Source organism: Emys orbicularis, chromosome 23 (assembly GCF_028017835.1).
Source record: "Emys orbicularis isolate rEmyOrb1 chromosome 23, rEmyOrb1.hap1, whole genome shotgun sequence".
Taxonomy (NCBI): domain Eukaryota; kingdom Metazoa; phylum Chordata; order Testudines; family Emydidae; genus Emys; species Emys orbicularis.
The window spans coordinates 8,534,440-8,677,485 of NC_088705.1; the positions used below are offsets into that span (position 1 = coordinate 8,534,440).

General features: G+C 44.8%; 6 protein-coding genes across 6 annotated transcripts in view; 1 reads left to right on the forward strand and 5 right to left on the reverse strand.

Moving 5' to 3' along the window:
- The first annotated feature begins 13,702 nt into the window (after positions 1-13,702).
- On the forward strand, positions 13,703-17,826 carry PNRC2 (proline rich nuclear receptor coactivator 2). The gene is made up of 2 exons (XM_065421906.1): positions 13,703-13,790; positions 15,086-17,826. Exon 2 carries the CDS (start codon positions 15,104-15,106, stop codon positions 15,527-15,529), a length of 426 nt encoding a protein of 141 aa, XP_065277978.1. The 5' UTR covers positions 13,703-13,790; positions 15,086-15,103; the 3' UTR covers positions 15,530-17,826.
- A 5,085-nt stretch (positions 17,827-22,911) lies between these two features.
- On the reverse strand, positions 22,912-33,584 carry SRSF10 (serine and arginine rich splicing factor 10). The gene is made up of 6 exons (XM_065421587.1): positions 33,387-33,584; positions 30,964-31,070; positions 29,138-29,239; positions 25,578-25,740; positions 25,223-25,276; positions 22,912-25,055 (listed from the first exon to the last, which is right to left on the reverse strand). Exons 1-6 carry the CDS (start codon positions 33,449-33,451, stop codon positions 24,758-24,760), a joined length of 789 nt encoding a protein of 262 aa, XP_065277659.1. The 5' UTR covers positions 33,452-33,584; the 3' UTR covers positions 22,912-24,757.
- A 4,763-nt stretch (positions 33,585-38,347) lies between these two features.
- LOC135893901 (fatty acid-binding protein, liver-like) lies at positions 38,348-42,592 on the reverse strand. The gene is made up of 4 exons (XM_065421862.1): positions 42,526-42,592; positions 40,990-41,162; positions 39,473-39,562; positions 38,348-38,398 (listed from the first exon to the last, which is right to left on the reverse strand). Exons 1-4 carry the CDS (start codon positions 42,590-42,592, stop codon positions 38,348-38,350), a joined length of 381 nt encoding a protein of 126 aa, XP_065277934.1.
- Positions 42,593-48,430: 5,838 nt separating this feature from the next.
- On the reverse strand, positions 48,431-98,049 carry MYOM3 (myomesin 3). The gene is made up of 36 exons (XM_065421656.1): positions 97,943-98,049; positions 96,633-96,707; positions 94,560-94,719; positions 93,075-93,232; positions 89,768-89,863; positions 88,955-89,043; positions 82,043-82,087; positions 81,117-81,257; positions 79,654-79,815; positions 77,981-78,122; positions 77,474-77,673; positions 76,713-76,766; positions 75,422-75,549; positions 74,356-74,539; positions 73,216-73,390; positions 71,793-71,914; positions 70,913-71,100; positions 69,657-69,783; positions 68,320-68,498; positions 68,128-68,242; positions 67,161-67,317; positions 65,511-65,620; positions 64,725-64,769; positions 64,101-64,237; positions 61,608-61,752; positions 60,419-60,478; positions 58,907-58,974; positions 58,504-58,614; positions 57,365-57,452; positions 56,202-56,240; positions 55,073-55,178; positions 54,015-54,178; positions 53,147-53,183; positions 51,153-51,175; positions 50,997-51,052; positions 48,431-48,694 (listed from the first exon to the last, which is right to left on the reverse strand). Exons 1-36 carry the CDS (start codon positions 98,047-98,049, stop codon positions 48,431-48,433), a joined length of 4,257 nt encoding a protein of 1,418 aa, XP_065277728.1.
- A 14,575-nt stretch (positions 98,050-112,624) lies between these two features.
- Positions 112,625-127,000, reverse strand: IL22RA1 (interleukin 22 receptor subunit alpha 1). The gene is made up of 7 exons (XM_065421506.1): positions 126,958-127,000; positions 123,709-123,841; positions 120,901-121,082; positions 119,452-119,636; positions 118,468-118,603; positions 117,437-117,558; positions 112,625-113,653 (listed from the first exon to the last, which is right to left on the reverse strand). Exons 1-7 carry the CDS (start codon positions 126,998-127,000, stop codon positions 112,625-112,627), a joined length of 1,830 nt encoding a protein of 609 aa, XP_065277578.1.
- Positions 127,001-133,620: 6,620 nt separating this feature from the next.
- IFNLR1 (interferon lambda receptor 1) overlaps positions 133,621-143,046 on the reverse strand; it is a 10,615-nt gene continuing 1,189 nt past the window's right edge. The window contains exons 2-7 of the mRNA XM_065421872.1: positions 142,991-143,046; positions 139,946-140,124; positions 138,182-138,330; positions 137,195-137,354; positions 136,269-136,399; positions 133,621-134,550 (exon numbers count right to left, since the gene is read on the reverse strand). The exon at positions 142,991-143,046 is cut by the window's right edge and continues 89 nt beyond it. Coding sequence (XP_065277944.1) covers positions 133,621-134,550; positions 136,269-136,399; positions 137,195-137,354; positions 138,182-138,330; positions 139,946-140,124; positions 142,991-143,046 — 1,605 coding nt within the window. The remainder of the gene's footprint in view (positions 134,551-136,268; positions 136,400-137,194; positions 137,355-138,181; positions 138,331-139,945; positions 140,125-142,990) is intronic.

Here is a 143,046-nt window from a genome sequence, read left to right on the forward strand (position 1 = left end):
TCTCTTGTACAGTGAACAAATTTTATTTGGATGCTGCTGAGACACAATGAACCGGCAAGCCATTTTTAGTGTTACTTCTGAGCATATAACCATGCTTTCAGTAGTGTCAGGGAGGAATCTAACTGTACAGATAATGCTCCTCAAGTACCAGTGCTTATTGATTTAATTCAGATCACTTATGTAGGGAGTATAGGAACCCTGCCAGGCTTGTGTTAGTTATTTGAAGGGGAAAAAAATGCTTCAATAAACAGCTTCAAGTTCTTGGAACATACCTGTTTATGTCTCATCTTTTTGGAATGTTTACACTGAGAATATTCAAGAGCAGCTGTATCAGGCACAACATATGCATATGATTCTCTATCAGAAGTAATGTTTGGAACACAGTGCCAGAAATTAGTTACAGAGGCATCTTTGTGAAACAGATGTGTGGCTGTATTAACATTAGAAGGACCAAAGCGACTGGATTATAATCAACAACCTGATGAGAAGAATATTCAAGAGTTTGGGGATTTCCTGATACAGCCCAATGCCAATAATAATTTTTGCTTTCTCTTATGTAGAAAGCACAAAGTAGACTTGATAGCATACCAACAAAAAGGCAACATGGGAATACAGGCTGACTGCAACATGGGAAATATAAGCATTCATGTGGACTGGTTTATAGAGGGCAAATTCGTTTGGATTTGTTTAACCAATACACCAATAACGTTACCTAAATTTCTCAAGGTTATTCAGTAAAAAGTAAAGGAAAAACCTGTATGCTGTGACAAATCAAAATAAGCGAGACCCTTTCAGCACTTTTCAAATTCCCAATAGAGAGTCAGAATAACTCAGAATTAAAACATAAAGCAGAATAATGTATCCTCTCTCCTCGCACTTTCAATAGAACATTCAATTGACTTTTCTATGGGTCGAATGATGTGGACAACCAAGATAATCCCCAAGAAACTTTGGGTCTTCTGGGAGCTGCAGAGAGGAGAGGGGAGAGTGTCAAGCATTTAATTACAGCAAATTCACATCAAGCCCCTTTGCTAATTGCTCTACATACAAGAATGATACATTTCAAAGAAGGGAATGAGCTTTCAGCTTTAACTGGAGAACACAGGAATCAAGTGGGAAGAGGGACGTCATTCTTTCTTTGTTTGAAGCCATTGAGATATTAGCAGACTTGGTGACCTGTGGACACATGAACCGCGATGACTTTGTCAAGCTTCATGGATTCTGGATAAATGACCCATGACAGAACAATAGCTAGGTAGCATGCATCACTTTTTTCTGTGGATTTTCTGAACCTAAGAGTATTTTATGATGACTGTTGAAAACCCGAGGTCCTTAAGAAATGCTGCTATCTGGCTATTGGTAAAATTCTGAGTAAAGGATGGTCATATATTTCCTCCTTCTCAATAACCTACTTTCATGCAGAAATTTTTAAATGTAAGCGGAAATTGACACATTAGAGTTTAGGTAGGTTGATTCTATTTATCTAAGTTTATGTTTGGCTGGGAAACCGACACTAGCATCTGACTCCCATAAAAACCATGAGTGATTAAGTACCTATAGTGTATGATTCACACACAACTGGGTGCCTCCGGTAGCAAATCATCCATCAAACCATACCAAGGCACTTGCTCAATACTGACTCACCAACACCAGCTCCTGCAGGCAGCGCCACTGATAGGAGTTTGAAGTCTCCCACCCAGCCACTGACCTGGCACAAACATGCTTAGTTTATAAGATTGGACAAGATCACAGTTTGAGGCGATACACTTGGATTTGGAATCATGGAGGCCTGGATTCCAAGGCTTTGTCTACACTGGAATTTTTGTGCAAAGCTTCATACAGTGGCTAGCACTGGTGCAACTCCACTTTTGGCAGCAACATTGATGTAGATGAGCTTCTCATGGCTGTTGATGTTCTCAGGGCCTGATTTAGGGGCAGGCAACCTGGGGTGCCGGGGTTGAGAGGGTGCCAGGCTCGGGGTGCTGTTTCTGCTGTTAGTGACAAAAGAGAAAATAGAATGTTTGAAGTAAAATGTTTCAGGTATTCTGTACATGGATTAATTTTTTCATTAACCTCCTAGAATTGCTTGTTATTTTAAGGCTTGAAAATGCCATTGGCCAGTCTTTGAATCTCTCTGACGCTGTGCTTCAGTTCACGAGGGCAAAGTCAAGAATAGCGATTCTTTGAACGAAAGGACTAGGGTTAACATTCTAAGGTGTCACCTACTGTAACGCTATTTAATACTGGTCTGCCCAATGTTGGGGCCCAGTTCAATTTCTTGAGGTTAGTACATTTCAGTTATTCTTAAAATTAAAAAGCTTCTGTAAGCGTAGAGGAAATCAATTCATTTGCTTATATATGGCATGAATAAATACAGATTTACAGACCCTAATGTGGAAATTTATTGTCTTATATGACAGGGAAAAATCATGTTTCCAAATTGTGGATAAAAGTCGTAAACTGGGCTACAAATGCAATAAAAAATAAGGTATTCAAAAGTTTAACAAATAGGGTGGGGGGGGGGGTGCTGAAGACACTCCTTGCCTGGGGCACCATTTGGTCTAGGGCTGGCCCTGGATGTTCTTAATATTGTGTCATTTGGACATGCTTTCAGGAGGATTAGATGACACAATATGAAAAATTATAGTGACCACAGAAGCCTTGCTTAGTTGCTCCTGGTAGTGGAGCTACTGAAATGGGACATAATTGAAGGGAAATAATTAACCCCAGGGCAGACCCTGTCTAAAAAACCATGTTCTGTTTGACCTTCTGTAACAGTCACAGTGAGTCAATAAAAGAGGAACCACTGGGATGCACATTGCAATAGAATCCCTTAGCAGCAGAGCCATTGGAAAGGAGGAGAGAAGACTCACAGTAGCATCAGAGTTGTGTTTGAGATGTCTCCCCAGGATGTGTTTCCCCAAGATCAAATAGTCCAGATGTTAGTGATGGGCGAGATCTAGAATAAAGACTGAGTCAGACATTCTGTGCTGTACCTTCAGGAAGTGCAGTCTGGAAGGTGACTGGGGCTTTACGCCACCTAATATGCACTGGTTGATCTGGGGGACAAAATGGCTCATGGCACAATGTAGGCAGTCTCCCCAGGGCACCCTGTGGCTCGTGGTGCAAGTCAGAATGGCCAGAGCGGCGTGAGGCACAGTACTGTCCACTCGCATCCCCAGTACATCCTCTGCACTGGGACCTGGGGATGGGGAAGAACCTGAATAGGGCTGCCTACAGCAGCCCAAAACAAATGACTATGCTGTGAGAGTCCTCTCCTGGTCCCAGAGTACCACTGGAAGGGGGTATCCTGACTATGGTTTCAGAGCTTCTACTATATCCTGTGAAATGCTGGCTCTTTTTTTGGTTTTATATTGAGCGCTGTGTTGTTTGGAATCTCTAGACTGGCTTACCTCTGTCTTTTACTTTGAAATAAACGCTGAATGCCTCTTTGAACCCAATGAATGGCACAACCTTTTTTTGAGCGTGCACACATTTTCCTGGCATGTTGTGTAGCTGAAGAGTTTCTGTGCAGATATGTGGCTTGTTTACCACTGTCTTTTTCCATTCCCATGGGTGTCCAGCTGAATGGATGTCAGCCTGACCCCAAACTGATACAGAAAGAGACAAGATGTCTTTTTAAATATCTAGAAAGAGATAGCAAGGAAAAAACAACCAGTCCTTGTGTCATTCTTGGTCTGAGTTAAAAATACACTGTAACTCTCTACCATAGTTCAGAGGGCACGTTTGTAGCATGTAACATGTTATTTCTAAACTCAGACAGGAAACCTGTTCTCGACATAGTTCAGATTGAAAAACATCTATAAATCACAGGATGAAGTGACATTTCAGCCAATGCAAACAAAATAAGGATTTTATTGCATTGAGTAATGAGCTGATATGCACGGGAGAACAGTTATTTATTTGCGATAACTACTGCAGTTTCAAGGCCCAAGTAGTTGTATACAATACAGGGAGTCCTGTTTCTACAGCCTGATGTTTCAATTTAAGATACTAGAAGAATCTCAGACATGAAAGGAAGCGAGATGTCCTAATGCAAAGGGGAGAAAAAACACACACATACATTGTAATTCTTCACAGAAAACTGTGGTTGTGCAAATGGAAGCCTGAAAAAAGAAGCCTGAAACAGTCTGTCTGTTTTAGAGACTATGTCACTATAAATGTATATATTAAAACAGTGATTCTCAAACTTTTGTACTGGTGACCCCTTTCACATAGCAAGCCTCTGAGTGCGACCCCCCCCCTTATAAATTAAAAACACTTTTTTATATATTTAACACCATTATAAATGCTGGAGGCAAAGCGGGGTTTGGGGTGGAGGCTGACAGCTCGTGACCCCCCCATGTAATAACCTCGCGACCCCCTGAGGGGTCCCGACCCCCAGTTTGAGAACCCCTGTATTAAAACATCATTCCTTATCTCTGTTACTCATAACACATTAGATTATTAAAACAAAATATTTTTAAAGATCCAATTACTCTACTGTCTGATTGTTATTGTCTCCATTCCAGCAGTGCTTAAAGGCTCCAACTGAGACCTGAGAGCCTCAGGTGCTGTATATATAAATACAGGTACATGCGTCATCCATATAGACATGGTAGTGGAGGAACAATGCCAGTAGAGGATTTATGTAATTCGGGGAGGTGGTTTAACTTGATAGACAGAAATTCAGAGTTTTACTGTAGTTGATGCTCCCAAACATGGGCCAAGATAACGCTAGTTTATTGGTAAAACTTTGTGGTGTTGACCAGGCCTAAGACACAGTCTCTATCCCAAAGAGCTTCCAGGCTAAACAGACAAAGGCTGGGAGAAGGGAAGTATTACTATCCGCATTTTACAGATGGGGAACTCAGGCACAGATAGATTAGGTGATTTGTCCAAGATCACACAGGGAATCTGTGGCAGAACTAGGAACTGAACCCAAAACTCCTAAAAACTGTATTAAAATTGTAAGCTATCGCTTTAAATCCTCATGGTTTTTTCCTTGTCCTGCCTGTCGGCTAGGGGGCTCTGTAGGGAAGCTTTCGATCTGGGCCTAGCAGAGTCTGTTTTTAGCCAGCCTCTGTAGAAGAAGGTGGGGTGAGCGGAGCCTTTCTGTTTTAGGGAGCAGCTTGTTTTGCCTCTCTCTGTTTTGGGTTCTTGTGTGTTATCATTCTGAATTCTAAGGAAAAAGTAGCATTATGTTTCAACATTCCATCAAGAGTACTTTATGTTTTGTATTCAATTTCTCTGTTTGTATACAGTGAAACATAATACTGAATTCCAGAGCAGTGACTTAATCACAAGACCAGCCTTGATTTCTACTTTTTACATTTTATTCTTCTTGTTAAATGAAACTGGACTGGTCACTTTCCCTTTTGTTTCTAGTCAGTTTCATTTTCTAGTTCTTTTTAGGGGAGTGCACAGGTTCCTTGTATTTAGGACTTTATGATTTTTAAAGGCTCCTCATTGATTCTTTCTTGCAGCATTTTAGTTCCTGGATGCTGGAAATACAGTGAACACCAAATCTTGTTTTTATTTCAGCACTATAAATGGTCCTTTGAATCAAAGAAAAAAACATGAAAACATATATATAAATACCAAGATATTCTGACTTATTCAGATTCCTTAGAATCCAGTCCCACAGCACAGTCCTAGTATTTGTTCATAAAGTAAATCATGAAAACCTTTACATTCATGCTGTATTAGATATTGGCATTTAAAAATAAATCAAAATTTGAGACGTGAAAACTAGTTGATATATTTCTTTTCAAATAACATTTAGAAGTATATTGCACAGCTGCATGAGGAAATAGATAAAGGAAGTAAAACAATTGTATTAAGTTGCCAAATATCTTAAATGGGGACATTCCTTACCACTGGAACTGAAATCAACTGAACTACACAGCCATTTAGAGTTTCTTATTTTAACTTTTGGGCTATCATTCATTTTGTGGTCCTTCCTCTGTAAACAGTGTGTGTGTGTGTGTGTGTGTGTGTGTGTGTGTGTGTGTGTGTGTGTGTGAAGAACAGGTTTAATATGTAATGCATATTTTTCTATTAGACTAAAATGAGAAGCTCTAGTAGACTTAAGCTTTATGAATTCTGATTCATCCAGATAATAAAATATGCAGCGTGGTTGAACAACTCACTTAGTTCAGATCCAGCTGGGGAAACTTTGGACACAGAAATTGTTTCAAATATGCTGAACAAGCAAATTCTTTTAGCTGTTGACGCAGTTTTTGTCCTTCCATATGCAGTATTAACTACTACAAAAAATGTACAGTTGGAAATTGAAAGAGCTATGGGATTCATTCCTGTGCTTAATAATGAATAGCATGAATTTGAAAAGGGTCCAATTCATTGGAGACATGTGGATGTACAATTATCACTTTGAACTCAGCTTCATGATTATCAATTTAAAACACATAATTAAAGAGGGAGCTTGAAAATGACTGCAGACAAAACAACACATTCAAAAGGGTTTCAGAGAAAGTGGATTTTTAAAGATGGTCACAAGTTAAGGAGTCATTTGGTGATTTGACCCACATGACCTGATGCATGTTGGCCTGGAAATGGTTAGAAAGCAGTGGTTTGGCTAGCAGCAAAGGCAGTAATTTATACAGTATGAATTGATCATGGGACTCAGTTCTTGATAAATAAGTGTTAGGGTGAAGAAAGTGTTTGTATTTAGTAGAAAAAATACAAGTACAAATATCAGTCACACAAAAGTTCCTGTGATAAATCAGGATTTGTAATTTTATTTTTAAATAACATTTTAAAAAAAAGTTTCATGAAAATGTTTTGCTTTGTCCTTCACACACTGTTAAAAAAACTTTGTTTTTACAGCCACAGTTACATCAGATAGGATTAAAAATATTATAAGGTATATGAACCCCTATGCTTTAGTGCATTACCTAGGGTTACAAATAAACTCTCTGATTAGGTTATGCCATAATTAGCCATTATTGGGAACTTACACCTTTCTCCGAAGCAGCTGGTATTGACCACTACCAGAATATTGAATTGGAATGATCACTGAGGTGCGATCCTAGATGGCAATTACTATGTTACTAACTCTTATGTTATATATACGCAGGCATGAGACAGGGTGTGTGTAAAGGTTCTATGATTTGTTTGATTTTCATAGATTTTTTTAATCCCTATGGGATTTATATATGAGCTGCAATAATGTGCAATCAGGCTTTGTTTTTTTCCCATGCAAACTGAAATACCATGAGAAGACGAGATCTCATGTTATTCTAATCCCATAAATGGCTCCTTGGTGCAAACTATTTGCCCATAGATACTGTGGTGATGGGCACCCTGGATATAGACAGACATTGACTCATAGACTTTAAGGTCAGAAGGGATCATTATGATCATCTAGTCTGACCTCCTGCACAATGCAGGCCACAGAATCTCACCCACCCACTCCTGTAACAAACCTGTGTCTGAGCCATTGAAGTCCTCAAATCATGGTTTAAAGACTTCAAGGTGCAGAGAATCTTCCAGCAAGTGACCCGTGCCCCACGCTGCAGAGGAAGGCGAAAATTGTATTCTGTTAAAAATGAAACAGTTTAACACTAATACACAAAAAAGCAATTTACTGATAACATTACTAGTGATAATGTTTCATTTTAATTCAAAATACTTTAGCATCATAAACTATACAAGTGTTGCCACAATAAACAAGTGCCCAAAAGAGTACATAATTTCAGGCAGACTAAACATACAAGGGTCATGAAGTACTGAAGCCTTTTCTTATCTCACAGTTAACAAAAAATCAGGGAGAATTGAATCAAACAATTTTAAAGGCCCTAGTTAACCAACTACTAATATGACACACCAGATATAATTTGTGATCAATATGTAGTCTTAATATCCAAAGATTCCAGCAAATGTTTCTTATGATCATTTATTTGAAGACAGGAATTGAGATCCAGTGCCTTCCACCTCAATTGACACAGCTGTCTTTATCAGAGCTGTATGCAGTGTTGTTGTAGCCATGTAGGTCCCAGGATATTAGAAATACAAGGTGGGTGAGGTAATACCTTTTATTGGAACAACTTCTGTTGGTGAGAGAGAGAAACTTTTAAGCTATACAGACCTCTCCTTCAGGTCTGGAAAAGGTACTAAGGCCATGTGTCTACACTATAAATTAAGTTGACCTATGTTAGGTTGACTTAGAGCCACTGCAGTAATTACTGCTGTATATCACGCCCACACTACCCTCTTTCTCTCGGTGGTGTCCCCCCTCACCAGGAATGCTTGCACCCACTCGCACCCATGCCGACAAGAGAAGCCCTTCTGTCGGTGTCTTCACTGAAGTGCTACAATGGCGCAGTTGCCGCAGCAGTCTTTTAAGTATAGACAAGCCCTAAACTACTTTCTTGCCCCATTGGTAGTTCCTCTAATTTAGGGATTATGCATGTTGGAGCTTGGCTATTTCTGCCTGCTCTCTTTGTGCTGTTCTTAGTTTGTTGATAAATGGATGATGTCAGTATCCAGTGTGGTAAATTTGGAACCTTTCAAGGGCCCTAAAAATTAAAAGGAAAAACTCATAAATATATTGTTTATTAATTATTTATTCTGTTTCTGTTCAGCATTGCTATGGGAAGACAAGTACAAAATAATCTCAACAGAAATCACTAAACAGATTCCTAAGTGTTCTGGAATGTAAATGGCAAGTACAGACATATATTGCACTGGTATTAATGCTTGGAAATAGGCACCAGAAGCTATGTTAATAAGGGAGTGAGCTAGTAAATGTTAATTCTTAGGCTAGTATGTAGTAATATATGGGCTTGGTCATGTGAAAATCCGATTTCATACAGCTGATATACATTTTGTTTTATTTATCAATAATAAGCACTTTTTACAAAAACATTTAAAATATCTGTTCAAATTTTGATTAACAGAGAGTTGAGTGCACAACTCTGCTGGGTTACATCTTTAGAAACAAGAAAATAAAAAAAAAGATTTAAACTCATCTTTGGGGAAATTGTATTCAAATCTCTAAAGCATACTTCTAAAAGATGCAGTCAGAAATCCCTTTCCTCTCCTTGGAGAAGGGCAACATTATACATAATATAACTGATTATTTCAAACTACTGTGCTGTATATACTATCAGTACGCCTGCTTGTTTAATAAAATATCCTGAAATCTATGTATAAATGACACAAAGGATTCTTTCTTCTCTAAGGAAGAATTGTCCATCTTTGATGGTATTTGGTCACTTAACACTTCAGATGCAAGCCAAGATCTCAACAAGAATCTAAATATGAGATTCAAAGGGGGTAGAAGACAGTATATAAGCTCTGTGTCTTGGAGAGGCCAAGTGTCATGTGCCACGCAGGCAGTTTAAATCAGGTAGGTTGCTTGAACTGATAATTATCAAATATAAACATCAGGGATGTTGGCAAGGGTATTTTCAATGGAGGGACTTTGCCTCTTGAATTTGTTTCCCTTGTTGGCAAAATAGGGACAGTATGTTTATTGTTAGAAAATAGTGTAGAACTATTTTATTTTCTCAGAATACGTCTTGAGCTTGGGTGATGATGGATATGGGGGATATTTCATGTTGTTTATGGGAAGCTGTATTTTAACTTTGTTTAAAAATGGGATATTAAATGTTGTGCCCTAAGCCTTTCATAATCTTACACACACACTTTGTGCTTGGAAGAATTCATACATCTCGTATGCTGCAAGCACATATGGTAGGGTTACCATATTTCAACAATCAAAAAAGAGGATGGGAGGAGCCCCACCCTAGCCCCGCCCCCATCCTGCCCTAGCCCTGCCCCTGCCCCTTCCACTCCCTCCCACTTCCCGCCCTCCTCAGAACCCCCAACCCTCCCCCCCACTCCTTCTCCCCTGACTGCCCCCTCCTGGGACCCCTGCCCCTAACTGCCCCCCAGGACTCCACCCCCTACCTAAGCCTCCCTGCTCCTTGTCCCCTGACTGCCCCCTCCTGAGACCTTCCCCCCATCCTAACTGGCCCTCTAGGACCCTACCCCCTACCTGTCCCCTGACTGCCCCAACCCTTATCCACACCCACACCCCCAGACAGACACCAGGGACTCCCACGTCCCATCCAACCACTCCCCACCCCCTGACAGCCCCCCCCAGAACTCCCGACCCATCTAAACCCCTCTGCTCCCTGTCCCCTGACTGCTCCGATCCCTCTCCCCACCCCTGCCACCTGACAGCCCCCCCCCAGAACTTCCAAACACCCCCCCCCGCTCCTTGTCCCCTGACTGCCCCCTCCTGGGACCCCTGCTCCTAACTGCCCCCCAGAACCCCACCCCCTACCTAAGCCTCCCTGTTCCTTGTCCCCTAACTGCCCCCTCCTGAGACCCCCCCACCCTAACTGCCCCCCAGGACCCTACCCCCTACCTGTACCCTGACTGCCCAAAACCTTACACCCCCAACCCCCAGACAGCCCCCCCAAAACTCCCGACCCATCCAACCCTGCTCCCTGTCTCTTGACTGCCCCCTCCAGAACCTCCCTGCCCCTTCTCCGACCCCCTGGCCCCCTTACCGTGCCGCTCAGAACAGAGTGCTGCGGAGCGGCGCGCTGGGCAGCAGGGGAGGGGGGAGCAGGGGGAGGAGCTCCAGACTGCCGGAGGCCCGAGGCGAACGGCCGGCTGCCCTGTCAACCGCGCGCACTCTGCATGGGGGGGAAATCCCGACATTTACAGATTCCCCCCGGACGCTATTTTTAACTCAAAAAAGCCGGACATGTCCGGCAGAATCCGGACGAATGGTAATCCTAACATATGGAGTCTATCAGGGAGGGAAAGCACAATGGGGTATTTGTATGGACTAGCAGGGTGGCATTTTATGGTTGGGGGTGTGTGTATGTGCATCTGCACATGTATGTTGTTGCTAGCTTTTGTGATTTTTATTGAGAGTCTTGTGATTTGGGATCTTTTTTTAAAGTTCCAGCTGCTGAAATCAGGAAATTGCATGAAAATCTCAGCTTTTATTTTCAAAAGTTTCTAGTCCTCCTCGTTTTGGAGAAAAGCCTAAAAACAGGAAGCAAGTGGACCCTAAAGGCTCAAAAACCAGAGGGCAAAAACCAAACCAAATAAATAAAAACCTCACAATTTTAGTGGGCTGACTCATGATTTTTTTTCATCTGAAGGGTTGGCAGTACTGCATGTGGACTCTAGCTGGATGGGAAGACACAGCATATGTGGTGTGGACTCTAGAGCGACAAGGGAGGGGTGAGGTGATATCTTTTATTGGGACCAACTTCTGAAATGTTTTTGATGGCTGTTTTGGAGTATGTGAGGTGGAGGAGATGGTGCCCTAGTTTTTCTGAAGTCCTTCTACAGAGCTGTTCAGCGTATTTGGAGTTGTTTGTAGTGGTCAGCAGGTAACACATGCTGAGTACTCTGGGAATGATGTTTCATTTCTTGCATTTGCTCGGGAAGCAGATGTTGCAATGGGTTCCTTTTTCTTTATGCTGCGGAGTTTCCATTCCAAACAGCATCATTCAATATCTTCCATTGTAGCCAGGTTGGTCCCAGGATATTAGAGAGACAAGGTGAGTGAGGTAATATCTTTTAGCGGACCAACTTCAGTTGTGGACTCTGTCAGGGAGCAGGAAGGTGCTGGATATAAAGGGGAAATGACATTGGTATTTCCTGGGAGGTGTCTAATTTAGGAATTATTGATGAGGGGCCCGTGAAATTGCTGGGGACTGCCCCACCCCTTACAGTGCAACTCCCTCACTGAGCAGCCCCTTCTCAGTTACCCCCAACGTCTTACTCCATGAGCAGCCTCTTTCTCTTGTGTAGCCCCCCATTTCCTCCCTCTGAGCACCTCCTTTCCTCTCAGTGTGCCCCCACCCGCTCCCTCCTCCATGAGCAGCCCCTTTTCCCCTCAGTCTGGCCCCCAGCTCCCCACTCCAGGAACAGCCCCTTTCCCTGACCCTGTGGACCCCCCGAGCCCTCTCTCTTTCCCTTCCCGACATGCTCCTCTCTCAGGCAATTCAAACCTACAACAACAGCAGCTTCAAGCTCCCCACCCTGCCTCCTTTCCGCCCCAGCAACAGGCTGGTCTGGCTCCTATTGGCCGGGGAGGGGATACCTCGCGCTCTCATTGGTCAATGCCGGGAGAAGGGGCGGGTGATGGCTGGCGGTATCCAGCGCAGGAAGGCGGCCGCCATTTTGTGTGGGTGGCGAAGGTAGCGAGCGCAGCAGCAGCGGAGCCGCGGCCCGGGCTGCGCTTTGGGGGGCTCTGAGTGTGGCGTTGCCGGCGGAGAGGCAGTGGGATCCGATTCCCGGAGGCTTGGGGTGGGTGAGCGAGTGAGAGGGACAGAAGTCGGTAAGCGGGGGAGGGGACACGGGATGAGCCGAGCGCAGCCGCCGCCATGTTGTTGTCCCCGGGCTGCCCGGTGGTTTGGGGGAGCTGGGGAGACGGTTTGGCGGGTTGAGGAGGAGGAGGCGGCGGATGGGGGGGGGGGGGGCGAAATCCACGGAGGATTTGGGAGGATCCGGCGGGGGGCGAAGAGTTTGGGGGAACTTTGTGGCCGAGGAAAGGAAGATCCCAACGGGGCTGGGGAACGGTAACCCGGGCCGAGAGTAGCAAGCCCCTGTTATGTGCCTTGTGGGGGAGAGGACCCTGGCGCGCACGTGTGTAACCCTCCGAGCCACAGCCCCTGTGTTTCATAGCCACGAGCCGTTCTGTGGTCACAACAAAGTACTGTAAAGGTGGGCGGAGCGGGTGGTTGGTTCATTGCAGCGCTTCAGGGGAGGGCGTGGGATAGTAGGGGCGGGGCGGGGAAGGGAAGTTTAACAAGAAATAATTTGATGAGCTAATGACCCGATCCTCTTATTGATTTGATATCATGGGGGTGACGGTGGGGGACAATGAGTTCATAGGGCTACTCAGTACATGGACTAGAGACTGAGGATGTGCATCCTGTTACTGTTAAATGGAAAGCATCAGCTGGAGAGTTCAGTAATCCGACTGTGTGAGCTATACCGAAAGGGGAAGTATCTGAAGGTTTAACTGTAAATGGTTTAAATGGAAAGTGTTCAGGCAGTTAGGGCTGGTATCTGCAAACACTCTCCTGTTCTACCCTAGTGCCTGCCTGCTTTTGTGAGCAGTTCTGTTGACTTAAACGCGAGTGCCCGGGGAGGTGTTAGCACATTGGGACTCTATCCCAAATCACTATCCTCCCATTATATTTTACACTTTAAATAGAGCCAAGTCCTGCTTGCCTTTTCGTGCTTTATAAAGCTATAGGCAAAAATAAGAGCTTAGTATTAGTAATGTAGCAAATTTTTATCTCTGTAACATGGCTGGTATGTTCTTGGTAGTATACAAATAAAGTATACAATAATTCAGCCTTGCAGAAAACATCTGTGTGAAATCAATATTATCCTCATGTTTTTCAGATCCAAGATGGACAAATTATTTGTATTTGTGCCTTGTGTGAATTCTTTCCATCTCCTCCCTTTTTTAGAAATTGCTGCAAATGGTAGTTAGTTTCAATCCCAAATTGTTTTTTGGCTAGCACCTGTTTTTCCCTTACTTGAGTTCAAATGTTTTGCTTTTTGTCTTCGTAGCTTAGACTTCTCCTCTGGAGCCTGTGTGCTGAGAATCCGATGTTGGGCTCGGCTTCCTGGCTGAACACAGCAGATCAGCCCATGAAAACTTCCATTCCGAGCCAAAGGAAGGGGTCCAACAGAAGACAGCACCTACTCTTTCGGGCTTGGCAGCAGGAAAGGGGACGAGAGGTGGAGGCTGCAGAGTCGGAAAAGAAGACTGAAAGGTAAAGGGATAATAATGACTGTGGAAGATGTGGTGAGTGGGGAAGAAAGTCATTTGGCTACAAGCTTAGCTGCAAGTGCTTTGGAAAGCAGTGGTTTGAAATTGGATTTTAGATTCCAGATAGTATTCTCATTTTCTCTACAGGTTCTTATGCCATGCCCATCACCATGGTATCTGAGTGGGTTTCAGTAATCCGCTATCTGCCACCAAAAGTGTGGTTCTTTTCTTTTTCCTTTCTCTCCAGGGAGAAGGCTCCATGTTTTTATTTTAACTTTAAGACAGTATATGGTCTATGTTTCTATTGGTGAAGGCAAGGTTGAAAGAAATGCATTTGCAGCTAGAAAGGGAGGGATGTGATGGTTCTTAGATTCTGCAGAAGTTGGCTCCTCACTCTTGGACTGGACCAAGAAAGCTGCTCCTACACACATCTTGTGCAGTAATCAGTTGTCAACTGCCCAGCTTTGGGTGATATAGGTATCATTAAGCACCTTTAAGGGTAGGATTAATATTTTGAATTTGATACAATATTCTAGGGGAGCCTGTGTAAGAAGTGGAGGACAGGTTTGATGTGCTTCTGGTAACCTGTATTGCTGAGGAGGAACTTCTGCACTTCATACTATTTGGAGAGTCCTAGGTAGATTGCATTGCTAGAATTCAGTCAGGAGGGAGTTGAGGCTTATTTTACGGTGGCCAGGTTGGAATATCGTCTCCTATCTAGCCATTGATGTCAGAATGTGTCAACTCATGACTGCTATATGAGAGTTTAGCATAAATGAGGAAGCTGTGAGAACTTCTCAACTGTGGACTTACTGGACCAATTTTATATATGCATCTTCAACCATGAGTCTGTATTGTAACTCTATGAAGTGTTTCTTCTGCTATCTTTACCTGGATTTAGCTGTTCTTCATTTGAGTGCTGATCTCTGCCAAGTTCTGGGCTAACTTAATGACGTGTGGTATCAAATTTGTACAAAAATAGTTAGACCTTGCTATTACAGAATTCATAAACACATTTAGACCTCTGTTTTAACATTTACAAATGGGCTAGGTATTTAAAGATCCCTCTCCCCACACTTTTAATAAGGTCTGTCCAATCAGAGAATTATAGAATGGTATCATGTGTTCTACCTGAAGTCTCTTGCTATCGGAATACATTTGCCTTTAATTAATTTAGTGGGAGTGTAGTTTGACTTCAGTTCTTTTGTTTAGAACTTCAAACTTTTTAACTTTCTTTCCTTGAAAAATCAGTGTCTCATTCAGAGCTCCCACTGACTATTGTTCCTCCCTTTCATACAGGTGACATTTAAGTTGAAGATGGGTGGTGGAGAAAGGTTCAGCATTCCAGTTCCCCAGTCTAGAAATATTACCAAGAAGAACAAACAACTTAATAACAGGCAAAAGAGCAAAGATCAGAATTCTCAAATGAAGATGACCTATATGAAGAAAGAAAGAGGACATGGATGTAGCTCATCATCTATTGCATGGCAGGCCATGCAAAATGGGGGCAAGAACACTGTGCACTTCCCAAATAATCAGAATTGGAGTCCTACTTTATCAAGTCCCAACTCACTTTTCACATCTCAAACCAATCAGAACTATGCTGGAGCAAAATTTAGCGAGCCACCTTCACCAAGTGTTCTTCCTAAGCCACCAAGCCACTGGGTACCTGTTTCCTTTAATCCTTCTGATAAAGAAATAATGACCTTTCAACTTAAAACCTTACTTAAAGTCCAGGCTTGAGATGGAACTTTAAAAATTGAAAAGTTTAAATTTTTACAGGGTTTCAAATTTAAGAATGTTAGTTAAATTCATAGTTCCAAAATGCACAATTTTTTATGGAATCAGATGTTAACTGCATATAAAAATTGAGTCACATGATGTGGGGACCTCTCTTCAAGAGATGTCCAACTTAACTCTTCATATCATTCAGAGTTGTGTGCATTTACTGTGACAAACTATGTACTTGCAATATCAGGATGCAATCTAAACAAAGTTTGGTGGTCAGTAATGCTAATGTATTGTATTGCTCTTGGAATTTGAACTGTGACCACTTAAAATATGCTGATTTTTTCCCACTGGAAATGAGAGACAGTTGTGGCAGAAAACCAACTTCTACATTATGTAATGCAGCTTTGATTGGAAAAAGTAAGCAGTTTACAGAAGTACTCAAACCTTAAACTAGTATCTTTCATACTTGTTTCAGATCAGTTAATTGTGTGAAACCTGTTGAAAGCTACTTAAGAGAGCATTTTTTTACAAAATAAATCTACATCTAGCTCCTAGGAGAGAGATGTTTTTTAAATTATATTAGCGAGCTTTTATTTAGTGTTTGTTAATCAGTCAGTGATTGACAGGGCAGACAAACTTGTGACTAAAATTTAGATGTTTTTAGGAAATTTACTCCCCACAGATTGTCTTGTAAGGATGCGAAAAATAATTTGATAAAATTGCCTGACCTCTTGATCATTTCAAAAATCTAGAAATGCATTTTTATTTTGAATCTGTACAATTTGAAATGTGCCAACTAACAAAAGCATTTTGCACTGCCAGGTGACTGCCAAAAAAACTTCTAAAACCTTTCCTTTATTGGGATTGCACTGAGCAGTTTTTAAAATGCATTTTTGTATGTTTTATATCTTTGAAAAAGCTGAAATGATAGAATTGTTTGGGCTAGTCTTAAATTGGATACCCTGTAATGTGAATTTGTTTAAACTAGGGTTGCTTGTGGCAAGTATGAAACATTTAAATAGGTTGGGAAAAAAGAGCCATGTAAATAAATGTAAAACTTTGTAGCATATGTAAATTTATGCTGGGCTTTCCTGCAGAAAAAGTATTTTTAGTACAAAACTGCTGAATGTAAGATGACCATGCTGAGTACATGGCCTGATTTAAAAAATAAATATTTTGTTTAAAGAAAACTGTAAAAGCACACACGTGGCTGTGCCCTTGCACTTAAGTACCAGTGAACATTCACGTTGTTTGATTTTGTTGTAAGCTGTTTTTTTTAAGTAAATTCAGTGCAAATGAGGCTTTTAGAATTTTTAATAAAACAAAAAAAACTTAAAAAAAAAAAAGCTACACAAATAAATCTGTGTAAAATGCACCTGTTTTGAATGTATAAAAGTGACTTTAGCTGGGATGAACTATTATTATAGTACACTAAAAAGGTTCTAAAAATCTGTCAATGTAAAGGTCTCTGAATAGACATGTTTATATAAATAGCTAAGAGCTAGAGCCCTGCCTACAATTTAAAAAGTATTCTAGCTGGTTTTATCCAGCATTCTTGTATTTGAGAGCACAGTAACTCCATTGAAGCTGAAATGAAGATTGAGCCATTCACATCTGGCTTTTATTATTTGGAATATAGATGCAACAATACTGTATTTAATGTCCCTCCCCTTAAAGAACCACTGAAGTGCTGTTCTATTTAAAAATATATAAAACCCTATTAAGTCTTCCTTCTGAACTTTATTCCCAGTATGCTGGTTGTCAGCATATTAGTGTTTAAATAAAAGCTGTTTGTAATATGATACCCAATGCTTGATTTTATTCAGTGATGCCATAATCCACTGTCTACAAAAGCACAGATGCTTCCATGGTGGAAGCGAGAAACTGATTTGTGACATACTGAAAGAATATGAAGACAGTTGTTTAAACACAGTAATCAGCAATAATGAAGAATGGGGAGTAAATAGGGTAATGATTACAGAAAGTAGCTTGCTAAAACAAAAGTGGTTCTTTAAGTGCTCAAGATGCACTTCTGTGCATATAGTTCTGTTTATACATTCAAAGTGCTGGCAGCTATTAATGTTTACACATATTATCTCCAAATAAGATGACTAGATTGGCAGTTTTCTAAATTTATTATGTTCCTTGTCTCCCAAACTCTCACCAAATGTCATCCATTTTACCCAAAGTATAATTGTTATATTTGAAATTTAAAGTGTTTATGAAGTACTGCTTGTACATGTATCAATTGGAAATCTAAAAAACAACCACCCAAAACAAATAAACTACCTAACCTTTTCTCCCCCAAACATGTCTGGTTGTTTTGTTTCTTAAAATAATTGTATAAATGAATCACTTATTGCTCCAGCCTTACATTATACATTTTACACTAAGATTGAATTTCAGCATGGGAAGGATTGTATTTAAGACAAAAAGAGGTGATTCTGTAATGTCTTCTGAGGTAAGAGATACTGAAAGAGGGGACTTCAGCAATATTTTGAACATGAGTACTCTGCCTGAGCTGACCAGGTAGTAAACAAAGATTTTTGTGCAGATGGTGACCATAGGGGAGATTTTTTAATGCATGGCTGAATTGGTGGGGTAGTGGGGAGAGACACATTAGATTTTATGCCTGGGAATGATAGTGGAAATGTACATTGAAAGAGGCAGAGGAAAACATTCAGTAATGGAGACAACACCTAGAGATGTTTCCTCATACTCTTGTCTGTGACCAGCAGTTGTAGTTTGTCTTGTGTTTGGACTGTAAGCTCTTTTGGGCAGGGAACTGCCTTCGTGTTGTTTGTACAGCACCTAGCACATCGAGGCCCTAATCCATTACTGGGGTTGGTAGGTGCTATGAGACTACAAATAAAAAATGATAGCTGTAGAGCTAGGTAGACTTAAAAATCAGTGGTATAGAAGTGGCAATTGAAGCTATAGGACAGGGTTTCAGAAAAAATGGATGAGTATTTCCCTTAACAAAAACCCTCTTGTTCCATACAGCCTTCTTAACTATCTCCTACAGTACCCATGAGCATACTTTCTATGAGATGGATGAGTATTTGAAAGTAACTATCCTGAGTTTTTACACCAATGCAACCACTTGCTAATCTCGAGCTGCTTTATAAATAGGCTTTATAGTGCAGTTGGTCACTTGACTAGTTAATATGAAGGTCAGAAACCATAAGACAAGTTTTGTTCCTTATTTTTTTTACTGTTTCTCCAAAATTGACTTTTTTCTAATGGAGAAAGTGTGCGCTTTTTTTGCTGGCTGAAACATATTTTACACAAATGTCAAGTCTTCCCTAGTTTTGCTAGTGCCTGGCCTCAAACCAAAACCCAAGCTATACATGGTTGGAATAGGTTTAAAAAGTCTTCATACCCATTTAACACCAATGCTTGAAAGGAAAACTCTGCAAGAGATTGTCCTTTTTCCCTTCACAATTGAAGCCTGAGAACTTAAATCCAGGTGATATTCATGTTTTTAAGACACAATCCATACATTTTTCAACGTTCTGCTTCAGTCAAATCCAGTATGTGTAATGAACAATTATAAAAATCCAGATTTAAACTCAACATTAATGCACAGTGAGTAACTGGAATTAGAAAAAGCAAAGTTTTCCCCCCAGAAGAGATGGTTCTGTGTTCATATAGCACCTACCATGATGGGATCCTGGGTACTACAGAATAGTGCTTCAAGACATTCCAAGAGCAGTGGATTTAAACATTCTGCTCTTCAGTAGTGTAGCACATTTTTTTCAATCAGATTAATGGTATAACAGGTGGACATTTTAGAAAGATACCATTTAAATTCTCAGCTTCACCTTTCAATTGCCTCTGTTACTTTTAATTTGCACTTCAGTTAAATAATCCCTATTTATAAAAAGCAAATTTAGCCTGACATAAAAATAACCTCCATTTGAAGCACATGGGCCCTCAGATTTCATGGGACAGGAAGGATGGCCTACTTGCTCAGGCCCTAGTTTGCGATTCAGGAAACTGATGTTCAATTCCTTGCTCCCCCGACTTCCTGTGATTTTGGCAAGTCACATGGGACCAGAAATTTTTAAACAGAATCTAGGCCCTCCAACTCCTATTGGAATTCATTTGGTCTCTCTCTGACTTGATTCCTCATCTGTAAAATGTGGATAATAGATTTCCTACCTCACAGGGTTGTTGCAAGGTGCTCAAATACTACTGTAACAAGGGTCCATATAAAATTGCTTAGATGTAGAATACTTATAATTGTGAGGATCAGCTGCCTACCAAGTACAGGTAGGGATTTGATTTGCTATACTCAAGCCTTTACAAATTTAACAGAGTTATATGAAATGAATAGTTGAAAAGGGGTGAGAAAAAAACCCCAATACAACAGACTACAAACCAGGACAGCCTGAAAGTTATTCACTGAAAAGTTTCTTCTGTTGTAGTCTAAGATCTTGTTCATATATTTCAGACAGCTCAAGCAATTTACAACTAGTAGAACTAGAGCAAATTTCACTTCTGAAATTTGTATTTTAGTGTGAAGATTACAGTATTAGTTTGTAAGCTTCAAACCTTAATCTTTAATTTGACATTTTATTCAAACAATGTCATGAAACAGCCAATGCTGCTCAGATTAAAACTCATTGCTAGAGAGAAGCTATTTATTTGAAATAAGTGCTAGTGTTATTCCAGATTGTGACTTGCTGCCATCAGCATCTGAGTAAGTGAACAACATTTGAAAGGAAGATTTCTATTTCTGGTTGAAATACAAAATCTTTTTCTGTATGCATTTGACACTACAGCTGCCACTCAAATTATTATGCCTTTCAGTTTGTCAACTACAAGTTTTAATGCCAGCTATTCAAAAAAGCTATCCAAAATACTAGACTGACTGTGATAAGACTACAGATTAACTGTAAAACAAGGAAAGATGCCATTTTTCACATCAACTTGTGTAGAAAGGAAAAAGCCAAATAAGTAGATCTGATAAGTAGAAAGCCAATACGGTTTTCCAAATGTGAAAAACGCAATAAAAACCTATATTCCAAGTACAGGACACAAAAGGAAATTTAAAAGAACATTAACTCTTGTTCATAGCTGCAACTTCAAAACGAAGTTTCTTTCCATATCTATGCATTAACCTCCCTGTGGGCCTGCTATTGATGAATACACTTTGGCTCCAAAAACAGTTGGGCCCAAGGAAAGTCTGTTCACAGGTATTTCAAGGCAGGATGACCAGTGGAACAGACTACAGCTGTGGTCATTCTAAGTCAGAAGGTGCTTTCAGGATATAGCAAAAATCCTGTACATTTTATTCCCAATTCACAGAGTTATTTAAACAGATGGAACATAGAAAATTTAAGGCAGGATGGTGAGGTGTACAAATAAAACATCTTTTCCCCCGAATACAACAGGTTTCAGTCTTCCCTCACCGTACACAATTCTCAAATGATAATGTCTTCAAACAAATCTGATAGCAGCTGTCTAGAAGCTTTTTAAGAGCATTGCTATATTTTGTGCATGTATCTTGTTAGAGTATTAGTGGGATATTATACTCCTAAATGTTGAATTTTATATTCCTTCATACTTAAATATTTTGTGCAGTGTTCCTGACAAAAAATGAAATATGTAAGTTCTGTAATACACTGCAATCCTAGTTATAACATCCAACTGTCCTCTAACGTTTCAAGCTATAGCAATACAAAATTCATTTTAAGAGGCTCTTTTCAAGAGCAGAAGTGTCAAAACATGTAAAACTTTCAGACTCTAAATAAGCTTTCATAATGTACATTTAAAGATAGATGTGTAAGCATTTAAGGCACATAATGGATAAACATCTATGCTGTTTCAGTGACACCTGTATTTACCACCAGTCCTAATCTGAACACACAGCTACTTTATCCATTGTGGTTGAAGCTTTTCATTAAAATTAAGTTGGGTGCATGGACTTTTGGATTTAATCCTAGTCACGTGGAATAGAAGTTCCAGTAGAGCAGTCTGTTACTGCTGAAACAAACCTTTCTGCTGCAATTGTTATGGATTGCAGCTCCCCCATACCCCTTTAAAAAAAAAAAAAAAAAGCCAACAACATTCTATTTCACTTCTACAGAATCTGCATTAGGTGCAAATTCTAGTTTACCACAGAAAAGCCTAATTCCCACCCTCCTCACCGCTTCAAAGATGTATATACATATTGTTTTGCAGTATGCACATGTTCCTGCAGCTTAGCCTTCAGAAAGCTTGCACAAGAGGGGCTTATTTGCTCTTAAAGCAGGTGTGTGCATTGGGGATGGATAATGGTCTCTGCAGGGGCTGACTTACACAAACATACAAACATTCCCTCTCTCCTTGGCCATGTCCTGGTAATCCTCTTCCTGGCTGAAAGGCCCCACAGAACAGCCTTTTCAACATTTTTTCCCCATTGGAGCAAGAACTAGGGTACCATCTTCACTCTTGCAACGTTGTGGGTTTGTGCTTAGCTTTTCTGGCTTGCTCAGATGCACAAGTTAAAGTCATGCTACAGTTGACTTCAATCAAGCTGGCTTTTCAAAATAAAGACTTTCTATTTGGAGTTTGATAGATTTTATATTTTTAGAACAAACTGCACTGAATCAGTTTTGGTTTTTAACACTCTACAATTTTCAAAATAGTCAATTTCTCTTTTGCTGTTAATATCCGATAAAACAGTTCATTATAAGTATAGGCCCCAATCTTATCTACATGCTTAAAATTCCTTTAAGCCTCTACACTTTTGTTTTCCAAGATTGGGAGTCCATAGTAAATTTTATCAGGACATTATTTCCCCTTTTTGTACAAGTTCTGATCATTTAATAAAGCATTGTATGCTCTACTATTGCCAAAAGCCATCTCAGGCTTTGAGAGGTTGATGAAAAGAAAAAATAGAATTCTAACAGTAAAAATTAATTTTTATGTAATCTACCAGATAAATGCCTTTGTTACAGCGCGTGACATGGTAAGTGTAAGTAACTGCTAGCTGTTACCTAGAAATTTTGTTCCCTCATGCATCTTTAAAGTCTGGTTAACAACCCATGATTTGTCTACTGCATTATCTCAAATATGACAAATGGGGAAATCTGTATATCTGTTGAGCAATCTTGATCATGGAAATTAGGATAAATCTATTTTGCACTATTAGGCCAAAGATACACTTAACATTATTTCACCCATTAACCCTGTTAAAAAAAAAGAAGAAAAAAAAAGAAAAAAGAAAGTACATTGTATCTAGATAGACAAAATAAATGGATTCATGTTCTACTTTACCACTAAAACCTTAAAGCACCTTACTTCAGAGGATGCATGGCCTTGTCCCTAATGCTGCTCTAGAATCAAATTCTAAAGCTACAATAACTCCAGTGGATCAGTATTTCCTTCATTTTTTTTTTATTACAGCATGTTTGCTAAATTTACAGCAAGCACAAAATAAGCTGGGTCTTTAGTTATTTTGATCAAAACATTGATGTTTTAAAGGTAGTACACAATATTTGTTAAAAAGAACATATAAAAATACCTTTTTAGAAGCCCCTATATGAAAGAAAATACAAAGTTTAATCCCACAACTTTTCTCTGCTAGAGCTGCACGCTACTGCTAGTTTTAAATAGACTTTGTTGTTTTTAAACTATACATCCAGGAAAGTCTACAAAATTAAAGGAACGTGCATATAAATGATTGCATAGCAGAACATGAACATTAACTGCAAAGAGTAAAGAAAAAAGTTAGAAATACTATCAAGTATACAAAGGTTCTAGAATCAACCCCTTAAGCACATTCAACAGCCAGTATTGCTGTCTGTTTCCTCAAAGGCCCTGCTGAAATTACTAAATCCAAAACCTAAAAGTAATTCTCTAAAAAGGAAACTTTTTCACCAACATCTTCACACACTACTATACAGACAGCAAGGAACATAAGGTGTTTGACACTGGCTTGTTTTTTTCCTATTTAAATTCAAAGCCAGAAGCCATTTTCTTAACAAAACATCTTGCCTTCCAGAGAAATACTTGTGAGATTACATACTGGTATTGTACTATTTTTCACATCAGTTTACTCAAGATACTGTATTTGTGATAAACAAAATAGCTAGAGATGCAGCTCTAATTCACACCCAACTTGAAAGATTTGTCCTTACGTAATTTAAAATGAAACCTTGTAACCAAAGCCCTATCCAGTCTGGGGACGAAGGGATGTAATTTAGGCTTGTTTGACTAGATAAATCTTGAAGTGTAAAAGCAATCCTTTAGTTATTCACAAATAGAGAGATGGCTAGAGTTTGATATCTATGAATGCACCAACTAACCACAAGAGTAATTGGCATAAAAGTTTAGTTCTTATATACTGTACACACACAACTTGAAACAATCTACTTGCATCTAACAGCAGGAAACTAAGCAATTTATGATTAACTGCTCACTAAAATTTAGAATAGATACAAAAACTGAATAAAATGTACACACATTAACCTAATATTGTAGCTGCTCTGTCATTTGCTTAAATGTGACCTTAATATTTTCAAATGTATATGTTTTTGTTAAACAGCTAATATTAGCAGCCCGGTAAAAACAACAAAGCCCTCTCCTGACAACAATCATGACACTGTGTGATCCCCCATGAATCCTCAAGACGGTGACTCCCCCATATACTATATGCAATGTTAGTACCATCTCTCCAGATGGTGGGGTTAACAAGAAACTTCAACACCATGTGTCTACTTGCTGTAGGTGGGAATGAAAAAAATAGAGATTTCCTCCCTTTAAACAATGGAAACATAATGTTGCCAGTCTATTTCACAGCAGACAGCATTGCACTACAGCTGCCTCGTTTTCCATTCATATTGCAAACTTTTAATATTGAAGAACAAGTTAAACTGCTAGTTTAACAGCTCCACACCAATTTGTACCAATTTCTCTGTGGGTGTGAAATTTGTAATAGGACAATGTTGCAAATTATGGTCAATCAAGTTATCACCAATATTTTAAGCATCAAAAAATGCAAATCTTTACAAAAATATACATAGACACCACAATCAAATCAATAGCTGCCCATGACATTTCACGAAGTGGACTCTCTTAGTGGCTTCTCAACACTGTTATTTTAATTATAACCATTGCCTGCTACAGGGAAAACTGACAAAAAGAGAAGTTCTTTTTAGCACTGTTGCAACATCATATTCCTGATAATTTAAGAAAACTGAACTGTGTGTAAATGAATGATTCATGCCTAAAAACAAGATGGTTACACTGTTAGTGGCCACTGGACTTGGGACTAGTCCATGACCGTGATCTGGATTTTGACCTAGATCTAGAGTGTGATCTTGACTGAGATTTGGATCTAGCTGGTTCTTTTTTTCTCGGTTCCTTTTCATATCTTGAGCTGGACTTATACTGTGTTTTAGTATCTGTTTTAGAGGTGCCTCTAGTTTTGGTGTGAGATGCAGACCTAGAACGTGATTTAGCCTTCATTTCTTTCTTGGGCTGTGACTTGGATCGTGATCTTGAATTGGACTTAGATCTTGAAAAAGATCGATTGCGGTGTTTGAACCTATCAGAATAAAGGGGAGAGAGATTTGAATATAAAAATGCTATTCTTAGACATCTAGTACATTTTTTTAAACCATTTTTGCAGGAGTAAATTTTTTAATCTAAAGTTAAGGATTATAGTAATCTAGTTCTGAATTTAAACGGTGTAAAATTTTTTTTTTTTTTTACCTATCATTGTCCGAACGGCTCCTGCTACGCCGAGGTCTTCCAGTAGGTCTACTGCTAAAAAGGTACATCAGAAAAAGTAAACGGTGACAAATACCTTTGTATTTATATAGATGATTAATAAGTTTAGTTTTTTTGAGATGTGCATTTGCTTTTAATTCTTTAATATGAAGCACAGAATTGTATTTCATTCAATATTTCTGTTTTGATGAAGCATGCAAAATACAGTAACTCCCACGCATGTGATTACAAAGTGAGCATACAAAAAAAGTATTCAAAATGTTAACAACTAAATAGTCAGTATGTTTTTTCTTCTCCAACTGACTGCTGTGTAGTTGAAGTCAAACACTACACTTACTTTCTAGGACTATAAGATCTTCTATAGTTGTAATCAAAAGAACGACTTCTAGACCTCCTCCTTTCATAACTCCGGCTTCTAGATCGCCTATATCTGTCATAGTCATCATAGCGAGAAGAACTGTACACGTTTCTCCCTTCCTTGGCTTTCATTTGATTTGGAGCTGCAGAAAAATAGCAACATTTAACATTTTTGTTAAAAAAAAAAAAATCAAATGTAACTTTCTAATTTCTAGATCAGTTCTCCCTGCTCCTTCCTTTGAATTTCAATTATGCATTAGTGGGGGCACCCATGTTTTCAAAAATCAATTTAACTGGGCTCAATTCCTGAGTCAAGACAATGCATTTTGATGAAGACCGGAAAGGACACATGTAAGAGATGTAAAAGTGGTTGCACACCATCTTTATGCCCCATTACTACTGTTTAGAGCAGCCTTGGGGCTGCTGTAAGTTGTGTCCAGTTGCCAGCTGCGAATGATGATTTGGGTAACAGAGTATTGCCTGGATGTAGCAGTGCTTCAGCCATACCCCTGCCCACATATACCAACTGGTAGTGAAGAGCTGGCTATGCTGGTTCTATCCCATTGGAGAAAGTCTTATAATCTTCAGTTGGCCTGTTAGTAGAGCTTCATGGCCCTGTTATGTCTTGATATTTCTGAATTCAGTTAAGAGGACAGTCAACTAGAAATCTAGTCAATTTTTAAAGAAATCGGCAAAAAGCTTCAAGTATTACACCCACCCCACAGTCTGCTGATTTTCCCAGTCTTTTTTTTTTTTTTTTAAACAACGAAAAAAGTTTCTCCTTTTTGGCAGACCAACAACAGAATCTATACAGGGAAAGTGGTGAAACTGATTATACACAAGGTAAACAAGAGTGAAGTATAAACTGATTATGACCCTTTCAACCAAAATTGGCAGGAAATAGGCTTGGTCCTGTTCTATTTTCCCCCCCAAAAGGGGGCAAGGGGAGATGAGAAATAGCAGCACATTACTACTACTATATTGTATTTTCCCCTTGAATTAAATGCACCCCTCATCCAAATATGAAGCAATATTGGGTATATTAACCTCACACTGCTATGCTTCAAATGTATATTTTAAACAGTTTCCAAGTTGCAATGAAGCCAGTGTCTGGAATTACACACTTGTGATGTGTGCACTAGCAGTTAACAAATGCATAGTAAAGGGTTAATTCATTTTCCTAAAGAAACTTAAGGCAATGTTATATCCCACTCCTCGGCCAAAAAAACCACAAACATTCAGGACTGAATTTTGTCCTTGCATGCATACAATTCCCACTGACTTCAAGGATTGCATGCAATTTTTTTGGGAGAACATAACAGGTATATTGTTTCTCTGATACTTTGTTCTGCAAGATCCTTGGGCCAACACATCAGACAAATAAGACTAAAGTTGCATATACATGTTTTAGAATACTAACATGTTACAAGTTTCTTGTAATGCATTCTTAAAATCAGCCATTTTCTGAAGAATAATACTTAATACAACCATACTAGTTCTGTTTTAGAGTTACAAAAACTGGAATAAGACTACTTACTTTCAATTATATGCTAAACTCCAAAGATTTCTTATACCATATGCCATATTAAGTGTGAAATTGATTATACATATTAAGTATCATTTTGTATTAAGAACCATCAAAGCATTTCATTTTGATGTCGAAACAAAGTAAATTATATAATTTATTAGGGCTGTTGATTAATCGCAGTTAACTTTCACGATTAACTCAAAAAATTAATTGCAATTAATTGCACTGTTAAACAATAGAATACCAATTGAAATTTATTAAATATTTCGGACTTTTTTCTACATTTTCAAATATATTGATTTCTATTACAACACAGAATACAAAGTGTACAGTGTTCACTTTATATTGTTTTTTATTACTATTTTATCATTTTTACAGTGCAAATATTTGTATTTTTCAATTCACCTCATACAAGTACTGTAGTGCAATCTCTTTATCCTGAAAGTGTAACTTACAAATGCACATTTTTTTTGTTACATGAGTGCACTCAAAAACAAAACAATGTAAAACTTTAGAGCCTAGAACTTCTTGTTCAGCCAATCGCTAAGACAAACAAGTTTGCTGTCTGCTTCTTATTTACAATGTCACCTGAAAGTGAGAACAGGCATTCGCATGGCACTTTTGTAGACAGCGTTGCAAGGTATTTACATGACAGATATGTCAAACATTCGTATGCCCCTTCATGTTTCGGCCACCATTCCAGAGGACACGCTTCCATGCTGATGATGCTCGTTAAAAAAAATACACCTCTACCCAGATATAACGCGACCTGATAGAACACGAATTCGGACATAACGCAGTAAAGCAGTGCTCCGGGGGAGGGGAGGGGGATGGGGCTGCGCACTCCGGCGGATCAAAGCAAGTTCGATATAACGCGGTTTCACCTATAACGCAGTAAGATTTTTTGGCTCCCGGGGACAGCGTTATATAGGGGTAGAGCTGTAATGTGTTAATTACATTTGACTGAACTCCTTGCGGAAGAATTATATGTCTCCTGTTCTGTTTTACCTTCATTCTGCCATATATTTCGTTATAGCAGTCTCAGATGACTCAGTACACATTCGTTTTAAGAACACTTTCACAGCAGATTTGACAAAATGCAAAGAAGGTACCAATGGGAGATTTATAAAAATAGCTACAGCACTGGACCCAAGGTTTAAGAATCTGAAGTGCCGTCCAAAAACTGAGAGGGACGAGACGTGGACAATGCTTTCAGAAGTCTTAAAAGAGCAACACTCCAATGCGGAAACTACAGAACCCAAATCAACCTTCTGCTGGTGGCATCCAACTCAGATGATGAAAATGAACATACGTTGGTCCAGTCTGCTTTGGATCATTATTGAGCAGAACCTGTCAGAACCAGAACCTCTGGAATGGTGGTTGAAGCATGAAGGGACATATGAATCTTTAGCACATCTGGCACGGAAATACCTTGCGACGCCAGCTACAACAGTGCCATGCGAACGCCTGTTCTCACTTTCAGGTGACATTGGGTGAGTAGCATTATCTCCTGCAAATTGTAACCAAACTTGTTTGTCTGAGCGATTGGCAGAAGTATGAATGAGTGGACTTGTAAGCTCTAAAGTTTTACATTTTTTTGTTTTTGAACGCAGTTATTTTTTGTACATAATTCTACATTTGTAAGTTCAACTTTCATGATAAAGAGATTGCACCACAGTACTTGTATTAGGTGAATTGAAAAATACTATTTCTTTTGTTTTACAGTGCAAATATTTGTAATAAAAATATAAAGTGAGCACTGTATACTTCGTAGTCTATGTTGTAATTGAAATCAATAGATTTGAAAATGTAGACAACTTTAAATAAATATTTAAGGAAAGGGTATTCTATTATTAACAACTCAATTAGTTTTTTTTCAATCGCCTGACAGCCCTATAATTTATATTAAAATAGTGTACAGATGCTTCCCGACTTACGCAAGGCATTCCGTTCTGACTATCCTAACATTAAGGATATAACTACATACTGATACTACACACAAAGGCACTTACTTTTCCGATCACCCTGCGCAAACTGGATTTCTATCTGACGGCCACAAATCCACTTCCGGTCCAAATTATGGAGGGCATCTTCAGCATCACGGACATCTTCAAATGTGCTAAGTGTTAAGGTACTTGGGAATTTGAGTAGTTAACAACTTCAAATTGACAGCTTTTCCTGGATTTTTTAATCTTGCTATAGGGCACACTAAAAACTGTCTCCCATTAACTGTAAGGTTGTAGGAGAATTTTTGGAGAGAGGAATACAATACAAATCTTGTGATATAGGTACAAGCAAGAGTATTTATCCTTTAGTGAACAATCACCATGTCATAGCCTTCTTTTCTCCTATACATACTGATGTATCAAAAGTAGTTAAAGAAGGTTAGTTATTAGTGATCTGATTTTCTAGGTTTGCCTTACCCAAAAAAAAAGGGGGGGGGGGAAAGAGAGAATGCTATCTCTTAAAATGCTTAAGCAACATTAGTAAAAAGTGAAAATTCTGCATTCATTACATTACTGTATTCATGAAACTTATTCCCCTTTTCACCTATTCCTTTAAAACTGATTATGACTTTCAGCAATTGTTACTCAAATATAGACCACCGTATTCTATTAAAGAATAACGCATATACTGAAACATTAAGCTATGGATTAGATGTTCAATAATGTAATCATCAATATCTTTAATCCATAAAACTGTTCATTGTAATTCACTTATATTCCACTGTCTAGCGGATTCGAAAGAATAAATCATCTGTATTGGTCTGCATACCAACTTCGTCCACCATCTCCTGGGTACCATATAGGTATACTTATCTTGATAAATAAACCAAGAATGAATGCATTTCATTCAAGACAGTTACAATTTCAATACCACCCACAAGTGAAATATTACAGGTTCTGTCAACAGACTAAACCAGAATAATTTATCAAGTTACCACTTACACGAGAAACAGAAAAAAAAACTGTTATTCTGTAGGATACATCAGGTATGACTCCTTTAATCTTGGCCACCATTCAACTTCATCTTGACCTTTAACTCTTTAAGTGCTTGTCAGAAGGACTTGTCATGAGATGCTTGGTCAAAAATGACAGATGGCTTTATCTTTTACTTTGAAAAACAACCTTTTCCCCCTTTTGTAGATAAAGCGAAGCTTTGTCTCCCATTATGGCTTGTCCTTCTTCCAGCTTTTCTTTACTTTTTCTTTTCCCAAACTCTCCCTTCTCTTCAAGCCTGATCCTTAAGAGGTCTTTGGCTTGTCTACTTGCCTTAATTGTTGAACTCTACTCTAAAGGTTCTTTCATGCTTTCTCTTTGGGGTCGCCATTACTGTACAGCTTTACATTCTCTGAGGCAACAACAGAGGACAGTAAATTAGGGGACAATATTAAAGAAAGAAGTTTACCTCATTTTTTATACAAACTGCTTTTGATCAAGTGATTCCAGTTTCCATGTTTTTAAATTAACAATGAATACCAGCCACAATTTGCTAAGCACAAGAACAAATTTACTTTCAGTATCAGTTATATTAAAAATGTGGTAGACACTTCCGAGTCAGTGATAATTGTCATTTAAATCATATAGTATCGATTTGAGTGACAGATATTCAACAAAATAGCTCTTATCTTACTGGATCTGGTTTAAAGTTTTGCAAAAAAAGTAAAGAGCAATTTGTGAGGAGTTAATCTTCGAAAAAATGGAATACACCACAATAAGACATTTAATAGAAACAACACAAAAGTAAACTGCTTTTTCATTTAGATTTGTTACCTCATACACAAACTTGAATTTCAAACTTCAACACCCCTCACTAATCAGCCATCTGAAGAAAGGATATTGAACGTAAGCAAATCCTCTTGGACGACGAGTGTAGAAATCAAGTGGAACGTACACATCAACTATTGGCCCATAACGACCGAACTCACGACGCAAGTCTTCAGACCTGAAATACCATAAATACATTTTTATATATTCTCTGACTTTTTACATTTAAGTTGCAAACTGAAATATTTAAAGAAACTACTGAAAAATCTTGAATCAAATAATATGGCCAAAGCATGCTTTCAGAACTAACTAGATGATGAAGTACAAAAAAACTAAAAAAAATTCGGAGTAATCTTGTGATAAAATTAATCAGAATAAATTAAAAACCTGGTCTGAATCATACATCAACTATAGGGGCTTCGCTAAAACTCCCAAGGTGTTTAGAATCTTGGAATAATTAAAATTTTATGCTAGCACCTTGGAATCTGAAAACTCAGTGTAATTCAATATTGGGCAAGTGTAAATGGAGAAAATACATAACATGTAATGGTGTATTTAGTAAACAGTACCGAATTATTGAAGGTGGGTGGGAAAGAAGAAGAAACAGCAGATCTGGTACAAAAAAATTAAGAAAAAGCTTCTCTAAGACTTCTAATTCCACATTTTTGCACCATGAAAACAGAAAGTTACAACATTTGGAAACTCAAGAACCTCAAAAATAATCATTCTATCTCACAAGGTGAATTTCAGACACATCAAACAACAAAACTAGTCTAAAGCAGCCATTCAAACCGCTAAGAGTTAATTGCTTCATGGAGGTGATCTAACAAAAAAAGAGTATAATTCTGTTCAATAGGTCTATCGCTATTTGGAATCATCCGCTCTTCCCCTCCAACATCATCAACTCTCTCATACAGATTTCATTGAATGTTATTTTATATGCATAAAATAGTAATGGCTGGGAAAGTCAATGATGAAAAGTTACCACTATTTATCTCTCTTCCTCACAGTCTGGGGAAGAATGCATGACACACACCAGTCATAAGAACACAGGAGGTAAACAAAGATTCAATAGGAAAACTCAACATCATGGTATGGGTACAAAGGGCAGAGTTTTCACAGTATGTTACAGAAAGGGACCAAATAGGTTCCCCATTCTCTTCAAAATTTATATGTAATAGTTTTCTTCCTCAACTGTTCTGGTCATTAAATAAATTTCACTCTAAAACTAATCACAAGTATAATCACGGAGGAAAGACAGATGATCACACAAAAAAAGCTTTCACACATAACCTGTTTCCAATTCAGAACTATCAGTATCATAGGGAAAAAATGCAACTCCTACTCCATTCCATCATTTCTACTTCAATGTTATTTATTGCATGACTCCTTTAGGGTAGATTATTTTCCTGACAGCAAGTTAAACAACATATCCTTAGACCTTAATCCTGCATTCCACAAAAGCAACACTCTTACTGACTTAAATAGGATTTATAGAGAAATCTCTGACCTTTAATATATAAATGTACTTAATACAAACTACATCCTCAAAAACACTTTAACGTAACAAATAAAAACGACAACGTTTATAATAAGTGTCAGAAGGATATATCAAGAAGGTATCAGGGAGATGTGATAGAATAAGCAGTTTGCTAAAAATACCCAGACTACAAATGAGAAAAATATATGTTGTACTTCCACTGCTTGATGAAATAAAAGTTACAGCAGTCTTATGTATTTGGAACGTGGACACTTTTACTTTAGACAACTGTGAAATGTAACTTTAGACAACTCCTCCCCTTATTTATTTCTCTCGGATTACTGAAAACTCACAAATCAACACCTTACAGAACCATTAGTGCAGTAACATCCTATCCAAAGAGGAAAAACACTACGCGCGGGTGTTGGGGGCGCGCAGCTTCTGTACACTAAGAACCTCTGGTGCTTTTCCAACTCACGGCAATCGCTGTTTCTGCTGAGGCTCTACTCTACCCTCAAGGGGCAAGTATTTGAAACCAGCGGTTGTTGGGGAGCTACACGTGATGGTGCACAAATGTCCTGGAGCACAGAATGTGGCCTCCGGGTTACTCGCACAACCCCTGCCTCGTGCTGAGCTAGCGCAAGTTAATCCGCGGGGTCTCTACGGCTCTCCTGCTTGTCCTAAGTTTTCCCTCCCTGGTTTTGTTTCGCTGTTTTCTGGACTCAGTGCGCTGGGTAAAGCGGCTGTGAGCGGGGCGGGAGGGGGAAAACGGAAGGCATGCGAAGAATGGAGGCTATGAGAGGGATGGGGAAGAAGGAAACGGCCTGGGTCTCCTTTCCCCTTCCTCAGGGAACCCCCCCCTCCTCCTCCCATGTGGTAGTTGGCTGCGCGGCCTAGTGAGCCCGCCAAAGCCTGCGCAGCCCTCGCGCCATGCTCCCGCCCGCCGCCCCTCCCAGCGCCCCCGCCCGCCTGCCCGAGCCCCCTTCCCTGGATCCCCCCCGCACTTACACACACCTGGTGTCGTCGGCCACATTCCGCACGAACAGCGAGGTGTTGGGGGGGCGCAGGTAGCGGGACATGGCGGCGGCTCCCAGGCAGGGCCCAGACGCGAAGGAGAAAAGAGGAGCGAAGCGACTCTCCTGAGAGAGACAGCGCCACCACTATCAACGGCCTCGCCGCCTCTCGCGAGACTGCGGGGCGCTTCCGGCGAGAGCGCAGCCCGAACAAGGAAGAGGGGAGGTGGAAGAAAGAGAGCAGGCGCCAAACTGCCGCCCCCCGCCACACCTTTCTTTGCGCATGCGCCACGTCCTCTCTGGGCGGTGCGCACGCATCGAACCCCCTATGCTTCTTGCTTCGCCGCCAGCTCTTGAGATCTTCCCGCCTCTTTTTTCCGCGCATGCACCGCCCGCCACTTATCCAGCGCATGCGCTGAACGATGCCGCCCGCTCAACCCGCGCTTGCTGTCTCGCGCGGTAGTAGCGTTCTGTTGGCTGGGTGCGCGCCGCCCGATCCCTTTCCCGCCCGAACAGAGCTGAGGGGCTGAGCGCGCGCCTGACTCTCCCCTCTCAGGCGAGGAATGGGGAAGGTGGTGAGAGGGGAACCGGCGCCTGAGGGGCAGTATCAGCCATGGTGCTGGCCGCTGCTGTGAGGGGCAGAGAGCCCCCCACCCCCACACCATTACTGTAAAGCATCACACCCCTCAGTCTAGCCAGACAATAAACCAGGACAGCCCTGCCCTAAATCAAGGGCAGAGTGGTGCACAGGTAGGTGCAGTGATGCAGGGTAACGGTGCCTACTGCACCAATCCTCATCCAGCATGCTGCCTGCACAGCCTCAAATGCCATGCTTTGTGGCAGGATAAGTCCCTCTACCATGACACCAGCAATGTACAAGGTAACATTGGAATGCTAGTGCTAGTCCACCTTGGATGCCTGCATGGCGTCCAAATCTCAACATGCTGCACCATCCAAAATGCTGACATGTAACCTCTTAGCTGGCGCTGTCAAAACCTTACTTTTTGGTGCCGTTACGTCTTGGAACCATTAGAAACGCCTTGTTGCATCGCAATGGAAGGTCATGATGTTACACATAGAAGCATCAGTCAGGATGCTTAGTAGGACCAAAAAGTGGCTTCAGGACTCAAGGAGAGAATAGCTGGTAACCAAAGTCACATGATGTATGAGTGAGTGGCTGAGAGTCAGGGCTCCTGTGTTCCATACCTGTCTTTGCTACTGACTCACTAGGTGATCTTGGGTAAGTAAGTCACTTGACCTTTCTGTACTTTGTTTTACCCATATGTAAAATGGGGATAATTATACCCTTAAGACTATCATTACTTGTACAGTGCCTGGTGCTTTAGACAAATAAATGAGAGGTCACTGACTATTCAAACCAACCTCTGTAGTGGCTGAGTTAATGAAGTGCTCATTAAAGAAACCTGTTGAGGTTCAGATCACATTGGGTGTGGTAATGTATAGCAAATCTGAGGAACAGATGGAGACATCACCACAAACCACGAGCATTCAACTCTTTCTTTGACCTTTTAACATACAGACTTTGCTGTTGCCTCATTTTAGATGGTGGAACATGAGTAAATCTGTAGCGGCTACAAACACACTCCCACTCAGATCCTGTTCTCTCTGACATGCCCAGAATGGTTTGTCATTACTGCAGGTTCAACAAGGTTGAGGAAGTGAGATCCCTGGAAAAGGAAGCCTTGTATTGCATTCTGCCAAATAGAAAAGTGCCTTGATGGTTATTGTGTCCGAGTAACACTGAGTAAAATCTATGGCCTTTGACTTACATGATGTACTTTGCTCTTTGGGAGTAGAGATAAGGACCCCGACCTACAGTAATTTATACAATAGGTGTTTCCCTTTCTAACACTATCCTGCACTATACTTACTAGCAGTGGGCATTTGAGCTGAGTACAATGTGCAGTAAATATACAATAAAATTCTATGCACACACAAATGCTTCTTTAAAAGAACATGAAATTGGTAATAGCAAGCCAGAAAAGATGGTTGAGGATTAAACCTACCATATATGAGCACAGCATAATGCAGCTGTGTAATACTAAAGTGTCTAGCTATTGGTAGGCCAAATTCTGCCCTCAGAAACCCATGTGGAACCACTGAAGTCGCTTCATGGCAGTATTTGGTGCATAGCAATAAATACATGTAGCCAGGAGTAATTATATATCTTGTTCAGAAGCCTCTGGTATTGGCAGCTGGTAGAGACAAGGTTCTCAACTAGATGGACCATGTCTGTTCTGCAGTGTTCAGAATTGCAAGATGCAATTATATAAATATTCTCTTGAAGTGTATTGCACGATTTCACTTGATTTTGGGAGAGGGTGGATGTATCTCTCTTTCACTGCAAGACTTTTCCATCTGTAAATAATGGCTTATTTCCCAAACCAGTAACATAAGACCCTTGACCTAAACCATAAAATCATCACCTGCGTCATTAACCAGTCTACATTTCCACCCCGTTAATACATTGCTTTTCCCATTGCAGATTGCCTTTGCCAAGAGGTCATATCACCAACTCTTTTTGTGGGATGGTCCCAGTTTTTCCCAAAATTGCCTCTGCTATGTGATAGCATACTTCCACTGTAAATAAGAGCAAGCGCCCCCCCCCCCCCCCCCCCCCCGTTCTTGACAGGTTGGAGTTAGGGCCTGCACGAAGGACATACATTCAAATTCAGATCTCTCACATGGAAGTGGAATGTGCTGAGACTAGGTTGCTATGAACAGCCCTGTTGTAGGCAACATTAAGGTTAAATAATTTGGACATTGCACTGTGTTTGCTTTCAGAATGTATTATGGAGGTTTAAACAAATATTTAAAAAAACAGTTTTAATTTTATATATTGATAGGTACTGTTTTCAGAACATCCTACCATTCTGTTACCCAATCTCCCTTTGCATTACAGAGCGTGGCCGCTGAACTGTTTGCCTAGACTTTCACTGAGTTGGTGAGTTGAAGGGTCTGAGTGGGTTTGTGGGGGGAGCTCTTTTGTGGGCATTAACCCAATGTAACTTTTTGTATGTTTGTGTGTTTTCTTTAAACACAGAAGTGCTTAGCGTTTTAGACACTTGCTTTAAATTAAATCTAAATAAATACATGTGTATGTCATAATACGTGAAAAGCAATGTAGCATACGTTTTTACAAGTTTTAAAACCTGTGATTACAATTTTATTTTACAAAAGTGAATATACTTTGTTAGACTAGTTCAGAAAAGAACCTGAACGTGTCAAATCTCTTGTACAATGAAATTTACAGATGCAGCACCTGATTGTTGAAGCATTGTGGTTTCCTGGGAATTTACTGTTAAACAACTAATTCCTTTTTGTATTATTTCCTTATCTAGCTAGCAACAGTTACCAAGCAACTCACAAACATACCTTTCCAAGCTGTGTTGAATGGTTTCTTGCACCACAAAACTTTAAAAGAGCTTTCTTCCCAAGTTTGTTCTGGCCAACATCTCTCTGTGCAATCTTGTATACATGTGCAACTCTCACTGTACTCAACTTTTAGGGCTTGTATATATGGGGAAAATTACCAGCATACCTATGCAGGTGTAAGTATACTGGCATTGCTATGCTGGTAAAACTCCCAGTGCAGGCATTCTTATCTCATTGAAGTCAATGAGAGTTTTTTCAAGTGATTCAATTGAGAATTTAATTTGATCTTCAACAAGCATTGCCTCTGAGAGTAAGGGCTTGTCTTCTCAGGGAAAATTACTAGCATAGCTATACTGGTAAAACTTCCCCTGTGGACACTCTTATCCCAGAATAAGAGTGCTTTTATCTGATTTAATTTATGGCACTTTCAAAGTGGTGATGTTTGTTGAAGGTCAGATTCTTTTCCCAGTTGAGTCACTTGACAAAACTCTCGTTGACTTCAGTGGGTGAAGAATAGAACTGGCACTATATATAATAGAATCCACACAACTGGTGACCGGATAAGTGGCATGACTGCCATAGTAGGGAATATATTAGGGAGCAAATTCAGTGATTCCGAACCAGAGATCTGATGGGATGACAGCTCATGACCACAGGCTAATTAAATGACAATGTCATATGTGGGATAATAGCAAATTTTCTGTGGGATGGAGGATAATGTGTTAAAAGGAGAATGCACTTTGTAATGAGGGACAGTTAGGCAGTATAAGTGCAGGGACATTATTCTCATATGGTTCAGTCCTGTACATTTCATACCTCAACCCAGAAAGAGTACAGATACCTATTCAATCTGAAAGCAAATATTCCAGCTATACTTACCAAGACTGTTAGAAACGGAGATGCTTAAACATTTTAGACCTTGAAAATTTAATTAATAGGCATTGTGTTTAATTGCTTTTGGTGCCTTAGGTTTGTTTTCTTTGTGTATAATTACCTGCTGAATGTGTACAATACTTTTTATAGCTTTTTTAATATTTCTATTTATATTACTATTGTGATGACAGAAAGATCAGCAGAGACACTTGCTGGATAGGAATTAGATATCTGATTTTGGGTAGGTCTCCCAGATCTATTGGGCAGAGAGTAAGAGAGAAGGTGTTGGGGTTTATTAAACTTATCTTCTTCCTTAATAAGGATAAGAGGCAGAGACACATTCCTAATAGCTTTCAGCCTCTCTCTGTAATCGTTATTGCAAATCACTGTTTCACTAGCTGTCCAATCCTGTACTTACACAGGCAAAACTCTTGTTGAAATCAATTGGCGGTTTGCGTGGCTGGGAAGTAGGCCACCAGAAGTTAGAATAGGGAATGTGTCTCTATAGTCAGGGAAAATGAATTCTTATATTGGTGTAAGTCACGTATGAACATGGAAAGGAAGCAGAGATCTTATTTCTTTATTTTCCATGGCATTTTTTCAAAATAACAAATTTCACAACTGAGGGCAAATGCACTTTAATTCTGGAATGTAAAAATGTCCAAAATAGAATTGGGTCTCTCTTCTTATTGTTTATACCTTCTTGCTTTTTCTGATGAGTGTTGCTGAACCAACAGTCAGAGTCTGTAAAATACACAAATATATTACTTGTTTTCCATTTAGGGGGACCTGTATGTAGTTAACAGCTTTGAAGTTGCTGTAGTATATTTGTAATTCCATCTCATATCATCTGAAAATACAGTTACAGCAACTGCATATGGACATGCTGAGTACATTCATACTGAAACAATGGTGTTCCTGTTAGGGAACCAGTTCTGAACACCGAAAATCTAAATAGTCAAATGTTATCTTCAAGTGCATTGTTGGAGTAACCTCAGTCACAAGTATGTTCCTTATACTAGAAACCCACTGCCCCAGATAAGTACTATTGATCTGGTTTTTGCAGATTTATTAAAGAAAGTAGTCTGGGATTTTCAAAGCCATCTAAGGAAACTGGGCATTTAAAATCCCCAGGCAGTTCTGAAAATCTTAGCTGTAAATCTTATAACAGTAATCACACCAACTGGAATACATCTTAAAAGCCTGGCAAGTGGACGTTTAATTCCCTGGGAGAAGGGTTCTGTGACAGTAGGGAACAGTTCAGGACACATTAGCAGTTCATAGGATTTGTAAATGAAACAGGTGAAAATTTAAATTAGCATGGCTTGATTCAGTTTTCATTCTCTGCTCAAGAGCATCCCAGCTGTACAACCCTGTGAAAAATCTTGCAGAGAGCATGCCCACGATGGTCAAAAGCTAACAACGCTAACCCTGAGTGCCTAAAATGAAACGATAACGAAAATGAATTTGTCTCAATGTATCCTGGGAAGTGATAGCAACTTTCAGTGATAGAAATGCATAGAGTGAAACTGTCACGGACAGCCACAGGCATTGTCCATGTGTAGAGGAGATTCAATTAAGTCAATAAGTAACAATGCATCACCCTGGCTGTACTAAATGGTGACTAATGTCATTTCTTGCTGGTTGCAATCACCATTGGAATTTTAAAGTTACATATTCTTTCATTAATGTAGTGATATAATCCATGCTCACAGTAGTAATTCCTGTGCTCAACACCAGGACTTTTTAAAGTGATGGTGTCAGTTTGTAAACTGACAGGCATAGGAAATCCCCCCCCCCCCCCCGCCCATCACTTACCTCCACCATTTCATTTCCTTTAATTTCCTGTTCATGGGAGAATGTTTCTGATTTGCACACAAGCTTCCCACCTATCATGTTAACCGTGCACTGTGAACACAGATTTTTAAAACATAAGTATTCATAGTAGCCCAGCAAGTACATTTCTGGTAGGCAATTTAAGCCAAAAGGTAGAAACTGGGAAATTAGTTTGAATGGTAGTTAGATACACAGATAAGAAAGAATGGAAGTGCAGACACTGATATTTCATTACTCTCATGCTAACTTCAGATTGACAGGAGTAATGAGCATCTTGTTTAGCATTCAATGAAAACTTCTCTAACTGTTGAAACAATACCAATGCATGTATAAATGCTACTTCTTGGTGTGCCGCAAATACAGATATATTAGAAAGATTTTACAGTTATTGGTATTGTATTAAAGTTAACTGGCAGTTGAAATATGCCAAATAAGAGTAAAATTTGTCCTACGAAAGGTAAGACTATACAATGGGTTTTGCTACACTGGATCAAACTGTTGGTCCATCTAGGATGTTATCCTTCTTCTGGCAGTGGTGGCTGGGGATCTCAAACTTTTTTTTTTTTTTTTTTTAAAATAGTGTAGACAACATCTTAACAAAAAGATTGTCTCAAACTACCTTCATTTCTATCCATAAACATATGACCCAATTCCCCTGCCACAACTGGTAGCTATAGCAATACCCTACATGAAAAAATAGTAAGAACACATTTAATGTGTTCTATCTTTTTAATGTGCTTTATCAGCTAGAAACTACATGGAGAGCTAGCACCATGGGAACAGTCAGCTCTATTCAGACCAGCAGGTGTGCTCCACACACCACTATTTGGGAATCACTGTTTCAGGGGAAAGTGAAAAACTCCATAATCATATATAGCCAATTATTCATGTACATGGGGAATAAAATTCCTCCCTGACCCCTGGGTTGATCAATTTATGCACAAGCAGCAGATTTGATTACCTTAAGAAATGTTACCTTATACCTGAGCGTTTTAATGAGCTGTTGTGTGACAAGAGCTGAATTAGTACAAAGCATTCATTTTTCCCTAGAGATTAATGGGGGTTTCTTCAAACTGTGCTTTGCAGCAACCATTTCTCCAGCTGAAAGGGTCTGGAAGCAGCTCCTTCTGAAACTAGAGGCGTTTGCTCTAGAGTGGTGTAAGGTGATGGCTTTTCTACAGTTGTTTAATGTGTTGCCTCCACAACTTTCTCGGGACCTGCTAACATGACAGTTTGTGACACAAACTTAGATTCCCTGTGTCACTAACCACAAAGCCAGCTAGACAAACAGTCTTTCTGGCTCCTTCACTTACCACGTAACCTGCATGCTCGCGTTAAAAGCTTTTAAGTTTTACTTAATTTCTTACTCATCAATAGAAACAAAGATCCTATCAGAAGCAATTGAAGTTTCCTAATGGGAATAGTACAAAGAAATTCCACTTGCAAAATGACACTGAAGTACTAGCGAGGGAGCAGTTATTGTTCTTGAAATATATTACCTTTATTTTTTTGCCATCCATAGTAGTGATGTCAGCCTCTTTCCCCAGAGTAAATGAATTTGTTACAGACTGCTTAGGTGTTTTTGATGTCACAACAAAGTTGTTTCCATTTTGTTGTATTTCAATAACAGGCTTAATGTCTTTGGCAACTTTGATGAGGTCATCTGCCAATGCTGCAGAAAGGGGAAAAATGGAATTTTACCTTCTCTATTATGCAGAGGGAAGTACGGGGTTTGTATGTTATGCACTGAATCAAAGTATTTTATTTGAAGTGACAAGGTTGACACAAATCAACAACAGAAAAGGAAGTCAAAGTTAGATTACCCAGTTCTCTATGGACATACAATTTAATTAATGGGACACTTGGTTTTAGATTCCTTTTCTTATAATCTTGGAGATTCACTGGCAGTTCTTTATGAGGTATACTGTTTTTCTTAAGATGGAGGTTCTTCCATATATATATATAAATAAAATATGGAAGAACCTCCATCTTAAGAAATTAATTTATTGTACTAATGTAATATTAGGGCAAAAACACTTCAAAGTGCTTGTAAATATGACACACACACACACATATATATATGTGTGTGTGTGTCATATTTACAAGCACTTTGAAGTGTTTTTGCCCTAATATTACATTAGTACAATAAATTAATTTCTCTTTTTAAATTGTGTGCATATTTTAGCACTGGTGAAAGGCTGACCACCTTTTCTATGTTCTTTTCTATTCTATATAGTTTTTTTTCTTATATCACCGTAATGTCTGAGCACCTTTAGTACTGCACTAAGTGACATGAGTAGCATTACATAAGGTTCATTTTCTCTCTCATCCTCCCCCAGGACACACTGAAGTCCCCTGCATAACCACAGGGCAGCAACAGTGCAAGTGTCCCCTGGCTGCCTCATCAATAGGCTTCAATGCAGACCTGAAAGGATCACCTTTGGGGCTGAGGGCGTAGTTCAGGCAACATGCTCTTTGAGAAGGGATTTTCACTGAGCATTCTGCTCTATTTAATTTGATTGTTTTGCTGCAACTGACAATGCAAACTATGGTGGTGTTTTTTAATAACCTAGACACCACTAGCTAGAGACCATCAAACTCATTTCATGTAGGCTAACAAACAGCCATAAGGTAATCAGTGATTACTGCCAGAGGCTCTATGTGAGCTGATAACAGAGCTGAGAGGCTCTATATCCCATTACCAATGCCCTACTAGTTGACCTGTTTCAGTTTATAAGGTTAACTGATATGCTTCTACTGAAATACCTTTCCTTTCATGAGAAGGCCAGTCTTGTGGTTCAGGCTGAGTCGATCTGGGTTTTATCCCTGGCTTTTCCTGGGTGACTTTTGGGCAAGTGCCTTCACTTCACTTTATATCTAAAATGGGGCTATTAACACTTACCTACCTCATGGAAGGTGGTTTGTGAAAAACACTTTCGATATTCCCTGATGGAAGGTTCCTTAAATGCAAAGTGTTGTTATATTTCACAAACCCAGCAAGTTGTAGAAAAAAAAAAAGATAATAGGACACTTACCAAGAGCTTTCAGAAACTCTTCATAGTTGTCTTGAGCATACACCTGCCAGGTTCCATTGAATGCCATTATGGATGGTGCAGTACAGTATGGCAGTGATGCCAGAAAGAGAATGGAGCAGCCGTCTACTGAATTAAATGCTATTTATACAGAAAGAAATGTGGCCTGTCTCATGAGATGATCTGCTAATTATTAACAACGAAGTATCAATCATTAATCATCTGTTTATTCTTAATAGAAATAACCTCTAGTTCATTGTGGTCTGTGGCTGTCTCTTTACCTTGACTGTCTCTTTCCTAGCAAGTTTATTGCTTCCAAAATAAATTAAACTAAAGTACAAAATGCAGAAGAAGAATAGCCACATGGGGAGCTAATGTGGAATAGCTATTCCAGGCTATTTCCCTGTGTAGGTAAGCCCTTGTCTTATTGAAAGCCAATGGTACTTAGGCTCCTAAATGCATAAGGGTTTGTGTACTCATAAAATTTGTATCACTTTAAATATAATGGTATAGTTAAAGCAATACAACCTCTCTAGTGTGGATACAGTTATACCAATATAAATTTGCTTATACTGGTATAGCTTATTCCATAAAGGAAGGGGAATAAGCTATACTGGTGTAAGGCACCTTTGTACAGCTATAACCATGTCCACACTAGGAGTTATACTGATATAACTATATAAATAAAAAGAATCACACCCCAAATGGATACAGTTATACTGGTACATAAACTGTGTAGACCATGCCTAAGTCATTAGTTAAAATGATACTTAGGCTCGTAAGTCACTGAAGCACTTTTGAAAATTTTACCCATTTTCTAAATAAATAAAAGTGTTCAGTTATATAAAACTTTAGAGAAATAGTCACTGGATGTGAAATTATATTTCTTATATATTGTAATAAATCCATGGCCAGTGAAGAGCTTCATGACTCACTATGCTGCATGTGGGTACTTGGAACTTCACTGAGACAGTGAAGATAGAACACAGATCAGTCTCTTCCAAAAGAACTGGGCCCTACCATGTGAGGAAAAGAAGAATCTCCTTTAGTGATGATCAGTACAGGGCCTATGACCTACAGCTGATCAGTTCTGATTCCATCCAGTAGACATCAGTGGGGGCACATATGCACTAATCAGTTTGTTACAATATTTAAATGTATTTAGTGATGGTCCCATACATACAGATTTAAAGTGGAAAGAAAACATGGAACTGTTGCCTGGGGATTGAAGTGGAAAAATAAATGGGAGTACTTAATTCTTGCTTGTTACTCTCCACATTCATAATCTCAGAATTCCTCACTCACAGTGTAATACTCATCCCTCCTTGATCAAGCCTGACTGCTGGCTTTGGAAGGCATTAGGTAAAACTGTGGTTTGCAATAAAATTGCTTAATTCAAATAGTGTTTGTGCCCTAGAGGTGACTGACCTGTCTAAGTCAACATTTCTAGTACTGTACTACAGACTAGGTAGTAGTTTTTAGCTGAATGGGAAAACAATGATGAATTTTTCTTACAAATTTACTTTACATTGTTGTCTAGTTTTAATTTTTTAGAGACAAGCCCAAATTGGGATCAGAGATCCAAATACACCCCAAACTTTGGGACAGTTCAGGTCTATCTCTAATTCATCACAGTTTTAATCCGTGAGCATGTCACAGGATTAAGAGTTAGGAGATCTGAGTTCTAGTGCTGGCTACTAAACCTCCACTTGGTTTTAAGCGCACACTGCCCTAAACTATATTGTCTTTAATCATTTGAATGTTTTAAAATTCCTTTTAGAGATCCAATTTGTGATTTTAAAATATTATATGTTTGTTAATAAGGAATTTTAAAATATATTTGTAAAGGATTTGCTTTAGCTGAGCAAACCATTGATCCAACAGTGTGTTATCCTGTCCCCAGCTATAGCCAATACTTGATGCTTTACATGAAGGGGGAAATATACAAACTGCACCTTGCCAACAATGCAATGCTGCTCATCAGGCAGCTCATCTGTTTGCAACTGAAAGTTTCAATTTCTGTGAGGAGTTCATGCACAAACACCAGACCCTGACTTTGGAAAAGTTCACTGACTCAAAGATTTCATTAAATTTTTCATAGTGACCTGTCCTCATTGTCCTCCAGCAGCCAGACCTTGGGAAGCTAAACATTAAACTAAAGTGCACAACAGTGGTAAGCATCTGTTGCACTCACAATTAGGCTTTATAAAGGGATTTCTGTGTGTGTGTGTGTGTGTGTGTGTGTGTGGTGGTGGGGGGGGAAGAGGACAGAAGTCACATGTACATCAATCCATAGTGTGACAAAGCTCCAACCTTGTCTCAGTGGGTCCCGCACTTCCTGGCAGATTACGCTAGCCTCCGGGGCTCACTGTGACCCTCCACATATCCCTTCTCTCTCTAGAAGCAAAGGTCACAGCCTACTGAGCCATTTTCATCATAAGCCAGCAAGGGAGGTGAGGAGAAGTTATCCTCCCTCGCACAGTCTCTGTTGTCTCCAAGTCTCAGTGATTAGTCGGGAACGGGGGGGGTGAGCCCAGGCCCACCCTCTACTCCAGGCTCCAGCCCAGGGACCCTGATAGTAGCAGCTCTTGGTAGCTGACTTTTTGGAAACAGGACGAGTATGATTCCCTGGGCCACTTCCCCACAGCAGCCCCCATTTCCTCAATATCTGCATCACCCTTACCTTAGGGCCTCCTTTCTTGTGCCTGATAAGGTTTGTACTTCTCCGTTTCTCTAGCAGTGTGGCTCCCTTCTACAGCTCCTGGCACACCTGCCACCTGACCAAGTGGGAGGCTTTTAACTAGTTTCTGCCAGTCCCTGGTTGGCTTCAGGTGTCCCAATCAACCTAGCTGTTTCCACTGCTTTCTGGAAGGATCTTAATTGGCCCCCGGTGTCTTGATTAACCTGGAGCAACGGCCATTTGGTTACCATGGTAATAGGGATTTGTTTAGCCTGGTGCTAACATACCTGATTCTCACTATTTTCCTATAGCCATCTGGCCTTGCCCCATCACATATCCCCCCCACCCTGCTCAACACCATAGAGTTGGGCAACTTGGGATGCCAGGCAGTGTGCTCGTGACAGACCATCAGCATTGCCATGGTGGCATCCAGCCCTGTGCCATATGCGGAACTGGAACGGTTGGAGGGATAAGAACCACCTGGTGACCCTTGCGATCTTTTCCTTATTCCGCTGCATCCACTGGAGGGGTACATAGTCCGTCACAAGAGTAAATCGCCGGCCTAAGAGGTAATAACACAGTGTTTCCCTGGCTCATTTGACAACAAGGCATTCTCTCTCCACTACTGCATATTTCTGTTCTCTTGGGAGCAGTTTTCTGCTTAAGTAGAGGATTGGTGTTCCTTTTCTCCCACCATTTGCGACAGAACCGCCCCCAACCCCACCTTGGAAACGTCTGTTTGTAGAATAAATTCCTTGTTAAAGTCTGAGGCTATGAGTACGGGGTCCTTACAAAGGGCTGTCCGAAAGTCTGTGAACACCCCCTCTGCTGCGGCGGTCCACTTCACATTGTCTGGACCTCGGGCCTTTACAAGGTCCGTTAGGGGACTTGCCCTAGTGGCAAAGTGGGGAATAAAACGTCGGTAATAGCCTACCATGCCTAGGAACGCGCGGACCTGCTTCTTTCGGGTTGGCCGGGGTCAGTTTTGAATTGCCTCTAGCTTATTCGTTTGGGGCGTCACTATGCCCCTTCCTACAATATACCTTAAGCCCTATAGCGCATTTAGTGGGATTAGCGGCAGTGGCGTAGCCAGCTTCTCAGTGCAGGGGGAGCAACCATAAAAAGGTGCCCCCCCCTTGGCTCCTCTGGCCACGCCCCTCCTTGGCTCCTCCTCCGGCCGCTCCGCGCCCCCCCCTCCCTTGGCTCCTCTGGCCACGCTGCGGCTATGCTGCGCCCCCCCTCGGGCTCGGAGGGGGGGCGGGGGGGCGCGGGGGAAGGGGTGGCGGGCAGGCGCTGCTCGCTTCTCCCGGGGGCTGGGGGGAACGGAGCAGTGGGGCAGGCAGCAGCTGGCGGGCAGATCCCCTCTCCCTGGCAGCTTCCTGGTTCCCTCGGCCCAGGCAGCCCAGCATTTTTTTCAAAAGCGGAGCCTGCCGGGCCGTCGCTGGGCTCCTGCAGGCAAGGGGGGGGCAGCACGGCCGGACTCCGGAGGAGCCATTTGGGGGGGCGGCGGGCGCGGCCGGAGGAGTGAAGCGGCCGGGCTCCTCGGCCATCGCGCCCCACGCTCAGTGCGGCCGCCTCCTGCGGCGGCTCAGGGCTCGGCGGCCAAGCGCTCCGCAGCTGGCGGGCAGATCCCCTCTCCCCGGCAGCTTCCTGCTTCCCTCGGCCCGGAAGCAGGAAGCTGCCGGGGAGAGGGGATCTGCCCGCCAACTGCGGAGCGCTCAGCCGCCGAGCCCTGAGCCGCTGCAGGAGGCGGCCGCGGCGGCAATGTTGGGGCCGCGTGGGGTGCAATGGCCAAGGAGCCGGCCCCTTCGCTCCTCTGGCCACGCCCGCCGCCCCCCCCAATGGCTCCTCCGGAGTCCGGCCGTGCTGCCCCCCACTTGCCTGCAGGACCCCAGCGACGGCTCGCTTTTGAAAAATGTACTGAGGGGAAGCGTCTGCTTCCCCTGAACCCCCCTAGCTACGCTACTGATTAGTGGTGAGGCCAGCCCGTCTTAAGGTGCGCAGTACTGCCTCAGCTTTCTCCAAGTGGGTTACCCAGTCTGGTGTATGGATTATGACATCATCTAGTTATACGTAATCCTCTAAGGAGAGAGGATCTGGTCCCAAATACTATGTCATGTTATCATTGTTATTCATCATGTTTATTATAGCAGTGCCTAGGGACCAACCAAGATCCCCAGGTCCATTGTACTTGGCACTGTACAAACACCTTTGTAGAAGATGTGTTCGGTTTAAACTAATCTAGTTAGTCATATCGGGAAGTTACCTCCGATTCAGAAAAGTTTGTATTTCTTGCTCTTTCTCTCTCCCTCACAAACACAAATCTGTTTCCAAACTGTCCTTTCCATGGACACTTTTAGGTACGACTCACTCCTGTATTGTTGTCAAGTTTTACATTTTTTATTTAGCACACACCTTTTAAACACTGCATAGAATACAGGATCAACTACAGTATGACAGGCAAACACTGTTCTTGATCAATAGTAACAGATAAAACAGTGGCATGGAAACCCTCTTCTGAAACTGTGGGTAGTTTAGAAACAGTAGCTGTCAAACATTTTTAAAATGAACTTTTCCATTTTTGCCTTGATCTTTATTTAAAACAGCATTAAATGCTGCCTTACTTTCCTCCCACATGGCTTAGCCTTGTAAACATAAGTGCATCAAGGCCCTGTTTCAGCGAGGTATTTAGGAACATGCCTAACTTTCAGCACACCAGTGGTCCCACTGACATCTAGTTATGCATGTGCTTGAGTACTGTGCTGAATTGGGCCCAAGCAGGGTTACGTTTTAATAACAATGCACACATCAACATTCTCCTGCTACAGGATATTCAATAACACACAGGGGCTTAATACAAACTGATAAGTTCTTGTATACATGAACCCCTACTGTATCTTATACATAGTGTTGCTAGCTGAAAAGTGGCACACTATATGAAGCCGTTGTCTAATTCTGTAGGGTTAGAGTGGGATTTTGAAGGTTTTCTCCAGATTTCTATAGATGCTTTTAAGAGGGGTATATTGTGATATCTTATACTGTAAATCACTGTGAAAACCTTTATTGTATACGTAGATAATAAAAAGAGATACTAGTCTGAATTTTAAGGCTGAGATTGTCAAAGGAACCCAGGTGTCTAAATCCCTTTGACATTCAATGGGAGTTTGGTGCCTAATGCCTTTAAGCCTCTTTGGAAATCCCAACCTGGGTTTCTGAGTGTGTTGGAAATCATTTTTCCCATAGCTCGATCGGTTGTTCTCCATGCTTGTACACACTGATAGTAACCTGCCCCGTTTCAGAGCCATATTTGTTCTTGACATAGATGCTGTATTTTCCTGTGTCGTCACTGCAGACTTTCTCAATGGTAATTGTGACAACTATCCCCTTCACGTCCATTTTGTAACGATCTTTAAAAACTACTAACTTCTCGTTCTTGAACCAACTGATTTCTGGGTAAGGATCACCAGATATGCAGCATGTCAAACACAGGGTCTGTTTTAAAAATATAGTAAATACAGCGTTACAGTGGCAATTCACAGCCAGTGGCTTAAAGCATAATTTGACAAAGAAGGAAAGATAAAAATGGATCTCCAACCCCCCCCACAAGTTTCACTGATCCAGGAACTCGTAAGTTCTTATCAGCACAGACACTCTGGCCTCAGGCAAGCTACTTACCCACTTTTCTGTCTCAGTTTCCTCATCTGTATAATGGGGATCATACTGCTTATTCACCTACCCCAGAGAGGGACTTGAGAGGATTAACTGATTAACATTTGTTAAGTGCTTTGAAGATGGAAAGCACCATATAAATGCTATGGATTACTATTGTTGGCAGTATTTTTGTAGCCGTGTCGATCCCAAGAGAAAAGATTATCTCTCATGTATTATTATTCTTATTAATTATTTGTATCACCTAGGAGACCTAGTCATTGACCAGAACCCCATTGTGGTACAAATACAGAACAAAAAGATGGTCCCTGCCCCCAAAGAGCTTTAGGTATAAGACAAGAGACAACAGGTGGATACAGATGGGAAGTAAAGAGGAAACCGTGAGACGATACTGATCAGCATGAGAGGTAGTGGTCTGAGAATACAAGTCTATGGGCCTGATTCTGATCCCAGCAATTTTTTTAACCTAAAATAGATACTGTACTTCTCTTATTCAGTGCCTAGGACAGCATGATCTTACAATACCATTTTGCTTGCCAGGAAATGGAAGGCTACATTTTTTAAGCGCACAAATCTTTAGCCATATAGGAAATTGAATCCATGCAGCTGAAATCATTGCTACTCTGTTTGGGGCCATTAGCAATGGAAGTATGTTTAACTGCTTTGAAAATGTTAAGGATCATTAATGTGACCATAAAATTGAAGGCTGTTTTAGTTTCTAGGCTATGAAGGAGTTATTCATTATGATACAGGACAGGAGTCCCTCAATAGTAGGATCTAGTTGAGTTGAGAAGTATATCAGAGGTGGCAGAACTAGGTTCTTGAGGGGGCAGGCAAGATTTATATTATTAGTGAACAAATCTACCAAAGCTCATACTTCATATGAGGTTGTTAAAATTGCAAATTATCATGGCTATTCAGGCTGCTAAGCTGGGCAGGTTTATCTTCTTTTGGATAGGTGTAGGGGTCTTAAACACCAGAATAATGTGAATGGAGAGAATGACTGCTCCACATTTTTATTTATTTAGTGCATGCCAATAGTGTGTCTGACACTGTACAAACACACCAACTGCAACCTGTGTACAGCTCCTGCAAGGGTGTAGGTTTCCCTGCAGGGAGGCATCTTTGTTTAGAAGTCACAGCATCACAATGAGATAGAATTACTTTCTCCAGCCTGCAGCTTTAAACAAAGGGTGGCTATGGTTAAAATTTAATTACTCTTCCTTGCAGGTTCCATTGGCACAGCTGTGGTTATATGAAGTATAGGTGGCTTATATTAATCGCTTTCAAAACTTGGGTTATACATGTCTAAACAAAAGTGAGTCATTTTAAGTGACCTCAGAAGCCGCTAAGATTTTTGATGGGGCCGGCCAGTGGGTGAGATTTAGACATTATGGGCTTCTTTCTTCTGCCACTTTCCCCAGGGTAAATCAGGAATAACTCCATTGAAGTAAATGGGACTGATTCTCATTTGTGCTAAGGCCCCTTTACACCACTCTGGCAGTGTAAAGGGAACTTAAAGTGGGCATAAATTACATTTACAGTCATTTTAAAGCCTCTTTACTCAGCCACAGTGCCCTTATAGGAGAATCCAGCCCAATAGATTATAAAACTAGTGTGACAGAAGAATCAGGACCCATATATAAAGTTGTTAGCCTAAAGCAAGGGTTGGGAAGGGAGACTAGGGGCATGTGAAACAGCTACAATAGACCGTTGTCAGCACCTGAAAACTAGGATGTGGTGTCTAAGGAGAGCAGTTGAGTAAGGATAGAGCCGTTCATGTAACTTTTTCTATGGTTAGCATTAAAACTATCCCTGCACTTCACAAGTGCACAAAAAATGGAACCTTGAGGCCTACCTAGATTTGTGGATTTCAAAGGAACCCCCACCGCGCCCCCAACAATTTTCTCCTACAAAGAAGGTGTGTGTGTCTGGAAGGACCACCCACCATCATATTGCTCAGTGATGTTAGCAATGGGTATCACACCAGGCCTCTGACAACTGCAATGCCCATCCCCTACATGGAGACACAAGGTAGGGGAAATCTGCTTGTCCTCTTCCTGCCAGCCATCCTTGCACATCTGTGCAACCTGGCCATGATAGGTATACAGTTACTTAGTATTACCTTATCCTCCATGATGGTGGCAACATCTGGCAGACCTTGAACAACTCTGGCACGATCTGGGAAGGAACAAATGTGACTGTTTAGCTTTACATACCAGTATGGCCCTTTGATCTGTATGACAGAACCAAGGAGAATGTGCAACATTTGTTTACTTACTCTTTTCTGCTATCACTGCTTCCCTGAAAGTAAGAAAAAGACAATTAAAGAGAAATTTAGTATTTTTTATTTATTAAATATGTACCCTGAATGTTTTTAATAGGAACCTGTTCCCTAATTTCTATAGAGAACTTCACTTCCAAAGTGAAAGCAAAGGTGTGCAGTAAGGTGAGATATTGGAACAGGGAAAATGTTTGAAATTTTCAAGGATTCTCTAGGTTTCATCTGGGGGGCATAATGAAGGTTTTTTTGGCCAGTTTCTGGAACTAGAGAGACATGTAGAAAACAATTTTTTTAAAATTCTTGATAAACTTCATAGTAGCCAGTGGATAATGCAGCTCCTCTAATGTTTGCTTAAGGCTTGATCTCACAAGTGTTCCACCCATGAAGGATCAGAGGTCCTTTCTGATTTACTGGTCACTATAAGAAACAGCTGATGTTGGAGTTTCAGGTTCATGTCTAGGAAAACGTCTTCTTTAAAAGTGAATTTAGTTTTGAAAACTGTCCCAGAGTGACAGTCTCGAAAGCTGAAGCCCTCTGTGTATCTATAGAAGAGTTACCTCACAGGGACCAGGAAATGCAGGCTTCCTCCTGGGATCCCATCATCATGCCTCAAACCTGATCTGGAAGGGTCACTCCTACATGTGACAACTCCATTTCCACGCCTCTCAGACTTAGGAGTGGCCATGATCCTGCCATGTCTTTTCTGCTGACCCAACATTTTTTTCCATGGTTCACATTGCCAATCCCTGTGGAGCCATCCCTGCTGTAGCTGCTGGCCCTTATGCCTCTCCTGCACCAGTGCCATGCTCAGCTCCCACCTTCCAGCCTGGCCTGCCCAGGTGTAGTGTCACTTCCCATCCCTGAGAGGGGACATGGCCTGCTGGAAGTGGTTGAGGTTGGGCAGGCCCCTTGAGGGAGCCCTGGTGCAGGATCTGGCCCCACAGCAATGTTGTGGAGAAGCAGTGCTGAGCGACCCACTGCCTACTTAGTTTTGGCCCCGTGGCCCCTCCATCACAACAGAGGGCCACGGGGCCAAACCTGAGCAGCGCTGCAACTCCTCTGCACCAGGCTACAATCCCACCCCCTCCTCACGACAGAGGACTGGTGGGACCAAACCTGAGTGGGGAGTGGACAGCCAGTGCTGCTCCTCCTCACCACTGCCAATTATATGTACTGTGTGAAATGGGCGTACGGCTGTGGGCACCACTAGTGTACTGTGCCTTTTGCTACAGGGGCCCCAGTCCATCAGGGTCTAGACTGCGTCCACCAACTCATGTCACATCAGGTCCACTGCACAGCTGTTAGATGGTAGTGAGAGTTAGTGGATAGCAAGCAGAGCAGCCTCTAAATTAGGGTTCTAGCGGAAGAAGATACTGTACTATTACCAACACCATGAGCCATTCATCCCTCTGTGGGATCCATTTCCTAGATGTTGCAAACAGGCCCTGATTCTGAAATTGGATCCATGCTGGCAAATCCTTGCCTCTAAACAGGGCCTTAGTGATATCAATGGGGCTCTGCATGGGCATAAGGATCTGTGTGTATGGATCTGATTTACAGCAGTGAGGGCAAACAGGATCCTAAAATGCTATTTTCTCTTTATTGGACAACATCTCACACATTGACTTATGGTGGTTAAAGTAAAGAAGGATATTATCTAAACGCATATGGACCTTCTCTCCCTTGGCACTAATTAATTTTAATTTGCCTTATCTTCCAAAGCTACGGCTTACTTATACCTTGCCCAGACATTCTCCTCCCTGCAAATATGAGCTTTGAATAATTGCCTGCATTTAGCAATTTTCACATTACCAAGGCTCTTTGTAAAGAGAAATCTGCCAGGATTGGATCTCCATAGTGGGATGTGCAACGTGGAGGTAAAACCAAGCTGCAGAGTCTCATTTATTAACAAAAATAAACCAGGTGGTTCAGCTTTAAACGTAAACATTTAGTTCAGTTTCAAATGTGAAAGTATTTGAGAAGAAACTCACTTTAGCCTTAGGTGTTCGGCCATTGCATCTTCGAAAGCTGCAAGGAATAAAAGAGATTTTAAGAAGAAAGTGTAGTTTGCAGTTTGTTATTTAATAGATTTAACCTAACGTGTGTGATAATAGGGACATGTAGAGTCACACATAGAACAGTATTTATAGCTGCCTCAAGAAAACATGTGATCTATTTATGTGCTGCTAAAAGATCAAGGCCCTGATGCTCCCTTCCCACAGAGAAGCGCCAGGGAAGGGAAAAGTAATCTGAACAACTCTGAGAGGTCCCAGTGGCAGAGTGGGAGTCACATTCTCTCCTCCAAGAGAGGGGCAGGGATGCTTCCTGCAAACCCCATGGGTCTGTGGGGGAAGCAAATCAATTTTGGGTCATCTCTCAGGACAGCCCTATTCTCTGGGAGCTACCTCTCCCATGGCAGTAATGATCCCTAAGGGGAGTTGGAGTCTTCCTGCCATTAGCTACTTTGCCCATAATATATGCAGATATACCTATCTCATAGAACTGGAAGGGACCCTGAAAGGTGATTGAGTCCAGCCCCCTGCCTTCACTAGCAGGACTAAGTACTGATTTGGTCCCAGATCCCTAACTCACAACCCTGGGTTTAGCAGGCCAATGCTCAAACCACTAAGCTATCCCTCCCCCCATGCTGCACACCACCCTCCTCTGTGCACTTCCCTCCACTCCCCCTCCTAATTCACAGCATACCATCCCCATGGCTCTTCACAGAGCTCCCCCTCTACTGTGCTCCCCATCTCAGCGTGAGGGAGGGGAGCCTGAAGGCCCAAGTGAGGGGGAAATCTCAGAAAGTAGCAAGTGTTTAGCTCTTCCCTAAGACAGAAATGTTCTGCTCCAGTTCACCTTTCCCAGACAAGTCAGTTGACAGTCTGTGAGAATCTTTCCCATCAAATATTTCCAGGGTATATTTTCCCTTATCCGAATCCATGGGGTTCAGTATGTGTAGCCAGATCTGGTCCATTGTACTTCCGCTTTTCAACCTCTCGCCACTTTCTAGTCGCTTCTCCCTAAGGAAACAAATTATATCATTTTAACAACATTGAAGTAAAATTGCACAAGTTTTGAGATTAAACTGACTTTCTAGGATCTATTGGTTAGAACAAGAGACTGGGAGCTAGGACTGGGGTTCTATTCCTGATGGCCATAGACTCACTGTGGGCAAGTCTCTTAGGGCTGGATTCTGAAAGGTATTTAGGCAACTAAACATGCAGAAAAGCACCTAGTGGGATTTTCAAAAGCCCCTGGGTGCCTAAGCCTAAATACCGTTGAAAATTTGGCCCTTCACCTCTAAATTTTGCCTATCTGGAAAATGGGTCTATTCTGCAAGGGTGTTGTGAGGCCAAATTAACTAATGTTGGGAAAGAACTTTGATATGCTCAAATAAAAGGGTGTATAAATGTGAAGCAGGAGTGGCATTCAGTTCTTCAGAGTGGGGTGAGGCGGTCGTGCAGAGAAGTATAAAGCAGCACAGATGAAGTACTTAAAAAAAATACATCCTCCCATGTCTGTAGCTGAGCTGTCATTTGATAGTATCATTATCACGCCAGTGAAATCGTCACCCAGGAGTACTTGTGCAGCAGAAAATAAATAGAACATGATTGGTAACTGACGAGTTCCCACACGCGATTCAATGTAAAGAGACAGTTGAACGTAAAACCCCTTATCCCCCCAATCCTGCAATCTTCATTCAGACGAATGCCCCATTGTCTTCAAGGAGTGCAGGTTTGGGCACAAGGGCCCCAATCCTCAAAGGTATTTAGGCCCCTAACTCCCATTGATTTCAGTGGACGTTAGGCGCCTAAATACTTGGAGGATCTCAGCCAATGCGCTTTAATTTCCATGGCAGATAATACAGACTGTCCATATGTTATGAGCCTTGCTAGCATATCTGAAGTACATACTTGTGATACCAGGTTGTTTTCATGTAGTCTGAGTAGTACTTCACCTCACTGTAGATTCTGATGCCTTCTGCAGTTGGCTGGACTTTCAGAGGTTTAGCAGAAAGGGCTAAGAAGAGAATTCAAAGACTAGAATTTCACTGGGTGACCAGCCAGTCTATATACTGGCTATATATATATATATTTTTAAAGAACCTAACGTTTCACCCAGTTTGAAGAACATGGGCAGCTGAAAGCGACTGCGTTCCAGCACATGAAGGCTCTACGTCTTCCACCCAGCAGAAATGTGCATACTTCCCTGGAGGCCTGGATCCTAAGTATAGGAGGTCCCATAGACACATTAGGGCCTTCTCTCAAATTCACCTTCCATTGTTCTAATATTGGGGCAGCCACCAATGATGGGGGTAGAATAACATTTTTACCACCACGTCATCTAGGCCTGCTCTGTGCAGGGTTTAACTATGCTTTCTGAACGGGATTTTGTTCTGGTCTACACGTGCTGTTAACGTTTGTTCAGCACTAGGCCAGCTGCACCCATTGTCAGCAATGGGCACATTCCCTACTATAGACAGGGCCAGAGAGACTTAGGTCTCAACTCACTTTGATGTTAGAATGTGACAAATGCAGGTGTCTGGGCAGAAATAACAAATCATAGCAAGAGTCAAAGAGAGAACATTTCCTGCCCTTCAGGGAGGATCAGGTTTCTAAGGTGAAAGACAGGAGTAGAATATATTTAACTCCTCTCTCTCCCGCTGCAGCAGCCCTGCCTTCAGCTCACTTCTCTTCCCCTTCCTCTCATTTCCAGCTGTTTACTGACTGTTCTCCCCACACTTCAATTCCCCAAATCCCCCTAAACCCACAGCAGAGTCTAAATGCCTCCTGTTCCCCATTCACTTTACTTCCCCATTGGCTACCTTTACAACATAGAGGAGTTTTACTTCAGAGAGAAAGGAGTGGCCTCTTGATCTGAACAAAGGACAATCCCAGCCCTGAGACCAGCTTTCTCCCACCATAGGCAAATCACTTTGCCTCCCTCTGCCTCAGTTTCCCCATCTGTACAATAGGGATAATAGTTACATACCTCTGCTAAGTATTATTTTTACAGTATGAAGCAGATGAGAAACAGACTTACCACTAACCCTGCAGAGCTCTTTGAGAATGTCTTCAAACCCTACACACAGAGGAAGAAGCTTCAATCAGCCATAAAATACATTCGCTAGCAATTTGCATCTGATTCACCAACAGCCTCTTCAGATCATAAAACCTACAGTGTATGGTAGTTATTTTGTTGTGTTTTCCTGTTGGTAAACTTCACTGGCTATAAAGTTTTTGCCATTGACTCATTTATTTCTACATGTTGGACATATCTTACTTTATTCAGAAGCTGTCAGCTTCCTTAACATTCAGCGTATGCAGTGATGTATCTCACATGGGATACAAATTCACCTATCAGGGTTAAATGATAGATGCCAAATGACATTGCAGAGTTTAAAGCCTGCGGAAAAGAGTCTCCTGATTCCTGCTGAGTTTAAATGCTCAGAACACCTTTGAGTTTCACCCCTTCTGTCCCCGCTGCTCGAGAGGTTTTATAGCGCGGTCATGGTTTGAAAAATGACTGTATGGAAGACATTGGGAGGATTGTCATTATTTATGCCCTCTCTAACTTCCAGAAGAATTCACAGCAGTGCAAATTAAAACAGGGGGTTGAAAGTAAAAGTGTCCTTTTTGCATCTGACATCATTGGTACTAAAGATTCTGCAATCAGAACTCTGTTTTGTTGAGGCTGCACAATGGAAAACAGTACCCAGTTTGCTCTTCCCTCTCTTTTGAGAATCTGCAGCGCTAGCAGGAGTTAAAACTTGCATATGTCAATCATTAATTGAGATATGACAGAGACACATGCAGGGAATAGCCATGGGATCTGATCCATTGACTTCAGTGGGCTTTGGATCAGGACCATAGTGAGTAAAAAGGGGCTGTTTGTACCTGGTACATTTTCTGATCCTAATCCCATTTTTAAATACTTCTTATTCTTTAAATGTACAATATACATGTATAAGGTATAACATAGCCTTCTGTACCAGAGAAGAGAAAAGAGTAGAAAACTCTCAAAGTCCACTAGAGATCTCATAATGTAGACCTGATTACATTGGGAAGCATTTATATATTAAAATAATGAGTACTATAGAAAACACTTAAAATAGGTAGAAAGTGTAATTTTAAAGCCGTATTGAAAGCCTGATCACATATATATAAAAGTGTAACATATTGCATATTAGTATGAAATCATCCTACCTTCCTTACTGAGATCAAGTTCAGTAATGTCTTCTCCTCGGTCATCAGAAACAGCCGCTTTGTATATTCCTTTATCCTCTTTGGTAAGCTGGCAAAATATTTTAAAATGGAAATTTCACAGATCACTAAAGTATGGGACAGTTTGGGGCTGGTGAGATCAGAGCTCTGTTTGTACTGTACTGGTGAATTTCCCCCTGTCGTTTGGGTGAATTTGGTGAGTTAACAACAGTATTGACTAGAATGAAAGCAGCCCCTTGCAAGCTTCCCCTATACAGCTGTACTGATACACATCAATCTCAACCTGCAGGAGTGATGTGTATTGATGGTCCTGGGTCTCATCTGAGCAGAGATTGCCACTCACACTGATGAATATACTGGTTTTTTATATGGAAATTGTTGATTTGAAATTAAATTGAAAAACTGAGACCAAGAAGTATTTAAACTAACTCTGCACAGACAAAACTCAACACTGGTTCTCCACTTGCGAAGTAACTCCCTGCTCTCCATGTGTCAGTATGTGAGGTTTTTACCCACGAAAGCTTATGCCCAAATAAATCCGTTAGTCTTTAAGGTGCCACCAGACTCCTTGTTGTTTTTGTAGACAAAACTCTAGTTCATTAACTCTACCACAGAGCCCCCTTCATTCACCTGTTGATGCTCTGTGTGTCAAGGATTCATTGATTTTTAAGGGCAAAAGGACAATTACATCAGCTAGAGTGAGCTCCTGCAGATCACAGGCCATATAATTTCAACCAGTTACTCCTGTATTGAGCCCAATAACTTGTGTTTGACCAAAGCCTCTCACAGAAAAACATCCAGTCTTGATCTGAAGACTTCAAGAGAAGGAGAATCCACCACTTTTCTTGGGAGTTTGTTACAATGGCTTATCACTCTCACTGTTAAAAATATGGGCCTTATTTCTAATTTGAATTTCTCTGGCTTTATCTTCCAGCCTTTGTTTTTGTTTCATGCTTTCTTCTGTATTTGAAGAGTGCCTAGCACACTGTGGGTACTGCCAGAAACAAACAGTAAATGCTAATAATAATAATAATTAATTAATATCTTAGTAATATCTACCCACATTTATTGCATGTTGAAATAATATCACAAATGCCCCCAAGTTGCATTATGTTTTTCACCTTTTTAATCCGAAGAGTTCCAGCCCCAGTCTGCGGATCATACAGACCATCCAAACGTGCTTTTTTATCCAAGAACCATTTAAAGTTGGTATCTTTTTTCATGTTTGTTGCCTGTTTGAAGTAAAGATTTAGCAATCAGAATACTGATCTTTTTGAATGCAAGGATATCTTTCTAATTATGAGACTTCAGCTGTCCCAGGGGATTCCCTCAGTATTAGGTGACGCTTTCCCCCTTGTTTTCCACAGCTGTTAGGATTTACTTCCAGGATCTTGCCTTTTATCAGTAGGCAAATATCAATTGGTTAGAGCTGGCGTTATTTATGCAGTCTCCTTAAAATGCACATATATATTAACAATAGATGGATGCTACTATACACAGTAACAACTGTATGGTAATACTTACCTTGCACGTCAGCAGAACTTCACAATCCTCAGTAACCTTCCATTGCAAATTCTCTATAAAATGAGGACCTACAAGTAAAAAAACAAAACAAAAAAACAGTCTTTCTGGTCTTTCCTGCAGGTCCGCTTTTAATATTATACCATGCAATGGCTCCATCTAGTGGTAAATCGCAGCACTGTCCTCCTTGTATTAACTCTTCCATGTTCCAATTTTATGGAACTTGTATTTTATATGCAGTAGGCACCATAATGTTAGATGTATCATTTAAAAAAGTTCCTGAGGGCAACAGTTCTTATAGTGACTAACAGGTCTTTTCTTAATATGCTGGTAGATTATGCTCTCCAATTATTCCTTTGATTTAGTGACTGGGTAGAGTGTCAGGTCAATATTGAAAGATTATGGATATTCTGCAGGTGGAGGGCAATGGAATAGATAATGTGTATATATTCCAGTCTGCTCTCCTGATATGAACTATCTGTGAGCCCAATTAAAAGGCAAATTGATCTGTCCATTTTTAATCTGGTTCTGGTGCCCACAATTCAAGAAGGATGTTGACTAATTGGAGAGGGTTCAGAGAAGAGACATGATAATGACTAAAGGATTTGAAAACCTGCTTTACAGTGATGGACTGAAGGAGCTCAATCTGTTTATCTTAACAAAGAGAAGGTTAAGGGGTGACTTGATCACAGTCTATAAGTACCTACATGGGAAACAAATATTTAATAATGGGCTCTTCAGTCTAGCAGAGAAAGGTATAACTCGGTCCAATATCTGGAAGTTGAAGCTAGACAAATTCAGACCGGAAATAAAGTGTAAATTTTTAATGGTGAGAGCAATTAACTATTGGAACAATTTATCAAGGGTTGTGGTGGATTCCCCATCACTGACACTTTTAAAATCAAGATTGGATGTTTTTCTACAAGATCTGCTCTAGGGATCATTTTGGGGAAGTTCTATATAGCTTGTGTTATGCAGCAGGCCAGACTAGATGATCACAAAGGTCTCTCTGGACTTGGAATCTATGAATCAGCTACTCTTTTCCCTGAAAAAGGCTTTTTTATACTCATTATTCATACATCAGCCACAAGGGAGGGGAGGGAGACAGGGGAATGTACTGCTCCCATTGACAGTGAAGATTTCCACATTCTCTGCTTTCCACCAGGAGATAGAGATGGCCCTGAGTCCCATCTGGATTGGACCTTTTCTGAAACTCAGGCATGTTCAGAGTCAGGGTGTTGGTTCAGGGGCCCTCTACCAGAGACAGCTGTTCACATGCCTTGAACTATTAAAACAAATCAAACTTTGATTTGATTTGATTTTTAATAGCCAGAAAACAGTAACCTAAAATAAAATGCTCTATCTTAGTCCAGCAAGCAGTTTAAATAAGAGTATACTGAAGAGAGCAATTTATTTTTCACTTATTGTTTGGGTGCTCAGTAGAATATCCTTGTTTGAGCTTTCACCAACTTTTCACCAGTCCTGGCAAAGTCAGTGACCTTGAGGCTATTTTACCTTGCTTTCTCCTCCAGTCTCTCCGCTTAGCAGCAGCCTCCGCCTCAACTTTATCAAAACCTGAAAGAACAAACAGTGACAGATCAGAGTCAACAAAAGGTCATTGAAACAACTATTACAACCCCTCTCCCTGTAACATGGTATAGATTCCTAACCAGGAAGGATGTTACTCTAAAACACATACAGTGTATCTCTAAGAGTCATCTCTCCAGCCTCAGTTAAACTCAGTTCTTCAGTATAGAATCCTTGGTAAGGTCAGCTCTATTAGCCTTTCATGCTGCTAGCAGCTCAGAATGTAATATTTATTTTCAAGAAAATACAGTGAATTTGCTTTTAAGAGCTGATCTTTAGGCATTGGAAGCTCCCATCGGTTTAAATAGGAGTTTTCTGGGGTATGCAAAGAATACAGGATTGAGTCCTTGAATTTGCAACTTTTCAAGGGAGAAGTATTAGAAATACAGTTTCAGGCATCAAGAGACTCAGTCCAATAAGATTAAGAACAATTGCCAAACTGTTTAAAAATGAGAACTGTCAAATAAAGCTACAGTATTATTTAGGGAAGAATTTAGACTGGAAAAACGGCAACTTTCTGTTCGTAAAGAGCCAAAATGTTTCTGTACATTAGCATATATGGGCCTATCTGTTCACCTTACTGTTCACCTTACAGAGCCATATGGACTTTCTCTATTCACTGCAGTTTCTTTATTATTCAAATTTAGTTGTTAAAGTCCTTGAATTTTCAGGCCAATGTTATGATAAGATAAAATGACTAAACATCACAGTACACACCATCAAGCTCTGTGTGTCAATGCATAGTTTGTTGTGAGGGAATTATGTGTATACAGCAAATAAAGAAGAAAATATATGAACACAGATCCATGGCTGTGATGCTCTATCAGGGCCAAAGATTATTATCCAGGACTCCAGATGTAAAACCAAAGGCTTGTATCTGTGCTAAAGAGCCATTCAGATAGTTTCTACAGGAAGACTGATTCCTGGCCATTGAATAAATGCATTAAAATAAATACTTGATACCTTCAATCACTACCCACAATATAACTGTGGGAAACCATTTGTGGTCATTAGCTGGCACTCTCTCTAAGGGTCCGATCCAAAACCTACTGAAGTCAGTAGAAAAACTCCCACTGAGTTCAGCGGGCTTTGGATTAAGCCCTGAATCTCTACTTACTGTCATCAACGAGAGCCAGAGTGAACTGGTTTTTAGCTTTTCCGTCTTGCAGCTGGGCTGTGTATGTCCCCTTGTCGTCATCACAGAAGTCCTGGATTATTAGTTCTATGAGGCCGTTTGCTCTGTCAAAGTTTATCTTATGTGTCTATGTAAAACAAAGTATTGGTGGTAAATTGGTCATTTTTCATAGGGAAATTATTCCAGCACCAAATCCTGGCCCCATGGCTTCTTCAGCATAGAGCCTGGCTGGAGCTACAGATCTTAGCTTCGCTTTACACCTGTAGAGCCACCCTGGTATATTTCCCCTGGCTCCCTGTGATATATCTGCACTGCCTGTAAAAGGTGTATTCTTAACTCAAGTTTGCTAACTTGGGTAAAAATAGCAGTGAAGACATGGCAGCATGGTTCTTAACTTGAGTTAGCAGCTCAAGTGAAACCCTGCAAGGGAGCCTGGGGTAGAACTCGAGTTGCTAACCCAAGTTAGAAGTCGAGTTTCCATGGTTTCATTGCTATTTTAACCCACGTTAAGAATGTACCTTTTTTTGCAGTGTAGACACACCCAGGGCTACAATGGGGCAAACAAACCCTCTCCCTCCCCATGGCCATCCCTTACTCTGGTGTAATCATGGTCCAGGATTTGACTCCCAAATGAATTTTGTTTTCTGTTAAAAAGTCCATTTGCATTTGTGTATTGGGTTTGCACATCAATGCAGGGGAACCTGCTTGTGGCAGGGTGTTTCTGCGGAGAACACAGCCTAAGAGGTTTCCACTGTAACACATGGTACAATAGATTCTCCCTTGCTGCGTATTAAACCTTCCAACTCGCCAGGATTCTGTGCAATCACATGGATTTTTATGTAATGAAAAAGTGCTCTTGAAAGCAGCAGCCATGTGTTGCAAGTAGTCATGCCTCTGGGAGGTAGTTAGGGTAACACATCCACCCCATGGCACTGTGCACTCAATAATATACCATGAACTTTTATATACACACCCCCTTAAATCCATCAGACTTTCAAAAATGTTAGCTGTCATCATTAGTCGTGGCCAACCTGTTTGCTGCAAGCAAATATTAGCAATACAAAGAGCTTGACATGCACTGTTTAATCATGCATTACCACATAAATCATACAGCCAAGAAAAGATAGTGATTGCATAAGGAAAGCCTCAAAGAATGTTGCTAGACACTTTCTGTCTCTGGAGAACACATGGCAACAAAGGCTAGGAGAGGCTTCAGGTTTTGCCTATCACAAAACACCCATGACTTTGTTATTTTGACATTGTTAGACTGCATTTGAACCACAGGTGAATAGTTCCATTATCCTTTTCTTAATTCTGAACCGTCCAGTCCACCAGAGTAAATACTTTTTAAACCATATATAGCATTAGGTTCTGGGATGGGAGGGCCAAAACGGGGTTAATATGTTCTTTTAAATGTACAACAATGCAAGAGTACTTTGTGACACATGATGCAATGTTATTTTCAATGTCTGCAATTTGGAAATGGGTTGCATGCATCTGCTCTCAAAAGCCAGAAGATTTATACACAGCCAACTCAAAGACGGGTGTGCAAACCAGCCAGGCTTGCTGGGTAGGACAGAAGGGGCAGCATTAACCCTCCCCCTCATCTAACTGGCAAAGACAGTATTTCTTAGCACATGTTCAGACCAGGGCTAAATTACTCATGGTGGCTAAGTCCATAAATGGCTATTAGCCAGGATGGGTAAAAATGGTGTCCCTAGCCTCTGTTCGTCAGAGGATGGAGATGGATGGCAGGAGAGAGATCACTTGATCATTGCCTGTTAGGTTCACTCCCTCTGGGGCACCTGGCATTGGCCACTGTCGGTAGACAGATACTGGGCTAGATGGACCTTTGGTCTGACCCAGTACGGCCTTTCTTATGTTCTTATGTTCTTATGTTCTTATGGGGGATTGGATTCTTTGGTGCACCAAGCTCGCTTACCATGTAAAGTGAACTTAAAATGGTTGGAGATTGCCCCTGGAGAGCCCCCCTGTTCGGGGAGAAGGTCTGCTAGTGCAAAGCTGATAGAGGTGGCTCTGCTGCCTGACTGTGACATATTCTTCATCGCTGCTCCCAACCCCCTTCTCAGCATAAGGGGAGGTAGGGTGTGTGTCAGGAATGGGGATGGGAAGGGGTCAGGGTGGAGTGAGGTTCTGTCATGCTCAGTTCTCTGCTGGCACAAGATGCCCAAGGGATGTTACATCAGCAGCTTTAACTAATGCTGGGACTTGACAGCTGAGAATCTGGGAGCAGTGACTGGCTCTCTGTCAGACCACTGGAGCTCTGCTGGGGCACGGTGTGGAATCAAGCCCAGAGTCTTCGAAAAGAAGCATAAAAATACGTGATGGGAAACAATGGCTTCTGAATCAATGATCTCATCTGAGCTCTGGTTTCATAGAGCCAGTCTAGCCCATTGTGAAGACGGGTCAGAGGAAGTCACGCACACATTGGGAGTTTAGAAGCAACACACGTACCGGAGTGCTTGAAAGCTCCTTCCCGTTGAAGATTAAATGCAGCTCTGCCTCTGGCGACAGCTTTTCCACCTCCAGCCACAGACGAACTTCTCCTTTCTCAAGGACATCGATGTTCCACCCAGAGATCAGCTCAATCACTGGAAGGAGAGGGAATGTGGCTGGTCAAGGTTGAGGATTTAGGATAAAATCCTGATCCAATTGGTGTATCAGTCGGAGTTTAGATATTGATCTCAATGAGGTCAGGATTTCACCCTTACTATGCATTATATCTGAATCTGAATCCTTCCCGTGCTACCAGATGTCACTGTGGGCACGAACAAGGCTCCTCCAACCCTGTCTATCATGTTCTTTGCTGGAATGACTACCGTATTGTCTTTCCATAACTTAGCCTTTATATGAGGCTAGGTTGTTGGCCTATTATTTAACCCCCAGCCTGGAGGGCCAATGGATGGCTCTTCATCTGGTCCCCCCCGTTGACCTGTCCAGCTTGGTTGGCCCTATCAAGAGCTCAAACTCCTGCTGTCATAGCTCCGAGGGTCACTGGCACACAAAAGTCTTCCCACAGTTCCCAGGAAAGTCTGTGTATGCTGGTCCCAAATGCCAGTTGCCACTAGTTCAACTTACATGGGTTTCTGATTTCATGACTAATTTTCCGCAAATTGTCCAGTTCTGAAAATGCAAAGAACAGCACAGGACTTAGATCAGTAAAGCCAAACTGAAACCAAAACTCATTATCAATTTATCTTGTTAACAGACCCTTCATCATCCAGGTCAAGTAGTCCTTAACAGGTACAAAACAAGTCATAGCTGAAGGGATTAGAAGAAGCTGGGAAAATAATATCCAATGCTGACGGCATCAGTTAGAGAAACAGCTTTAAAAAAAAGCCTAAATTACAGTAATTTTGTGGTAATATGCAAAACTCTGAGGCCTAGTCTACACTAGAAAATTAGGTCGGTTTATCTATGTTGGCCAGATGTTTGAAATATCCACATCCCTGAGCAGTGTTGTTAAAACAATCTAAATCCCCACGTAGACAGCACTAGGTCGACAGAGGAATTCTTCTATCGACCTAGCTACTGCCTCTCAAGGAGGTGGATTAGCTACGCTGATGGGAGGGGTTCTCCTGTTGTCGTAGGTAGTGGCTGTGGCACTGCAGCATTTTAAGTGTAGCCAAGCCCTGAGGCTATGAGAACATTTCCTTTCTGATGCCGTATGTCATGACCTTCAAGTTCTCATACTGTAGAAGTAATCAGTCACATCTGGTCATTTAAAGGATAGGAAATCTCCTTTCTGTTGCTATTATATGGCACCACTTCAACTCCTAAAGGTCTGGGAAGAGCTTTTGCCCAGCCATTCGGAATTAACAAATTACAGCACACAGGAAGATTTTTGTAATTATGGATTTTTACCTTCCTGGGTTAAAGTATGGCTGGCAGAGATCTCATCATCTACATCAGTTACCTCCACTGAATATGTCCCCAGATCCTTTTCTGATGCATTTTTCAGTATGAGCTTAGATCTTAAAGAAGAAAAAGAAACACATTAGGGTTCTGTCTAAAATGGGGTTATTTGAGAGAAGAATGCAACAAAGTTTGTAAATCTAGAGGAGCAAACATGTAGTAATTTGAATGCAACAGTGGGTGTATGTAGCGAGGCGGTGGGATACCCCACAGCCCCGCTGAGGGCCGAACCTCCCCTAACACCAACGTAGGCGGAGCCACCGGGTCCGGCGCCCGCCCCTCAGAGGTCACGGCGCCGACCCGGAAGTATAAAAGCCCGCCTGCAGAGCTCAGTGGACAACAAGCCGCCGGAGAGAGCAGACGTCTGTGGCCGAGCTCCCGCTTGGGAGACAGCAGCAGGCCGCGACCAGCCTGAGGACTCACCAGGCCAGCCGAGCCTACCCCTCGCCCGTTACCCCAAGGAGGACTGGCCGAGCCTGCCCCTTTCCAGCTACCCCGAGGAGGAGCCGAGCCTGCCCCTTTCCAGCTACCCGGAGGAGGAGCCGAGCCTGCCCCTTTCCAGCTACCCCGAGGAGGAGCCGAGCCGGCCCCTTTCCAGCTATCCCGAGGAGGAGCCAAACCTACCCTTCGCTACCTACCCGGAGGAACCGATGCTGGTGGAGACCACCGAGGACACTAGTATGGCTCAGGTACCCTACGAGGGGGAGTGTGGAAGTAGCCCGGGGGCAGCCGACCCCAGTCTGGCTGCAACACTGCCAGAGCCTATGTCAGTGTGTTGCGGCCAGGATCCCCACTGACAGCAGCGAGTTTCCGCCGCTGCTAGGGCCCTGGGCTGGGACGCAGTGGAGTGGGAGGGCCTGAGTCCCCCCTGCCACCCACTTCTTGGGTGGCAGACTCCCCCTTTCCCTGGCCTAGAGAGGCTGGGACCTCTCGCTCATTGACTCAGCCCCTGCTTAAGGGCCTGAGTTCCTGACTATTTGATTGCTGCCCCGCCCTGACCTAGGGCCTGGGCCACACTACTGCCGGACCAGGACTGATGGCGGACCAGAGCGAGGCGGTGGGATACCCCACAGCTCCGCTGAGGGCCGAACCTCGGCCGAGACTTGTACAGGGTAGCACAGCCAAAATGTCTTAAAGCCTCAGCAAAAGAACAACTCTGATTCTTCCTTTCTGTGATGCTCAAGGCCTAACTGAGCTCCACACATCGTGGCCTCTGCATTTGGAAGTCAGGACAGTGGTCCAGATTTGCTTGGGAAATAGAAGCAATGGGCCAAATTCATCCCTGGTGTAACATCAGCAGTGTTGTCTGGAGTTCCTAATGAGATTGGGAGTTTGGGTTCATTTTCAGATGTGTCATAAAAGTGCAAATGTTTATCTGAGGTTTGAAGGGCGAGAGGAAGGATCTTACATTTTTCATACTGGTTCTTCAGCCATCTCTAATGGAGAGGTTGAATGTTTGGGTTGGGGGGTTGAAAGCTTTGCTTTCCATGGTTTCTCTGGAAAATATTTTGTCTTGATGTTTTTCCCAGGTTTAGTGTGTAAACAGCCATCTGCCCCACCTTCCAATGCTCATTTTCCCAATGTGCCCTGCCCACTTACTTGTTGCCTTTATCTTCAGTTCTGACTCGATTAGGATCTGGAGGTCCCTCATAATCCTTTGACCAGATAAATTCAGAAGAGTCACACATATCAGGAGTTTCAAAGGCCATGTAAAGAAAGCCCTCTTTGTCCACTCCCAGTTCAATCTCATTTATGCCTGCATAAGAGAAACAAAATTTTGGAAACATTAGGAAAAAACTTTCTAATTATAAAGATAGTTAAGCACTGGGATAGGCTTCCAAGGGAGGTTGTTAAATAAGAACATAATGGCCATACTGAGTCAGACCAACAGTCCATCTAGCCCAGTATCCTGTCTTCTGACAGTGGCCAGTGCCAGATGCTTCAGAGGGAATGAACAGAACAGGGCAGTTTTCAATGACCTATCCCCTGTCATCCAGTTCCAGCTTCTAGCATTTGGAGCTTTAGGGATACCCAGAGCATGGGGTCCCTGACCATCTTGGCTAATAGCCATTGGTGGACCTATCCTTCAGGAACTTATCTAATTCTTTTTTGAACCCAGCTAAACTTTTGGCTTTCACAACATCCCATGGCAATGAGTTCCACACATTGTGTGAAGAAGTACTTTCTTTTTTTGTTTTAAACCTGCTGCCTATTAATTTCTTTGGGTGACCCCCTAGTTCTTGTGTTATGTGAGGGAGTAAGTAACACTTTTTTATTCACTTTCTCCACTTTCATGATTTTATAGACCTCTATCATATATTCCCCTTACTTGTCTCTTTTCTAAGATGAACAGTCCCAGTATTTTTAATCTATTCCTATGGAAGCTGTATTCCACACCCCTAATCATTTTTGTTGACTTCTCTGCACCTTTTCCAATTCTAATATATCTTTTTTGAGATTATGGTGACCAGAACCACATGCAGTATTCAAGGTGTGGGCATACCATGGATTTATATAGTGGCATTATGATATTTTCTGTTTTATTTGTTCACTCTTAGGCTCATACCTGGTTTGATTTCAACCACCACAGGATCTGAGGGGATGGAAGGTGGACCAATCCCTGCTTTGTTCAATGCCCGTACTCGGAAAATGTAGCATTTCCCCATCTCCAGGTCAGAAACCTGCAGAAACCCAATGTAACAAATTAACACCATGCTAAATAATAAGGAATGCTTGCCTGCTAGGCTTATATACAAACCCTCATATGGGTGCTGGCTGTCGGCTGCTTATTTAGTTGCTTCCATTCCTCTGACCCTTCTTCGCAGACATCAATGTAATATCCAGTGACTGGACCTGCTCCTGTATACAACGGCGCTTCCCAGTGCAGCATCAGGTTTGCGTCCCGCACCTCGGTGAACCTCACATCATAGGGGGGGCCTGTTTGGAAGAAGGGTAGACTGTCAAATAGGGACATCAGAACAGATGATGCAGTAACGTGCCTCTGGTGTGAGCCTCAGATCGCAGGGTTGAGGGCAACGAATGAATGGTGGGCTCAGAAGAGGTCCTTCCTCCAGCAGGATTTGTATGAAAGTGGCCACGTTGTCCTATTTAACGTTGTTTATAATGATGTAACATACAGAGAGGTTTACATAGTGCATCAGGGTTTCCCATTCTCTGGCAACAGGATTCCAGAGCATAGGGCTCTCAACTGGCTACATGGCATAGTGTAGCAATGATCCTTCTTCTTCTTTATTATCTGTATTACTGTAGCACCGTCATGGACCAGCTGTACAAACAGAACAAAAAGATGATCCCTGTCCCATAGAGCTTCTTCTCGTGCTCTGAGGAAGAGATCTCAGCGCCTGAGGTGCCTGCTTTATTTTGTAGCAGATGACTTTTCTTTTTCCTGTGTTCCTTTAATACGGTCCCAGGAAACAGAGGGCCCAAAGGTAACGGGCCATATGGAGCTGCCCCTCTGTGCATGAGGTATGAGGTGCTTCTCCAGGACCAGCACGGTTTGTATCTCCTTGCCTGGTGACATGTACGCTAACATTTTAGTGAAAGGGATTCAGATTCCCAAGTCACCTGCATGACTGGGAGATGGGCCCAAGCTGAAAAATTCTGGCACAGATTCCAACCCCAGCCTTCCCAAAATGTGGAAGGAACTCTGTGATAAATAAAGGGGGGTAGGGAGGAGGTAGCTCCCTTTGATGGACACCCAGCCAGCCAGTTAGCTGTAAAATCTGTCTTGGGAGCTGTTCTTTATTTGCTTTACCTGTAAAGCAAGTAAAGAACAGCTGGCTGGGTGTCCATCAAGAGGAGCTACCTCCCTCCCCTTTATTTATCACAAGCTCTGATCAGGGCTTCTGGTTCTGTCTGCTATGCAGATCACAATATGGCTCCTGATCCAAACTTCCCCAAAGTTTGGTGTGTTTGGATCCAGGGTTCTTACCGGAGCTCATCAATACGACCAAATCCACAGTTTTCCAAAAATCTCATATCATCACAGAAGAGTAAGTCAGTTTATCTTATGAAAGGGGGATAGTTAATGTCCCTGGAATTGTTTTCTGGCTGTTGCTGATATGTTGTCCTTACCTGGCTGCGGCATCGTCCATTCCTCACACTTGAACAAGTCACTGAGTTCAGATACTTTCCCCACTCCCGCCATGTTAGTCGCACAAGCACGGAACTCATAGAAATGTCCTTCATTGAGGTTGGTAACCTTTGAGGTCAGAAACAAAGAGATTATTAGCATAGCCTTGTATTGTACAGTGTGTTTGTAACTGGGATTCATAGATTCTAGGACTGGAAGAGACCTCGAGAAGTCATCGAGTCCAGTCCCCTGCTCTCATGGGCATGGATCTTTAAGGGCATGTTTTTAGGATGGCATGGAAAGGACTTATAAAATCCCCTCCCAACCTATTAACAAAGAGTTTTTGTAGATAATTCAATGCATCTGTTAAAAACATCCTGCGTACACATTGTATTAGGAAAGAAAAGAGCAACCTGCCAATTAAGATACCCTTAAAACATACTGTTGCCCCTTTGGCCCGAGTGGTTAGCCAAAATTTGGGGTCTTGCAGGGTTGTTTCTGTTAGGAGGAGGAATGAGTGATACAAGTCAGGTGTAGTCTTGGTGTAATCTGGTATTTACATCTTGTTTCCCTGAACAAAGTAGGAACAAACCACAGCAGGCCGTTTCTTTGCTCAGAAATTCCTAGGTCTGCCACTCCTGCCAGCTCGGTGCCCAAGGAGCCATGTCCCTCTACTTCCGCTTCAAGTCACACTTACAGCTGCTTCTCCTGGCTTTCTGCTCTAACACACGCAGCCTGCAACAGATATCCTACACCTTGCATACAGGGAAGCTCTTCAGTCCACACAGCTGAGCTCTGACCTACTGTGTGGCCTAGGTCCTCGGGTGGTAGCCCCCACACCCCATGCCATAAAGGGCTTGATTGCTCTTTCTGTTGAGCCGGAATGAGACCTCACAGGCTCTTAGTAACCCCGTAGAATAATTAGTAAGGGACACGTTTGATGCTGAATTATGAAGAATTAGAAATAGCAGCAACTTTGTATTACTCAGAACTCTCCAAACAGCCCGAGAATGCACTGGGCATCAGAATGTGGGACAAACTTGAACTGAATTGCATCCCCAGGGTCCAGCAGAGAAGTTGTCAGACTTACTGGGGACACTCAAAGGTCTGGGATGAAGAACAGGGAAAGAGAAGATGGGGAGGGAGTCTGGGCTACAGAAGGGTCAAGGCTGGAGGAGGAAAATGGCTCACCTCTTCATATAGCCACCACTTCCACTGCCTCACACAGAAATGCAGTATTGCATTATGAAATCAATACCTTGTAAACTCGTTGAGCCATAGGTCTGGTGTTGACTTCATGCCAGTCTAGCTCAGCAGCATCATGCTGATCCAGGAAGTAGCCCAGAATCTTTCCTCCTCCTTTGCGCTTTGGGGCTTTCCACCCAATAGTCATGTCGTTCTTCCCACAGCTCAGCAGGGCAAAATCACGTGGGGCTGATGGACGAGCTAATGGTGAGGACAAAGAGAGAGAGAGGAAAATAGATATTGTATGACATAGATTTGGGATCCTGCTGGCGATCCAGAAAAGAGCTGTTGATGTTGAATCAGTTAGAGTGGCTTATCTGTGCCATGCATGTTCACACCAGGCTTGATTTTCATTTGCACTAAGGCCCCTTTACACTACTCTGGCAATGTAAAGGGGCCTTCAGATGGGCCTGATTTTCATTTAAATTGTGGGAAAACTCCTGGGTGTTTCAGAGCTTTATAGTTTTAACTGGTGCAGGGCAGATGCAAGAGAGGGTGGGGTGAAGGCAGCAGTGTGAGATAATGGAGAACGATGACGGCGCATGACGTGACTGCTGGGAGGCTACTAATGGGGTCTGCACCGGAGAAGTGGAAGATACTGAACCAGATTCTCTGCTCTCTTGCATTTTGTGTGGTCACTTACCTGTGCCAAATGCGTTCAATGCAATGTGAAACACTAACAAATCAGAGCGAGAACGTTCTACAGCCACTTTGCACAAGTGCAAATGATGAGACAAGCTGCAAGGCAGGAGAGAATGAAGCCCCCTCTACCTCTAGCTGCCTAGGGGTGGGATCATTTGCAAGTGGCTAGACCCAGCTGTGCATAAAAGATACTCTGATGAGGGAGCTAGTTTTCTGTATGTGTGCGTGTGCATGTGCAATGCAATACTTACAGATAGCCGGTCTCACAATGATGGGGTCAGATTCTGGTGAGCTGTCACCCACTCCTGCTTCATTGACAGATTTCACGCAAAATACATACTCCTTCCCAGGCTGGAGCCCTGGAACAGTAAACCTATGAGAGATCATTAATTTGCTTGCACATAGCTGTTCAAAGTAAGGCAAAGAGCCCTTTGGGAAAAAAACGGCATTTCAATAATTTTATCAGTGTGCTACAATTTATTTCTGTGTCACGTGGTTATTTACCCCTATAGCTTAAAGCGCATTGACTCACACAAGTGATACCTATTGAACAATCAGTAAATAGGGGTCAGATCTTGAGAGTTACTCAGCTGATTTTAGGCACCTCTATTCCCAATGAAATCAATGGGAGTTGTGGACATTCAGTACCTCTCAACATCTGGACCCGATAAAAGACACTTTAGTGAAGGCCTTCTGCACCAGGGCAAACTTGGAAAGAGAGCGTGTTTAATGACTTGTCTCCTAGCTCTTCTTATTGGATCAGAGTCTCATTCACACTAAGGTCCCTTTACACTGCTCTGCCTATGGAAAGGGGACTTAAAGTTTACACTTACTTTGAGATCTCTTTGTGCTGCCAGACTGCTGTGAAGCGACCTTTGTGTAAATGAGAATCCGGCCCCATTGAGTTTCAGCCTGACAGGTATCTATGCTCTGATGCCACCTGCCCTTTGTGAGCACCAGTGCATTTTACTCATGGGGTGACTGAGCATGTGCTGAGCATCCCCTAAAACGCATTCCCCGAGAAGCATCTATTTCAGACCATACCTGCCCACTGTCCAAAATTGCACTTTCTGAGGCAGTGTGGCCTAGTGGATAGACCACTGGACTGAGACTCAGAAGACCTGACTCTGCCCCTGGACTGCTGGTGACCTTGTGCAAGTCACTTTCCCCTCCCTGTGCCTCAGTTTCCCCATCTATAAAATGGGGATAATGATAAAGCACTTGGTAAAGTGCTATATAAGAGCTAGGTATTATTATAGGCATTTTCTAATTTCATTAACATCAGGCCCTATAACAAGAGGGATTCCCTTACTCCCCATTCTTGAAAGATGACACATTGTTCTACCATAGAGCAAATACAAATGGTCTGTCGTTCCACAGACACTGCGAGATCTACCTTCCCAGTAATGACTGTGCTCTGACAACACATGGAAACATGTGCTACTTTGCTGCCCCACATGTTAACTTGCCTCAGATGTTAAATTAAATCTGGACATTCCAGAACCTGAACAGTGGTTCGGTTCTAAAAACAGGCAAAGGTTTCAGATGTGTGCTATGTGTGCGCGTATGTGTAGGGAAATTCTTTTTTTTATCTGCACTCCATTCCTACCATAAACACAGAAATCCAAGTGAATGCACCGTATTTGCTGAATGGAGGTCAATTGCTGAACTCACTTGTTAGATATCACGGGTTTATTGTTGACAGTCTGCCATTCATCTGTCCCAACCTCCCGACAATATACGTAATAGCCGAGGGGCTCCTGACCCTCCTTCAGCTTATCCCAATGCACAACAACAGACGTCTTGGTGTCTCTGAAAGCTAGAACCTGAGAGGGAGGTGGGAGGGGAGCTGAAAAAGGGGAAAAAATGGAGCAAAATAAGGTTTATTCTATTTACAAATTGTAACTCAGTTCCAAGAGTGACTTGGGATGTTTGATATCCGCATGGCCGGGGCATCATTTCTCAAAGCAGAGCACCGTGTCTGGACCCAATCTCCTGATTGCAGCCTGTGGGTGTGTCTGTCTGTCTGTCTCTGGATTTATAAGGTCTCATTCTTCTCTCACACCCGTGTAACTCCATTGATATCACTGGAGTTACTCCTGGGGTTTACACCTACCTAAATCAGAGGAGAATCAGGCCCCAATTCCCAACTCCACATGCTGTTTTGGGGCCAAAATACAAAGTTCACACTAGATGGGAGCAGCCAGAGGCACAGAACACCCTGAATGAACTTCAGGCCACCTTTAAACAAGAGAATGAAAAAGGCCAGCACGAGGCCCAGTGGGCTAACTTTAGCGTAACACATGGGAAACACGGGTATGAGTCTTTGCCTCCTCATATTCTAGACATCACAGCCCAAATATTACACAATTATCCCCCCCAACCAAACATCCCATGTCATGCTGCTGCTCATCCTGGAGTCCCCAGAGACTGACTCCATCATCCACCATTGCAGAATGAGGCTGTGGCCTTCCTTATTGTTCTGCTATGTGCTACATCTGTCTTAGAGCATGCATGACACAGGAGACATTTGAGCAAGTTCCAGAAGTATGCTTGGAATGGAATATAGGGACTTGATCAGTTTCCTCTTTTTAATAACTTTAATTCCAGCCTCATTGGTTGGTTAGATTTACACTGTGTGCTGAACAACTGCAATGTAATTAAGTGTGGATTTAAGGCTTTGAGAGACTTCCTGAAGTCCAAGTGAGAGCTGTAATGATGTACCGCAATGCACAAAGAAAAGAGAAAATAATCCAATGCTAGTGTTATGATGCATCACCTTTTCCATGTTATTAGTGCGTTTTATATTGTTACCTAATCTTGTTCCAGCAGTAATGGGCTCACTGGGCAAGGACGGCTCGCTTACTCCGTATTTGTTAGCAGATCGCACTCGGAAACAGTACGATTTTCCTTTCACAAGATCAAAGAGTGCAAATCTTGGGGAATTCACCGCCGTCTCCAGATTGACATTTTGCCAGCTGTTGCTGCCTGCAATGGACTGGAAAGGAAAAGATGGCAATTTACAATCCAGAGAGATGAAAACTGTATGGAGCGGTTACTCGCTGATCCGACAGCGTAACTGTGTACTGTATTTGAGAAATAAAGATCTTCTTTACCTGAACTAAATATTTCTTGGGGGCCAATCTAGCCCCTTCCTCGTCAGCCACAAAGGGCCCCTTTGCAGCAGAGGTAGTGCAGTGCTACTGTGCAGGTGGGGAATGGACATGTGGGGGTAAGATATGAAAGGAGCAGGGAAGAGACGGAGGAGAACCCAGAATGTTTGGTACTGTGCAGTTCCTCCCATCCTCTCTACTGCTGATGGCTGGGTAAGGGCCAATGGAGGTTACTCCATCCATATAGGTGGAGTAGCCTTCCACATGTGGCCTATGGAAAGAAGATTCCTTCCTCCCCGCCTGCTCGTCGGCTCATCATCATGGGCCAGGCATCAGGATCTGGATTTACGCTCTTGTAAATTTAGTACTAGTGAAAGGCTGACAGGGCCATTTCGAACACAATATGGACCGCACTGGCAGTTTCCCCACACACTGCCCTCTCCATGTGTCTTGTTCCAGATCTGGACTGGCCATGCTTAGGAGAGAGAGCGTAGCTCGGCATCCATACCTCATTGCCTCTCTGCTGAGGCTACCCTCAAGGGCACCAGTTGTGCTAATGCCTTTGTGATGTGGAAAGCCTGTTTTCAAGGAATTGAGACTCACCCACTCATTGTACACAGCCCACCACTGACAAGCTATCAAAACAGCATTCTGTCACTACTGACCTGTGCTGGACTCTGAGCGGTAACCTAGAGGTGAAAGGGGATGTATTCCACTGCCAGTCTCCAGAGTGGTAATATTCACCCTTCCGTAGATTATTTCCTTACCTTTTCCACATAATAACTCAGTGGCTCCTTGCCTCTGGGATCTGGTTCATCCCAGGAGAGGGCCACGTAATCTTCTCTGATCTCACTCGCATGAACGTTGGTGGGTGGCAGAGGAATTTTAATCTTGCCTGTGGGAAGCCAGAATTTGATACCGGTTCAGTGATAACATACCAGGAAAGGACTGTCCTATTAAACAGGGATGTTTATGCTTTTTCAGTATCAGGTAAGCTCCTTTGGTGTAAAGGAGAGGCCTTTAACCCTTTGCACGCATTGGGGATAGAGAGGGCAAACTTCCTCCTATGCATTCATTTGGTTGTCAATGTTCTGATAATTTTTAATGATAAATTATTTAATTCTTTGCTCTCATCTTCTTATTTAAATAAAGGGACGTAGCTGTCATCATACTCTCACTTGCTCTGGAGGTACAAAGGGCCCAGGATCTGGCCTGCAGTGTCCACCTTTGAGTACATTACTTTGCCAGTGTCTCTTTCCATTACATCCAGTTTCAAAACACTAGAGGATTTTGCGGTGCACATTACCAGACCTTGTGGTCCTTCTTAATCCTATGGCCACGTTCCTCAAGCTCCAGATACAACTCCCTCTCAGGAGTTCAGCTGGTAACACAGAGTTCCAGATGGCTGTGTCTGGGCCGAATTCTAACCCTCAGCAGCCTCACAATGGGGTTGCACTAAATGAGGAAAATATTGTCTCCACGAGTAAAATTTTCAAAAGTCCCTACATACCATTTTCAGAAGTGAATTAGGTGCCTAAGTCCTATTGACTTTCAATGAGACTTTTAGGTTCCTAAGTGCCTAAGTCACTTTTGAAAATGAGACTTACGGCCAGATTTTTAAAGGTATTTTGGTGCCTAGTGGGATTTAAAAAAGCATCTGCGAGCCTAACACCATGGTTAACACTCAGTTAGGCATTGCAACGCAGAGCAGAACAATGCCTAAATACCTGTAAAAATCTGGGCCTTAGTCACTTTTAAAAATGGGACTTGGGCACTTCTGGAAATTATACCCCATAATCTTTTGCTTTTAATAAAAACTCTACGCTACTCCTTAGACTGAAGTCTCTAGGCTTGACACAATCACAAGTCTAACAATATCTAACGGCTCCATTATAAACTGGCCTTGTATTTTGGAATGCTTCTGTTTTCTTGGAGTGTAAGAAAACATTTTCCTGTGCATATTTCCTCCCAGAGTCCTATGAAATACTATTTTGGCATCCTTGTACTATAACAAGCATTAGTTTATAAAAGGAGGGTTAAGTTTAAGTTTGAAATTACCTTCCAGTTCATCTTTGGAAATTGTAATCTTCTTTCCGTCATCATAAGGGATGGCTAGTGATTTAAAAAAAATCAATATTATTCACCAGGAGAAAAAGCCACAAGTTTAGTGGAAAGACAGAGACAAGAATCCTGGGTTTCCCTATATGCACACAAAGCCCATACGCTGGGGTAGTTTGGCCTTCTCCCTTTCTGTACCAGTTTGTACCAAGAGAAGTGCGACAAACTGAAAACTAATTAAAAAAATTATAGGAACTTCCTTGACATTAAAAATACAAAAACAATCATTTTGAGTTAGACTCATTTTAGGCCCAGATTCAGTTTGCCCGTTGCCACTTTTGTCTTCCCATTGCAAGCACTCCAGACAGTCAGGGGTGTGTGAGCAGAGATTGAACACTGTTTGGGTAAGAGAGTAACACATGGAATGATAGGGGCAGACACTCAGGTGGTGTCAATCATCCTGGTTTCATTGGTTTCCCTGGAGCTCTGATGATTTATATCTGCTGAGGATCTGCTCACAGTCTTTGCCTATCCAGTGCTGTTCACAAATTGACAATGGTGTTTTAGGTCAGTCTGTCTCCAGCTTTTTCAGTCCGGACCAATGACTTCAGCTGGTGATTCCAGCAGGGCGGAGGCATGTTTGCAGCAGAGTGGCTGCAGTGATGTTTGTGAGAATAGGGCACTTTGGATAAGTCATCCCGAGTTACTTCCGCAGCCTCACAGAGCACATAGAGGAATAATATCCTGTTTCTGATACATACTCATCACTCTTTTTTCCTCATTGGGGTCTTTCATTGTGACTGGGTCGCTGGCCTTGGAAGGGTTACTGATGCCTGAGTGGTTGACGGCCTTTACCCGGAAGTGGTATGTCTTTCCCTCCGTGAGGCACAAAACAGGGCACCTGCAGGTCTTCACAGGCATTTCGTTATATGGCACCCACTCGTCTGTGCCCGCCTCGCACCTGCAACGAAGCAAGACCATGCAGTACCTCCATGGTGTTCCCCGAATGTGGCAGCGGGCCTTCTGCAGGTTATAACTTTGGTAAAGGGACCGCTCAGTGCAACAAACATATGTCTACTCACAGGACTGCAGGCTGGGATTTTGCTGCTTTATTTAATTGCATCACAACAAAATTGGGGTGGGGGGAGAAAACTCCCATTGATTAAACAGGAATTGAGGAGTGGAGCATAGTGCCATCCCATAATACTCTGGGTATCCCTGGTAACCCTATCATGACCACTTTACTACAATAACATAATCATACAGACCTTTCAATAAAATAACCGAAGATTGGACTTCCTCCACTATCGCTGGGTGCTACCCAGGAAAGGAGCAGGCAATCTTTATTTACATCGTGGCATTTCACGTTGAGGGGGGATCCAGGTGCACCGGCTGTTGCTGCTGCAGCATCTAAAGGAATATAGAGCAATGTCTGTTAAACTGTTTTTTTCCGCCTGTGTTCTGAATCTTTCAGTCTCCAAACACTCTGTTGTCTACAGAGAGAGGCTGCCATTTTGTGTTCAGCTTGCTGCAGACTGCAACAGAGGAGATACCCACACTCTGCGCTCTCTCTCATGGAGATATTCATCCTGTTCTTTCCTCTTCTTATTCATTTGTATTGCAGTAGTGCTTAGGGCCCCATGGTGCTAAGTGCTGTACAAATGCAGAACAAAAAGATGGTCCTTGCCCCAAAGAGTTTATAGTCTAATCTATATTCTTTCTTGTTTCATTGTTGTCTTTGGGCGTGTAGGGAAAACAGTCTGATCTGCATGGTCAGGAAAAAATCCACATTGTAAAACTGTAGATAAATGTATTGAGCTCTAAAAGGAAGACATAACTCCAGAATACAACAATGGAGGAGCTTCCTATATTATACTGTGACCCTAATAAATGTACGAGTGGAAAATATTAGCAAATTCAATTCTGAATCATTCATATTAAGAGTAATTTCTTTTCAGGTTAATAACAAGGTCAATTTTTTTTAAGATCTTGAGAAGAACAAGAACTGACCTACTCAGTATATAAAAAAAATAATCCAGCATCTGATCAGAGTGAAAAACATTTGTCATGCTGATAGAGCAAACAGATTCTGCAGTTAGAACTGGACACTGTCCAGCAACCCTGACCTAGTCTTGTAAATCTGAGTAAATGGCTGTTCAGTAACTCTTGTTACTGAAAGCCCACCGTCAAGTCTCTGTTTGGCCATTAAGGGCTAAACTGGATTCCCCACATCAAATCTGAGACGTGTGGCACAGAGCATTTCTCTGAGGGAAGGAATTCTCTGCCCAACGGGGTAATGTAGCCACATCATGCTGCTTCTGCATCCCTTGTGGGGATCACTGGCAAGAGCGTTTACATAGCATTGGTGTCATCTCTGCTTTCCCCTCACCCACCCCAAACCTGCCCCCAAATCCCACTGCATAGGGGAGCTGCAGAGCTGAGCTCCATGGTATGCAGACCCCTTGCAACAGCTCCCCAAGTCCTATGCTACTTTGGTTGCAGTGTTTCTTGTACCCCACATTGCTGTGGAGAAGGGGGCAAAAGCAAATGAAATCTATTCTCTACCTCCAGTACTGCCTAGGCCACATCTGATAATTACAGGGGGAAGGGTGTTGTTTGTGGTGAACAGGAAGGCTTTCTTTTCCATTTTCTGCACTAAGGACTCTGCTGTCCACAGAGGCAGGCAGCCATTTTATGCTCAGTTCAGTGCAGATTACTACAGAGGAAACACAATGGGAAGTCAACAGGATTTGGGCCTAAAATCCCAAGTGCCTAAGTCACTATTGCAAACGGGACGCAGGCACTTTTGAAAATGTCACCCCTGGGTTCAAGTTGGGGGCAGTGTGGGAAGGCCTTTCATTGTGAATGAGGCTGTGAATTTTTCCACCCCAGTGGATCAGAAAAGGGCTTTTGCTTTGAAAGGATAGAAACCTGTAGGTACCTCTAACAAACACATAAGCACTCTGCTCGTTGTACCCGTCCAGTGTAGGGACACGGACAGTATAGAATCCCTCATCTTCTTTGTAAGCACACAACACGGTCAAAGAAGCCTCGCGATCCAGACACTTTGTTTGATGGCGATCCGAATCCTTCAGAAACTCGCCTGCAGGGAAATGAAAACTCAGTGGAACTCCTCCTGAACTACGCCCTGCTCAGAGGGGCATGCAGCACTTGTACACGGTGTAAAATGCTGAGCAGGACGGGCACTGCAGGGGACCCTGGGCCTACACTAACACAATGTTGCTCACAGCTAGCAAGGCCCAGATCCTCAAAGAGATTTCATTTCAATGGGAGTTGGGTGCATGAATACCTTTGAGTTGCTGAGCCCAAGTTACTTCTGCCTACTAGCAGATCTGAGGCATTACAGGCTAAGCTCATTAGCCAGATGAGGAACAAGCTCAACCCCCTGCCTTCTGAGACGCAGTCACACTCTGGCCACATCCTTCTATCTGTTATCCTTTGCTCTTGCTGTACGCCAACGCAGGAGGTTTGGGACTCACTTCTACTCAGTGTGGAGGACCCTGAGCTAGAGGAGTAACTCTGTTCACTCTCAGTAAATAGCAGGCATTTGTCCTGAGGGCCACAAGGAGCCATGACACATAGTAACAGTACCTACTGCTTTTCATGAGCAGATCTCACACTGTCATACAAACCAGCTCGGTACCCTCATTTTACAGATAGGGAAACTGAGGCACAGAGCGGGGAAATGACTTGCCCAAGGTCACCCAGCAGGCTAGTGGCAGAGCCAGGATTAGAACCCGTGCACAAATCTACACCAAGCCAGTGTATTTTGCTTCTATCCCCAAGCCTTGGGAGAGTTCAGATATGGATCTGAACTCTGTGCATCAGGCCCATCTTTAGAACACAGCACAGTCTGCTGCTTGCACAGCTGATTCTTGCAGGGCTACTTGTAAAACAAAGGCAGTCTTACTGTGTTGCTCCTGGGACAGGTGCAGCCTCCCACAGCTTAAAGGCACAGAGGCAATTAGCATCCTGGCAAAGACCAGTGTCCTTGATTTTGCAGCTCTGTTTGTAACTTACCCTCCTATGGGCTGTCCGGAAGGGCTACATTTTACTTCATTCGCCAGTGTCTCCTCTGGCTTTACAGGAATATAATAGCAACACTTTGCACTTCCACTGTGTAGAACCAAGGTTCCTAACAACTCTTTATAAACATGAATTAATTAAGGCTCATGTCACCCCACGAAGCAGGTCTGTATTCTTATCCTTGTTTTACGGATGAAGAAATGGAGGCCCAAGTTAAGGGACGTGCCAGAACTGGGGCAGAACTGGGAACAGAACCCAGGAATCCTGGCATCCAGTTCTCTTCTGCAAGCACTAGACCAGAGCTTATAGGGGGAAAGCAGTTGTATCAAAGAAAGCTATGTGGATACGAATACACACCGTCTCTGAACCAGGTGATATCTCGTTGGTGTTGAAGTAGATCAGAAGAAAAGAAGCAGGAAAGGGTGAAAGGTTCCTTCTCTCTGGAGAATAGGGGCTTCAGTGAAAAGGCAAAATCTGCCTCCTGGCCAATGAGTGATCCTGTGAAACAAGAGCAAAACCATGCAGCCATGATTAAGGCTACAGTTTTGTCACGATGGTCACAGAAATCGTGAATTTGTGTCAAGGCCCCCAAACGGAGTGGTGTTGTAACCTAGCGCCCAGGTTGGCAGCGCCACTCAGATTTGGTCCTTCTGCCCCTCCATCTCCTGAGAGGCGGAGGAACCAAACCTGAGTGGCGCTGCGACCCCATGTGCCGGTCGCAAAGCCCAGCATGGGGCGCCGGCCCAAGCCCTGTGGAACAGGAGCTGCCATTGTGGGGTGAGTGCAGGGCTGGCTCGTTCTGCAATCCCCATCCTGCTCTCAGAACATAAGAATGGCCATCCTGCTCTCAGAACATAAGAATGGCCATACTGAGTCAGATCAAAGGTCCTTCTAGCCCAGTATCCTGTCTTCTGACTGCGACCAATGCAATGTGCTTCACAGGGAATGAACAGAACAGGTAATCATCAAGGGATCCATCCCTTGTTGCCCATTTCCAACTTCTGACAAACAGAGGCTAGGGACACCAGAGTCTTATCAGTTTTTCCCCACACCTCTGCTGTGAAATGTACTAAAAGTTTCCATGACAAAATCACAGCCCTAGTCACGATAGAAACAGGAGCCTCCTCAGTTAGTGTCATTATTGTAGTCATTCATCTAGTGCCAAAGGTGTGTGTGGTGCTTTTCATAAACATCAGGCTACTGGGAAGAGGTACACCTTGTCTGACCCTGTGCCAGGGGGCCTCAGTCCGTACATAAAAACTCAGCAACAATAATTTACTCACTTTTGTATATTTCTGAATCGAATCCTGACTCCTTCCCATAATATTCTGTAAAAGAAGGTGGAGAGGATGGGAGGAATAAACACATTTAACAAATGTATGTTTTAATATTTATCTTCCTCTTAATAATATGCAATGATACTTAACTCTTATGTATTGTATCACTTCTTCAAAGTACGGTCCACTACAAACATTAAATATTAGCCTTCAAAACACACCTGGGTGGTGACTTCTCCAAGTAGGAACACTTTCCAGTGCAGAGCCTTTTACTAGCTTAACAAACTGATAAGGATCACTTCACCCATAACTGAAATGCAGCCACCCCTGGGGCAGAGCCTGGCATCTACTCAACACCACATGGCAACACTACACAACAACACAGGAATGGAAGAGAAGAAGAATATTCTGTTGAAAGTGCTGGGGAAATTTAGGACAGCCGAACATACTAGTTATTGATGCTGGAATATGGCCTGGACACCGAGGTTAAGCTGCCATACCATTGCAGAAAACGATATGGGATCTTTAATGACCACATATGGCCTGGACCTCTGGTTTGTGACTCATCCCAAGGACAGCATGTCCAGAAGTACAGAACGTTCCAAGACATGGGCTCACTACTGGCTCAGAGGGAAAAGTGTCATACACTGAATCACCAGCAGCACTTATTGCGGCACCTACGTGTTTCATGGAGGTCTCTCCCATGAAAACAACGATCCTAGCCAAACCTTGCAAACTGCTGGGATCACAGAACAAAGTCTAGTGGCTTTGAGCTTAATGTAACGTAATCACGCAGCTGAAGGAATCGAAGAATTCCAAACCAAGATGCAAATGGTGGCATTTCTTAGACCTCTCATCCTAAATAAATGCACATAAGAATTGATCACATTCATTCTTTCTCAGTAGCCAGTACATGGCAATTAAAATGGATGGAAATTAGGAATTTCAGACTAGGAAATTCTGATATTTTTTCAGAAGTGATTTTCTGTTGCTGTGATGAAAGGGAAGGCAGACAAAACTTTGCACTGCTATGGGGAGATCACACATTCAGAAATAGCCTCTCACTTGTTGCTTCCATCTGTCCCGGGCCACAATGGATCATGAAGGCGGCATGCTTTGTGCATGGCATGAGGAATGGGGAAGGGAAAGCATTACTTTAACAGCATACCTGCTGGCCAGGTAGAAAGGATGGCCCTAAATGAATGAAGCCATGTGATAGCATTATACAATCATAGGCAGAAGATGGTAAATGGGTGGCAATGACTAGAGAGGGGAATCATGGAGAACATCAAAGGGACATGCTGGGTTCATCAAGGATAACAAAGGACCCCAAAATATCATTGATAGGCAGGGCAACCCACTAATCTAGAGAGCCGTTTAGGCTTGGGACCGCCTAAGACATCAAAAGCATGTCAGACAATGCAGGGGCCAAGAAAACGACTGCCAATGGCCTGTTTAGTGGGACATGGAGAGCTTCCAGGCCAAGCCCTATTGCTTTGCCCTGGATTCTGTTTTCAGACTGTTAAACACAAATAGCAAAAGGAAGGGGCACGTTACCAGGACGGCATCAGGCAGAGTCAGGGGAGAAGGAACAACGCAGGCCTGCCAAAAGCAAATGTAAGAAGCAATATTTGGAAGTGCCAATAGCACAGAGTTCTGCTCCGACCAGACTTCATAAAGGAGAATTTGATCTGATACTAAGTGGTGCTGGGACAGCTGTCTCATCCAAGGAGGTTTTCTATAATAGATTCATAGATTCCAAGGACAGAAGAGACCATTGTGATCAGCTAGTCTGACCTCCTGTATAACACAGGCCACAGAACTCCTCCAAAATAATTCCTAGCACAGATCTTTTAGAAAAACATCCAATCCTGATTTAAAAATGGCCAGTGACAGAGAATCCCCCACAACCCTTGGTAAATTGTTCCAATAGTTAATTACCCTCACTGTTAAAAGTTTACACCAGGGGTCGGCAACCTTTCAGAAGCGGTGTGCCGAGTCTTCATTTATTCACTCTAACTTAAGGTTTCGCGTGCCAGTAATACATTTTAACGTTTTTAGACGGTCTCTTTCTATAAGTCTATAATATATAACTAAACTATTGTTGTATGTAAAGTAAATAATGTTTTAAAAATGTTTAAGAAGCTTCATTTAAAATTAAATTAAAATGCAGAACCCCCCGGACCAGTGGCCAGGACCGAGGCAGTGTGAGTGCCACTGAAAGTCAGCTCGCGTGCCGCCTTCGGCACACGTGCCATAGGTTGCCTACCCCTGGTTTACACCTTATTTCCAATCTGAATTTGTCTAGCTTCAACTTCCAGCCATTGGATTGTGCTATATCTTTCTCTGCTAGACTGAAGAGCCCATTATTAAATATTTGTTCCCCATGTAGGTACTTATAGACTGTGATCAAGTCACCCCTGAACCTTCTCTTTGTTAAGTTAAATAGATTGAGCTCCTTCAATCTATCACTACAAGGCAGGTTTTCTAATCCTTTAATTATTCTCATGGCTCTTCTCTGAACCTTCTCCACATTTTCTGACTGTTGCTTGAGATACTAGTGGAATGGAAAGAGTGATAGAATTTTGATGTATTGAAAATTGTATTACAATTATAAGCTATCACTTTAATTCTCATGGATTTCCCTGGTCCTGCTTGCAGGTTCAGGGGCTCTGTAGGGAAGCGTGCAATCTGAGTTTTTCAGCAGTCAGTCTGTAAAGAACCAGCCTAGAGGAAGGTGGGGTGAGTTGTGCCTAAATCTCTGGAGCAGCCTTCTTTCTCTCTGCTTGTTTTTGGTTCTTGCGAGTTAGTATTATGGATTTTAAGAAATAAAGTTGTGTTAAATTGCAACCTTTTAGAAAGAGCATTTTATGTTTTTATCTAATTTTTCTGTTTGTATGCCATGAACATAACAAGAATCATTTGCCTTGTTCTGTTGTCACACCTGTTCTGTTTCCACAAGCCGGGTTTGAAAAGAGTGACTGGGATGGGGAATGAGAGTGGGGGGGTACTCTGTGACCTTTCTCATGCTTGTTATTCAGACCACCCTACTTCTGCTTCTCTCCTTTGGAAGCAGTGGTAAGTGTATTGTCCAGTGCTGCTTGTTTTCATGTCACTTCATCTATCAGCACCAAGTCAGTTTCATTCCCCTTGCAGAATTTATAGCCAATTCAGGGTGGTAAATCAAGCCAGTTGGAATGTATCCAATCACTTGCGGAAGGATCTTGTTTCTGCTGTCTTTTCCCAGGATCTACTCATAGTTTTAAGCTCCTGATTTTTAGAAATATATGACCTGATTTTCCAAGGCATAGAGATATTAAGTCAGTGGGATCTGTGGCTACTCTCACCACCTCTGAAAACCAGGCTAACACAGTAGGTCATATAAATACTGCAGTGTGGAATTCCTTCACCATGACAGCCTAACTTTCACTCACACGTTTCCTGCCTGGACTGCCCAATAAATTGTTCTTTATTGCTTTCTTAGCTGCAAATAAATGCCACCATCCAATAGACCTTGCACTCTGAAGCCCATGTGGTTCCATTGCTTAGCTTTTGGGAGTTCACCTTTGCTCTGTTTGGATGGTGCAACGTACAAGAGTTCTTGGCAGAAAATCGTGCTGTTACGTGTGCTTTTGATTTGCATCTGAGTTTGATTTGCACCCCCGGGGAGGGGATGAGAGAATAAACAACATGTGACATATGGTAGCCACATTGCTTAATGGAAGGGGCTTAGTTACTACAGGGATGAGCCTGCTATAAGAACCTAAAAGTATAGCATAGTTGTACACCCCAGAGCTTTTTATATACTTCCTGCATTAGGATAAGAATTATCCAGGCTGGTCAGCCATGCAAACTAGGGGCTGCCATTGTTATTATAAGTAGAGTTGGGTGAATAACATTTTTTTCAGTTTGCTGGTAATTAAAATAAAAATGGTTTTGGATCAACAACATTTGTCAAATTTTTCTGCAAATCAAAAAGTCGAAAAAAATTCATTTCACATTGAACAAAATGTTTCATTTCGGTTCCAAGCATTTAAAAAAAGTTTTTGATGGTTTGAATAAAAGTAAAGGAAATCGTGAAACAAAAAGTAATTTTGCACCAAAATATGGAAACGTTTGGATTATTTTAGGGGGTTTTATCACCAAATCAATTTGGTGAAATTGACACAAATTTGCAAAACATTTTGGTGTTGCCATATCTGCTTTTTTTGCCCCCCCCCCAAGCTTTCTGCATAAAATTTTGCCCAGTTCTAATTATAAGTGAATATCTGTCCCCAACTGGAGTGTGTACGTGCATGTATGTATGTGCGTGCGTGCTGAATTCTGACTCACGTAGGGCACTATTTAACAATGGATTTTAAAGATAGCATAAACAAAACATGACCCTTAAAATTCTCTGGGCACATTCTGCTCTTGTGAAAGCTGAGTCTACAAAGAAGATCCAGATTTTATCAATGCACAACATACAAAGAAAAGGAATGGTGATAACATGGCCCAGTGTGGAGCAGAGAATTTTTTGAAGCACTAACAATAAATGAATCATATATACTTTTAAAAAATCCAGCTGTCTGAGTAATCGACCAAACTGGCTTTTGCATCTCACATTGCCACAGAAGCTCATCTCTCTCGTACCAATAAGACCTTTGAAGCAGTCAGTTCACCTCCTATTCCAGAATGGTATCGCTTCCCATCTCAGTTATTCTATTGCCCATGTCAGTCTCACTGAGCATGTTTAGCTGTCTATAGTTCTGTAGGTCTATTCCAGTCCAGGTTTTTATGACAGGATTGTTTTATATATAGATTAGAAATGTCAAGGTCTAAACAATGACCCCATGAGATGCCATTGCATATTCCCTAGAGCTTGGCATAATTTCCCTTTGTAAGGACCAGCACTTTATTTCCAGTTGTTTCCCCATACATCTGACTTTAGCTTGGGCAGAAACTTGCTATATATTTGTCTTGCTATAAAGAAATTCATAAAAAGGGTCCATGCAGCTTATCTTGGGATCACAACAGATACAGAGAGGAGAGACCTGAACGCTCTCCTGTTGGGTTACACTCTGCAATGAGAACTGTGTGTTCTGTGGAGCTCTGCCCGGAGAGAGATCTTCTGGGAAACACAGCGCTCTCAAACTGACATTCAGAAAAAACAACTAGATCCTCTCCAGACCTGCTGCGCTTCGAACTACAGGTAGTATCACTGCAGAAGGGGTCAGCGTCCAGACACAGCATACCTTCACCGCATCAGTGTTAGTCCACTGCAGGGCGAAGAGGGAAAACAGTTCTGGGCTGTGTCCAGAAAGGGTCTGAAAGATTTTGGCTGAGTCCAGAGGGGCCACAAGGGACTGAGGCAGAATAGCTATTTTTGAGGTGTATCTGGGCAGACCCTGAGGGAAAGGGCCTGACAGGCTCTGACAGTAAGGGTGTGAGGGAGAGATTCGGCCTGAGTCCAGTGGCCTGACTGGAAAGCCAGTTGCATAGCGACCGCTGGTGTAGGAAGCACTGATTCTCTGTTGTGATCTCCAGGGTATTGCACTAAGCTGCTACAAAACAGCATTTCAGCAAATTAAACATGGGCACCCAGAGAAGCGTGGCAGTGGCCCTAGGCTGGATCTGGCCAACAAAAAGTCCCTATGGCCCAGACTGACAGCAGTAGTCTAAAGGGCTGGGGGATGAGAATGGGACCCTAACTGAGAACAGGCAGGAATGCCGGGCTTCCACCCGAAGGCTATTGCAGAGGCAAAGGGGGAAAGAATGGTGACAGTCAGACCTAGGCTAAGCTAGATCCCTGGGTTATAAATACTGGGTTTCATTGTAACTTGAGCCCAGCCGTTTTGATTTCTGTTTGTTTAAACAGAACACACTCTTTTTAACTCAACTCCTGACAACAGCAAACACTAGGAGAAGAGCTCTTTCAGGGAAGGGCTATTGCTGTTAGATCATACAAGCTGACCAGACCATTTGCATGAAACCGCGCTAGATAAAGTTCCATGCCTCTAACCAAAGTGATCTCACTCCCTGCTTTGAATAAGAGAGAAAATAAAACCATGAAGAAAAACAATCTGTAGGTAGAGTGTTATAATAAAGAAAAAGTGTGTATGGAAATAAGCTGCTAGCAACTCTGCTTTGTACATGTTACGACTTAGGGCTGGTCCACACTAACCCCCCAGTTCGAACTAAGATACGCAACTTCAGCTACGTGAATAACGTAGCTGAAGTTGAAGTACCTTAGTTTGAACTACAAAGTACTTACCGCGGGTCCACACGCAGCAGGCAGGCTCCCCCGTTGACTCCGCGTACTCCTCTCGTGGAGCAGGAGTACCGGCATCGACGGTGAGCACGTCCGGGATCGATTTATCACGTCTAGACAAGACGCGATAAATCGATCCCAGAAGATCGATTGCTTACCGCCGAACCCGGAGGTAAGTATAGACGTACCCTAAGACTAGGCAGGGATAGGTTAGAGGAAAATCAAATGATTATGAGCTAAGGCTCAGATCCTCAAAGGTATTTTGATTTCAGTGGAAGGTAGGAGACCTAAATATCTTTGAGGCTCTGGGCCTAAAATTTTGGGCATAGGAAAAGTTAATCCGATATGGATTTTCTTTCTTAGATTTGTGGTTAATTTACCAACAACCTTTCTGATGGGTTGGCTATTTGTCTTCGTAATGACAATTGAAATTGCTTTATGGACAGTTTACCATGGAAAAACATATTGATTGATGCTTTTTAAATATATATTTTAAATCCAATTGTTCTCCCCTCCTACCTCTCCCCCCATCACTAAGGCTTAGCTAGACAACCCACTGCATACCCCTTGTTCATGTGTATGTGGTTAATACAGTAATTTCTTTTAATGAAAACAAATAGAAAAATCCATAAAAAAATGTTTAAAGGGAAACGGAATTCTCAACTTACTCTGGACAAGCACCGTAGCAAATGAATAGGCCTCACCATAGGGATTTTTAACTTCGACACTGTATTCAGCAGAGTCTTCCAAGGAGCATCTGGAAGAAATGGTTGGTTTTTCCTTTTAAGTTTCAGTCTTTGATGCTCCCGCTCGAGGGTTAACTCTGAGTGGTGCATGTCAATATGGGTTGGTCGTTAAGCCCAGAATTAAAAGAGAAGGCTTGTTTTTTGCCAAGATTTTTTGGGGGTGCAGGAGTGGGGCATTATTGACACTTAGAAGTCAAGTATATTGTTCTTTTGCTATACAAGGAATTATGCACATAAGGTGAGATTCTCAGCATAAGGGCCTATGCATCACATTAATTCCACTGAAGATCTGGCCTAATATATATTACATATATACCTTGCAGGCTTTTTGTTTCTGTAGAAAGGTATCAGTCCATCCAGATTTGTACGGTGCCCTAAGTACACTTAATGCCAAAATGATGAGGTATCCCTAATCTAGTGTAGGGAACAAAGTAGAGTAATGAGGATCTGCAATAGATCATAGAGATTTTGCATCTACCTCCATTTATACAGGTTCAAACAAAATAAAATAATATTTAAAGCCCAGTGAGCTATTAGAAGTGTTGGGTCAACCTCACAATGGGCAGAGATTCAATCCAGGTAAGCTCCTAGAGCAAGGCAGTAGAGAATCAGACTCCCCGTGCATTTCCAGTCCTCCTCCAGCCCTCTTTGTTCTGCAGAACTGGCCTGGGAATCTCAGCAGCCCAGGCCTTGCTGCCAATGAAGAAGGAGCTAAGCAGAAGGTCTGTACATTACCTATTGATGTCTAGTGTGAGCATGCCAAACTTGTTCTGGATCCTGTATTTCCCTGCTGGAGCCAGTCGGGGATCAATACGGACTCCATTTTTATACCTAGTTGAATATAAAAGTGACACACTGTTCAAGAGGGATGTTCTAGTCTAGACGAGAATTAATGGGTATATTTAACAGCTTGTTTTCAAAGTAACACCACCAGCCACACATAGAGGCAGATTCTTCCATGGGGCACAGAAGAACAGGGGAGTGGACAGCTGGTCACTGCTCCCTTGTTCTCTGCCCCAGCACAAGTTAGAGCAGTCTTGGGGCTGCTCTACCTTGTTCCACCTGGCTATGGTTGCCCAGAGACCATATGCCAGCTGTGAATTGCCAGAGTGCATCACTCTCCAACCACTCCTCCTGCCTGCCACTTCCTACCTCATATATACCCCCGCTGCTCTGAGGGTTGCAGGGAGGGAGGTATAGGAGCTGGCTTTTTTGGCTCTGACTACTGTGGACATCTGGCTCCCTTTGCCCTGCTGGAAAGGTGCAAAAGAACCAGAGTGGGGGAAGTTAATCTGCCCCCAAAGCCCATCTGAAACTTTGACAGAGGAGGAGATTTTCCCCTAGTTAAAGTCATTTGAAATTAACGTTTGACTATTTCAAGCATTTTCATTTGAGGACAGTCAATTTGACCATCATACTGAGCGAGAACCTTGGTGCACAATGTGTGAAATGTTATTCGTGGCCTCCTTGTTGTTTCTGCCCGGCTGTTGTTAACAGTAAGTTCCGCAGACAATCCCAAGAGATCTCGACAACATTTTCCATCCTTTGAGTTTGTAACTAAGCAAAGCTCAGTAAACAGAAAAGAGTCACTTCATATTTCTCAAATTTTAGGGGTCAGGGCAGTTTAATCCCAAGGCACGTATGGTATCCTAACGGTTAGTCCAGCCCTGATGGTGCGTGTCCAATGTCTCTGCACCTGTCTAGTGCATTGGAAAAATAGTCTTGTCGGCTCTAAGATGCTGGCCAATGACCAAGATTCATGAGCACAAGCTGGAGATGGGGGGCTTTAGCACAATGGCCACTCTCCAAAGCTAAGTTCTTTATTGGTACATAGGCAACACTGCTCTGACAGCTGAGATAACTCTGGAGGGAGTGAATCAAAGAGGTCACATCCTGAAAATGTTTGTATGGAACAGTCTTGAAGAGCAAATTTAAAGCCTGTTCATAAACCTCCCTGAAACTTTTAATGGGCTAGAGGAATTGAGGCATGTCAGCTTCAGAGTCCGTTCCACCAATGTACAATTCTTCTCGTTTAGTTTGCCTATTTGTGTAACTAGTAGCTGTAGATGTGGATTGTAAGCTCTTTGGGGGAGGGACTTGTTCTATGCTTGTACACCAGCACACTGGGGCTCCTAGGTGCTACTACAATACAAATAAAGAATAAAATAACATTGCCTCATTTAGGCATCTCTGGAGCGCTCAGTCCTACACTCTGCTTTGGATACAAGGATTTGCTACTGTTTATGGGAAGACTATGATGTAAACTAAAAACGCCATCTCCTTTGAGTAGCAGCCTATTTGCAGAATTTTCCCATTCTCTCCCCTCTACCAACCCCCCCGCACTTCTCCGATTCTGTGACGATGTCAAAATAAAAGCAAGGATGATGTCCAGACAGGAAGGAAGATTAGAAACAACAGCTCCTAAACTTGAACATACCAGGAGCTTCTTGAAATGGCCTGTGTCATCCTTTGCTACAGATGGGTAAATAAATAATCGCTGATCAGAGGCAACAGAAGCACGTCTGTTTTCATGTCTATACATCAACAACATCCCTGCTTGGAAGAAACATACCTCTTATCATTGCTTACTCTGGAACAGCTGATTTTCTGCCACCATCACACAGCTCTTTTGCTACATGGACTGTATATATCTGGGCTAAGTCAACAACTAATTTGTCCTACCAGGATAAGTTATTTGCTAATGGGCATGAGCCACAGAGTTTTGGATCCAGATTCATACTTCCCAGAGTTTGAGGGTGTTGATCTCTGAGGTTTTGGGCTGGTTTAATCTCTGCCAAAGAGCCCAGACTTTTGGGACGTAGCCTGGCCACTATCAAACTTGTTAGAGAGAGAGAGAGCTGGCACCCCCAGCTGGAGCCCTCACCCCCTGCTGAGGACAGCTGGTCACTGCTCCCTTGTTCTCTGTCCCAGCCCGGAGCCCTCTCCTGCACCCCAAACCCCTCATCTACAGCCCCACTCCAGAGCCCGTACCCGCAGCTTGAGCCCTCACCATTACTCCGCCCCATACCCCAACCCCCTGCCCCAGCCCGGTAAAAATGAGCACGTTAGCGAGGGTGGGGGAGAGCGAGTGAAGGAGGGAGGTGGATGGAGTGGGTGGGGGCGTGGCCTCGGGAAAAGGGCGGGGCAGGGGGCAGGGCACTGGTATTCGGTTTTCTGCAAATAGAAAGTTGGCAACCCTAGGTGGGGCCTGTCAACATCCCCAGCCATAAAACAAAATAACCTGGAATAGTTCTGCTCACGGCTATAGCTTCTAACAATTTCACAAGCCTCCAGGCTATCCCATCCTACAGCCAATAACCTATTCTCCACTGAATTAAAGGAGGCTAATAACGTATGTGCAAAAAACCCAGGCAGCTGAACTAGCCCCACTATACATGTGGGGCGTACTTGCAATGAATGAACAAAATATAAGAATACGGGTCTGTCTGGAGTCTAGTTTACCCAGAATAAAACTTCCACTGAATTGTCAATATATTTTCCCCCTGTAATTTGTTGAGTGAATCTGGAGCTGGAGAGAGCAGCCAGTTTGATAGTCCCGGAGGGTTTGGTCTTCTGCTTATGCACAGAATTGATACAGAAACAGGGCAAGTTCTCTATGCACCATGTCACCGATGTGTGAGTCAGTCCTGCCTCAGACAGCTCGTTGGGACAAAAACCACAACCATTTTCTCTCTCCAGGGTCCATTGGATCCTGGGCTTCTCTGTCGAGACTGCCAATCAGAGGGCTGGTTTCTACTGACTGCGTCGATGTTTTCAGACCTGGACACCTTGTTCAGTGGGAGCCATTCATTTCACAGAGTCACCAGACGGTAACAACTCCCAGCTAATTGGGGAGGGGATTTGAAGCACCAACCCAGAAGGGAAAGTATTTTCTGTATTTTCCGAACACCGTGCTTCCCTCCCCCCCTTTTTTAGAGCTTTCTAACAAGACCCAGCTGCTGCACTCCTGTTTACCCCTCAAAGTGCATACATGCTTTGTAACCACAAGGTCAGCCCCGATCATCGCTCCCAACTCACGCACCAGGTGACCTGCGGCGGAGGGGAAGCCAGAATGGTACATGTAAGCTTCACCCCCATTCTTTCCCAGACTGCATGAACTCTGAGTGGGATCCAGATCAAGGGGGGCCGGCTTGAAAGCAGTTCGATGTACTCCTTCTCCCGGCGGGCCTTCTCTAGAGCCTAGGGCAAGGATTGAATGGACAAGGACAACAGGATTACGTTCTAACGATGCAGGTTCTTTTGCAGAAGAGGCGCGGGTAATGGCAAGAGCCCTCTCCCATTTCAAAACAGCAGGCTGCTCCCACCCAGCAGAGGTCTTGGCTCTGAAGTTGATTGGAGTGGTTGTCAAAACAGAGCTGCACACCACTTTCATAGCTTCACGCGGGTGAAGGTTTCCAACCCCAATGCTGTTGGCAGATGCCTTCTGTTAACAAGCTGAGAACAAACTGTCCCAGAAGAGACACTTTCTTGAAGGGGCATGCAACTTCTGAAAGCCTTTCTCCTGGCTGGATTTAGTGAGAGTAAAGAATTAAGGGCCGGATCCTCAGCTGGAATAACTCAGCATTACTCTGTTAATTTCAAAGGAGCAGCCGAGGATCTTGCCCTGACTCTCTACTGGGAATCACAGCAGGAGGAGAGAAACCTCAAAGCTGGCTTTTGGGCAGCTACGTAGCCCCTTAATGTTAGAGAACAGTGGGGCTCTGTTAACTCCAAAGACAGCATCACTTGTGGAAATGGCAAGGAAATACAAGGCTACATTTTTCACTCCATTACCCACACAGCGTTCGCTCTGCTGGAGTGCCAGGCATGGACGTGGTGGCTGTATGAATGGTGCTGGCCTCAGCTAGCTTTATAGTATTTTAACCTGGGTGGAACAAAAAGTAGATAGTTTCTGGGGTAGATTTTGAATCACTCATCGTTTGTAAGAAAATGGCCAGAAATTCCCCCGCTTAGGACCATGAGGTTGCCAGACTGGATCATAACCGGGGTCCATCTAGCCCAGTGTCCTGTCTCGAACAGTGGCCAGCCCTGGCTGCTTCATAGGAAGGTGTAGGAGCCCCTTCACGACAGATGTTGGTAATCTGTCTCTACATTCAGGTTATGTGTACACTACAAATTACTTCGGTATAACGTACATCACTCAGGGCTGTGACTAATCCACACCTCTGAGCAATGTAGTTATACCGACCTAAGCGCTGGTGTAGACAATGCTATGTCAGAGGGAGAACTTTTCCCGCTAACTTAGCTACTGCCTCTCATGGAGGGGGAGTTATTAAGCCAACGGGAGAGCTCTCTCCTGGCGGCTTAGCATCTTCACCAGAAACACGGCAGCTGCACTGCTGTAAATGCTGTGGTGTAGACATAAGCTAGGTCTCATCCTGATCTCCAGGAGTTATAGATCGGCTTAAACTCTGAAGCAAGAGGTTTAATATCCCTTCCACATAATGTTTGCTAGCATTAACTGTTATAACTCTGGATATTCTTGCAATCCCTTTGCAACTCTGACCTTCTTGCGAAAGGCCTTCCGATCAGCCTTCACGCGCAGGAGCCTGCAGTTCCTAATGACCGCCTTCTCCAGCTTTTCCATTTCATTCCCAAACCGAACTCTCTTCTGACCCCGCTTCTCCAGCTCTACGATGGTAGCTTCTCTCCTCAGCTTGGATTCCCTGCAACAGCCAATGTTAATAAAACAGCCACAACTGGTGAAGTCCTTTGGGGGTTTTCATTGCACACACACCAGGCTAAGTCTATGCAGGTCTATAAGAAAGGACACACCAGCACCCACTCAGCAGTGGGCACAGATGGGATATTGCTACCGTGAACACTAGAAACCAGACAATGCTGCCACGATGGGTTGTTGTGCACCATGGCACTAGGAGGGTGAGGGTTAGGAGTCATGTGTAGTGTCCCATAGAAATTCCCTGTTGTGGTCTCTGGAGCTGTGGTTCTCTCTGGCTCTCTCCTTCCCAGACTAACTATGCTGCCCAGTCGCCTCTAAGTCCTGGCCTGGAGCAGCCAGCTGTAGAAGCGGCTGCTAATTGCACTACAGAGTGGGCTCAGGAGTAAGGGCACAGTTAGCCTCAAATCCAATATGTATTTATTCTGCCACCGGAAGCAACACATTTCCATTAGCAATGAGCATTTTGTGCTTGAAGACAGCAAGTGACCAGCACCCCAGCCTGGAGCAAAGTGGGTCCAGAATGTTCCCCTTCAGAAAATGCTGATTCAATGAAATCAAAAGGTTTCATGGGAACATCCTGACGGTGTCGAATGTTCAGCGCGCAATTATTGAAACGTTTTGTTTCGAGAAGGCTGAAACATTTAATTTAGACATTATCATTTGGACTATTCGTATTGTGACATATTGACTGAGCAGAAATGGTAAAGTTCAAACCAAACATTTTTACCCTATAGCAACAAAACATGTCAGAATATTTCGTTTTGTGAAAAAATCCGAAATTTTGACTTTTTGTCCCGATTTGGGCTGCAACACGGGACAGAAATTGTGTTTTTCAGCTACCTGTGCCCTGGGGGTGCACTGAGCTTGCCTATTGCATGGTACTTTGCCTAGTAATGACACAGATTCCCTTCCACTGGCTGGATCTGGCAGCGTATATACTGATGCTTCACATCTTCAGAACCCTTTGCAAACATCCGCTGATTAACCCTCGCCACCTCTTGGGTGACTAGTAACTATTAACCCTATTATAGAATGTGGAAACTGAGGCACAAAGCAGCTGAGTAACTTCCCCAAGGCTACATAGAAAACAAGTTGAATTAGAAGCCAGGAGTTTCTGGCTTCTGGTCTTGAGTCAAGTAGACCAAGCAGCTGCTCTGGCTCCGTCCTGCAGCCCTTGCTCTTCTGACTTTCTGGTATGTTGCTAGGATTTGTCCCATAGTGTTTCCTTTTCAGTGAGAGCTTTGGAGATAAAGAGCCTTTCTCAAACTTATTTTTACTTGCCAGGATGGAAAAATGAATGGGGTGTATAGAGAAACATGAATGCACGAGAATTTAGGAACCTGAGGTTAGGTCCTGCACCCAGTGGAAGTCACTGAGAGTTTTGCCATTAATCTCACTGAGAGAAGGAATGGGCTGCAGGTCTCTTAAAAATTCACCCAGGCATTATGAAAGATGCACGATGCATCCCTTGACTCTATGGGTCCATCTCATAGCACTCTGCACTTCCCAACAAGGATCTCCAAATGCTTTTGCATGCATGCATTGATTAATTAGACCTCACATCTCCCCTGGGAGACAGAGGAGGATTGTTATCATCAGTTTCGGGATGGGAAACAGAGGCAGGGAGAAGTGAAGTGAAGTTGTCTGAGGTCATGCAGTCACTTACAGAGCTGGGGATAGAACCAAATAGCATTGCTCCCAGGCTCTTTCTCTAACTACAAGATACTATACCATATACACAAATTGCCTTGCCTGGGTAAATCTATGGTAGTAACATTACAAGGTCTATTATTGGTTCAAATTAAGAATTATTGTAAATCTGTGCATCTTCTAGGTACATGTGGTCTAAATCTAGCCCACTCTATACAACCACAGTAGCAATATTCATGTCAGACCTACCATGATATTTCTGAGGTCAAGGCGAGGGCAGCTGCTATGGATAATTCTGAAACGGTGAAAGTCTCTTCTTCCTCACTTCAGGTGGCAGACACAGAAAAAGAATTCAGATCATGTTGAATAAACTCATAAAGAAAATGATCCCTGGAACTATAAGTGTCCAGCAGCAAGGGTCACATTTCCAAAAGTGCCTGACTTAGGAAACTAAGTCCCATTTTTAAAAGTGACTTAGGCACCTAAATACCTTTGAGGATCTGGGTCTTAGAAGCCCCATTGTAAGTCAATGAGAATTAGGCTCCTAGGCTCCTAAGTCACTTAGACACTTTTGGAAATGTTACCCCAGTCTACTTTGCTTGCCCCATTAGACCATCCAACCATAGTCATTTTATGGAAATCACTTTCAGCCATGTCCAATCTGGGCTGGATTTACAGCAGTGAATGAGAAGAGAAAGGGCCCTGGGCCCAGCTACTCATAGGTGTTTAGGCCCCTAGCTCCCACTCATTTCAGGGGGAGTTGGGCACTGTAATACCTTTGAGAATCTGGGCCCCCATTCCACCAAACTCAAAGCACAAGAGAGTGGAGGACCATGCTCTAGAGTGAGTATATTGAGCTATAATTTGAACAGTGAAGATCTATTTCAATAGCCCCTAAAAGAAAGGCCAACAAAGGTATTTGTAATCATTCCCCTTATAGTTTCTCCTTGGACGTTTAAAACTGAAATCTGGACCTTTATGGCCTTTTCCCTTATTGTAGGCGCAAAGGCATATTATTGTCGGGTCTTTCACATGGGTGAGGCTGTGCAGACACTAATTTCATATTATAGAGCCACTACTGAGGGCTGGGCTGCACACATGAGTTTATTATTGTAGAGTTGCCTCTTTGGGCCGTTGTCCACACATGGCTTATAATTATAGGGATGGCTGATGAGATCTGGGACCAACAGATGGACTTGTTATTGTAGGGTTGCTCTTAACATCAGCTATTCTTCCCATAGAGATTCATCTACTTACTTACTTCATCTACCACTCTTCGATGGGTTGGGATGCAGTGTTCATAGATTGGCACACACAGCACTTTAGGGCATGCAGTAAAGAATCAGTTGCGTATGTGAAACCACAGGTCAGGTTAGGCAACACAGAATGTAGCTGTGTGTGTTGTATGAATAAGTGAACAAGACATCCTCCTTATTTCACTTATTTATAACTCCTTGATTCACCACTAGTCCCTTGACTTGCGTAGGCCTGGCTGATTCACTTGGACCTGACTCACTTCATCATAAACTCTTTGACTCATCACTAGCCCCTTGACTCACCTGGACCTGAACTTTGCCTTTCTTGTGGTAGAGGTCATTTGCAAGCTGCGTTGTCTCTCTTCCTTTTGCTCCTCCTCGCTGCGGTGAAACAGAGTCCGAGTTTCCATGCTGAGTGCTCACAGAGGGATCTTACCTGCCAAAACAGAGTCAAATACACCTTGAGCCCCCCTTCCAAATGGGCAATCTCTGACAGTCCAGGATAACCCTTCATTTGCACATACAAATAAGCACCTATTGACCTCAATGACACCAGTCTCAGATCTTTAAGACAGCTACTTATTTTTGGTTCCTAAGCATCCATTTGCTTGTAAATGAGGGATTCCCATTTTAAAAACTGGGGCCCAGCATCTGCCTTAAAAACAAAGCAGTGAAAAAAATATTTCTAAAAGATATTCTCTAGCTCAAACAGAAGTGCTAGGCTTGATGCAGAAGTTACTGGGTGAGTCTCTGGCTTGTGTTATGCAAGGGATCAAAACAGCCTTTTCCGATCTTAACGTCTATGAACAATTTTGGTTCCACATCAGTTAAAGCAATTCTTGGTGAAAAATGAAAATCAAAGAGCAGAGGGTCCCTCAAGAGCCTTTAAAAGTAATTGGAGTCAGGAGAAGAACAATAAATAGCTAAAATCCAGTCACTACGTTGATTGTTCACTAAGGCCTGATTAAATCAGGGGGAGTCTTTCCACTGGCTTCCATGGGCATGGGATCAAGCTCCAAAATAGCATTCAGACACTACAAGGAGGAGCCTGGTATAAAACCTAGATGAGCCAGATAGGTTAAATTAAACGAAAATAGGTTTGATAGACAATCTTAAAACATTGAGGTCAATGTTAGAAAGTCAGCAGAGTTTTGGACTGGAATCCATATGGACTAAACCAAAATCTTTTTAAATCCGAGGGCACCTTAAAATGTGCTTTTATCTTAATTTAAAAAACCCTTTTCATATTCATTAACTGTTCTCTGAGAATCACAGTCAGGTGGCGAGTGATGTAAGATGAACGGAATGTTGAGACACCAGTCAGGCCATCTGATTGGCCAAGTGGTGTCACCCTTTTACACTGAGGCTGAGAAGGGTTGGTGCTCCTGCTAGGGCCATCTCAGGAAAAGGCCATGGCATTGTAAACTCCTCACAGCTAGTTTCAGGAGGCTTTTTAAACAGCAGGGGGCTAGAAGGAGTGGGGAGGAAAGGCAGGTGGGTATGGAATGGTAGAAGAGAAGAAAGTAAAACCTGGCCACCTTCCCTTCTCCAAATCCATCCTGAACCAGCACTGTTGTTTTGTAGCCTTGATCTCTCTGGTAATCCCTCCTATGGGGCGAGATATACCATGAGATCTGTTACTGCAATGCTGGTGCACAAACCAGCTATATGGAAGAGACACATTTGTGTTGCTGGGAGTCCAAAGATAACTCTCCCTTTTTTCTGTTGGGCACAGCCTGGGAGCTCATTTAGTCCCCCTATTTCCCTGAAGATGATTACAGAAGATCTGAGAGAGTGCAGCAATCAAAGGGTTAAGTTTTGTTTAAAAAAAAAAATCTCATCACTCAATAAGCCACAGGATTTTCACTAAAGCAGCTGAAGAATCCTCTCTTATTTGTTCTCGTTGCTAGAGGTGGAAATATGGGGGGCGAAAAATGTGGCTACTGGCTCTGGTCCATTTCCTCCCATCGGCTGCCTAAAATGCTAAGCTATCCCTGCAGCCCCTCCTCCGGGAACGTGCAGTGAGCTGTTTTTAAGTACTGAATAAATGCCTGGGGATTAAATGGAACCAACTTTTAAAAGGGTATCCATCCCTAACCCACCCCACCTACAGCCTTTCCAGAAACTCACTGCATGAAAGCAAACAAAAGTCCTCCAGAGTGTCCCTGATGTGACTAATACATGAAAGCAAAATCAGTCTGGGTCACATACAAATTACAGGATTCGATGAATGGGTAGGAAAAGTCTTTGGTTATAAAAGATTTGGGGTAGATTTTTCAAACATGCTTAAGTGGATCTAGGAGCCGAAGTCCTATTTTCCAAAATGACTTTGACCTGTAGACACCTGAATCGGAATGATTTTCAATGAGGCTTAGGATCCTAAGTGACTTTTGAAAATAAGATTTTGGTACTTTGGAAAATATTACCCTTGTTAATAATATTCCTTGAAAACCCATGCAGTTAAACCTGTCACTGGCTCATTTCAATGGAAGGAATTTTCCCCTAGCTATTTTAGTTTGGCTTTTAGTTTATTGCATTCTAGTCCTAAACCATTATTCAGCCAGGAAGATACAGTTTTTACTACAATTATGTTGCATTAGTCTAATTCTTTTAATAAGCTGTTTAAATGTTAATATAAGTAACCTGCTTAAAAATACCCAAGATGAAAACTTAATTGTTATAGTGAACTCAAAATATCCCAACATGCAAAGGAAACTATAGAATTATCATATTCCGGTTCCATCAGTAGAATACAGCTTTAAAAGAGTCTTCCCTGGACAGCAAAGGAAATATAAGGAAAAGAAAATAAGACCAACCTAATTTTTCAGAAAAATGCTTCTATGCTCTTTAAAATATGCTCTGAACTATATTTCAGCTGAAAAATAACTACCAGGCATCAGATATGTGTTTCCATGGTCTACACATAAACATTGTTTCATGTTTGCTTTTATTTTAGTTTAGTTTTTTTCCTCGATCGTTTTGAACTAACGTTCAATGCTCTGCAACCTAAGGTCTGCTATAGAGACACAGAGCTTTGGTCTGTTAAAACATAATGTCAGCTGTATTGCAGCCGACTGCTTTCCAGTCCAAAATGTAATGATCTATTTAGAAAAAACTACAACGGAATGGATTCTTGCTGGAAAAACAGTCTCACAAGGAAAAGACTGGTGGGGGGGAAACGTAGCAACTCTTTCAGGCAAGAGACACTCAAGAAGCATGAATTATCGCCATGTGCAAGTGCAATGAACGCTTGCAATAGCTGATGCCGCTATAAAAGTCTTATAAGTCTTGTATAAACTGTAGCCTACTTACAGATAAGTCAGATTCACCCAGAGAAGCACCAGAGAGAGTGGCTGTCCTCAAGAAAGATAAAGGACAAAGGACCGTTTCCTTTTCCCTGCTGATGACATTAAGAATGACTGTTCCCAAAAGAATGTGCCCTATGGGTAAGTGCCCACCCTGGAGTCTTAAATATAGCATCGTGCCATAGCATTGCAATGACAATGGGGGAAACTATCCATGGTTTACAATGTTTGAACAGGTCGCAGCACTGGCAGCTACTTGCAAAACCTTTTCTAGTCAGGCAAATTAATGCTATTGTTAAAACGGTACAAGGGGGGCAGATGCTGCCGGTCTAAGGGCATGGGAGCATAGCATTACCCGTTGCGGATTTACATTGGGCAGAATTTCACAAAGCCTCTGAAATGAATTGAGAACACTTTAATCTCCCCTCTGGGATCCCCCATGTGTTAGTGGACAGCTGCTGAATAACAGAGTGAAACTCAGTTACTTTGACATCTCTTTAGTGAATGCCAGTTCCAGCCAATTTGCATTAAAATCTAATTGGATCAGGAGCGGATGGCAAATCGGTGTTTTGATTGGCTTACAGCTGTCTCCATTTGTGGAATATATTACATAGTTATTTTGTCTGATACTTTTACAGTTACTGGAAAATCGAGGCCTGCCTCATTCAAGTGGATCAGTCTTTCCATCCATTGAATGCCAGTCATCGTGGTATCTGAGAGTCTTGTGCAGAGTAGCAGAGCCATAGCAGAAATGTTTGATTTTACTTAAAAGTCTGCCTGTGTTGCAATAAGGACCAACTGCTGCCACCCATGCGAGGGATTGGCAATGTGTTCTGTGGTCTCAGATCCTGCTACCAAAAAAAAAAAAAAAGATGCAGCTCTGAGAGTGGCTGGCTTAGGGGGCTGCAGGAGCAGATTGTCAATCAGGCGCTTCCCAGCTGAATCCAATTGCATCCGTGTAGCACTGCTCAAAGCAGCCAGAGTTGTGAATTGGCGAAGCGCTGCCATGTACTGCCGCAGCATTCGCCAGCTGAGCTTGTGCACTGTACATCCAGAGAATGGCGCTACGGGCACATATTTTGAGTAGAGCCTCTCAAAGCGAGATTTGTTATAGGAGTTTCTTCGGATTCTTAACGTGAGCCTAGAGCTTTCTGTATTTCACAACAATTTTAGGTAAGCTCAGTGAATGCTGGTGCTCTTCAGAGGCCAGGCCAGTGCCAGCCATTCAGATCTTGGCTCAGCTGGAAGTCATGCTTTGACGCTTTTAATTTGCAAAGACACTAACGTGCATGAGCAGCGGAAATGTTCTGATCCCACGGAGGTGAATAGCCCTGCCCCGCACCAAATTGCAGATGCCTTTCAAGTTCTCTCATGTAGTTCTCCCACTGCACCCATCTGAGCTGCCCTGAAGCAACCCACTCTTGGCCCCTTCTGAGTAAACACCTCCATACAGGGAGGCCAGGATTAAGATCATTAAGCCTATTTTACTGGATCTCCTATGCCTGCAGAGATGGCAAATCACAGTGTTTTCCTCTGGGCCATATCACTCGGCCTGCATTCCCGAAGTTTGGAGCTTTCCAGCTGTTGTTTTAGTTAATCTTTCCCAAGGTGCAGCTGCTTAAATAAACCTGAGTTGAAAATGTCTCCATTTTACTTCTCTTCAAACATGACCCCTTGAAAAGATTAAGCAAACAAAGAGCACGCAAGAGAGAAGCACCCAATGCTTCCTCTCCTGCTATAGGGACACATTTCAGGCTGCATTGGTGACAATCCATTGTAAGCTATGCCCAGGGTGGCTGGCACAGGGAGTGGCTATGTGACAGCTCCCTAGATATAGCTGAGAAGATAAAGAGTGTAATGCCTTTCTGTAGGGTTACAGCACCTGCCATGCTGATATCACTAAGACAACTGGCACGACAAGGCTCATCTGTCAGTAACATGACATCTGGCGGAGAATAAGCGAGGCCTTTGTTGCAAGGCAACTCCAGCTTTTATTGTCTTCTGACGCCTAAACCCTCTTATCCCCCAAAGCCAAGGTAAATGCGAAATGATCTCCAGTTAGTGAGGTACAGCTGGCTAGCATGAAATGGCCTTTGAAGCGACGTTGAAACCAGGCTGTTTATCTAGAGCTGTCCTTCCATGGAATGGAAAAGAGCAGACTCAGATCGTTAGGCTATTACCACAGCTGTTTTTCCATGATGGATTTTATAACAACGGAGGCTATAGATCGTTTTCAGAGAGAAGCAAAAAGAAGCGTAGTGAAGGTCAGTGCGTAGAGGGGATGGTGGAAACAACACAGCTTTAGTAAAATTAGACAGGTGTAACTGCCCCGCCCCTCCCACCCCAGGAGAATAGTTTCAGAGAGAAGACACTTCCCCTTCATTCAGTTCATAAGGTGACTCACCAGACAAGCATGGTATCTCCTGCTGGTTTAGTATTTCAGGGCCCAAAGGACATACATGATCATGTCCTGGGCAAGCTGTGATCAGAGCAGGGGACTGGGAATATCTCTATCAAGAATCCCTTTTATAGGGCCGGATCCAGAGACTCTTTCCATTGACCTCAATGGGCATTGATCAGGCCCATGTGCATTACAGTTCACTCTGGTCTCTTCGCTGCCACGAGGGATACAACACGGAAAGAAGGATAGGACAGTGGTCAGGGCGCAAGCCTGGGACTTGATAGACCTGGAGTCCATGCCCAGCTCTGCCACAAGCTTCCTATGTGACCTTTGCCAAGTCACTTAGGGCTTGATCCAAACTCATGGGAGTTTTCAGTGGGTGACCTCCCCCTAGGCACCTAGCTGACTCTTTAGGCACCTAAATAGCTTTAAAAATCTGGCCCTAAGTCTTTCTGTGCCTTAATTCCCCCTCAGTACAATGGGGCTAATAGCACAGCTCTGCCTCAGAGGGTGTGGCAAGGATAAATACCTGCAGCAGAGAGCAGAGGGACTGGAAAAGGCTGTTAAATAAAGTGCACAGGCTGTATTTCTCAACAGCATCTTTTAAAAGCTGTCGCCGAGACGCCTTGCCCTCCCTCATTGTGCTGTCCCTGCTGATCCCGCGTCTTGGGTTTTGTTTCACAACACCAGCCAGTATGACATGAGAGCACGGTGGCATTTAATTATTCCCGGAGTAGCATCGCCCGGAATGCTGCTGACATGAGATACCCAGCCTGCAGGCGACAACACTGAAAAAAGAAGCCCATATCACTGGCTTGAGCTGGAGCCTTGCCAGTGGGGGAGCGGCTTCGCAGAATGTTACGACCCAGCCTTTATTTTGGAAACAACATGTTAACAGGCAGCTGGCCTGTTGCAACATCTGTAGCTGTAATTTCCTAGGGGAGAATGTTCTGCTGGTGTCATAGAGGCACATGATTCATGAACCAGTGCAAACGGCGTCATTATGGAAACAACCGTCCAGATCAACTCAATGGCACCAAATGGCATCAGCAAAGGCAGCACAATAGAAATGTCTTCTACAGTATCTGCACCTTTGCTGCACTTCTAGACAAGCTCCTGACGAAAGCACTTAGCCCAGGGGCAGTTCTAGAGCCAGGTGACCCAGGGGCTGACTCATGGTGGGTGATGCGCCTCTCAAGTGGGTAGTAGAGAGGGTCAGAAGTTTTTCATCTGAATGGTTTTATGACAAAAAATGCTGTTTGCATTCAAATGTTTCCCAGAAATGCATTGATTTCAATGAAATTTCATTTTAAACACCCTCCCTCCCCCCAAAATGAAGCATTTCAATAATGCCAGAAGTTCCATTTCAACACCTATGGGATTTTTCACATCAAAAGGACTTCTTCAAATGAAATTCATTGTTTTCTAGATAAAAATTTAACAAAAAATTTAAAAAGAAAAATCAGAAAATTGGAATGAAATATTTAGTTTTTATCAAAATGAAATGTTTTGATTGACCTGAAATCAAGTTGTTGTTGGTGGGTTTTTTTTAATCTCATTTCATGGAAAATTTGAACTTTTTTGTTTTCAAACAACAACAACAAAAATTCTTGAACTCTCGGAACTTCCCACTAAATGGAAAATCCGGTTCCTGCCCACGTCTAGTGACAAACTCCTAAAAAACCGTAGCCTTAACGATAGCCTGGCCCATCAGGCACCCCAACACTGTTGCGTCTGCTATTGCATCTGCCCCCAGCTCCCTGGGCCGTGACTGCTACCTTTCTTCCCATCCAAATAGAAATTTTTGGGGTGCAGGTGGGGTAGGGGGAGAACCTTTGCTGGTGCTGCTAGTAAAAGAAACACTCAATCCATCTCTTGTTTCCACCGCTATCCAATCTCGCTAATCACCGCTATCCAATCTCTTCACTCCCCTTCCCGCCCATGATCCTCCATCTGGATGCAGCACAGGCCAGTTGGGCAATTCTTAGCTTTTCTCATTTAAATCGTTCACATGCACTATGGACCGTGTAGCACAAACCACTGATGGGGACGTTAGCTTTTTCCCCACACAGGAACTTCGCTCTGGGGCAAATCCTGGAGCCTTTACTCAGGCAGAACTCCCATAGAATTCAGTGATGTGTGTGCCAGAGAGAGAACTAAGGACAGACCTCTGCCTCAGGATTGTAGGATCTGGCCCTTTAAGAAGCGCATCACCATCACCAGAACTGCAATTTGCCTATTACAATGCTTTGTGCCAACATGGGGCTTCCACGCTACATGTGAATTTCACTGCATTTGAGCTCATGCTAGGCAGGACCCCTCCTTTTCCCAATTCCCTTGTTACCAGCATAACCACAGCTAAACTCTAGGGTTAGAGTCAAATTGCAAAACCACACTAAGGCAAATGGAATGTAACCTTTGACCTCATAGCCCTCTGGGGTGAGAAAACATGTCAAACTGTCCCCCCCCCCCCCCCGTCTTGAATAGTTCATCTCCCCACAGCGCTCATCAACTGAACTCTCCCCACACCACCCAGAGAAGGGCTTTGCTTATTCCTACAGAAACGTCCCATTTCCCCCTTAAAACTGACAGCATCACGTCAAATGACTTTCCCTCCACACCTGTACCAAATCACAGGCCGAGCTTGCTCTTCTCCCCGTTCCAAAATAATTACCCACTTGGTTGGTGCTTTGGACAATAAAGCCCACCTGTGTCCTATGGTGCGTGCATTAGCAGCTGCTCTGTTTACTGCTGGAAAAGGAACAGATCCAGGGCATCAGCTGCAGAATGCCTCATATTTTTACTCTACAGGAATTTTCCCCTCAGTTTAGGTTAGTGCTGGAGAAAAGATGCTGAAGAGAAGTCCCTGGAGACAGATTTTATTTAGCAATAGAAGAGGTACAACAGTATACGCTTCCCCCTCCCTGCCCTGCCTATGTCTCTTACACTCGACCCAGGCCTGGTCTACACTACAGGGTTAGGCTGCCGTAAGCTGCCTTGTGTCGACCTCGCTGTGGAAGTCTCTTCACTGATGTAAGTGCCTCTGTATGCCAATTTAGTAACATCGCCTCCCTGAGAGGCGCAAAGTCACCGTCACTGTAAGTAGCTCGATGCAGTGTCAGTGTAGACGCTGATGCGTTACTCACATCGCCTGTTACTGGCTTTCAGGAGCCGTCCCACACTGCCCCACACGGTCAATGCGATCGACACAAGTGTTGCCGGTAAGGACGCGCACCGCCACCATAAGGAGCTAAGTGTGCGCACACACATGCGATGTAATAACTGCACTGATTGCACGCCAATGTAAGTTAAGTCGACGTAATTTTGTAGTGTAGACATGGCCCCAGGGTGGCTCCTCCCCATGGCGTTGAAGGCAAGGGATCTACACCACAGACCCAGCCTTCCTCCTACCCTCTCTTCTCCATTCTGCAGCTGGGCTCCGCTGAATTTCCCTATCCCCACTCAAAGAATAGCATGGGGACTCCACTGGCACTCAGTCCTTGTTCAGGGGGGAAAAAAATCTGTTGGCTCCAGGGAATAAAAGAACCAAGTGGAAACTGAGCAAGCACTCAGGGACCACGCTGAACAATTAAAAAAGACAAAGGAGGACGGTTTCGTTGCCCTGCCGGCGCTGAAGAGCACAGTGGGCCAAGGGGAATACGGTTTCACTTTATTGCCCATGTCTGAAGCTTATGACCATAAATTCACTTGCGGCTGTAAGGAACCACAGCTGCAAAGCAAAGCAAACATTCCATTCCGGGGAGCAGCCTCTGGCTTTGTCGGGATCGTGCACTCAGAGGCAGAGTGAGTAGCTAGCTGATTCTTTTACAGAGATGGCACTATGCCATCGCGTGCATGGCCCAATGCAACTCAAGAGAGAATCAGAGTAATCAGAGATAAGAAACTTTTATTATAGGAAATATACACATAGCCTCCCCTCACACAGCCAATGAGGGTTCTCACTGCCTCATCCGCTTCCCAGCTCAGCCAATCTGAAAATATCCCTTTTCTCCCTTGCCTCTAAATCCTCTTTCCCTCTACTCTTATTTATTGAAGTCTGTAAAGCTTTGGGCAATGCGCTTTGTATGGCAAATACTAGCTAAAATAAGCTTCTCTTGTATATTACTGATCCCTGAAGTATATCTCCTAGGACTTTGTCCATGCCAGCTTCAAATGATGGGGCTTTCACTCCCCTTTCTCTAGGGAAATGACTCTGTCTCGACCTCACAGTCAGGAAGCATTTGATGGGCCGGCAGAAGAACTGTAAGAAAGAGGAGTTTGGCTTAAGTAGCAGGTTCCAAAGAAAGTTGCCAAATTCTGAAGATTGGCCTGGAAGCAGGTGTAATGGATCTCTCACCAGGCACACACACATCATTAGGTGCCTGTATATTTCCTGCGAGCATCTACCTATTACTAGTAAGAACAGGTTAATTTTTGCACAAATAGCTGCATAGAGAGAATGTGGCTGGGTCAGAACATCTGGACCACACCCCCTGAATACCAAGTCACACCCCAGCAAAGCCCTCACTAGCTCCTGTCATGGAAGCCCTAAGAAGCAGCCTGTCTGTGAGAGGGTCAGTTTTCACCCTGTCTGCCCAGCATTGGCTGCAGGTGTATTGAAATGCCCCTGAGAAATTGGATCCTGAGAGTTGTGGCTATGACCCCACTGCCTGACATGTGTTCATCTTGAACCAGCAGCAAATCAGAGTCACTAGATCGTAATGGCTGCTTGGAGGGTGAGGGGGGTGTCAGTACAAATCACTTCCTGCCATTTGGGCTGGAAGAAAAATCTGTCAGAGAAGCTAATAAAAGGGTCAGAGAATGGGACATGGCACTTGTAACATTCACAGAGTGTTGAATGACACCAAACATTTTAAATGACAGATTCTCAGCTCACCTCACCCCACATAGTAGCATGGGAGTCTCTCTTGCCCCACAGTGCCTTAAAAGCTTTAGGTTACTTTGTGCTCCCCATTCTATCACTCCCGAGCCTCAACAGCCTTCCTTACAGGGCTCAGGAATAGGAATGTTTATAGATTTTGAGGACACATGGGTGCACTTGGAGAATTTTACCTTTAGCTGCCTCGGGAAGTGAATGGGTTAGGACATGGGCCTAAGTAATCAATTTGAATAAATAGCCTTGTATGTCGGTACCTTCTAATTCAAAAGTTCCCAACTCACTGTATAGACAATGGGCCAGAGTCTGATGACTTGACTCAGACTTTATCTCAGGCCAAACTCTTATTGACTCCGATGGGAGTTTAGACTGAACAAGGGATGTGTAAAAATGGAGTAGGGCCATCAGGAGTTGACCATAAAATATACAGTACCAGCTGCCTCTGGAGTGTAAGGAAGCAGCCAGCCAGCCCACCCAGGGCACACTGCCCATCAGTGGGGAGAGAAGAAATGTTTAGTTATGGAAACCAGGGCATATCCCTAATGACTCTCACAAAAAGTGCCAAGGGTCCTTGGAGCCTCCCCCCGAAGCAGGCAAAACTACGGCTCGTGCTAAAGACACAGATGCAGGTTCACTGCCTGGAACTCCATTTAGTTCCCCGAAGTGCACATAGGTTAAGTTTGCTCTGCCATGATTTGAACCTGTGGTTGCAGAGAGTTTCCAACAGAGGCTTAGAGCACTCAGGCTGCCTCCTTAGCAGTTCAGCGCTGTAACTATTGGGTGTAGAAGATAAGCAGCTAGCTTATGTAACGGAGGAAGGAAGGCCTTGCCTTGGTATGAAAATTAATGGTCATAATTCACTTACTACAGAGAATGAGGGATGAAACCTGAACTCACGTGAAAAATGTTTGCAACATACAGGGGAAATAACCAACTCCAGTTCGTAAAATTATTAACAGGTTCCCTGGCTTCATTGCCCCACACTGCAAGATGTGACAAAGTTCCTCCTCTACCTTGGTGGGTCTTGTGCTTATTGGCGGATTTGCTCGCCTCAGAGATCTTCCCCTCTGGTGGAGGGGACCCAGAGTTGACCACCATCCGGGTCAACTCCTCCTGTGTCTAATCTACGATGACCAGACGTCCCGATTTTATCGGGACTGTCCCGATATTTCCTTGTTTGTCCCGCGTCCCGACCAATGTTAGGTCGGGACACTGGACAAACAAGCAAATACTCCGGAGCCCGGAAGTGCTCGCGCCCCCGCCCTGCCCCGACTTCGCCCCCTCCTTCCCCCATTGGCTCCCTCCCCGAATCCCCGCCTCTTCCCCAGGCTCGCCATTCCTCCTCCCTCCAGCGCTTGTGGAGGGATGCCCGGGAGACGCAGGGGAAGCGCGGGGCCAGGGTGAGTGAGAGTCTGGCCTGGCCCCGAGCGCAGGCAGGACTCAGTCGGGTGGTAGGGAGAGTAGGGGGGCGGCCCGCGGGACCAGGCGGCGGCTGTTCTCCCCCCCAGGCAGCGGGACTCGGGAGCAGCCGCTGCTGCAGCTCCCACTGCCGCGGGGGGAGGAAGCGGCCGATGGCCAAGCTCGGTGGCTGCGGCTCTGGCGCCCGGGCCCGAACCCCCCGAGCCTGGGCCTGCTGCGGGGACCCAGCAGCGCGCACGCTGCACCCAGCCCCTGGCCAGTTAGCTGGTGCTATCCCGCGGCAGCCCCGGAGTGGGGGCAGCAGGACCCAGCCCCCCCCCCGTCCTGCTCGGGTCCCGCAGGGGATCTGGTCACCCTAGTCTAATCAGGAGTTGGGAGGTTTGTGGGGAACCCGGGCCCACCCTCTACTCCGGGTTCCAGCCCAGGGCCCTGTGGATTGCAGCTGTCTACAGTGCCTCCTGTAACAGCTGCATGACAGCTACAACTCCCTGGGCTACTTCCCCATGGCCTCCTCCAAACACTGTCTTTATCCTCACCACAGGACCTTCCTCCTGGTGTCTGATAACACTTGTACTCCTCAGTCCTCCAGCAGCACACCCTCTAGGGTTACCATACGTCCGGATTTCCCCGGACATGTCTGGCTTTTTGGTGCTCAAATCCCCGTCCGGGGGGAATTTCCCAAAAGCCAGACATGTCCGGGGAAATAGGGAGGCATAAGCCAGGGTCCGCCCGGCCCCAGCACGATCCGCCGGGTCCGCAGCACAGCCCAGCCGCCCCGGCTACATTGTAGCGAGCTCGGGCGGGGAGGGGGGGCCTCGGGCTTCCCTCGTGGGCGGGGACCCCCCGGCCACTGGGGGACCCTTCCTGTGGCCCTGTTGCCCCGCGCGGCTCGGAACCCGGCGCCGCGGGAGCTGTTTCCGGCGGGGACAACAGGCCGGGGAACGTGCTCGGCGGCGGCAGGAAGGAGGCTGTGGCCGGGGCTGCAGGGACCCGTGCCGCCCCGGTCGCCGCTGAGCGTCTGAAGCCCCCACCAGGCAGAGGCTGCTGGGTGAGCGGGGGAGCAGGGCAGGCGGGGGGGTGCAGGGGCTGCAGGGCGAGGAGGAGCAGGGCAGGCAGGGGCATAGAGGCTGCAGGGGCGGGGGGGTGCAAGGGCTGCAGGGCGAGTGGGGAGCAGGGGTCACAGAGGCTGCAGGGGCGGGGGGGGGGGTGCAGGGGCTGCAGGGGCTGCAGGGCGAGGAGGAGCAGGGCAGGCAGGGACATAGAGGCTGCAGGGGCAGGGCAGGCAGGGGGCGCAGAGGCTGCAGGGGCGGGGGGGTGCAGGGGCTGCAGGGCGAGGAGGAGCAGGGCAGGCAGGAGCATAGAGGCTGCAGGGGCAGGGGGGTGCAGGGGCTGCAGGGCGAGTGGGGATCAGGAGCATAGAGGCTGCAGGGGCAGGGGGGTGCAGGGGCTGCAGGGCGAGTGGGGAGCAGGGGTCTCAGAAGCTGCAGGGGCGGGGGGGGGGGTGCAGAGGCTGCAGGGCGAGTGGGGAGCAGGGAAGCACTTCCTGGATCCCAATAGGATCACTCCCCCGTAATTTTTTGGTCTCCAGGTCCTGTGGACCCCCCCTTAGGCTGGGGGGAGATCCTTTAGCAGCCCGCCCACTTCCTGGATCCCAATAGGATCACTCTCCTGTAGCCATCTGGCCTGACCCTGTCATAAAGAAGTGGAAGAGAACACAATATTAAAAAGCCACTGAATGATGGAACTGTGATAAAGACCTTGGATTGGATTGTACGTGAACAAATCCAATTAGGTTTTTTTTTCCAAATAAATATTTACCTAGAAGCATCAATAGAAACACTTACAACAAGCCAGTGAATTGGCAGCTATTGCCTTCGTTATGATGCTTCATCTCTTTATTAGTTGCCCTTATTCATTCCTCATTTAAGACAGAGATATTAAACATGGAAAAGACACACCTGTTATTCCTGCTATAAGCACAGGGGAGGAGGGGAGGTGTCAGGTATTCAGTGGATATAAAAAATTTATTAAAGTTAATGTTTAAAATCAAATTTACACAAGTTAAGAGGGAATGTACTGTACATCTGGGGTCGGGCTTGGGTTATGGGAGATTGCAAGTATCCGTTACAAAGTTCACGAGGTACATACATATCACATAACCAGCATAGATCCAGATTGGGGTGTGGGAGTTTTTAAAGCGTCAGTGGATAAGTGGGCTCGGGTACACCACCCATGGAATGTATTAAGAGTCCAAGTCAGTATTGGTATTACAGTTGATCTTAGCCAAAAGCCAAAGAAAAAGAGTGTAACTTGAACTAACCCTTGTTTTCCAGTGACATTGCAAACTGACTCTCCTGTCAATCAGCTTTGATTCAGAACCTCTGATAGATTCCGGCTGACGAGTGATAAGTGACCGACGAACACACGATGAGACTCCAGGCCCAGCCTGCAGTCTCCATGCTCTAAACAAAATCTGCTTAAAAATACTAATACCATCTGGGAAATGACCATTCATAAGAGCCTCTCTGAACGAGATTTGTTTCTCGCTGTGACTTCATCCGGATCTGAAAGTTTAGATCTGAGATTTTGGTGCAAAGAAACAGGTGTCAGCTACGAAATCTGGGTCCCACCCCAAACTGACACAAATTTTATGGGGGTTGAATCTGGTTTTAAAATAGGCCAACTTTTAGGTGTCATCCATTTCACAACATCCAAGAAACAAAGAACTAGGTATTATTAAAGTGCAAAGATAACATAGCTTTCCTAGAAGCAATGCAGTTAGTAAAGGCACCCATGCCCATGAAAATGTAGGGCCAGATTCTAACACTCTTACGCATGTTGATTAGTACCTTACTCAGCGAGTAGTCCCATTTATTTCAATGAGGATGGTTGCCCAGTAGGGCACTCTTTAATGTGAGTAAAGGTTGGCAGAATCCGGCCCTTAGAGATCATTCAACGTTGTGCTAACACATCAGTGTGTTTTCATTCTGGCCATGCTCCCACTGTACCTTTAAATCCAAGTCTCTGAACAACATAGTGAAAAGCATGTCAGTGTTCTGGATGGAGCTAGAGGCATGGGGTGCAATGGCGTTTAGTTCTAGGCAGCCCGGCTCCCTTGCTGCCGGTAGCACATCTGTTGTTTGAAAGTCCGGAGGCTTCCGTTTGTTTTCAGGATATGACAATGCATCTAATGACATCAACTGGCCTGTGCTGCATTCCCCGGGGAGGTCATCGCAGGTACAGACTGACTTTAGTAAGGGGGAGGATGATGATGGAGGAAGCCCATCCTCTGAGACAGAGTTTGTGTCAACTGTCAGCGAGGACAGCAATGGCAGCAACCCTGCCATCTGCCATCTGTAGTTTCCTCCTTCCTTCAGCAGAGACAGTGACTGCTGGGGCATGTGCAGCTTAGCTTCCTCACAGTCTGTCTGGAGCATCAGCTGCTGCGCTGGCCCCATGGAGAACACCGATCCTGTCATGTCAGTGTCACGGCTTTCCCATAATCCTCTCTCTACCAGCTTCGGCCTCTGCTCCTTGTAGTTCTCATCACAGTACCTTTCGCCTGGTGTCTTGGTTTTAAGTTTGCCACTGACAAACCTTTCAGGAGAAATATCCTGCAGCATCTGGTCTGGCTGAGAATTCCTCCTGTTGATGCATCTTGGGCTTTCGATGCACACTCCATATGTCAAGGCCAGAGGTTTCTTGTTCAGCGTGCATGGTAGATTTTCCTGGGCTATCTGAGGAGCGTACGCTGAAGGAAAACCATCCGCTTGGCTGACTGGCTGAATGATGGGCTGAAACGCCAACACATTGGCTTGTTGTTGATAGGAAGTTTTTTGCAAATGGAATAAAGACGTCTGCTGCAGCAGATTAATTGGCATTAACTGCACATCTGGGGTGTACAGAGTAGTTTTGGATAAATCATTAATGGGGCTTATAATATGCTCCACTGTTAGCATGAGGGGCTGGAAGGCTGAAATCCCTCTGAAGTCCTGTCGTGGTAGAAAGACAAACGTTAGTGAGTAGCAATGAAGATGTGAGTTTTCAAAGTTTGTTTTATATTATTGCAAAATCCCTTTGGGAAACTGTGCATAGGAGCTTGCAATCCGCCATACTGGATCTGATCCACTGGCCCAGACGATCTGGGATCCTGTGTCTTCCAGTGTTCCTTCAAAGGAAGGCAAACACCCCTCCTCATGCACCAGACCAATTGTGCAATCCTGCATATGAGGGAACAAACTCCTTCTTGCCCTCTGCTATATTTGGCTCACACCCTGCTGCATGGAAATGGATTGCCCTTAGCTTAGCACGCAGAGCTCCCAATACTGTTAATGGGCATTCAAGTGGAGGGATAAACATGTAGGCCAAGGTTTTCAGAAGTGACTAGTGACTTTGGATGCCTCTATTTTTGGGTGCCCAACTTGACGCACCTTAATGGGGGGCTGATTTTCAGAAAGTGCTGAGCATCCATCGTCTAAAAATCAAGTCCCTCTAAGTTATTGCCAGCTGGGCACCCAAGATTGGAGGCACCCAGAATCACTAGTCACTTTTGAAAACTTAGGCTGTAAAGAATAATAAAAGTGTTGCTTTTGGGGTTCACAATTTTGAAACCTTCCAGCAGATCACCTCAAAGTCAGCCCTTCTCCAAGGAGAATAAACCCAGCTTCCTTAATCTTTCATAACAAAGAGTCTTCAGACCTGCCATCACCTGTGTTGTCCTACTCTGAAACTCGCCATAACAATCTTTCCTGAGTTAGAATGACCAGGCTGCATTGCCAAAGGAGCGTTACACGTGCCTCACACAATTACCTTTTCTGTACAGTTATCTGCCACAACTAGTCATGCTAGAATTCTATTTTTGATGGGATAAGTCTCGTGACTGGAATATTGGTATAGAGGGATGTATATTGTTCGGGATGGGCAGGCTGGATAAAAAGGGAGGAGATACATCAAGAATATATGCACTCGTTCTGAGGTCCAGAAGGAGGTGAGAGACAGACCAATTTAAAAGTCTCTGGGTAAAGACAAAAGGGGTAAAACAATAGGGATGAAGTCCTGGTAGGTGTCTACTCTAGACCATCAAATCAGAAAGAGGAGGTGGATAAGGCATTTCTAGGACAAATAACAGAACTATCCAAAACACAAGACCTGGTAGTAATGGGGGACTTTAACTACCCAGACATCTGCTGGAAAAGTAATATGGCAAAACACAACATTTCTAAAATGGTCTTGGACTGTACATGGCAGAACTTTTTGTTTTGGAATATGGAGGAAATAACCAGAAGGACAGCCACGTTAGATTTGATTCTGACCAAGAGGGAGGAATTGGTAGAGCATCTGAAGGTGGAAGGCAACGTGGGAGAAAGCAATCGTGAAATGATAGATTTCATAACTCTAAGGAGCAGAGAGAGTGAGAGCAGCAGAACAAGGACAATGGACTTCAAAGCAAACTTTAAACAATATCTAAGGGGGAAAGGATTTCAGGACAGCTGGCAGTTTCTCAAGGAGACAATATTAAAGGCATAACTACAAGCTATCCTGATGAAAAGGAAAGACAGGAAGAATAGTAAGAGGCCAATATGGCTCCATCAGGAGCTCTTTAATGACCTGAAAACCAAAAAAGGAATCTTACAAAAAGTGGAAACATGGATGAGTAGCTAAGGAGGAGTTACCATAGAACAGCACAAGCGTGTAGGGACAAAATCAGAACGGCTAAGGCACAAAATGAGTTACAACCTAGCAAGGGACATAAATGGCAATAAGAAGAGGTTCTTTAAATACATTAGGCACAAGAAAAAGACGAAGGGAAATGTAGGTCCTCTATTTAGTGGGGAAGGAGAGCTAATAACTGATGACATCAAGAAGGCTGAGGTGTTTAATGCCTATTTTGCTTCATGCTTTACTATAAAATTAATGGTGCCCAGATAACTCAACACAATTAATACTAACAAGCCAGAAAGAAGACAAGCCAAATTAGGTAAAGAACAGGTTAAAGAATATTTAGAAAAGTTGGATGTGTTCAAGTCAACAGGATCTAATGAAATTCATCCTCGAATATTTAAGGAATAAGTTGAAACAATCTTAGAACTGCTAGCAATTATCTTTGAGAACTTCTGGAGGACGGGCGAGGTCCCAGAGGAATGGAGAAGGACAAACATAGTACCTCTTTTTAAAAAAGGGAACAAAGAGGATCGGGGGAATTATAGATCAGTCAGCCTAACTTCAATACCCAGAAAGATACTGGAACAAATTATCAATCAATCAATTTGTAAGCACTGGAGGATAATAGTGTTATAAGGAATAGCCAGCATGGATTTGTTAAGAACAAATCATGCCAAACCAGTCTAATTTCCTTTGTTGACAGGGTTACTGGCCTAGTGGATGGGGGAAAGCAGTAGATGTGATATATCTTGATTTTAGTGAGGCTTTTGACACAGTCCCACATGACAGTCTCATAAGCAAATTAGGGAAATGCAGTCTAGATGAAATTACTATACAGTAGGTGCACAACTAGTTGGAAGATGATACTCAAAGGAGTCATCAATGGTGTACTGTCAAACTGGGACAGCAGAGAGGGTCAATCCGTGTCCATTACTGTTAAAATATTTTCATTAATAACTTGGATAATGGAGTGCAAAGTACCACATTGAGGAAGGAAAAATCAAATGCACAATTACAAAATGAGGAATGCCTAGGTAGTGGTTCTGCTGAGAAGGATCTGGGGGTTCAAGGGGATCATAAATTCAATGAGACTCAACAATGTGATGCAGTTGCAAAAAGGACTAATATTCTGGGGCGTATTAACAGGAATGTTATATGTAAGACACTGAAGGTAACTGTCCCATTCTACTCAGCACTGGTGAGGCCTCAGCTGGAGTACTGTACCCCGTTCTGAGTGCCACACTTTAGGAAAGATGTGGACAAACTGGAGAGAGTCCAGAGAAGAGCAGCAAAAATAATAAAAGGTTTAGAAAACCTGACCTATCAGGAAAGGTTAAAAAAACCTGGGCATATTTAGTCTTGAGAAAAGAAGATAGAAGGGGGACCTGATAACAGTCTTAAAATATGTTAAGGGCTGTTATAGAGAGCACAGTGATCAACTGTTCTCCAGGTACACTGAAGGCAAGACAGGAAGTAATGGGCTTAAATCTGCAGCAAAGGAGATTTAGGTCAGATATTAGGAAAAAATTTCTAACTCCAAGGGTAGTTAAGCTCTGGACTAGGCTTCCAAGTGAGTTTGTGGAATCCTCATCATTGAAGGATTTTAAGAACAGGTTAGACCAGGGGTAGGCAACCTATGGCACGCGTGCCGCCATCGGCACGCGAGCTGATTTTCAGTGGCACTCACACTGCCCGGGTCCTGGCCACTGGTCCAGGGGGCTCTGCATTTTAATTTAATTTTAAATTAAGCTTCTTAAACATTTTAAAAACCTTATTTATTTTACATACAACAATAGTTTTGTTATATATTATAGACTTATAGAAAGAGACCTTCTAAAATCATTAAAATGTATTACTGGCACGTGAAACCTTAAATTAGAGTGAATAAAAGAAGACTCGGCACAGCACTTCTGAAAGGTTGCCGACCCCTGGATTAGACAAACACCTGCCAGGGATGGTCTAGGTTTACTTGGTCCTGCCTCAAGCACTGGGGGTTGGACTTGACTTCTCAAGGTCTCTTCCAGCCCTACATTGCTATAATTCTATGATCCTATTCAGATGGATTCACATTCTCCCCTATTAAACATTTCCTGTAAAGACTTAAGGACACTTACCAAAGACTTCGGCCGTGCTGTGCGTTGCTTGATGTATTTATAGATCACATAACATACCACAACAAACAGCGATCCTGTAGCAAATGTAATTCCCCCAACACAGTATAGGAGCCAGGTGGTGTCTGTTCAGTGGCGGGAAAAAATGCAATTTAGCCTCACAGAATAGGGTTGGAAATAATGTACTGGATCATCTAATCCATCCTCCAGCATTCAGTTCTTAGGGCTTAACTGTGCCATTAAGCACATCTGTTTTCCACCATGCTCCTTATTGCTGTTTGAGATCATCACTTTTTTTCCCATTCCTAATGGACTGGTGAGAATAAATTGATCCCACTCCTTCTTATAACTCTGAGTGTAATTGCAAACTGTCTCTCCTAGGCAGCTCTCCCCATGGTTAGCTGTGTCTGATTACACAAAGGCCTTGGGGTAGTGGAAACTTAAAATAGAGGAATAACATGCTGCTGGACTGTGCTCCCTGATGTAGTGGTTCTCAAGCCTTTTCATGGAATGGACCCACCTCTTATTAGAGTGTCACATGGACACCTCCCCTCCCATGGGCAGCAGGTATCGAAGGCCAGGGGAGGCTAAGCCTCCCCTAACCCAGGCCGTGGTCCCACCCATGCTCTGCCCCAAGACTCTGCCCTCGCTCGTCGCTCCCCCGTCCCCCAAAGCCAGTGGGGCCTCAGCTCCAGTTAATGGCCTGGAGCTTGGGGCTCGGTCTGGCGGCCAGGGGCTGGGGCAGCCAGGGGTGGCTTGGGCCAGCCAGCAGCCCTGGGCAGCTTGTGGGTCAGGCCAGACAGCACGGCTGGGGCGGGCTGGCCGGGGCTCCTCTGGCCGTGGGGATGGGAGTAGGGAGAAGGGGGAGGAGTGCTCGGAGCTTCAGTGAGTGGAGGGGTGGGGCCTTGGGTGGAAGGGGCAGTGTCAGTGCTAGCTTCCCTGAAGGGAGGCAGGGTTCACCCACCGCCCATGTCCCCTCCACATTTCCAACTACACGGGCCTCTAATTCAGACGTGCAGATTTAGCAGGCTCACCTGGTAACGTACTAACGCAAAATAGATGAGGCTGGCTTCTTTTTTCTAAGTGCTTGAGATATATTGTGACATTATATTCAGTGTCTGGGTTCAAGTTGGAAACTTCAAATTCTTTGTTGTTCTCATTCTTTTCCCACTGTTAAAACAAAACAAAGAACCCAAAAGCAGAGATTTGTATTTTAAAGAGGTTAAATTATTTAATTACTTCAACTCCAATTGAAAAAAATCAACAAAAAACTTGTATTAACTAATAAAATCCTCACCTGACTCTTACTAATAACCCCCAAGATTAGCAAAATATCTGATTAGTTTTCCACCATTAGGTTGTTTGCTTTTTGTCTTTCACTTCCCTGAGACAATGAAGATGGTACAGCTGGTTGGATAATTTTTTACTGCAACATATTTCCATCACAAAATGATATTTTGACAAAACTGAATTTTTCCACAAAATCACATCGATGTTGCTGAAATTTTGTTTAGGAAAACATTGAGGAAAAACTTTCAAAAGTGTCAAAAGAGCCAGTTTTGACATTTGTAGAACAAAGAGTTTTGATTTTTCATTTTTAAACAACTTCTCATTTTGAAATGTACATATAAAAAGAGAGCTAAAATTGAAACAAAACGTTTCAGCTGACCCGAAATGAATGTTTCATAAACATTTTTGAAATTGTGAGGTTTTTGTCCCCATTTAGAATGAAAAAAAGTTTCAAAATCTTGAAATTTTTCATGGGACAGATTGAAAATCCATTTTCCAACCAACCCTTCCAGATAGGTCATGTTCCCGTTTGAGTCTGGTCAGTTTCTAGTCAGTTGTAGGATTGGGCTTTTCTGAATATCAAAGATACTGAAAATTGTCTTGTTCTTCAGAAATCCCATCTAGCATGAATTCACTTTTATGCCTGCCCTGCCCCCGCATTTTATTCAGACAAACAAGGCTGGGTTTTACGAAAGACAACGGTTAGTGCATCTGTGGAGGTGTGTTACCTCTTGGTGTGTCTTTTGGCTGAATAGCATCACGTGGTAATCGATGGTATCAAATCTGCTGTAGATGTCTTCCACAGTTAGCTGGGAGCCATCCTCATCTCTCAGAGGGGTGTAGGGGGGTTGGATGAAAAACTTTATGGATCTAACGCTAGGAACGTATTTCACCTCCGGCTTTCCAATAGTAGCTAAGAAGATGGAGAGTGGGCAATGTCATTTAACTAGATGAAAGATGATACATTACTAGAGCATCTGTTTAGCGAGTATAATTATTGCTTCTGACATTGTACAGTGCCCTTCAGCCCAATATGCCCAACAGCCTAGAGTTATTAAACTTTTATGGAGCTTTATAAAATGTGGCATCAATCATTCCTTATCGCAGGCTGTGAAAGAGTCACTATGAACGATGAATTCTCAAATAAACTGAAGGGCAAGTGTCAAAAGAAATCGAACAAGATTACAGGTGGAGGCAAAGCGTTTGATCAGCTGTGAGTTAAAAGCGACTGCCTGTAGTGTGTCAGGGTCACATAGCCTTAAAAATCAAACTGTAGAGAATGGCTGTGGGATACAATGGTCCCACCTTGAGATGCACCCCAAAGAAAGGTGAATTTCTAATAGTTAGGGATACTACATGGCACTTTTATAGCACGTTTCATGCAAGGATGTCAAAGTGTTTTGGAAACACTGAGGCCTACACCTAAAACCTAGGTTGACCTAGCTACGTCACTCAGGGATGTGAAAAATTCACACCCATAAGAGATATAGTTAAGCCAACCTAAGCCCCGGTATAGACACACCTAGGTTGACGGAAGCACCACTGTGGAATTTAGATATAGATATACCCTAAGTCTCACAATGTCCCTGTGAAGTAGGCATGGTAAATATTACCCCCATTTTACAGAGAGGGTAAAATGAGGCAGAAAGAGGCTAAGGGACTTGCCCAAGGCCACACTGCCAATCAGTGGCAGAGATGATTTGGAGGTGGGATTATGTTAATTATCCATAAAGCTGGCAGATTATCCTAACCTTCTACAGCTCCAATCTCACAGCTTCCATGACTAGGTCTGTGGCTGCTCACAGGCTCCCATCATACCCCTCTTAGTGTCCCGCTGGGTCTCGCTATCCCTTAATAGAGCCCACAAGTGCGCTAAGCTGGGCAGTTGCTCCGTCAGAGATATCTGGCTTTCCAGGGGAGGTCAGGAGCTCTTCTCCACCTCCAACCCACTCTGGACACAAATGTCAGCAGGATCCCAAAGCTCCCTAGTCAAACTCCTTCCTGTCCGGCATCACAGTCTCTTTCAGAGGGGGAAACACCCACAAGCCCCTTTCCATAGTGGGCTTTGTCCTGCAACACTGAAGCCAATGGACATGTCATCATAAACTTCAATGAGAACAGGACTGAGCCTAAAGTAATCTGGTGTGGTGTTAACAGACTCCAGCCATATCCCTTACTGTCTTCTCTGGGGTAGAATCTCTGTGAGGAGACCCAGTCGGAGGAGCAGCAGTTCTGGACTATGGCCCTCACTCGAGCATAGTAGCGCTCTCTGAAGTTTTCCGTCTCGTTCGTGAGGTTACAGAAGGGCTGCGTGATATTCTGGCACTCGCTCTTCTGAAGCCAGTCTTCATCTCCGTACCTAAGAGAAGACAAAGTGACTGCTCTCAGTCCGCCCTATCGAATTGCTAGAATATATTTTACACAATCATAGACACACATGCATGCACGCTCCCTAAATATTTGAGATCTGCAGTATCAAAGTAATGACTAACACCAATGCCACTATTTTCTGCTTCTTGCCTGCTTTTCGGAGCAGGATCTCAGAGCATTTTACAAATATGACTGAATTAAGCCTCAGAATGCTCTTGTGAAGTGTCATTTCACACACCCCCATTTTGCAGATAGGGAAACTGAGGCACAGAGCAGGGAAGTGACTTACCCAAAATGAACAGTCAATCCTGTAATAGAACCCAGGTCTTATAGCTCCCAGACCCAAAGTGGTTTCTAGCCCTCTATAAATGACTCAGTATACAGATTTGGGACATACAATTACTGGGTCGTTTAAAGATTCTTTTCTTTCAGCCATTGATGAGAATTTCTTCAGTGAGCGGGTAACTTTTTGTCCTATCTCTTTATGAAAAAGGGGCTTGTTTACATGAACAACAGAATCAGCGTCAAAAAGGGACCAGGAAGTACACACAACTCATATTCACTGCAGCTGGCAAAGACCTTGAACAGATTAAAGGTGACATTTGCAGAATTGGGTGCCTAACGTTAGATACTTCTATCCTTTATCTAGACAGCTAAAGAGGCCTGATTTCTAGAGGGGCTGAGCACCTACCTACTCAGCTGCCAGGCAATGAGTACCTCTGGGAACCCAACTACTTTCTGTATTTAGGTTCCTAGATATGGATTTAGGCGCATGTCGACACCCAACATGGAACATTTTGACCCTGGTTACTAGAGGAAACTCCGCTTCAATTCTGAGGTGTGGATCATAAGGTAGGTATGTAAGGAGCACACGCCCTCTCTGCCTTTTCTGGAAGGGGTTCAGGAATCCACTGCTGTGTTTACCGGCTGGGGTAACCAGGACCCTAGAGGAGAATTTTCTTACACATGGCGCCTTCCATGCAGCAGCCAGTCTCACTGTGTGTGTGCATCCTGCTCAGGACCCCAGCTGATCTGGGATCCACATGGCCCATAGGCAGCAGCTGTGCCAGCTCCAGGTGATGGTAATCCAGGCAGCAGAGCCAGCTAGTGGGAACGGGCTGTTCTTATCTCTGCTGGAAGAGGCTCCTTGCATAGATTGTGTCTCCTCCTCTCAGGGGAACTGTAAGGAGAAGCTGATCCCAGATGCCAGTGCTTAATTTGTAATGAAAGAGGTGCTGGGGCTCAAGCAATTTTTTTACTTTCATAACTGATGCGGCAAGATCAGAGGTGCCAGGGCTATGAACTGCCCAGGCTAGATGTGCCGGGGCTCAGCCCTGCCAAGCCCTGGCACAAATTAAGCACTGCCAGAAGCTCCCTGTAGCTTGGCAGCTAGAGCAGCTACCCAACGGAGCACAGGGGTTGGGGTCAGTCTTCGCCAAAGGCTCCTCTGAATTCAGTGATCAAGCCCTGGGTGACCAGGACCCTACAGTAAACTTGTTCAATGGACGGGGGCTCCCAGCTAGTGGCTGGATTCACCCTGGGCCTGATACTGCAGCCTTTATGCTGAGCAGCATTTACCCAGCTATAGTCGCACTGCAGCTCACATGAGTAAGTGCAGCTCAGGAAAAGAACAGGATTGCATAATTGGGTCCTGCATGTGTCTCGTGCACCAACACAGATGCAGCCCGGGACCTCATGGCCTGTAGGACCAGATGATCCACAAAGGAGCCTCTTTGTCTAGACCGCACTTTCCCTTGGGGCTCTTAGCTAACTATGCTAATCCAACGTGATCACTGTCGCTGACCCACAGCAGGCTTGGACAGGGATGGCCGGGCTGGGGTTAGAGAGCGGCAGAACCGTGAGCTTTCCGAGAAGAAGACCCTCCAGCTGGGCCAGAGTGCGGTGGGATTGCAAGAAAATTCTAATGGCCAATTATCTGAAGTCCCCCTGGGTGCAGCCTGGGAAATGTTATGTGGCCTGTTTCTAAACCAGCTCTCAAACGCCCATGACTGTATCAAGAAATAACCCTGACCTCTCCCTCCCCACAGAGAGGAGGCTGGGCTCTGCAGGGCAGAAAATATGTGCTGCTTGAACTGGCTGGAAAATGAACCAACAATATGGAACTGAGTTTGTTTTTTATTTTATTTTGTTTTTGCCAAAAGTTTTCCACCCATTCCTAGTTCTGGAACAATCATTTGAAGCTCTTCTATAGTCTTGCACATCTGTTTAGCTCAAATCACTTTACCAAAGTACAAGCAGTATTAGTAGCTGTATTTCACAGATGGGGAAATTGAGGCACAGAACAGCCTAAGGTCCCACAGTAGGTCAGTAGCAGAGCAGGGATTAGAACCCCAACTGCCAGCCCAGGGTCCTTATCCACTTGGCCAGAGAGCTTTCAGTTTCCATTTATTCCTTCTTAACTGACAATCACTCTCCAGCTGAGATTAACTCCGAGACCCTGGAGCTCAGTTCCAAGCAGAGTCATTTCCATGGCAGTCAAAGAAGCAGCCACTGGCAGCTAAGCCTGCTTTCTTGCTCCAGCCCTTTCTCCCTGAAATCCAGGAACTCAACACCCATTCAAGCAGGGCCCCAAGGAGAAGGCAAAACCCACATACCGTTTGTACTGGACTTCATACACTGTGCCCGGGGGAGTATCTGCTTCGCTTTCCCACTTGAAGATGTTCTCAAAGTTTGTAGAAGAAAAGGCTGCATGTTTCAGAAGCGGTGACCTCTCTGCGATCGAACAGCCTAGAGGAACGAGGGAGCTAGCATTGAAAGGCATCTTCCAAGTCATAACACCAGGGTTTCCAGCTTTGCCACAACACTCAGCCAGCTGCGGGGGTGCTAGTTATCCCTATGGTAGTGATCAAGGACTACAGACTATGCCCATTACAGTCAGTTGGAGATGGGCTGAGGACCTGGTGTTTGGATGTGGACTGAGCTTAGGCTGGGGCTGGGGTTGAGGCCAGTTGCTGGAGACAGCCTGCAATTCTGCAGCAGTGCACTTAGCAAAACAAGCCACATGCGACGGGTCAGATCCTGAGCTGGACCCCCCCAAGCATTCAGCACAGCTCATGGGGAGTAGCAAGGGGCAACAGTGCCTTTATGCCATCTCTGCATTCCTGTAGACCTCGAGCTGTCCAGGCCTCTGGCTGGTTCCCTGAAGGCTGCTCTGATTTACACCATTAGCTCTAAGGGTCATTCAGGCAGTCCCGAATCAGCCAGATATAAAGGGGTGCTGGCCATGCTCCCTTTCCCTGGGCCACGCCCACCCTGGCCATGGGGAGGGTGGGTGGAGACTAAGCTCTTGGGGTGAGGATCATCTTTCTGCTGCATGTCTGTGCAGTGCCTAGCACAATGAGGCCCTGTTCCTTGGTTGGGGGGCCCCTAGATGCTACTGCAATATATATAATAAGTGCCACTCTAGTGGCTTGACACCACCTGAGGATTCCCCTGATCTGGGTACCAAAGGCAGCTTGCCAAGAACAATCCATGCCTCCCTGCCTCTTCCCTGGGCAGTGAGGAGCATTACGCTAACATTTAGGGTGTCACTTCCTGGCTGACCTTGCTGAACCCTGCATGAGTGAGGGCAAAGAACCTCTCCTGCCGAGAGAAGTCGGCCGGCTAGTTGGGTTGGATTCAGGATGATTGTACAGAGAGCAATACTCAGAGGAATTGCTGAAGGGCCTGGTAGTAGACTCTGGCCTGGGAGCGTCAGGGTAAAGACAACTCCCCAGCTACGTGCCGTCTGGCTTCACCAGGCTCGGCCCAGGGGAGCAGGGAAATCACTTGGTCTTTCTCTACATGCTCCAGAGAGCTAGCTCTGCCCCAGCAATCAGCCCAGCAAGAAGCTGATGTGAGCCACGGTCCAGGGCTCGGGCTTTGGGCTCCCTTCAGAGCACTTACTCACGTAAATACACAAGGCAAGGTTTTCCCACGACTTATTTGTGCTACCTGCTGGTCTGGAATGCAGCCGAGGGAACTGATCCAGGCTCTTATATTTAGCATCTAACCCTCAAAGAGGCCGTGTTTACACAGCATGCCCCGGCTGTCCCTCTGGAGCCAGTGACCTACATTTTCAGAAGTCACTAGGTGCAGCCGAAGCGACAAGGAAACGTATTGGCACCAGGCGATAAGTAAACAGGGGCTGGCCAGATTCTGCCCTGACGGACGCCCCCATTCTGAGTGCGAGCTGCCATGCCTACCTCTGTCTGTGCAGGGCCCAGCACAGCTTCCCTCTGGGCTCAAGGGCAGTGCACACGGATAGTAACGTGGGCGCTGGTGGGGGCAGAAAGAGGGCAGGACGTGGCCCTAAGTATGCCCCAGGGTGAAAGGCCCTCTGTGGGCTCCTGGAGCCAGGTCTGAGGACTGACCCTGCGGCCCCTGTGCTCACATAGCCAGCCTCAGAAAGATGCTGCCCCTGGCGCTGCTCAGCATAAAAGGGTTGCTGCTGCTTTTTCTCTTGCCCTACTGTCCCAGAGCGCCCCCTGGGGGTCAGCACGTGGCTCTGAGTCTTCCTCTGCCCACGAGGGAGTTGGGGCAAATGCTGTTTGCGTGCTACCTCCACACACCCCAAGCCCAATGGCTCCCCACAGAAGTCCCTTTTGCTCAGATGTGTCCTGGAAGGGGCTCTGCAGGGCATGGGGGAGCAGGAGAGAGAGGGGGCAGGGGCCTGGCCGTGGTCCGTGGCACCGGAGAGCCTGCTGGATTCCTGCACAGACACCGGAGCGAGTTAACCCAGCTGGGAGCAGCCATAGGTCCCACTGTGCTCTCCATGGCTGCTACTTAGCATTCCCAGGGGGACCCAGCCACTGGCAGGAGGGGGCCCAACAGAACACGGGGGAGAAAGGGGCTTTCCATGTGGATGGCTCCATCTGCCACGGATTCGGGGGCACACTTCAAACAGATCTTGGGGATCCATGGTGCGGAGAGACCTGAACCCCTCTTCACCCTGCCCCTGTCCTGCACCCCTGTCCTGAGGATCCCACTGCTGAAGGGGGTGACACGGCCCCTTAGTCATTAAGCTCAGCTCTTCGCCTGGTGTATTTGCTGACGGTAACTGGCCTCAGCTCTGGGGCTGCCTCCTGCAGAAACCCAGCCAATGATCTGACCCCTATGATCCCTCTACCTTCCTTCCCCTGCCAGTTTCCTATTGCACCTTCCTCCAGCCCCAAGGTCTGCTAATTCCAAGAGGGCCTGATCCAAAGCCCAGTGAAGTCAATGGGAGCCTTTCAGTGATTTTGACAGGCTTTGGATCGGGCCTAGGGCAAGCCCCTAGTCCTTCCCTTGCTAGTCTGTTCAGCACCGTGCACTCCAGCAGCGCTACAAAAACAACTAAGATTAGAGCAATGCCGGCAGAGAGCTTAAAAACTAACCTGAGCAGAAGCGAATTCTCTAGGTCAGTGGTTTTCAGCCAGGGGTCTGGGGCCCCGTGGGGAGCTGCGAGCATGTTTCAGAGGGGCCGCCAAGCAGGGCCAGTGGGACCCAGGGCAGAAAGCTGAAGCCCCACTGCCTGGGACTGAAGCCCGGGACCCTGAATCCCATCACCCGGGGTTGAAGCTGATGCCTGAGCAATGTGACTTGGCGTGGGGCCCCAGGCAATTGCCCTGCTTGCTACCCCCTAACACCAGCCCTGGCTTTTATACGCAGAAAACCAGTTCTTGTGGCACATGTGGGCCATGGAGTTTTTATAGCACATTGGTGGGGGCCTCAGAAAGAAAAAGGTTGAGAACCCCTGCTCTAGGTCTCATTTCAGAGCAGCCACATAACAGCAACCCCCTGCTGGGGGAACCAGCCCCTGCACCAGTAAAACCATTGAAGGCCGTAGTTCTCCCCATAGAAAGGAAATGAAAGCCGGTACTTACCCACCAGGGAACAGACAGCCCAAAATATCAGAGGCTCCTTCATGAATGACTCTGTGAGCTGGGATGTGAAGATGGGGATGTTTCCCAAGCCCAGGTGAGTCACCTCTGAAGGGAAGTAATTTCCTGTCTTCGGGAATGTAAGCGACACCGGCAAGGAACAGACTGCGGCGCTAACACCCTGCCTTCATTCCTGTCGGAGCACATGAAGCCGTGCGTGCGCAAGAGGGAATGGGAGTCCACGCACGCACTGTGTCGTACAAAGGTGCACAAGGAGTGAAAAGTTCCCCGCTTTCTGAACTGGAGCCAAATGCCTGTTTTCTGATAAGGAACTGCCTGCCTGAAAGCCCTAGCTGGGACTTACCATCCTGGGGCTGGCTTTTCTGGTCTGGTGGCTTTACCTCTGTTACTTTAAAAGGCAAAACTGGTGTCGGTGCATGTTTGTGGTTACGTAACCTCTGCAAACAAGGCAGCTAGTTTCATTGGAAACACCTTGTGGCTGCTTCCTTCACTCCAAAAACACCCACCTCACTTGTTAGTGAGCTCTATGCCTGTTGCAGTTAATATGCATTAGAATCGACTGGCTTATGTGCAGCACTGCCCTCTATGGAATGGAATCTGAATTGATCAACTGTGTGTCATAGTCCCTACATCATTAGCTAGCTATGGAGATTTTCCTATAGCTCAAGCAGTAAGGGCCTGGGCTTTTGGAGCCGGAGGAGCCAAGCTGTATCCCCTATTACAGCTGTTAAGTTCCAAGTGACCACTACAGCCAGCCCATGAACAACCATTCTACTGTAGATGTGGCTGCTTGTTACATAACGTTCCCCCCAAAAATCATGGGTTTAGCCCCTCAAAAAAATCATGAGATTTAATCTATATTCAGGGCTCTTGTTCTTTGAGCCTTTTAATATATGGAGATATACCTATCTCATAGAACTGGAAGGGACCTTGAAAGGTCATTGAGTCCAGCCCCCTGCCTTCACTAGCAGGACCAAGTACTGATTTTGCCCCAGATCCCTAAATGGCCCCCTTAAGGTTTGAACTCACAACCCTGGGTTTAGCAGGCCAATGCTCAAACCACTGAGCTATCCCTCCCCCTTTTGGGCACCTTCAGGTCACAATTTCAGGCTTTTCTCCGCAACCACAAGGGACAGAGAGTTCCCAGGCACATTGATTGTGTGTGAGTAGCCATGGAAAAGCCCCCACTCCCTGCAAGCTATCTGATCCCGGACTCTAAGGTACAGTAACTTCCTAGCTAGTGAATGGATTGTTGCTTGGATATTTCTGGGGTTTGTCTTATCAATTGCTCAGTATCTTACTGTTCACAACAGAGTGAAATCCTGGGGCTCAAGTGTTGCCTAGGCCTATCCTGGCCTACTACATACATCAGGATTTCACCTGAGGCAAAGCAAAACAGCCACCCTCCCTGACATCTAGCTGCTAACACCACCAGAGCTTTGGCCCAAGCAAATGGCTGATCAACGAGATCACCCTCAAAGCATTCCCTGAGTGTGTAACAGAGCTGCGCTATGAACAGGCGGGGGCCGACCTCTCGGCCCCATTCTGGGGTGGGAACTTGGTACTCTTTAAAGCCAATTTAAAAATCCAAAATACTTGGTTTCCCCTTTCATTTTTCCTTGGAGTTCGGTTTAGGTGCAAAGCTTTTCTCCCAACGACAAACCATCCCAAATGAGCCTGGGGCCCAACTTACAACCTCTTTAAATTAATTACAAACACTCATCAAATACAGTAGTAAAGCCCTGTGCACCATAACCTGGTTGTGATGTCCTGAAGGCCAAACATGTATTGGGAAAATACCATACCTGATGCCTACCCACTCCCTGGCCTTGATCCTCTATTATTCTCTAGTTCTCTACCTCAGATTTATTCTAGCACCCATCCCAGTAGGATATAAGCCCTGATGAATGCTCTGAGTGTGCCACAAATTCACAGAAACGCTTGTGTATGTATCCCTCCCACCTCACCTGGGCAAGCTGTAGAAGTCCAACCAGTTAATTAAGCAAAACCCACCTATCAATTAGCACTGCTTGTGTCTAATCACACAGCCCTGTCCATCAAGGAGCTCTGTGGATGAAGAATGTTAACTGTCCTCATGTTTTCTTCTCCTCAGAACTCATGTTATTTACAACCCCATGTTGACAGGGACTTGCTATAGCTCATGATGACCTATGTAAGGACCATGGTGTGGGTGCTTCCCTTGGTCCTCAAGAGCGTTGCATCACCCAAGGTGCTTTGAGATTATTATTCGAAGGCCTTGCTCGTTTGTCTTCATTTGTAGAGGGATGGAACCAGCCTCTTGGAATTTGTTTTTCTTCAGAGAGAGAGGGGACCAAGCTGTAAAGCTCAGAAATGGGGTTGGAGTCCAACCTCCCCAAGTTTGTGGGGGTCTGTGAGCTCCAGTGAGGCAGAACTGGAACGAGTGTCATTTATAACACAGCTTTAACACGAAACTCTGCTTGGAACTTTGCACCAGGGGGAAAAGGGTGAGAAATCTTGTTATCCGATTTTGCAGTTAATAGATTTTAAGGCCAGAGCGATGATTGGATCATCTAGTGTGACCTCCTGCGTTACACAGGCCAGAGCGTTCAACCCAGGGATTCCTGCCTTCAGGGCCGGCTCCAGGCACCAGCAAAGGAAGCAGGTGCCTGGGGCGGCCAATAGAAAGGGGCAGCAGTGCGTCCGTTGTTGGGGCGGCACGTCCGGGACTGCGGAGGCAATTCGGCGGCGGGTCCATCAGTCCTTCATTTCCTCTTTGGCGGCACTTCGGCAGCCGCTCAATTGTTTTGTTTTGTTTTTTTCCTTTGCCGCCGCTTGGGGCGGCAAAAAAGCTAGAGCCGGCTCTGCCTGCCTTAGACCCAATAATTTCTGAACAAAGAGCACCCAGCTGCATTGTTCTACGCACTAGATTAAACTCCTGCATTCACTGACAGCAAGATCAGCAGTGCTGACATTATGTGAGACTAAATCCCAAATCACTGAAGTTTTGCTAAAGCTTGCCAGAGTACTGCTGCTGGCTGGGTGTGTACAAACAGCCTGAAGAAGAGCTCTGTGTAGCTGAAAAGCTTGTCTCTTTCACCCACAGAAGTTGGTCCAATAAGAGATATTACCCCACCCACCTTGTCTCTCTAACACAGGGGCGGACAAACTTTTTGGCCCAAGGGCCTCATCAGGGTACGAAACTGTATGGAGGGCCGGGTAGGGAAGGCTGTGCCTCCCCAAACAGCCTGGCCCCCGCCCCCTATCCGCCCCCTCCCACTTCCTGCCCCCCTCAGAACCCCTGACCCATCCAACCCCGCCTGCTCCTTGTTCCCTGACCGCCCCTCCCGGGACCCCAACCCCTATCCAACCCCCCCTTCTCCCTGTCCCCTGACTACCGCCCCGACCCTATCCACACCCCACCCCCTGACAGGCCCCCCGGGACCCCACCTCCTATCCAACCCCCCTGTTACCCGTCCCCTGACTGCTCTGACCCTATCCACACACACGCTCCCCAACAGGCCCCCCCGGGACTCCCACACCTATCCAACCGCCCCCTGCTCCCTGTCCCCTCACTGCCCCCCTGGGAACTCCTGCCCCTTATCCAACCCCCGCCCCCTTACCATGCAGCTCAGAGCAGCAGGAGCTCGCAGCCCCGCCAGAGGCAGCCGCGCTGCACGCGTGGTGGCATGGCTGCGGGGGAAAGGGAGACAGCAGAGGAGGGGCCAGGGGCTAGCCTCCTCGGCCAGGAGCTCAAGGGCCGGGCAGGACGGTCCTGCGGGCCATAGTTTGCCCACCTCTGCTCTAACATCACAGCAGCAGCCCCAGAGTCCAAACTTTCTAAACCACTGCCCTCCGGTGGCAGGTTAGACACATAGCATTTGTCCCCATTTCCCTGGGTGTTTTCACCTTAAAGGTTGGTTTTCAGAGATGGACAGCCCCTCCGTTACTCACAGCGGGCCTGGGCTTAACACCTCTGCAAATCAAGCCGCAAACTCCCCTCAAATAAAGAAATCGGATCCCTGTCACATGCAGCAAATTCTTAGCCTACGTTCTCCTCCCAGATCTGCAGAGGGAAGCAAATCTGGTTCTGTATCTGCGTCTACGATTCCCCATACAAAGGGGGCAAAGGCAATTGTGATGTGGACACATGTCCACCGAGAACTGGACTGAGACCATCAACTCATTTCACACAGACTGTCGAACAACAGTCAGATGGTAACAACTTTCAGTCACTACTCGAGTCTGGTCTGAACCAATGGTGTTGGTCCTGCTTTGAGCAGGGGGTTGGACTAGATGACCTCCTGAGGTCTCTTCCAACACTAATCTTCTATGATTCTATGATAATACGCCGAAGTCCAGATCTGGTTCTGAACCCTGCGGCTTGCTGCTGTCTCTAGTCATTATCTGATCTGAAACACAGGGAGTGACCCATAATGGTGAAAGGCATTGTTGCCATTATCCATCACCTGATCCCTTCCCCTGCTTCTGGTGCTTGATCTCAGTTTCCCCATCCCCTGAAGGCTGTGAACATTAAAGACCCACATTAATACTCCCCTGCCTTTTTCTCCCTGTATAAACTGTCTAAGGTATGTCTCCATGAGCATGGAGAGCTCTGAGCAAAGGCAGCTCACCATTTCCCCTTTAACCAATTTGCTTTTCTTGATTTCCTTTTCTGGAATAAAACCTGCACATCAAGTTCATTTCAGCCGGAAACTCCACAAGTAAAACACCATCAGCCCCTAGAGACGGGCACAGATCCCACCTCTGTCTAGCACCCCCTTGTGGGGTAGTTTGGGGTGGTAGTGGAGCTTTGACTCTTCACTTAGGGTATGTCTACACCCAGCCGCTAGTTCGGCGGCTGGGAATCGAAGTTCTGGGTTCGACTTATCGTGTCTTGTCTGGACGCGATAAGTCGAACCAGGAAGTGATCGCCGTCGACTGCGGTACTCCAGCTAGACGAGAGGAGTACTGCGGCGTCGACGGGGGAGCCTGCCTGCCGCGTGTGGACCGAGGTAAGTTCGAACTAAGGTACTTCGAACTTCAGCTACGTTATTCACGTAGCTGAAGTTGTGTACCTTAGTTCGAATTGGGGGGTAAGTGTAGACCAAGCCTCAGAGATGGGTAAGCAGCAAGGGAACTGCAGCCTACAACAGCAAATAGTATTCTTGGAGGAGAGATGTACGATCAGTGCTTAATTTGTAATGAAAGAGGCTCAAGCAATTATGTGCCAGGCCTCAAGCAATTATTTTACATTCATAATGAATGCAACCAGCCCAGTGGTGCCAGGGCTCTGAACTGCCAAGCCTAGCAGTGCCAGACTCAGCCCTGGCACAAATGAAGCAGTGTGCACGATGAATTGCTTAGAATTTCACTCCGACCAAGTGATGATGGGAGGGGCTGGAAGGGATTCCACTCTGGCAAATAGCGTGGGCTTTCTCAGGTGAGCAGAGATGGCCGTGTGCTGTGGTGGGGAAATGCAAACACACACACACGTGCACCCCCCACCCCCCAGAACATTATTGCTTCAGTACACAGCAGCTTTGAGCCACTCTGCTCAGCAGGGTGAATTTCAGCACCGACAGGCGTGTTTTTATATAAATCAAAATAAATAACCAAAAGAAACATCTCCCATTGCCGGCTTCGATTTTTGTTCTCTCTGTTCAAACACGAAGGGTGAGCTCTGCAGGCTGACGGGAAAGCTCCCTTTACCCACAAAAAGCAGATGTGTCCAAATGTCTATGTGGGAGGCAAACGTCCACCCTAGATTGTCCCACCCAGCAAGGGAAGCAACTGCACAATGACAGCTGGGAAATGGAAGTGTGCTGGCCTGGGTTGAAATCCACACACAATTGGAACATGCCATGTTGCCAGCGTTTTGCTGGCAGTTTTACACAGCCCTTGGCTGTGTCTTCACTGACAGAAAGGTGTGCGTCTTTTACAGTACAATAACTAAGGCTAAGATTGAGTCAGGGGTCTTTATAGTATAAGTCATGGACAGGTCACAGGTCATGAATATTTGTTTATTGCTCATGGCATGTCCATGACTTATACTATAAAGACCCCTGACTCAATCTTAGCAGCTCCCGTGGCCCCTGGGCACCATTGCTCTGGGGGAACCTTGGGGGCCGACGGCTGCCTCTGCTTGGCAGCGGGGGCTGACTGCACCTGGCCAGCCATTGCTGAGGGTCCTGGGGCCAGCTGCTTGGATGGCCCTCGGGTCAGCCACACCGGCTACTGCAGAAGTCCCGGAAAGTCACTGAATCCATGACTTCCCCGACCTCCATGACAGAGGTCATGCAGCCTGAACAATAACTAACCCGAGATCCTTATCTCACTGTAAAATTCTAAGTGGAGACAAGGCACTTGTAGTGTTACCATGAGGTAGCTAGGCAAGACTAGCACCATAACCCTTCCTGGGGTCGACCTCACTTTGCTTACCTCATGGTAAAACTACAGTGCCTTGTTTTTCCAGCGGGATAGCTAATGTGCATTAGATACCCCATGATAAGAACCCACCTCTTTCTGTGAGTGAAGACCTAGCCCTAGGCAGGACAAACAGTAGCAGAAAGCAGCATAAATCTTGGGTCTGACAAACACTTGTCCTTGTTTTCCTCCTGGATGGAGCTCCCTAGATCCAGGCCAGCCACAGGGCTGCTATCCCAGTCAGTTCCTTGGCATATAACGCACATGCTGATATCCCTGGAATTTAAAGATTGGATCGCTCTCTTGCTGCAAGCTGCCACCTTTCCCCCGTGTCTCAGCTTCAAAAGTCTCGCTTACTAGCGAGGCCAGGGATGGTGGGTCTTCTTCCGAGCACACAGTGAGGCTGTCGCTGTCGCTTGCGATGCCCTCGTCCTCTGCGAGCTTTAAAGTCTGAAAGCAAACAAGCTGCCCCTCAAGAGGGAAGCCGTCGGAGTCCTGGCTGACTTCTAGTGCGACACACACTATTGGGTCAGGATAAGGATGCCGCTGATGGTTGGTGTTATGGGGATGTCTCATTTGCAGGCGTTGCTCATAAGCAGGAGGCTTCCCATTCAGCCCCTCCATCAACACAGTCATCTGAAGGAAGGTGTCTCCTTGGCAGACGAGCTGCCCATGTCCATTAGTAGCTGGATATCGGGCTTCAATGAGAGAGAAGTCTCCCAAGGAGGAACTCTCAGAAAGGAAGGATTTCTCGCTGTCTTGGAACCCAGAGGTGTCCTCCTTGGCCGAGCCCCTTCTCCAAACAAGCTGAGAGAACCCTAACCCTGCTAGGTCAGACACAGATCCTCCCTCAAGGTGGGAGCCGCCCAGTTCAGAACCCGATTGGGTCCCTTGGTGACTCGTGCTGGCTACTTGGCAGTTGGGAGCTCTCTTCAGGAACCGAGGCATTTCAGTGTAGGGTCTGAAACTGCTGCTGTCATCCTCCTCCTCTTCTTCCCAGAGTGAGAGGAGAGAAGCATTTAGTGATACGTTGTTCCTCACTGAAGGACCACTCCTTCTCCCTCCCAATTCTGGCTTCTCCATGCAGACTAGGAGGTCTTCCTCAAAGAACTCCTTTTCGCTGGGCTCCTTCTCAAGGATCTTCCGAGGAGCCCTGAAATGGGAGAAGTCCTAGCAGGAAGGGAAATGAGATTGGAAGATTAAAGGGGGTTTTCATTTTGACAGATACTTTTTAAAGCAATTGCAGTGGGCATGGGAAGTGCCAGAGAGCCTGGAGAATGGCTCTTATTGTGGGACTGTACAGCACAATGGGGCCCAGTCCCAACTGACTTCAGTTGGGGTGACCAGACATCCCGTTTTTAAAGGGACAGTCCTGTATTTAAGCTCTCCTGCAGGTGTCCCGACTTCTTCTTAAAAACAGACAAATTGTCCCGTATTTTCTGTCTCCCCCGCATCAATACGGTGGTCTTGCTGCTGGCCAGATCCCTGCTCGCCAGCCACCCGCCCACCAGTGGTGAAGGGGTGGGTGTCCAGTGGCGGACGATGGGGGTGGGTGTGCAAGGCTGCAGGGGGGGGCAAAGATACAGCGTGTGGGGCTGGCCGCTCCCCCGATGGTTCATCAGCGCAGCCCCTACTGTGTGCCAGCTCTCGGCCAGCAGGGCCCCGCCACCCTGTCCTGTTTCTGGCTGGCGCTGGCTGCGCGCTGCGGTGGCTGGTGCGTGCTGGCAGGCGCCAGGCGATGGCCAGTTACGTGTTGCCTCTGCTGCCCACCCATCGGCCCTTTACGTGCTCCCCCCTCACTGTCCTCTCCCTGCTTTGCCCCTTCCCCCCCTTCATATACCCCCCAACAGGTCGCGTCCTGCTCCCAGCGCTGTGTGGAGAATCCCTGGTCGGAGTGCTCAGCTCACCAACAGCGCTGGCACGGGAAGCCTCTCCGCCCCTCAGCTAAGCTCTGAAGTGGCGGGACTGGGGGAGGGGGGAGAAGCAATTTCCAGCCTGTTCACGCCCGAACCTGCAGGCTCCACAGCAGCCCTCAGGGCAGAGGCTTAGCACCTTCTTCAGCACCCCACCCCCGGGTCTTGCCCCCAGGGAGCGCAGGGCTGCTCCATCCCCTAGGCACTCTCCCCTGCTGAGCCACCTCTCTGGCCGGGTTCACTGAAGCCCCTGCAGGCAGGTTCCCTGGGCCCTGGTGCACAATGCAGCCTTATATAGAGTTTTCACGCTATATGCATCCGAAGAAGTGGGTTGTAGCCCACGAAAGCTTATGCTCTAATAAATTTGTTAGTCTCTAAGGTGCCACAAGTACTCCTGTTCTTAATGCAGCCTTAGGGCTTAACCCCTTCCTGCCTGCGCTATAGCCCGAGGTGGCTGGCTTATGTGGGTGGCCAGCAGCAGCCTGGAGGTGTTAACTGCCTTTTGACACTGTGCAGGCAGAAAGGGACAAGCTGCTTCCAGCCGCACTGGGGGTGGGGGGAGGAGAGGAAATGAGCTCTGCAAAGACATAGGCCAGGTCATCCCTTCCCCCCCCCCCTCCTCCCCTGCGGCTGGAAGCCGCTCCTGTCCCTTCCATACCTCTAATCATTTTTGTTGCCCTTTTCTGAACCATTTCCAATTCCAATATATCTTTTTTGAGATGAAGCGACCACATCTGCACGCAGTATTCAAGATCTGGCCATACCAGGGATTTATATAGAGGCAAGATGATATTTTCAGTCCTATTATCTATCCCTTTCCTAAGCCTTGTGTGCTACCGCTCTACAAATACACTGAAGTATGTGTTATCTGATCTCAGTTCTGGACCCAATCCTGAGAAGTGCGGGGGAAATCGGGAAGAGTTGCAGGAACACAGCAGCTTCCAGGATTGGCCCAATAATGCAGTCTTTCCATACCAAAGCTTGAGGCCTCTTCACTCTCTTGGCAGCTTGTTTACACAGACATAGGATGGACGCAGCAGCAGCGCAAAGGAAAAGCAGGACGAGCAATGGGACTGCAATGGTGACTAGGAACTTCCAGTCCACGGCTGCAAGAGAGAAAGCCAAGAAATAGTTCTGTTGGTGTGGACATGTTCTACAAGTACTACTAGCTTCTTACAGCTAGGGTGACCAGATGTCCTGTTTTTATAGGCGCAAAGAGTCCTGTGGCACCTTATAGACTAACAGACAGTTTGCTGCTTTTTCAGATCCAGACTAACACGGCTACCCCTTTGATACTTGTTTTTATAGGGACAGTCCCGTTTTTTGGGACTTTTTCTTACATAGGCGCCTATTACCTCCCACCCCCTTTCCCGTTTTTTCACAGTTGCTATCTGGTCACCCTACTTACAGAGGACTTCTCATCCGTCGATCTCAAACCTCAGTGTCATTCTCCTCATTTGACAACAGCCTAGACAAGGGAGTGATTTGGCCAGCAACAGAACTCAGGTCTGCCCACATCCAGACCAGCGTCCTGTCTAGAGCTGGTGAAAACCTAACTGATTTTTTTACAGAAAACGTTGCTGAAAATGGGGGGGGGGAACCCTTTAATCTAAGTTCTCCATGGACAATTTACATTTTCAGGGGAAATTTAAATACCAAAAATTCTGGGCTGAAAAACCAAGTTATTTTGGCTAAAATATTTTGGTTTATGGCCAAAGTCTTTCAGTTTTTCGGACATTTTGGTTTTTGACAAAAATTTTCACAGAAAGGAGACACTTTTTTGCAAAACCAGCCTCTTTCCTGGACCCAATTCTCTGTCAAAAACCTATTTGGATGGAAAAATTTCCTCCCAGCCCTGCCCCTTCCCACCGATCCCTTGCTCCCTCCCAGCAGGGCCGTACCTTTGGACTTGAACAACATGCACATCGGCTTGGAGAACTCGCTGTGTTTTAGTTTGATTACTTGGAAAGAAGCCCTGGCACTCAGGCAGTAATTGCCGCTGATCTCCCGAGTGTTGATTGTTACCTTGTCCCACTTCATGTTGTCGCAGTACTGCATCTGCTGAGACACAAGGAAAACGGAGGGTTGGAGACAGTTGGGGTTCTCTGTTAAGACCTGGATCCTCTGTTTAGACTCTGGAGGGACCTTTGAGATATGTCTCTCCTCTTCCGTGTGTGTAGATGTTAGCCAGGCAAGAACCACGTATTACTCCACAGACGCCTGGTCTGGCACTGGTATTTCTCATTTGACTATTTCAGTCTTCTAGGCCTTGGCTGCACTGGGGGCAGGGCCGGCGCAACCCATTAGGTGACCTAGGCGGTCGCCTAGGGCGCTGCGATTTGGGGGGTGGCGACCGCGGTGGTATTTCCGTGGCGGGACCTTCCACCGCCTCTATGGGGGGGTGGCATTTCGGGGCGGGACCTTCCGCCGCCTAGGGCGGCAGAAAAGCTGGCAGCGCTCCTGACTGGGGGGCTAATTTGCACTGAGTGTTTTGCACACTAACTGGTGCATGTGAGACGGCATGCTCTGACTGTGTACACAACATCAGCTGTTCTCTGATTCAATACCTATCAGCGTGTCTCAAGCTTTGGACTTTGTGTGGAGGACGTAGGCAGCGTTCTGGACAGGTATCCCATGAGGCTTTGCTTCTTTGCAGGACTCTATGTATCCTGGGACTTTTGTCTCTGTGCATTGTGGGATATATAGTGGAAAGAAGTGGAATCTTGGATATGGGGGTCAAACAACTATTCCCATGATTCCCAGTTCCCAAAAACCCAGATCCAACCCGCTCCCCTCCCCAGAACTTTAGAGACATTTGGATCAAGATCCAAGCTTTGCATCTCCAGTACGTATCTATGCCTAATCCAATGAAGCACTGGTCTTCTGACCTTGTCTTCAGTTCCGGCTTCCCAGAAGCCCAGGTCATACTTCAGATCGATAAAGATGCTCTCCACACAGGAAGCCAGGGGGAAAGCGGCACTCACGTTGATTGTACTTTCCGACACGCTCACTTCTAGTGCCGGGGGAGCCAGTTCCACTGTAATTGAGTGCCCAGATGTTAGAGCAGCACTCGCATAGATCCCAGTATGCAACCAAAAGCCAGCCACCCAAACAGGCCACATACAAAGTAACCCGGGACACTAAGTTTTTGTGAAGCTCAGGCTCTTTCTTAGGCTAGGTCTACACTACAGCGGGGGTCCGACCTAAGATACGCAACTTCAGCTACGTGAATACCGTAGCTGAAGTTGCGTATTTTAGGTCGGCTTACCTGGCTGTGAGGACGGGGGAAAGTCGACCGCTGCCGCGCTGCCGCCGACTCCGCTGCCGCCTCTTGCCGTGGTGGATTTCCGGAGTCGACGGCAGAGCGATCAGGGATCGATTTTATCGCGTCTTCACTAGACGCGGTAAGTCGATCCCCGATAGACCGATTGCTACCCGCCGGATCGGCGGGTAGTGAAGACAAGCCCTAAGATGGATACCAAGAGTTCAAAGCCAGTGCTCAGGCCTGCCGACAGCATGTCTGGGTCCCAGGGCAGAACAGTCAATGGGCCCCCATGTATGCACAAGCTGAACCTGCGCAGACGCAGTCTGCCTGACATTTGGGCGGTGCTGCGCCCGCGCTGGCTGGTGGCCAGTGAGTTTCCGGCTGCGCTGCTGGGCGCGCTCTTCCGGCACAGCCAGGGCTTCCACATGCCCACCCGGTTGGGTTGCCAACTGGCTAATCGCGCAAACCCAAAGACCCTTGCCCCACCCCCTACCCCTGCCCCTTCCTCTGGGAGGGAATTTGGGTGTGGGAGGGGATGCGGGGTCGGACTCTGGGAGGGAGTTTGGACGCGGGAGGGGGTGCGGGCTTTTGGAGGGAGTTTGGTGCGGGATCTAGGCTGGGGCAGGGGGTTGGGGTACAGGAGCGGGTCGGGGATCAGCGCTTACCTTGGGCGGCTCCCGAAAGCGACTGGCACACCCCTCTGGCAGTGGCTCCTATGCGAGGGGCCTAGGGGGTCTCCGCGCGCCGCTGTCCGCAGGCACTGCCCCGCAGCTCCCACTGGCCACAGTTCCCAGCCAATGGGAGCTGTGGAGTCAGCACTCGGGGTGGGGGCAGCGCGTGGAGACCCCCCTCCCCAGAGGCCGCAGGGACGTGCCAGCTGCTTCCGGAGCAGTGCGGAGTGAGCGCGGGCAGGAAGCCTGCCTTAGCCCTGCTGCACTGCCGGCGGCGGCCCCCAGGCCCTTTTAAATCGCCCCGGCCCCTGGACAGTTGCCCTCTTTACCCCCGTCAGTGGGCCTGCCAGTTGCTTTAAGCATCTGACTTGGCGGTAGCCACTTGATCTGCGGAAGGCACGATCTCAGTGAACATATTGGATAACAAAGGACAAAGAGCTCGGGATCAGAAACTCCACAACTGGCACTGTCCTTCCCCCAGGGGAGGTTGTTGAGACTCAGCTCTCTGCATAGGGCCTACAGCTGTAGTGTGGGTCTGTTCTATTCAGGTTCTTATGCCGTGCCCATCACCATGGTATCTGAGCACCTTACGAAATCTTACAAGCGTGGAGGAGAGGAGAGAGAAACTCCAAACTCTTCTAGTGCTGTGGGAGCATCACACAAACATTCTCTCTGGAAAGGCCGTTCAGCCATAGTATAGACTAACAATAACGTACCATCAAACTGATATTCCATGAATCCCGACTCCACCCAGGGGGACTGGCGCCCTGCCGACAGGGCTTTGACACGGGCGCTGAATTTGTTGAACGGGTCTGACACACAAGTCAGATTGCAGGTGGTTTGGGAAATGTTTCTGCAGTGTTGGACCTTTTCCCACTGTTTTACCTGATTCCAACTGAAAGAAGAAACAAAACCAACACAGTGTTGAACATCTAGTGCTTCTTCGGGCTAGCAGGGGTGGCGTTTTGCAGAACTGGCACCAAACGTGGCTGCGGGCTTACGGCAGAGCTCTCCCCACATTTGCCTCTTCCCAGGGATTGGCCCTGGTAAAGGGACAGAGCCCAAATTCTAATTATTTAAATGGCCCCAAAGATTTACATTCTGCTTTACAGCAACAGAATGAAAGGAAGGATTGCCCAGTGGTTAGGGTGCAAACCTGGAACTCGGGCAACCATGGATCAAATCCCCTTTTCTGACTCAGACTTCCCGGGTGACCTTGGGAAAATCACACATGACATGTCTCTATAGGACTAAGCAGTGCTTCACCGTCTACACTGCTATTTACTCCTTTGCTGGGGGGCGTGCTATGTCTGTACTCCACACACCACGGTAAGCGTAGAAACAGCCTTAGTGTCCGTGCCTCAGTTTCCTTATAATAGCACTGCCCTGCCTTGCAGGGATGTCAGGATGAGCAGCACATTAAACACGGTCAGGCACTCATATATTACAGCGATGGGGGCCATATAAGTACTTAAGGTAGAAGGAATGAGACTCAGTCTCTTCCCTTAAAAGCTTTACAACGCCAGGACAAGATTTTCAAATGTCACTTGGAATTTTAGGCACCTGTGGGGTTTTTTTGGGTGCCCTACTTGAGCTGCCTTAAAAGGTCCTGATTTCCAGGGGGATGGTCCTCTGCAACTCCTGAGGATCAGGCCCCTTGAAAGTGTCTCACACTGGGGCCCGCAAGTCACTTTTGAAACTCTTAGCTTAAGCTGATTGGGCCTGCTCCAGGCCCGTGGAGGCCAGTGGAAAGGCTCCCATTGACATCCCTGTAGGATGGATCAGGATCTGCAAGTCCTCCCATTGTGGGCTGCACAAGCAGGCCCTGGGGAAGGAGAGGCCAACACAGGCAGGAGGAGAGGCAGCCCAGGGGAGGGAAGGCTGGTGGAGGATCAAAGGAAGGGGAGGTTTGAAGCAGTGGGTTTTAAGGAGAGATAAGGAAGAGAGAGATTGTGCTTGGTAGATGAGAACAAGGGGCCAGATTCTCCACTCCGCTGCACCAGCTTCCTGCTGGTGAAACGCCATGTCTCCAGTTATACGGTCATCAATGGACAGACTCCTACTGACTTGGCTCAGGCCCCAAAGGAACCAGGCCCATGTGGACGGACACCACCTGGAGAGGGAGGCAAAGCCGGAAGCAGGGGCCAGCTGAAGGGAGCAGCAAGGAGAGAGACCCTCTAGCGAGAGGTGAAAGAGGAAGGCAGAGGTTGGGGCAAGTGAGATTAAGGAACTTGAAACTGCAGTGGTAAGAGACAGGAAGCCAGACAGGGACCACAGGGATGTGCTCAGAATGGCAGGGGAGAAAGGGAATTGTAGCAGCCAGGCTGCGTGGGGTGCAGTAGGAGGGTCCCCATAACAGCACAGAGAGCAAACACGGCCCTGCTGGCCTGGGCAGCGCCAGAGAGTCCTTTTAACCAGGCTCTAAGCTGCCTGCACCCCAGCTCCCCTCAGTGCTCTACACAGGGTTGCCAACTTTCTAATCGCACAAAACAGAACACCCTGGCCCCACCCCCTGCCCCACCTGTTCCCTGAGGCCCCACCCCTGCCCCTTCTCTTAGACCCCACCCTCCGCTCACTCCATCCCCCCTCCCTCTTTCTCCCCCGCCCTCTCTCCCCACCCTCACTCACTTGCTCATTTTCACCAGGCTGGGGCAGGGGGTTGGGGTGTGGGAGGGGGTACGGGCTCTGGGCTGGGGGTGCGGGCTCTGGGGTGGGGCCAGGAATGAGGGGTTTGGGGTGTAGGAGGTGGCTCCGGGCTGGGGCTGAGGGGTTTGGAGTTTGGGAGGGGGCTCTGGGCTGGGGCAGGGGGTTGGGGTGAGGGAGGGGGTACAGGCTCTGGGCTGGGAGTGCAGGCTCTGGGGTGGGGCCAGAAATGAGTAGTTCAGAGTGTGGGAGGGGGCTCAGGGCTGGGGAAGGGGTTGGGGGGTGTGTGGGGGAGGTGAGGGCTCTGGCTGGGGGTGTGGGCTCTGGGCTGAGGCCAGGGATGAGGGGTTTGGGGTGCATGAGGGGGCTCCGGGCTGGGGCTGAGGGGTTTGGAGTGTGGGAGGGGGCTCTGGGCTGGGGCAGGGGGTTGGGACGCAGGAGGGAGTGGGAGATGCAGGCTCCAGGAGGGCGTTTGGGTGCAGGAGGGGGCTCAGGGCTGGGGCAGAGGGTTGGGGTGTGGGAGCTGGGAGAGGGTTCGGGGTGTTGGCTCCAGGTGGCGCTTACCTCAGGTGGCTTCTGGGAAGCTGCCAGCATGTTCCTTGGCTCCTAGTTGGAGGCGCAGCCAGGTGGCTCTGTGTGCTGCCTCGCCCTCAGGCATCACCTCCGCAGCTCCCATTGGCTGCGGTTCCCGGTCAATGGGAGCTGCAGAGCCCGCACTCATGGCACAGGCAACACGCAGAGCCCCCCTGGCAGTGCCTCCACCTAGGGGCTGCAGGGACATGTCTCTGCTTCTGGAGACCTGCACGGAGCCAGGTAGGGAGCCTACCAGCCCCGCACCAACGGGACTTTTAATGGCTTGGTCAGCGGTGCTGACCGGAGCCGCCAGGTTCCCTTTTCGACCGGGTGTTCCAGTTGAAAACCAGACATCCGGCAATCCTAGCTCTGCAAGGAATGGCCCTGGAGCTCATCAGTTTGTTTGCGGGCCTGGTCCATCCAGCAAAAAAAGCTATGAACAGACCCCGCTAATAGAACCGCCACCCACAGTTCTCCCCGCACCCCACCCGTCATGGGAACAAGCCCCAGGCACTCCTAGTCACTTTCCCTTGCGGGATACCCACCTTCGGTACCTCACAGTATACAGCACATCTGGTGGGGACCCCTCGCCGGGGAGCCA

Coding starts and splice junctions, on each gene's coding strand:
- PNRC2 (XM_065421906.1), top strand. CDS start 15,104: ATGGGTGGTGGAGAAAGGTTCAGCATTCCAGTTCCCCAGTCTAGAAAT.
- SRSF10 (XM_065421587.1), bottom strand. CDS start 33,451: ATGTCCCGCTACCTGCGCCCCCCCAACACCTCGCTGTTCGTGCGGAAT. Junction 31,071..33,386: donor AATGTGGCCGACGACACCAG/GTGTGTGTAAGT, acceptor ATGGTATTTCAG/GTCTGAAGACTTGCGTCGTG. Junction 29,240..30,963: donor AGGATTTGCTTACGTTCAAT/ATCCTTTCTTCA, acceptor CACTTAGCACAT/TTGAAGATGTCCGTGATGCT.
- LOC135893901 (XM_065421862.1), bottom strand. CDS start 42,592: ATGGCATTCAATGGAACCTGGCAGGTGTATGCTCAAGACAACTATGAA. Junction 41,163..42,525: donor AGAGTTTCTGAAAGCTCTTG/GTAAGTGTCCTA, acceptor CCCTTTCTGCAG/CATTGGCAGATGACCTCATC. Junction 39,563..40,989: donor TGGATGGCAAAAAAATAAAG/GTAATATATTTC, acceptor CTGTGTTCACAG/TGCACGGTTAACATGATAGG.
- MYOM3 (XM_065421656.1), bottom strand. CDS start 98,049: ATGGAAACTCGGACTCTGTTTCACCGCAGCGAGGAGGAGCAAAAGGAA. Junction 76,767..77,473: donor TGAGGAAAAAAGAGTGATGA/GTATGTATCAGA, acceptor TTAAATCACTAG/CCATCCCTTATGATGACGGA. Junction 67,318..68,127: donor GGTGGTTGAAATCAAACCAG/GTATGAGCCTAA, acceptor TCTCTTATGCAG/GCATAAATGAGATTGAACTG.
- IL22RA1 (XM_065421506.1), bottom strand. CDS start 127,000: ATGAAGGAGCCTCTGATATTTTGGGCTGTCTGTTCCCTGGTGG. Junction 123,842..126,957: donor GGCTGTCTGTTCCCTGGTGG/GTAAGTACCGGC, acceptor TCGTTCCTCTAG/GCTGTTCGATCGCAGAGAGG. Junction 118,604..119,451: donor GCCAAAAGACACACCAAGAG/GTAACACACCTC, acceptor TTGTTTTAACAG/TGGGAAAAGAATGAGAACAA.